The 117061-nt window shown below is 37.7% G+C and overlaps 3 protein-coding genes across 3 annotated transcripts; 1 reads left to right on the top strand and 2 right to left on the bottom strand.

Annotated features, from left to right (window-relative positions):
* Positions 1-27380: 27380 nt before the first annotated feature.
* LOC121428413 lies at positions 27381-43792 on the bottom strand. The gene is made up of 8 exons (XM_041625011.1): positions 43351-43792; positions 36221-36658; positions 35409-35564; positions 34428-34533; positions 33262-33648; positions 32612-32807; positions 31908-32002; positions 27381-31110 (listed from the first exon to the last, which is right to left on the bottom strand). The coding sequence occupies exons 1-8, from the start codon at positions 43359-43361 to the stop codon at positions 30832-30834; spliced, it is 1668 nt and encodes a 555-aa protein (XP_041480945.1). The 5' UTR covers positions 43362-43792; the 3' UTR covers positions 27381-30831.
* A 9730-nt stretch (positions 43793-53522) lies between these two features.
* Positions 53523-96551, top strand: LOC121429123. Its single transcript, XM_041626037.1, has 6 exons — positions 53523-53645; positions 61467-61616; positions 84233-84385; positions 86564-86614; positions 92301-92408; positions 96187-96551. Exons 1-6 carry the CDS (start codon positions 53565-53567, stop codon positions 96247-96249), a joined length of 606 nt encoding a protein of 201 aa, XP_041481971.1. The 5' UTR covers positions 53523-53564; the 3' UTR covers positions 96250-96551.
* Positions 96552-106038: 9487 nt separating this feature from the next.
* On the bottom strand, positions 106039-106515 carry LOC121428411. Its single transcript, XM_041625010.1, has one exon. It carries the CDS (start codon positions 106513-106515, stop codon positions 106039-106041), a length of 477 nt encoding a protein of 158 aa, XP_041480944.1.
* Between the last annotated feature and the right edge of the window lie 10546 nt (positions 106516-117061).

Here is a 117061-nt window from a genome sequence, read left to right as displayed (position 1 = left end):
TAGTAATCCAAATAAAACAGTTTCTCGTGAAAGGAAATAATTAGGACTAAAGTCAGTCATTCTCGTATGCAACGCATTCCAAAAGGATGCTATTTTAGGGCATACAAAAAACAAATGATCCAATGTCTCGGGTGTCGCATTACAAAAAGAACATAATGCATTGGTCTTCTTTCCTATTTTTGTGAGCCATTCATTTGTAGGTATTAAGTTATTTAAAATGTTATAGTGTGTGATTCGAAGTCTGGTGTCAATAGTGATTCGTAATGGAAGAGTGAACAATTTGGAAGTCTGTTGCCTATCGATGTTGTAAAGTTGATTAAAGTGAGTAAACACCTTGGAGGTTTCAGAGTTATTAATGTTTAAAAAAGTGCGATAAAATTGCTTTGTCGATATATTCTGAATTTGTCTAAATGCAGATTCACAGAAAAGAGAAGGGAAATCCTCAGGTTCTTTTACAAGAAGATGGTAGTCTTCAGGCGCGTACGCAGGGTTTTTGAAAGGGGGGGGGTTCGAGCTGATTTTTTTTTAAATCTCCCGCCCAGTCTCTAAAAAGTGATGAGCGGGGGGGGGGGGGGGGAGGTGATGATTTTTTTTCAGCGCTGCAAATAAGACAATAACATTTAAGTGGGGATGGGTATGTAACAGTGCGGTCATGACCCGCGAGCGAGCAGAAATGTTCTCGTTTTTCGTTGAAAACATAACCTTTTTGTCAATAGTTTGTTGGAATCATAGTCGATGCTACATGTCCTTCGGATCGTAGCACTCATGATATGGCCAACCGCGTAGCCAGGATTTCATTTTGGAGGGGGCGGTAAATGCACGCGAAGCGTGCCAACACTTACAGAGCGCGCGAAGCGCGCTCCCTAGGGGGTGGGTGCATGGAGGGGGAGTTTCCCCCTCCCTCGCAAAGCGCGAAACTTTTAGTGTTTCATATATTAAAATGAAAAGGAGCCGTTTCTCTTGTCTCTAGTACCTCCAATTCGGTTGACTATATTGCGATTTTGAAACTTGTTTTCAAAAGTGATTGTAGACGCACAAAAGAGGTATACAATGGAGGAAATTAAAATGATAATAACTCCGCGCGAAGCGCGGAAGCTAAAGTGATTTATCAATTTTTCTTGCCATAAAAAGGGTCCCGTGAAAAAAGTATTCTCAAAGATATATTGAAACTTTCTTTTGAAAGATCAGATTTGATTACATCCAATTTAGCATCAGTGCATATTTTTAATTCGCAAAACAGTGGAGAAGATTGGTAGAGGAAGATATTCCTCCCCACGATGAGCAATGAAACTCTGAAATTTCAAAGGGCGGACGTTTCATCAAATGTAGATATCTCTAATACCCAATCGTCTCTAATTCAATTGATTTTCTAAGATTATTGAACTTCATTACAAGGAAAATAGTGCGCATAAAGTTGAAACTTCTGTGATTTATTGAAATTATCTATCTATATAATAAAGGATGATTATTTTTTTGACTTATCCTGAAGCGCTTCATTTTGAATATAAAGAAACTTAAGTGTCATTCAAAATTTCAAACTGAGGGCGCAAAACAGGACAGGAGATGAATGTATACAGGGAAATGACATGAAGTTTAATACAATTTGATAAAAAAAATATTGTACTTTTTTATTTAATACGACACGAATTCCATACCTTCCTCTTTTTAAATTAGGAACCTGTTTGCCCCCAAATTATGGTTGTTTATAGTAATGAGCTGAAAAGCGGGAGAAGCTGACTTTATGGAGGTGACGGCAGAAACTGATATAAAGATTTTACCCGCTCGGAGCCGACCAGACCAGAAGTTGCGCGATCAATTGAAAAAAAAAAGATAACTTCATACATTTACTTCGGCCTAACCTTACTCAAATTCATGCCCTAATGTATACAATTTTAACTTTAACTGGCAAGAAGCACATAGCTGAGGTGGAAAAACAGGGTTAGAGAAAAGGTGGGGGTACAATGGAGAACTTCAATATTGTCATTTAACCGCGCGCAGCGCGGAAGCAAAATTCATATATGAATTTAAAGCAAGAAGAGTGAAGGAGTTTCTCTTTTGAGAAAAAAATAAAGAATAAATAGAAAAAACACAAAGCTACCTTTCTTCCCTTTCCTTCCTTCCCTTTTCCTTTTCTCCTCTCCTTTTTCCCCTTCTTTTTTTTTCTTTTTGGGACGTTTTTTTTTGGGGGGCGACCGCCCCCCCTGGCTACGCGCCTGGATATGGCCTTGATCAGAACACTAGAAACTTGAGAAATGTCATGAATAATTACGAGCGAGCGGAGCAAGCGAGCCGAAATTTTCGCGTTTTCCCGTCAAAACATACATTTCTTGTCAATAGTTTGTTAGTAAATCAAGTATTAGTCGATGCTATATGTCCTTCTATTCGTAACACTCATAATACGGCCTTGAACAGGAGACTAGATACTTATGGAATTTCATAAATTATTACGAGCGAGCGGAGCGAGCTAACCGACATTTTAGCGTTTTCCGTCATTTTGGTTTTCATATTGGTAAAACATATTTTGTAAGAAAACGTATGTCTTTGTCTTGGTTCACTTGTATTCATAAGTATACATCATGATAATCATGTATGGCCTTGTTAATGGCGATACCGTGATCATGTCGGCGACATGCGGAAATAAAAGATATAATAAAATTGAGCGAGCGAAGCGAGCGGAAATTTTTTCTGTGTTTTTCGTCGGAAACATGAGATTCTGTTCATTATTGCTGTCATATACATTATTGGGTAGGGGAACTGTCCGTAACCAGACCAAGGAGTTATTAGGCGCTTGCCCGATAACTCCTTGACCAGACCGACCTCTGGGGAGACAAGCAAGCAAAAAAAAAAAAAAAAAAAGGGAAACGAAAAGGGGGGGGGTTGAACCCCCGAACCCCCCCCCTTGCGTACGCGCCTGGTAGTCTTGTTGTAAAAAGAAAACTTTCCATTTCCCACTTTACTTTTTGCCACCGTCGATAATTTTCTTAGATACTCCTCTGTATACATCTAATATATTATGCTTGATGTCTTACATTTCGGACAAGTTTAAGTTAGCATGAACTATTTTTTTTCTAAAGAGATCTACTCTTTTTTTCCATGAAGATCTGATTTTAAGAATCGCCATTTTTTCGTATAAACGACGGGTGCTTTATCGTTGTAATTGGTTATTCCGCTTTCACAAAAAAGCGGGAATGGAAACCATTCATTTTACATGACTTGGCCTTTAGTCTACAAAATAAAAGTAGGGGGTGGGGGGGGGGGGTAAGTTGTGACACTTTTTTGCTTCTTAGATGTTAGAATTGATATGATTAATAATGTTGTAGAAATAAGTACCTCGCCTTAAAATTTATTTCTTCTGAAATATTTTTTTTCACCAGCAATGATCTGAAAACACACAATCTCAATATATTGTGAGGAAAACTAAATTACATACCGTGTCGTCGTTCGTCTGTTCGAAACTTGTTGGTAATAATCACAGATGTGGAAGCAGCCGCGAACACAATGAAGAGTACATAATTTCTTCTTCGTATGAAAATTCCCCGCATCTTCGTATCAACTTTGTATCGAATATCAACTATATAGAAGAAAATGAGAGAAAAAGCAAAAGACACATGAAGATATAAAAAGTTAAAAATTGATGATAAGAAATGAATGAAAACTCAGAACATTAACATGAACCAAACGATGACTTTTTTGTTTCATGCAGTCGGAAAAAAACTAACATCAATATACGCGTTGAATAGAATTGAATTGTGCTGTAACAACTGGAAGCGAAAGATATACTATTTAGACTTGATAGGTATTTGTAAATACGATAATACGAAATACAGCAAAGATCGTTTATACTCACAATGAAAGTGGGTTAAGCAGGTTCTTAAAACCTAAAGCCAAATCTTTAATATCCCTCCAATTCTGTATAATTGTCAAACGTAATGCATAGGCCCTACGGATCACAATAAACTCTTATCCAATCATTGCCATAGACATGTCATGTGACGCGTTAAGCTGTGTAGCATATGATTAATAATTGATGCTTAACAAAGTACGACACCCTTTCCCATTACAAGACTGAACGATAGCGACAAGTCATATTAAAGGTATAATGACTAACCCAGCTGGCCGCGCTGGTATTTCTGACTGCACTCATTCACTAAATGCCCTGCCAACGTATTAATATGATATTTGATTAATACATTTTTTTTACATTTCAATTACCCGGCGAATACACTTAAATTATAAAGTAAATAATCCAATTTACGCAGTTGTTGAATTTTCTTTAATTGTAAATTACTTTAAATCTGTAGAAAATCTTTAAAAAATTAAAGGATAGTAATTAAAGCGACAGGCTTAAACAGTGTGGATAAAAATAAACAGCGTTTTTAAAGTGATAGAGTCACCTATAAACGTGATATCTTTTTTTGTTTGTTTATCAAGGGACAAGCAATGTAACCGAAACATGGCATCTTTCTGTTGTCCTGAATGAAGGAAAATGAAAATGAAAAATTGCCATCAGGTCGAGCGCTCTCTCAATTCAATATCCTTCTTTTTCCTGCTTCCCCTCACATATTCTCCTCCTTTACTTACATTCAGTCTCTATCTAGGAAGTGTTCAACATTGTCAATTGACATGATTGATGGAATATATATATTTCACTCCAAGTTCAACAAAACAATTGCAAGATAATGCGAAATATAATGTTAAATGAAGTGTGAACATTCTGGAAAGCCTGGCTTGTTATCGAATGTTCCTGTAATTAAAACGGTATAGGTGACTTAGATTTCTATAACATACTAATAATTCATATTCATGTATAACTTCATGTAAAATGATAATAATGATAATACAAATAACGGCACATTTACTCAGGGTAGCCTCTTCAATTCCGTAAAATGTTCTCCGAGTGGGCCCTAGCTGCTACCATTATTACCCCGGCTTTAGCACGGCTACCTTGATCGGGCGCTCGAGCATTCGAGGAATTTCTTCCTACTGGGTACCCATTCACCTCACCTGGGTCGAGTGTAGCACAATGTGGATAAATTTCTTGTCGAGTGAAATTACGCCATGGCTAGGATTCGTTAGAGAGACGAACCCCTAGAGTCAGAACCACTAGACCACAACGCACCCACATGAAATGAAATGTAAATGAAGAAAATCCATATTTTATTGTTCGAAATAGACATAAAATGAAATAGTCCGAAAATGTGCTTCGCCCAATTGATCGTGGGCCTGGTAGCCGCTGTGCAGCGCCAGATCGACGAGGCTTTATCCCTTTATTAGTTGAACGCCAAACAGGGTAGCAGCAACTCCCATCTTTTAAAGTCTTTTGGTCCGACGCGGCGGCTTGGGTTTGAACCCCCGACCTCCCATTTGTGAGACGGACGCTCCTCCAACTGAGCCAACACACCGGTGTAATAATAATAAGAAAAATAATGAATAATAAATGTCATATTATTTATGACTTATGATAGCAATAATTATAATTGTAACCTCCCCAAAAATAATATACAGATGAGGCTGAAAAAATGATAAGAGGAAAAAAAACGTAGGAACATGGAATGTTTGCTCAACATGCTGCACAAGATATCAGCGTGCACCATGCCTCTATGCATCAAAAGTGGATTAAAAATCATCATATCTATATCAAATATTGATATGTAATTAATTTAACAATGCAATCAAAGTGCGTTGGTGTTTGAATCGTTAAAAAGGTGAATCAAACCTTGCTATTCAAAGAAAGGATTTTTTTTCAATATGTCGTGGATAGTCATTTAATTCTTTCTAATATATTATCTCTTCCTATATTCCGACTTTGTCTGCTCTCTGAGCTCCCCCTTTTCCCCTTCCAACTATTTATATTCATCTGATGTAGCTATGCATAATTTGTACAGCCATTTTGTTTATATTTATACCTGCCTTTGATTTTTTATGTCTGTATCTTGCAGCCCTTCAGTATATGATTAACTGAGCCCGTCACTGGGAATTAATTTAGATTGGCGGACCAAATAAAACCGGAACTTAATAGTTTCGTGGTTTCAAATATATATATATATATTGAAGCTATTTAGCATTAAGACAAAGTCAATAATGGCACTGTGAAGTAAAATCTCCTAAAACAAGAAATTATAATTTCGATGTTATTTATTAATGTATATACTTATCAAAGCAAATATAAAAAAAAGCGAAAAGAGGGAGAGAACGTACGGAAAAGGAAAAGTGAAAGATGGTGGGCAATATGTATAAGGACTTTGATCTATTTCATCTAAAGGTAGATTCTTCTGGTCTGATTCGTCTGCATTATCAACAATGACAAAAAGGGAAATACCAGCACGGTAATATCGCCTCGAAAGAAACAAAGAGCCCCCTTGTGGTGACTAAAAATGAAGGTTTCGAACATGTTTTGAACATTAGAACATATTTTGATTCATGCCATGTTGTATTAATGAGGATCTTTTATATTCTGAGGTGTATACCTTAAAGAAACAAAACCAAATCTAGGTCTCAATGTGTTCTTTTCTGTTCCTCAGCAATTTGGGATAAAACATTAATGGGATGTATATTGATATCGTTTTTCTCTCACAGCAGAATAAAACGGGCTTCAACTTTTTATGATTACAAACATGGCCAATTAAAGTCGCACTTGTGTATTTTGATGATAAAAGTTATTCTCATTATTCATAGTATAATACGAATACCAGGGGCACATGGACATGCCAGCAAAGAAAAAAAGACGAAATACTGAGAAAAAAAGAATAACTTTATTTCCCGACACCTATCCCTTAACTCCTTCATAAAAGAAGAACATGAATATGGGTTTTTGAAACAAGTCCACCCAAAACGAAAACTTGATTTGAATAAAAAGAGAACATTCAACAAGCATAACACTGAATTTTTTTATCAAAATCGGATGTAAAATAAGAAATTTATTAAATTTTAAAGTTTCGCTTCATTTTACAAAACAGTTATATGCACATCTCTGTCGGTATGCAAATGAGGAAACTAATAACATTACTCATTTTTTTCTTTTGTATTTTATTACATGGAATATTATTATTTTCTCGTCATTGTCATGTGAAATGAAGTTTCATTCCTCCCTAAACACGTGGAATTCCATTATTTTAACATTTTGTGCTTCAGGCAAGGAGGTCCTAATCATCAAATTCGTATAAAATGAAATATTGTATAATTCAAACAATAAAAAACAAAAGAAATAGTGAGTGAGCGACATCATCGACTCTCTCATTTGGATGTAACTGGCTCGTTCATATAACTATTTTTTTTTTAATAAGCGAAACTTTGAAATGTCATAACTTTCTTATTTTACATCCGATTTCGATGAAATTTTCAGCATTCTGCTTGTCTGATTTTTTCTATTCAAATCAACAGTTTTCTGAGGTGAACTTGACCTTTGATATTCTATCGCCTCCTCGCATGCAAATACCCTTTCCGATATAAATGCCCCATAATTAAGTTGAATGTTTAAAAAATGTATTATCAAATGTTGTCAAAATACATTGATACCAGGTAAATTGTCATATATACTTCATTGGCAAAAGGACTCCACAGAAAATAGCAAGTACTGCTATAGTGGGACGTGCGGGGAGCCCCTATCCTACAATATACATTTTCCTTGCCTTTTCTACCTATCACACGCTAACTAACCTTGCTTTCTGTAGCATTCCTATACCCTATTCAGCCGGTTCTTCCTCCATATTCTTCCCGATACCGCCCCTCCCATCTATATTCAATTTTATCTTCTTTCTAGATATCATTTTGCAATTCATATTATTGTTGGGAGGACTACAGGAATTCATAAATGAAAGGGCTGGACACGAAGCAGGCCTCCAGAAAGCAGAGCGATTAATTTTTTTTTTAACAAGTGAAATGTGTTTTTAAAAAAGAAATTAAATGGACGAGCAAAATAAAAAAGAACACTTCTCACCTGTGCACCTGAATCGGTAGCCTACAACCGAAGTGGCGACCCTGGGTAAATATACAGTTATTATTATTCTTATCATCATTATCATTACTATTATTATTATCATCATAGGAAGGGAGTAACAAATTAACATTTTTCAAAGGTATTACTTCCGATATTGCCCCCACCCCTCGACCATCCTCAATCTAATAGCTCTACTTTGGAAAAAAGTCTTACCAGCATTACCAGTATAAGATAGTACCTTCCTCAATACCCCATTAGCATGATTAGGTATTAGTGAGCATCTCGGGTATATTCATAAGCATTTTTTTTGTTTCACTTTCCGTTTAAAATCACCATTCACCGCAGATTCAGAATGATCAACAATTGCTATTGCAGTCACAAAAATAGGTTATTTCCGGCTCTCTTTTTTATAGTCTGATATCTTTTTTGAAATTATATATTAATTCATTTCGATTTTCTTATATTTCTTTTTTGTTATAATTTTTTTTCAAATGGAAGTTAAGTTATTCATTCGAAATTATCCATACACTATTTTGACCATCAATCAATTTAATTGGATTTCTTACGTAGTCGTCAGGTATTGGAAGTAAACACTTTCAATCACAATACAAAAAATCTACATTTCTATCGAATTTGTATATTACTTTTTATTATTCACTTTTGCAAACAAAAGTATACAAGAAAATAAACAAATTATCAAAATCGTTTAGCGCATTTGATTTTTAATGACTTCTCTGACTCTTCTTTTTTTAATTCATTTTTTTTTCAGAATAAGAAACAATTTGATATAAAACATTTGATCATTGCATGCCATACGTTTTAATAGTGCAGAAAAATGATATTGATAACGTCGCTACTTTATGCCCCTATATCATAATCATAGTGAAATATTCAATTTTTTAGTTGCATTTGTTTCAAACACAACTGCAAAGTTGATGTTCATTAATTTGGTGCATTCAGTTTGCACATATAATCTAACTTAAAAATAAAGAACATTATCAAAGAGATGTTCGATTTACGACAACAGAAGCAGAAAAAAATATATGTATCTCATATATGATTATCTAAAATCACTCTTAAAGTCATCATTCGTCCACATGTCCTCTGAAATGTGGACTTCTTTTTAATATGCTGATTTATGACACATAACACACTTAACATAAGAAAGGCTGGATAAAAAAAAGAAACACTTATTAACACCATAGAAGGCGCGATAGCTCAGTCGGTCGAGCGGGGAATTCGTATTCCGGTGACCCGGGTTCGATTCCCACTTGGTGCGCTAGTGCCCTTTGGTAAGGCATTAATCCTCAGTACCAGGTCCTTCGGAGAGAAACTTAAGCCGTCGGTCCTCTGGTTGCTTGCTTACAAGCATTCATGCTTTCTTAGCAGTCAGGTAAAAAAAAATCACCACCAACCACCAATCAACCATCTACTTATATGATTATAAAACACTAATAATAATATGACTGAATACTACAAAATTGAATTCATAGTTGCTCTATCCAGGCGCGGATCCAGGATTTCGTAGGGAGGGGGCCCAAATTCGACCTTGTTTCGGCGCCTCTGTGTACTTTTCGGAAAAATGGCGGCCCCTCCCTCCCCCCAGGCAATCATAAGTGCCTTAAATGTATGATAAAGTATCTTATATCATAGGCACATGAAGAAGAGGCGATTGAATAATGGTTTTATAATGATGTGTTCATGAATAAATGTAATATCACTTTAAAAAGATAATCAATGCGAGCGCAAAGCGCGAGCGATTTCTGTTTTAACCATTTGATGCTTTCAATCTCGTTTAACTTCTCATCAGAGTGGGTCCTGCTAGAATTATGTGAGCGGGAGCCAGTCGTAGATCTAGGATTTTTTAGGGGGCCCTAATTTCAAGTCAAGTAATAATCGTGCCAAAATATTGACTCCCATTGCCGAATGGGTAATTTCTAGTTACTTCACACAGAAACCTCTCTTGCATTGTATAGGCATGCTTCGTTCTTCTGGGTACTCCCATTTTTTCTATTGTACTTTTTGTTTCAGGGCTTGAAAAATCTTACGGGGATGACGCCCCTGCATCGCCGCGTATGAACACTGGTTGTGCAATAAGTATATTGCATATTCTGCATGAAAGAAAATTAATGTTTTATTTTGGGTAATATATTCTTGAAAAGATATACATGCTTTTTGTTATAGAGTTGAGGTAGACTCAGTAGCCAGCACTCAACATTTACTAATTGGGAGTGCACTGCCTACTTGATTTGTAAGTGTTTGGATATATTATATAATCTTTTGTTATTCGCTTGAAATCCATTCAAAACAGTGAGTTGTCTTCTCAAATATATTCAACAACATTGGCTCTTCCGCTCTTGCAACAATCTTATGAAGTATCAAAACTGTATGTATCTTATAATCTTGCTCAAATTGTATATACTCCAAATAAATTTTCAAAAGAAACAGAATGCGTGTAAACGGTGTAAATAAAACAAATTTAAGATACTAAAGATAAATATGCTGAAAATATATACTTTGTTGGCAATGTCTATATGGAAATATAATATGATTAAAAGGCTCGAAAGTAATATCTGTTCCCTGTAAGGTCAGCCACTATGACTGATTTACCTAGACGTAAAATGTTTCCTAGGTAATTGGTTATATACCAGTTTGGCGTTTACCAGCAAAAATGCTGTCCTGCCGAGTTCCTACGGGAATTACCACAAACAGAAACAGAAATATGAAAACAATGCTCTTAAGTTCGCATCATTTTGGACGAGTATCAATTTGGCGCCCCCAGTTCGAACATCATTTTAACATCCCTTCGAACATCATTTCGGCGCCCCCTAGTTCGCATATCAATTCGGCGCCTTTTAGTTCGAACATCAATTTTGAGCCCCCCTAGTTCGAGTATCAATTTTGCGCCCCCTATAGTTCGAACATCGATTCGCCCCCACCCCCCCCCCCCCCCCCTAGTTCGAGAATCAATTTGGCACCCCCAGTTCGAACATCATTTTAACATCCCTTCGAACATCATTTCGGCCCCCTCCTAGGTCCAGCATCAATTTGGTGTCCCTAGTGCGAATATCATTTCGCCCCCCCCCCTATCTCGAGTATCAATTTGCCCCCCCCCCCCCATTCGAACATCAATTCGGCCCCCCAGTTCGAACATCGTTTTTCTTCTCGTCCTTCCCCTCTTCCTCTCTCCTTTTCTTGTTTTTCTTTCCTCCCATTCTCTCTTTTTTTCTTCTCTTCTTTCTTCCCTCTTCATCTTTCTCCTTTACCTTTTCCCCTCTTCCTCTCTCTCCCCCTCTTCTTTTCCCGCCTCCCCCCAATTTTCTCTTCCTTTCCCCTCTTCCATTTTTTCTCTTTCTTTCCCTTCTTCTTCCTTCTTCTCCTTTTTCTTCTTTTCTTTCCCCTCTTCTTTTTTCTTCTTTTCTTTCCCCTCTCTTTTTTCTTCTCTTCTTTCCTTCCTCTTCCTCTCTCTCCTTTTCTTTTCCTCTCTTCTCTTCCTCCCCTCCGTTTTCTTCTCTTCCTCTTTTTTCTCCATTTCTTTCCTCTTTTTCCTCTCTTCCTTTCCCCCTCTCTCTCTCTTTTCTCCCTTTCCTTTCCCTCTCTTTTTCCTTCCCTTTCTTTCCCCATTTCCTCTTCCTTCCCTTCCTTCCCCCTCTTCCCTTTTTCTTCTTTTCTTTCCCCCTTTCCTCTCTCTTTTTCTCATCTTCTTCCTTTCCCCTCTTCCCCTCACTTTTCTCTTTCCTCCATCTTCTTTTTTTCTCTTTTCCTTTCCCCTCTCTCCTTTCCTCTTTTCTTTCCCCTTTTCCTCTTTGTTTTTTCTTCCCTTCTCCCCTCTCTTCCTTTCTTCTTTTTCGTCTTTTCTTTCCCCTCTTCCATGTCTTCCCCTCTTTTTTCTCTTTCTTTCCCTCTCTTCTTTTTTTAGCCGAAGGGGGGGGGGGCAAGGCCCCCCATGGATCCGCGCCTGGCTCTATCAGACTGTTCTACTCAATTGTAAAAGGTTCGCAATTAGCAAGATATCACTGGATTTTTTTAAAGATTACAACAATGTATGTAAGTGATTATATCTTGGCTCGAAGAGAGCGTTCATGTTCTGTTCTTCGTCTTCACAACCCCATAAAGGCTCCAAATATAAAATGATATCAGCAAACATACTAAACTGTAAAAAAAAATGAAGTGCTATTTTAGCACTTATAGCATGTATAGTGACCGCACTACGAGTGCTGATTTTCTAATTTAAATTTGAACTAAAAAAAATCAGCACTCGTACAAGGGCGGATCCAGCCTTCGCCAATAGGGGGGGGGGCGGATTTTTTTTCATCAATATTTTCCCCGATCGGCCGCTCGAAGATGATTTTTGCCGGGATTTCGGGGTTTCTTTGAAGGGGTAGTCCTAATAATCACTTCTTAGCTTTATTCTTATGAATGAACATAAATATATAAAATCAAAATCCTTGTTTATATAATGCGAGCGCGAAGCGCGAGCTAATTTTTTTTTAAATCTCATGTATTTTTTCCTAAAATTTGAACATTCTGGGCAATGTTTTTTTAAACCCTAATAAAGATATGTATGCAAATGAATAATTACTACGAACGTAAAGCGTGAGCAGAAATGAACTGATGGAAAAAGGTAAAGACTGTTTAGTCATGAAGACGTAACATATTTTAAAAACAAATAATGCGAGCGGGAAGTGTAGTTTTTTACATTTTCACCTAAGGAATGGAAATTCTAATCACTTTTTGTTATTTGAACAGAATAGGTATATAACTTCACAATTGATACGTGCGCGAAGCGCGAGCGAAAATTTTCGAGATTTAGACCTACTTAACGAGTTTTGTAATTCATGAACATGATAAAAGGAATGAGTAATAGGGGATCTTCCTACATTAATATTGCGAGCACAAGGCGCGAGCAGAATTTTTTGACATTGTGATCTGAAACTGGATAATGATTTAAATAGAGAACAATTTGACTATCTAAACAAACATGCGCGCTTGTTTCATATTTAGACCTAGAATCTAGGCATTCTAAATACGTCTTTTGTCATGAAAATCAAAGGTACCAAGGTATAGGTACCTGATTTTGCAAGCGCGCAGCACGAGCAGAAAATGTTAACATTCAGACCATAATACTGACATTTTTACAGAGCACTTTATTAAAATCAATTTGTAAATCACACAAAATAATGAAAGTTCGATTTGCGAGGTGAAATATGTTTTGCATATTGACTTCTAAACTTGATATTTAAACTCCATATTGAACAAGATATGAAAATCACCTAACAGGAAATGCGATCGCGAAGCGCGAGCGAAAATTTTATACATGTATAGTGACATGAAAGATTATTTTTATTTTCCAAGTCTTCCCCTCAAATGAACCCCTAAACAAGTACAGCAATATTTTATTGATATGTTAGGGTCCGTCGGTCGTCGGTTTTACCTTTACACATCATTCAGGGGCGGATCCAGCCTTCGCCAATAGGGGGGGGGGCGGAATTTTTTTCAGCAATATTTTCCCCGATCGGCCGCTCTTTCTTTGAAGGGGTAGTTTTAATAATTACTTCTTATAGCTTCTTATAGCTTTTTTCTTATAAATCAACATAAATATATAGTATCATAGTCCTTATTTATATAATGCAAGCGCGAAGCGCGAGCAATATTTTTTTTTATTTTATAAATGTTTTTCATTCAAGGCAATATTTGATATCCTGTAAAACATTTTTTGATAAACTGTCATGAAAAGGGGATTTTAAGTAGTTTGTTGTGTAATCAATATTGACACATACATAACTAGCCAATCGAAATGCGAGGGTGCAGCGCTAGCTGATACGTTTTTACAATCAGGCCTGAAAAGGGATATTTTGAAAACTTTATGAAATACACGAAAATAATAAGTACCTGATAAATCAACATTTGAGAGCGCGCAGCGCGAGCAGAAAATGTTAATATTCTGACCATAAAACTGCCATTTCACAGAGCACTTTATAAAAGTCAATTTGTAAATCACACAAATTAATGAAATTTCGATTTCCGATGTGAAATATGTTTTGTATATTGACTTTCAAACTTGATATTTAAGCTCCACATTGAACAAGTTATGTAAATCACCTATATATAGGTTTGCCTGTTATAACAGGCAATGCGAGCGCGAAGCGCGAGCGAAAATTTTATATACAGCGCGTCCCCAAAAAAACTATACACTTTTGAAATGGCCACCAAATATAAAACCTTGCACTTTGGAGAAAAAGACTCACATATATGGAAAGCCAATGAAGTCAACTTTCAAATGACACCAAAAAGTTGGAAAACTATTCATGCTTGAGCGAGCACTGCCCACTGAAACAAAGGGTATGAAAATTAGGGTGGGCTGGAATTAGCCTTCCAATTTATGTCAGTTGTTAAGAGGTAAATCCTTTCGAACTTGCAAAGTTAAGGGCGTTGTGATAAATTAATGATCAACCGTGATCAGTTTTGATAGCTTAAGCAAATTTTATTAGTTATTAAATTGAACTTTAAAGCATGAGTGAACACAAATTACACTTTTGGGGCAGCATTTCAACTTTATCATTTGGATCTCTTTTGGGGCAGCATTTCAACTTTATCATGGGGATCTCAGCAATGTGTTCATGGGAGTCGGCCAGTTGGGAGAATAGGGGGTGAGATAGGGCTTAAGTGGGAGAAGTAGGTTGATGAAATAAGGGTCAACAGAACATTCAGCCCCGCCCCCTCCCTCTTTCCCGCCCACCCCTCCGATTGAGAGACTGATGGCTAATCTCATGTACGCGTGAAGTCCAGAGCAGAATGTTGGTTTAATGATTAATCAGGGCATCAACTTTTTCTTATCAATCATTTAATCAACAATCTATCAGTAAATCAACTCATTCAATGTGCAATGTAATCAATCAAACATTCATTTTTTTCCAATAATCATCATAATCATTAAATTTTTTGGTAATCATTCAAACTGACCATCAGCCACCGGTCATTTGCCAGTTAAGTTTTGAAAAGGCTACAATCCAGGAGGTGAGACAGAGAGAGAGGGGGGGGGGGCTGGGAAATGGAGGTAAAGAGGGGAGGGTACATATGACTTTTAATTTGTAAAAGGACAAAAAGAAGAGGAATGCCCCTTTAACCAAATCTTAGCATATCTCGCCCTCTTGCTTGTAACAGGTACAAGTACCATCACATTACTCTGACTCTCACGAACACACTTCTAAGGTCCACAAGACATGCAAGATGAATATGCTACACTAAAATTACAATTCCTGTTCACTCATGCATTACATTTCAATTTAGTAGTTCATGAAATTTGCCTATTAAAACCAAACTTATCTCACTCATGAATAGCATAACACCCTTAGCTTTGTAAGTTCCAAAGGACTAACCTCTCAAAAAACTGTATGACTGATTCCTGCCCAGCCTAGCCAAGCTTAGTCTCTCAGGAGGAGAGAAGTGGGGGAGGGGTAGAGATGGAGGGAGGGGTTGCTAAATGTTCTGTTGACCTTTATCCCATCAACTTACTTCACCTACCTAAGTCATATTACCGCCCTCTTCTCCTTACTGTCATGAACACATTGTTGAGATCCACATGATCCACATGATAAAGCTGCACTAAAAATTGCCTTTCATTATCACTCATGCATTAAATTTCAATTTAATAACGTATGAAATTTTCACAAACAACAAACTGATCACATCTTCTTTAATTCACCACATAACCTTCAACTTTGCAAGTACCAAACAAAAAATCTAAAAGAAATTGGAAGCCTAATTCCAGCCCACCCTATTTTGCATACCCTTTGTTTCAGTGGGCAGTGCTCGCTCAAGCATGAATAATTTTCCAACTTTTTGGTGTCATTTGAAAGTTGACTTTATTGGCTTTCCATATCTATAAGTCTTTTCCCCCAAAGTGCTACATTTTTTATGTGGCAGCCGTTTCAAAAGTGTATAGTTTTTTTTGGGACGCACTGTAGTGACATGAAATATTTCTTTTATTTTTCAAGTCTTCCTCTCATTTTAATCTTTTTATTCAATCGACTTCCTCCTCTTCTTTTTTCTCCTCTCTTTCTTCTCTTTTCTCCTCTTTTCCTTTTTTTTTTCTTCCCTTTCTTTTTTCTTTTTTTGCTCCGCCAATTGGGGGGGGGGGGGCGGGCCCCTCGCCCCCTGTATCCGACTATGCTCGTAGTGCAGTCACTATGCAAGCACAAATTAGCACTTCATTTTTTACAGTGTAGGCCCACATGTAGTTCTGTATATTCATTTGACAGCATATTTTCATTTTGAAATGAATGATGATCACACTTTCTCTTTGTGATCTCCGATGAAATAAAGCAGAAAAATAATTAGCATTCGTTGGCAACCAATGGAATTAAATTCTCTGCTTGGATTATTATAGGAAATACCTTTATCATTGTAATTACTGGTTGGGATTTGGAAGCAAATGGCATTCAAAATTATATTGACTCTCATCACGACGTTCTTGGGTTGAAATTCACCAGGGGGGGGGGGGTGTGATTTGAGTCAATTTTTGCAATGATAATATAAAAGGAGTGACTTAAAGCATTAAAGCCTTCCTAAAGCTCTGGTTAAGAGTCAGTCGGTAAGGTGAACTATACTTGAGTATTACCGAGCATTACAATATTAAAATTTGAATGCATTTTTTACCAATCAGAATTAGAATATGTATATAAACCCCCCGCAAATTTTTTAGTCCATCCATCGTCATTTACCTATACTGATAAAGATAATAATGATGCAAGTTTATTTAGCATTTTAGTCACTCTGTTAGACTAGTAGTCCCCGCTATGGATTATCATCTATTATTCTCCCATATTATCATATTATAATATTCCTATGCGAAACTAAATGTTTTGTGATACCCTACCACGTAAATATAAAATTATGTATAAAAGAAATCTACCTGTTTTTGTTAAATATTCCTTTTTTTTCAAAAAATATCCTTTCGGGATCTAACCCCTTTTAAACACACGCTGAAATGGATATAACCCCTTTTGAAAAAAAAATAATTTCCTGTGTTATTTTGGTTAACTTTTTAATGGGAAATTTAACTTTTCTTTGGTATCATCTTTAGAGCTACTTAAAGTCTGTACATTGAGACACAAAATCACATTTGATGAAAAATGGATCTAATCCTGTTTGCAATTTAGCAAACGTAATATATGTACGATAGTGGACAAGTAATTTCCTCGTGCAAGATGCTAGGCCCGCCTGATGCTAAGAACAAAATGTTTTACACTGTGTCTTAGAGTGTGTGTCAAAGTGTGTAACAATATGCGAATAATTCTCCAAACTGTCAATTTGTGGGCGCGTCGTGGTCTAGTGGTTCTGACTCTCGCCTTTCAAACAGAGAGTCGTGGGTTCGAATCCTAGCCATGCTGTGTTTTCCTTCAGCAAGAAATTTAGAACTGGGGTAACGATAGCAGCGCTTTGTATCCTCTGGCAAAAAGCGCTTTGTTATTCATTATCTAGATATGATGTAAACTCATTGTACAACATTAGCAAAGTATGAAATATTCATTGAAAATCAATGAAGTCAGTAACGTATAAGGGGTTTCTTTTCAAGCATGTTGTTAAAGAAATAATTCTTTTACACATAGATTGATGATGCAAGTTGATTAAAAGTAGGTTAATTCACTCATCAGACTTGCTGTGATGATTTCCTGATTATCTTTAGAAGATAAATATACATAAAATCACTAATTCTTCGTTTTCTACAAAAATATTTTTGTTCACTGATGTTTTCAACAGCGAATTCCGTGTTAAGGGATCAAATGTTGAAGATGAAGTTAGAAAATTGTAATTTATTGTAAATACTGAAAATCTTGTCTGGTATACACGCACTTCAGAATGCTGATAAAGCTTCGAGATTAACGCTGCAAACAGATATTTTGTTTGGCAAAATTTCCACTAAATGATGCACAGTAATGATTTTTCTTGGATTTTTTGTGATTTTCAAGACTTATGATTATTATTATTTTTATTTATTTCATTTTATCTATTTTTTTTATTTATGTATTTTTATTTTTTTTTTTTGGGGGGGGGGTCTGAGGTCCGTCCCGCAATCTCAAGTCCGGCGTAACATTAGATCTGCGGTTCGCGTGCAAATTCATGTATGTTATACAGCGACATGTCGAGATCAACGCATGCCCAATCGCAAGTTGTGAGATGATAAAATCCCGTACTTTCACATAAGCACGACTGCTTATCACAGCATACCCGCTTGACCCCGGAACTCCGCTGGGCTGGGCATGAGAAGCGCCAGGCCCACTAGCGTCTGCCCCCCCCCCCTGCCCCACTGACGAGTCAAAACGATCCCCAAATTAAGAATTTGTAATGTATAAACGCAATGAAAACAGACGTGTGCCCCTCTTTTGAACCTGAAGACCTTTTTTGGGGGGTGGCAATTTTCTTTTGGTAAGAAATCCCTTATTTCTGGTTAAAGACCTTTTTTTTGCTTGCAAATTTTTTTTTTCTGGTAAGAAATCCTTGATTTTTGGTTTAAGACCTCTTTTTTTGGGCTTGCCATTTTTTTGGCTGACGAAATATCGTAAAAAATATTACCCTCACCCCTTTGGAAAATCCTAGGTACGCCAGTGGCCAGGCCTATACATGGTGTATTATGACATGGATAAGAAAATGGTTCTTCAAACATATCCAGTTGTTTGTAATCATTGCCTTATTTCAGAGAAAAACCGTATACAAATGAACAAAGTGATTACAATGAAAGAGAAACAAGCGAAACCAGGTCCATGAACCTATACTGGTTCAAGGCAGGTTGAAATGCACATAAAAAGTGAGAAAAACGTACTGAATTAAGGCTTAGTTATGTAATCATGACAGTATATCGAAACGATATGCTGCCATCAATCTTTGATTCTTCATTTAATAAAAACAAAACTATTCATAAATACCCTACACGTCAATCCGACAAATTTCATTTTCCTCTACCCCGGATAATTATTGCCAAATCTATCTTTACTTTCGAAGGCCCACGACTTTGGAGCTCTCTTGATAATACTATCAAAGATTCCCCAAGCCTGAATTCTTTTAGATTTAAGTTGAAAAAGTTTCTCCAAGATACTAGTTAGTTTATTTAACTCTTCATCACTCATACTTTATATTGTTTCGTATATACTGTTATATATATGAATAATTGTAAAAGAATTTTAAAAGCAATTACATTCATCTATTAGTTATTTCCCTTTAAGGATAGCCAAGAATTGTAAAGAACATTCTGGAATGTCTTTTTATTATGCAGGCCTTGCCTATTTAAAAGGCCAAGGAGTTGTATTGTTATTTCTGAATAGAGATTAGGAACAATAGGCTTAGCTATGTTATTGACACTCTTGATTTCAATGAGGTCATTCAAGAATGTTTTAGAAATAAAGAAGCTTCCAGAAGAGTGAATTCTAGAAGCTTGTAGATTAGTTGAAATTTGAGAATGATCTAGAACACTTGTAATTAGTATAAAGCTGCAGATTTTTCAAGATGATCATCACATCATATGAGAGCAGGAGATCACATCACATCATATGAGATCACTTCACCAGATCAGATCAGAGCAGTTTATGCCCACCATCAATGAACTGTTTGCAGTTATTTTGAGAGAGAAATTATCAGTTCTCATCAACAACATCAACCTGTTCAATGAACACGTTTCAACCCATGGATTGCTGAAATTAACTGTTAATCATCATCAACATCGTCTTCACGGACATTTCAACTCGTTACAGTGACTTTTATTATTCATCGGACTTCAACATCAGTTTCATCATCGCCATCATCAATAAGGAATCTTCCCAGCCTACCTGGAATATATATATATTGGACTATAACAGTGAACTATAACCCTGGATTGTACATCAGACACTTCAAGAGAATTATGTAAGATCATTATTTGTTTTATTTATGTATAATTATTTCCTGTAATAAAAAAAAAGGGAAATTTAAATTACATCTTGATTGTTATTTGTTGCAGTATCGTAACAAATAATTTTGGGGGCTTGTCCGGGAAACGAAAACCAAATTTGTACAAGCCAAGGCAATTTGAAACAAAAACCAAATTTGTACAAGCCAAGGCAATTTGAATCGAAAACCAAATTTGTAAAAACCGATTTGAGACGAAAGTCAATTTGAAACAAAAGCCAATTTGAATTGGAAACATTTTGGAAAGTTCTAGAATATACTGTACTGTGTTATTACTTGCTTGTATTTGTGTATATTCACTATGGCTACATTTGATGTTGAAGAATTTCTTGCAAAGACAGAATTGTCATATGATCATTTGAAGTCACTGAAGAAAGATGATTTGATAACAGTTTGTGATCATTTGGGTGTATCTCTAGCCCCAGGTTTAAAGAAGGCAGAGATAATTGACTTGTTAGCTAGTCACATGAAGCTTACAGAGAAGTCTGAAACTTCTATCAAAATGTCAGAGGATGCTCAGATCCAACTGGCAAACATTGAATTGGAAAAAGAGAGAATCAAACAAAACCTTGAAAAGGAAAGAATCAGAGAAAACATTGAAATGGAGAAAATGAGATTGGAGTACCAGTTAAAATTGAAAGAAATGGAGTTAGCTCATGCAAATACTAACTCTGTTAAAGATAAACCTCCCCAAGGCTTTGATGTGGCGAAAAATATTCGCCTTGTGCCAAAATTTGATGAAGAGGGAGTTGATACATATTTTGTGTCATTTGAAAAAGTGGCCAAGAGACTGAATTGGCCCGAGGAATACTGGACTCTTCTCCTTCAAAGTGTTTTTGTTGGAAAGGCTGCAAAAGTCTATTCTTCGCTCTCTGAAATGCAATCATGTGACTATGCTACAGTAAAAGAAACAATTCTCAATGCATATGAGTTAGTACCAGAAGCGTACAGACATAAATTTAGGAACATGCAAAGACAAACAGGCCAGACGTATGTTGAATTTGCTAGGGAACAAGAAATGATGTTCGATAAGTGGTACAGATCACTGAAAGTTGACAAAGATTTTGTTCACCTTAGGGAAGTTGTCCTCCTAGAAGAATTCAAAAAGAGTCTTCCTTTTGGCATTAAATCTCACTTAGATGACCATAGAGTTACTGAAGTCAGTAAAGCAGCCATAGTAGCTGATGAATTTGAGGTCACACATAAAGGTAGTGGAGATAGGCCTCCTTTCAAGAATTATTGGAAAAAGAAAGGTAAAGGGTCATTTGAATCCCACAATAAACCTAGTGAGGGAAAATATGCAAGCAAGGATAAAGACACTAACAAGAATCAGGCTAGTGCGGGCACAGAATCAACCAAAAGGTCTGAGAGTCGTAGTTCCAAAATTTGTACTCATTGTCATAAATCGGGACATTTGAAAGAATCATGTTGGAAATTGGTTGGAATGCCAACCAAAACTAAGAAAGACATGGGTTTTGTCAAGCAAACAAGTGTTCCCTCGATGGAGTTTGTTCCATCAGAGCCCAATCGAGATGTTGAGAGTGTTTCTCTGGTATTTGCTGATAAAGTCAAGCAGGTTGATGAAACTTTTAGAAGTTTTTTGCATGATGGTGAAGTATCCCCTTGTTCGACTGGTGCTGCTGGTAGGTCAGTGGTGATCCTTAGGGATACAGGGGCTGCACAGTCCCTGATGGTGCCAGAGGATTCGGCTCTTCCTCCGGAGAGTTCAGAGAATGCCAACGTCTTAGTTCAAGGTATTGGCCCAAATTTCATGTCGGTTCCTTTGCATAAGGTCGACTTAAAGTGTGACCTAGTTAGTGGTCCTGTGACTGTTGGTGTCGTTCCAGAATTACCCATGAAAGGTGTTGATTTCTTGTTAGGTAACGACTTGGCTGGAGATAAAGTTGTTGCATCTCCAGTGGTTTTGGAAAAGCCCGTTGAGGTAGCTGAAACTGAATTGTTGCAGGAAGATTTTCCAGGGATTTTCCCGGATTGTGTTGTTACTAGATCTCAGACTCGTAGAGCTGAAAAGGATGATGCGGAATCTGCTAACAGATGTAGAGGAGAGTACTGATGTCTGGTTAGCTGAAACCTTTTTCAAGGATTTGAATGGGGATAGTGTTGAAGGCTCTGTTGCTAACAATGATAGTTTGTTTAGTAAATCCTCCCTAGTACAGGCACAACAGGCAGACCCAGAATTAAAAAGCTTGTCACAGAAAGCATGTTCTGAGGCTGAGGCTGATAAGGTTCCTGAGTGCTTTTATGTCAAAGATGACATTTTGATGAGGAAATGGAGACCTCCCCGGAGACCAGCTGATGAAGATTGGTGTATAATTCACCAGGTTGTAGTTCCTCCTTGTTACCGCACAGATATTCTGAAAATGGCTCATGAGTTACCTATGGCAGGTCATGTCGGTATTCGGAAGACAGAAGATAGAATTATGAGGCATTTCTATTGGCCTAAGATGCACAAAGATGTTGTGCATTTCTGTAAGACATGTCACACATGTCAGATTATTGGTAAGGCACAGCCTTCTATCAAGCCTGCTCCATTGATACCCATTCCTGCATTTGATGAACCTTTTACTAGGGTTCTTGTTGATTGTGTCGGACCCTTACCCAGAACGAGGTCGGGTCACAGATTTCTCCTGACGATTATGGACTTGTCTACACGGTTTCCAGAGGCGATACCTTTGAGGAGTATCACTGCAAAGACAGTGGTGCAGGCGTTAGTGCAGTTTTTCACTAGGTATGGTCTGCCCAAGGAAATTCAATCTGATCAAGGGTCAAATTTCATGTCAGGAATATTTCAGCAAGTTATGAAGGAGTTGGGAATAAAGCAGATCAAGTCCTCTGCTTATCACCCACAGTCCCAAGGAGCGTTAGAACGCTATCATCAGACTTTGAAGACCATGATTAGGGCTTATTGTGAAGACTATCCCGATGACTGGGATAAAGGGATCTCATTCCTACTGTTTGCAACTAGGGATTCCCCGAATGAGTCCACAGGTTTCAGTCCATTTGAATTGGTCTATGGTCATGAGGTTAGGGGTCCCCTAAAGCTTATCAAAGAGAGGTTTATGGTTCAGAATGATGATGTAAACCTTCTAGACTATGTGTCAAAGTTTAGAGAAAGGCTCTCAAAAGCTTGTGATGTGGCTAAGGAACACTTGAAAGAGTCGCAGGGAAAAAATGAAAGCTCAAGCTGACAAAAATGCAAAAGAGCGAAGTTTCAAGCCTGGAGACAAAGTATTAGTGTTGTTGCCTTTGCAAGGTGAGCCCTTGAAAGCTAGGTTTAGTGGTCCCTACATAGTCAAAAAGAAATTGAATGATGTCAACTATGTGATCAGTACCCCTGATCGAAGAAAGTCTCAAAGAGTTTGTCATGTAAACATGTTAAAAGAATACTTTGAGCGAGAGGCTAGTCAGCCAATAGGTACAACACAGGTCAAAGAAGAAGAAAAGCATGTAGATATACATGAAGAAAAATGCTATGGAAAGACAGATAATGAGTTGTCTTATGCGGATGTATCTAAGAACGAACCATGTGGTATAAAGTTATCTAACTCAGAGATGTTAGGAAACATGGATGAGGCATTAAAACACCTGCCTGAAGATCAAAGAAATGATATATCTGGCCTGTTAAGAGAATATGAGAATGTATGTAAAGACAAACCAGGTCGTACACCTTTAACTGTACATGATGTAGACGTAGGTGATGTAAGACCTATCAAACAGAATCCTTATAGGCTCAATCCAAGCAAGTTGGAAATGGTGAATAAGGAAATACAGTTAGAAAATGACATAATCGAACCGAGTCAGAGTAGTTGGAGTTCTCCCATTGTAATGGTTTTAAAGCCAGACGGTTCTCAGAGATTTTGCATTGATTACCGAAAGGTAAATGCAGTTACTAAGACTGACTCGTATCCAATTCCTAGGTTAGAAGATTGTATTGATAGGGTTGGAAATTCTGCCTATATCACAAAGATAGACTTGCTTAAAGGATATTGGCAAGTGCCACTGACTGACCGAGCCAAAGAGATATCAGCCTTTGTTACACCTGAAGGCTTGTTTCAATGCAAAGTCATGCCTTTTGGAATGAAAAATGCACCAGCAACCTTCCAAAGGTTGACAAATCAAGTGATTGCCGGACTTGACAATTGTGTCGTATACATAGACGACATCCTAGTATACAGTGATACTTGGAATGATCATCTGAATCATTTGCGAGCACTGTTTGACAGGCTGGACAAAGCCAATCTAGTAGTGAATCTGATGAAGAGTGAATTTGCCAAGGCAAAGGTCACATATCTTGGTCATGTGGTTGGTCAAGGGCAAGTGCTACCAAGAGAAGCCAAGATACAAGCTATCTTAGACTTCCCAATTCCCACAACTAAAAAAGAATTGCTCAGATTCTTAGGTATGAGTGGCTTCTACAGGAAATTTGTTCCAAATTACAGTACTGTGGTTAGTCCTCTGACAAACCTGCTGAAGGCAAAAGTGAAGTATGTTTGGTCTGACGAATGTCAAAGATCGTTTGAGAAATTAAAGGCCATTTTGGTGAATGAGCCTGTTTGGCAGCTCCAAACTTCACAAAGCCATTCAAAGTAGCTATTGATGCTTGTGATGTTGGAGTAGGAGCAGTACTGCTCCAAGAAGACGAAGAAGGCATCGAAAAACCAGTGTGCTACTTCTCTAAGAAACTCAATCGATTTCAGAAGAAGTACTCAACTATTGAAAAAGAGGCCCTAAGTCTCGTACTAGCCCTTCAGCAGTTTGAGGTGTATCTAACCAATGGAGAGATTACAGTCTATACAGATCACAATCCTCTTGTGTTTTTGGAGAAATTCAAAACAAAGAATCAAAGACTGTATAGATGGAGCCTAATGCTCCAACCATTCCCTTTGAAAATTGTACACATAAAGGGAAAGAATAATGTAATTGCTGATGCTCTATCAAGAGTATAAAAAGTGAAATTATTCATGATTTTGACCAAGTGTGTCATTTGAAGAAAACATCTTTGATGTTCATTTATTTTAACATGTTCGTTAAGTACTATATCTTTGTACACGATAACTGTAAATGATTTATCAAGATGACTTTAAACAGTTAAAAGAAAAAAAGTAATCTTAAAGAAACCTTTACTACGGTAAAGCTTTCTTTTCCCCGGTGGGGGAGGTGTTATATATATGAATAATTGTAAAAGAATTTTAAAAGCAATTACATTCATCTATTAGTTATTTCCCTTTAAGGATAGCCAAGAATTGTAAAGAACATTCTGGAATGTCTTTTTATTATGCAGGCCTTGCCTATTTAAAAGGCCAAGGAGTTGTATTGTTATTTCTGAATAGAGATTAGGAACAATAGGCTTAGCTATGTTATTGACACTCTTGATTTCAATGAGGTCATTCAAGAATGTTTTAGAAATAAAGAAGCTTCCAGGAGAGTGAATTCTAGAAGCTTGTAGATTAGTTGAAATTTGAGAATGATCTAGAACACTTGTAATTAGTATAAAGCTGCAGATTTTTCAAGATGATCATCACATCATATGAGAGCAGGAGATCACATCACATCATATGAGATCACTTCACCAGATCAGATCAGAGCAGTTTATGCCCACCATCAATGAACTGTTTGCAGTTATTTTGAGAGAGAAATTATCAGTTCTCATCAACAACATCAACCTGTTCAATGAACACGTTTCAACCCATGGATTGCTGAAATTAACTGTTAATCATCATCAACATCGTCTTCACGGACATTTCAACTCGTTACAGTGACTTTTATTATTCATCGGACTTCAACATCAGTTTCATCATCGCCATCATCAATAAGGAATCTTCCCAGCCTACCTGGAATATATATATATTGGACTATAACAGTGAACTATAACCCTGGATTGTACATCAGACACTTCAAGAGAATTATGTAAGATCATTATTTGTTTTATTTATGTATAATTATTTCCTGTAATAAAAAAAGGGAAATTTAAATTACATCTTGATTGTTATTTGTTGCAGTATCGTAACAATACTCAGCACTACGAACTGTGAAATATGATATTTTTCGTTTTCCTGTTGATCCGTAATATTCGCTGTGAGTGTCGGGGCAAGAATCTGGAGACCATTGATCTTGCTTTTTTCTCTTATTTTCTATTTCTTTCTTTCTTTTGTTTTAAACTATTCATTCAGATAGATTTAAGTTCAAATTTCTACCATGTTGTATTTGTGTTTTGTTTACATTGTTCATTCGAAATATGTTATAGGAGGCTGCATCCTACAAGCTTCGGTTTTTAGCAGCTTCCTCCGTTTCCGACCTGTTATCTTGATACATACTAATTTTTTTTTTTTATTGATTATAATTATATCAAGGTGTATGTAACAAAACTTATTGTAAATGTAATGATTGTTGGAAATGGAAAAATAAATGAAAAATAAATGAAAAATATTGCATCTCACGTGAGCTATTGATGGATCACTGCAGTCCGTTGGTCATATCATGGACCTATTACGTCCATAATAGGTCCATGGTCATATTCACCTCTCTATATAGCCATGGACTCGTAATAGGTCCATGATATAGCTAATCCATTTCGCATGCGTTGATATCTGCACAGCAAATTTTGTCTGAGATCGATCCGGATTTTTTTTTCTCCTGCACAAACGGCAAGCCATCTCGCACACAATGTGAAGGATGATGCCCCGTGGGCGTTATGTTTTACTTTCCCTCGAAATTGGAGATTAGATTGCAAATTATTCTTACATTGTTAGGAAATTATACAGAGGTGGTGATAATAATCAGATTCTATTTATTTTCAAAACCTGAATCCATTATAGACTTTCATTTTGATGAAAATCTTGTTATAATGCGAAAAATGCAATAATCATGACAATGTAAAAATCTATCTGGAGGCGGGCTGATTGATTGTTGCTTCCATAATAATTATAAACGCGCTCTCGAGCTCTACGACGACTATCATGTGGCTCTGAAAACTCGTCCCAAATCGGAATTGACATTGTTACAAAAAGTAGCAACTAGAATTTTGCACACGAACCGCAGATCTAAAGTCCCCTGTTGAGGTTGCGAAATTCAAAATTTTCACATGTCGTACAAATTGCGTCGCTGCACTGAAAACATTATTTCGTAAGTTCTACTAAGCAAAAGTTCGTAAAAACAATGTCTAGTTCTACTAATTAGTAGTTTGTAAGGCATGCTTAGCGATGCAATAAATTGGTTGGACATGCCGAACTAATTTGCTTTACCAATGAAACTATTCGTACGGCAGGGGCTTTACCAATTTTAAACCTGCCCTACTAGCGCTATAGGATCGTAAAAACGATGTCTCTTTCTACTAATCTTGGTTAGTTCGGCAGGCTCAACTAAGTTTAAAACTCGTTTGGCTTGCTGAACAAATTAGTCATACAAATATGCTGTACGATGTGTGGTATGATAAGATACACGAAACTGAAAATAAGAAACAAGTGAAATAATTGTTCATTCATAAACTGTTTAATAACATTGGAAGTCAATGACAAAAATACATAAAATAACAATTCCATGTTAGCGATTGAGAATTAAATTGAGAAAGTTAAATAATTGCTCATTCATAAACTGTTTAATAACATTGCAAGTCAATGACAAAAAAACATAAAATAAAAAATCCATGTTAGCGATTGAGAATTAAATTGAGAAAGTTATTATGGTTTCACAATGAGCAACCTGAAGTGCATTTCTTGTAATTCTTGAAATTGTATCTGTCACCCATATATGAAAATTTCATAATCAACCTGTATTTCAGTGTCAATGTATTTCTTAATTTTTCAAACAAGTTTCAAGTTCAAATTTAAACATCAAAAATGAAGCCAACATTTCTTTAAAAATCTCAAATTTTGATTAACATGACTGACAACATCAAATCCAACAAGCTGAAATGGAACATGTAATTATTTTTGACCTCAAATTTAACCAAAAAAGCAGAATGGAAAGGAAATCATGAAAAAAAAAACTACTGTTTTGGCTCAAAATATTTTAGAAAAGCTAAAAAAAAAAAAAAAAAAAAAAAATTATTATAATCACCCAAAGGGATAGTTCTGGATCAGTTTTGAAAAGTAGAGGATATTAAAACTTTCTCTTGAGATGATTTTCACTAAATTTGACTGATTTTTATGAATTTAAGAATAAAAAACATTTTTCTTTTTAAAGTGACTTCTTTCATAATTTTAACTAAAAATTGACACTCTTGGTCAAATTTGAGATCAGAAATGCATTCCATGACTTGTTTCATTTTCTAAAATGTATAGTTTCCCATACATTAAACAAGGTCAAAGGAGAGTCAGGGTATAGAGTTCAAACATTGGTACCCCCTTAATATGCTACAACAAAATTACACAAAGTTTTCATTCAACTATCACATTTAGCTACCTGAAGTGCATTTTTATAGAAAGTGCTTTAAAAATTTGATAATCAACCTGTAAATCAGTGTTAATATTTTTCTTAATTGTTCAAATTTAAACATCAAAAACGAAGCCAACATTTCTTTAAAAATCTCAAATTTTGATTAACATGACTGATCACATCAAACTGTTTAATAACATTGCAAGTCAATGGCAAAAAATCCCATAAAATAAAAAATCCATGTTAGCGATTGAGAATTAAATTGAGAAAGTTATTATGGTTTCACAATGAGCAACCTGAAGTGCATTTCTTGTAATTCTTGAAATTGTACCTGTCACCCATATATGAAAATTTCATAATCAACCTGTATTTCAGTGTCAATGTATTTCTTAATTTTTCAAACAAGTTTCAAGTTCAAATTTAAACATCAAAAACGAAGCTAACATTTCTTTAAAAATCTCAAATTTTGATTAACATGACTGATCACATCAAATCCAACAAGCTGAAATGGGACATGTAATTATTTTTGACCTCAAATTTAACCAAAAAAGCAGAATAGAAAGGAAATCATGAAAAAAAACTACTGTTTTGGCTCAAAATATTTTAGAAAAGCTAAAAAAAAAAAAAAAAAAAAAATTATAATCATCCAAAGAGATAGTTCTAGGATCAGTTTTGAAAAGTGGAGGATATTAAAACTTTCTCTTGAGATGATTTTCACTAAATTTGACTGATTTTTTTATGAATTTAAGAATAAAAAACACTTTTCTTTTAAAAGTGACTTCTTTCATAATTTTAACTAAAAATTGACACTCTTGGTCAAATTTGAGGTCAGAAATGCATTCCATGACTTGTTTCATTTTCTAAAATGTATAGTTTCCCATGCATTAAACAAGGTCAAATGAGAGTCAGGGTATAGAGTTCAAACATTGGTACCCCTTAATATTGCTACAACAAAATTACACAAAGTTTTCATTCAACTATCACATTTAGCAACCTGAAGTGCATTTCTATAGAAAGTGCTTTGAAAATTTGATAATCAACCTGTAAATCAGTGTCAATATATTTCTTAATTGTTCAAATTCAAACATCAAAAATGAAGCCAACATTTTTTTCCAAAATCTCAAATTTTGCTAAACAAGACGGATCACATCAAATCCAACAAGTTGAAATGGGACATGTAGTTATTTTTTACCTCAAATTTGACTAAAACAGCAGAATTGAAAGGGAATTATAAAAATATTACTGCTTTGGCTCAAAATATTTCAAGAAAACTTTTTAAAAAATATTTTTAAAAATTGATTATAATCACCAGATTTGGTCAAAATTACCTGAAGAGATCAATTTGAAAGTTTTACGTAAAATGATATTCTTGAAACTTTTCCTCAAAAAGAGCCAAAAATAAAAGGTGATACTTTTGGCACTTTTTGGTTAATGCCAAAACTACATTTTAATATACAAAATTGAAAGTGGTATACAAATTTGAAAGTGGTAGATATTAGAACTTTCTCTTGAGATGATTTTCACTAAATTTGACTGATTTTTATAAATTTAAGAATAAAAAAGATTTTTTTTTAAAGTGACTTCTTTCATAATTTTCACTAAAAATTGGCATTCTTGGTCAAATTTGAGGTCAGATATGTATTCCATAACTTGTTTCCTTTTCTAAAATGTACAGTTTCCCATGCATTACACAATAAGGTTAAATGAGAGTCAGGGTACTTTGTAATACTGCAGAGTTCAAACATTTAACACTTAATACTGCTACAACAAAATTAGAGAGTTTTACTTTTCATTCAACAATCTACTTTCAACTCCACTTGGATTAAAGAAGCCTCAAACCAGATCCATCCAGTTAACAAAATTCCAATTCAATTTCACTCACTATAGTCTTAACATGCAGCATGACAAGACAGTGAGTATGCTCGAGTTACAAGACAGTTATTCAAGAAGATTTACTAACTTTGACACCACTTTTGCAAATGTTGGATGGACTGATTGTCTTCAAGGTCTAGGATGACTCTTTCAACGAAGAGAGCCATCTTGGCCAAACATCAGGGATTGTGCATGTTGAAGGTATAAGTAGCTGCCTTGTAGCAGCTGAAGGAGCAGATGATGTCTTCACTTATTGGGAGTAAAGAAGTATCAAACCTGATCCATCCAGTTAACAAAATTCAAATTCAATTTCACTCACTATAGTCCTAATATGCAGCAACAAGACATTGAGTGATGCTTGAGTTACAAGACAGTTATTCAAGAAGATTTACTAACTTTGAGACCACATTTTGCAAAGGTTGGATGTACTGATTGTCTTCAAAGTCTAGGATGACTCTTTCAACGAAGAGAGCCATCTTGGCCAAACATCAGGGATTGTGCATGTTGAAGGTATAAGTAGCTGCCATGTAGCAGCTGAAGGAGCAGATGATGTCTTCACTTATTGGGAGTAAAGAAGTATTAAACCTGATCCATCCAGTTAACAAAATTCAAATTCAAATTCAATTTCACTCACTATAGTCCTAATATGCAGCGACAAGACATTGAGTGATGCTTGAGTTATAAGTCAGTTATTCAAGAAGATTTACTAACTTTGAGACCACATTTTGCAAAGGTTGGATGGACTGATTGTCTTCAAGGTCTAGGATGACTCTTTCAACGAAGAGAGCCGTCTTGGCCAAACATCGGGGGTTGTGCATGTTGAAGGTATAAATAGCTGCCATGTAGCAGCTGAAGGAGCTGATGATGTCTTCACTTGTTGCAACAACCACTCCATCCACAGCTATCTGGAACTCTGCTGCTTCTGTCAGCTGGCCACTGTACTTGATGACAGGGGAAGGCATTTCATCCTGCAAAGAAATGTTAATGAGATTTGAATTTGATTTGGAGGAAAAAGATATTTGATTCAGAGGAAGAAGGTATTGGTTATCTACCAACCAATAGAAAAAAGGCGATAGCATTGTTTGAAGTGGAACAAGGAGTTTGTATTTATTGAACATGTAAAAGCAGCATCCACGCAGTGGTCCTGACGTGAGCGTATTCTCAAAGATAAATACCCACTGAGCCGACCAATCACAGGCAAATTCACAGTTGTCAAGCTTTGTTGTCAAGGTCAAGTCCCCCACGGCTGACGCCCATGAATTTCAGTACGCATTCAAAAAATACATCCAGCTATATTTTGTTCCATGCAAAAATAATGATTAATCTGTTTTCTATTTCATCTCACAATACAAGACCAGACCAGGTAAAGATACAAATATTATTTTATTACTGTACAAAAAATACATCATGTTGGCTAGTGTCATTTGCTATTGGCTTTGTGGACCGAGCACTGACCTATGGTCATGCACTTGTGTACCTCAATCCAAAGATCAAGTTGTAAACTTTCATGAAAATCCCTTTAATTACATGAATTTAGTAATACTTAGCCAATCTTAAGTCTGGAGTTAATGACCCCATATACAATAAGAAAACAAATTCAACAGTCTTAGTGCAAAAAAACAGGAAAAACTTTAAAAGATACTGTGATGATATTTACATTATACAACAAAAAGCAGAGCTACATGTAAGCCAGCTTGATGTTGTACTTAATAGGATTAGGAGATGTCTGAGGGGGTGTATCCCTACAGCCTACAGGTTTACTTACAGACTCTTCGTTCTCCTTAGACTCCTTGAAGATGTTGCCAATCTTCTCCCTGAACATGGTTGGTATCATGATTATGGCCGCTCTTGTTACAGCATCTGCAAAAGAAGGGAAACTTCATGTTTATGGCAAAGCACTCCAATTTATCCATTACATGCAATAAAGTGGAAGGGGAAAAGTCGAGCTAGTATACATTTTCCCATTTTCCACTTCATATCCATTGTACAAAGAAACTTTGAATATCATAGTTGAATTTTATCAATTTATAAACATGACAATGTCAAAAAATTGAACAGATATTTACAAGAGCATTTACAAAATATGTGAAATTCACACTGGTTGGCGTGCATGACAAAAATTATCAATCATCTGTAAAGTCGGGTGCTACATCACATGGCGTCGTAGGCTGAATCAAACAAAAACAATGCAGGATGTAGATCAATTTAAACTATACAACAGATAGCCACATCACATTAGGCCGTATGTCAAATTTGTACAGCACCCGACTTTACAGATGATTGATAATGCAATGAAGAAAGATAAAGAGAACGTCTGGAAGTGGCTCTACAAGTAGCAAATGTGTAACAATGGAGGCTGACAAAAGAATGCAACGACTGATGGTGTCAACACAACTTCTACAGGTACACATCATTAAGAACCTATAGCGAAAATACTCTAATGAATGAGTTACATTATAATTCACATACCTTGATATTCCTTGTCATCCCTAGTGATAGGAATCCTCTCAGCTAGTATCTTGAAACACTGTGGTGTGGATTTTGCTTTCAATCGTTTCCCGTACTTAACAATGGCCATCCCGAATTTTTTGAACCCAAGGGTCATTTTGCCCTTGAACCCCTTATCCTCCGAGCTGCCAATCAGCCGGTCCATTTCAGCCATCAGCTAAGAAAAACATACAAGAAAACAATCAATAAAAAAAAGGAAACTTTACTCATTTATGGATGTTTAATTTTCTGTGGAATATCTAATGTTATCGCCTGTGTTGTGCAAGATCATAAATCGGCACACTACAGGGTCTAACAGCAATATCTTTATCCCATCCTTAAAGAGCATATTTTTGAGAAGTTACTGTAGAAGACTCCAGAATAAAACTCAATTTGTTTCTTTTAAAATTTTTAATGCAGAAATGAAACAAAATAATGGAACAATCCATTTTTGGGTCATTATGTAAAATTGTCAATGCTAATTTTGGCCCTTGGTATTTTGATTGAGATATTCTGCACCCAAAAGAAATCACCCCTCACTTCAAACAATTGCCTCAAAAAAGAAAATGTTATGCAGCTACTATTGTCTTCTTAAATGCACTTTCAAATTTCTAGCATTAACTGGTGCCCACCTGCGATTCTTGGAATAGCCATGGATAAGTATCCTTTATGTCTTGAATTGTTGCATTCTCTTTTACAATAGTGTTTCTCCGAGCACTTAATGTCATATCCATGCCTGTTGCAACTCTTTTGATGTCAGGATACTTCTTTTTGAACTCATCCTGCATTATCTTGATGTGCTTTTTGATGCTGTCATCATCTTCCGTGTCCGGCATTGACGGTAGGTAATTTTGTACGCCCCATACTGCTGGTGCAGCTGATGATGCAGTTGCTTTGCATACCGGCTTGGTTGATTGTCTCTTCTTCCGCCATGCAAAGTTTACAGTTGTCAGCTCGTCTTTCCTTAGGACATCTCTTTTGTTTTGGAAGTAATACGTGAGCTTCTTCCTGTACATCACCTGCAATGACAAAAAGGCAAACAGAAATCGCCCTGGTTTAGAGAATGGAACACTATTTGGTTGAACTATTGGATATAATGTTGTACCCATCCATTATGATGTAATGTAAGGGACGCACCATTAGGTCTTCAGGGGGTTAGGTCGTTAGGAAGTCGGGTTCGGGGCAAATTTTTTTTTGTTAAAATGACCTCTCCTACAAAATTACAAAAATGCACTTACGACACTCTTGCACCTAACTGACGATATATTTCCTCATACAATTACACCTAAAATGCATTTTATAGGGATTGCCATTTGAACTTTGCATAAGTTTATGAAGAACACTAGAAGAGTATTCTAGGTTAAAAACATAGCTTTATTTACAAATCAGACGAGCAATATATAGCTCTTCTCAGATCTTTTCAGAAGAGTTTTAAGAAGAGCAATTTCTCTTCTTCTTAAATGGCAATCCCTGATTGTACTGTTTGAAATTTAAAAAGAAACAACTCTGAACAGCAGTTATTAATGACAATAAGAACTTTGCTGGTCATCTATTCTTTGGCGATTGTGTGAATTCCTCAGTTATTGTTTTTGAACCTTTGTAGTTTTTCTAGAGAGCTACACTCCTTCAGAAAAGAGCTCCTTGGTCTGAAAAAAAAATCACAAATTCACACAATGACCCCCAAAAGACGGTGTATGGTTTATATTTTTGTCCAATGCACATGTACTAATGTATTTTGGTATCACTACCAAAAATGAATTAGATATGTACCAAAATAAAAGTTGCTTTATAAACCTACCTTGCGACTTCCACAATTGACATCTTTCAAGCTGCAGTCCAGTCTCGGATATCGCTTGAACAATTGGTCAATAAGTAAGGTATATTCAGCAGGCTTTGGGTACACACTGTAGTGATAAAGGCAAAGAAATTGGAATGAAAGAAGTCTAATATTGCTCTTCATGCATAAAAAGATATGTATGTAACATTGTGTGATATTCCTTCAATGATTTCTGGTGAATTTTAGTGTAAACTGTCTGAGAGGAACGCAATATAACGGTAAACCCAGCGGTCAGTCTCCGAATTTCAATGCCCGTGCGTCCGGCGTGGGACACACAGCGCTTCCGCTGTGCACATGCGGGGATAGGAATTTGCCTTGTATTTACGTGTGCTAGTGGAGCACGTGGTAAATTGACGCAACCCGCGCCTAAAATAGTTTGGCATGCCAATAGTTTTTCTGATATTTTAGATATTTCTGGATCAAATTTGCTCAAATAAAAGATGAATATATTCAAAATTAATAATCTAAGATCATATTATATACTGGATTCCGTTCCACGTGACAAACTAGTTAAATATCCAAGGCGCCCTCTCACCCACTACAAAATTATCTCTTTAATTACCAGTACCACTGTTGCTATGTCAAAAGGTTTATGCTAACCGTGGCTCACACCAGTGATCACAATGCAAAAGCTAGGGCATGTCCAAATTCTGAACAGGTGCATCAGGCCTCTGCCCTATGACATTTAGTATAATGACCTATTAAAAACCAGTTAACCTGAAACTGGTGGGTAGAATAGCAAGCGTCACATACTAAATATGCATCAACAAATTGTAACGTTTGACCACCCAAAATAACACGTCGCCCAATGGAATGACAGCACTGTTTTTAGTAATAACTTTATACATTAAGAGTCGCATACTGAATTATAACTACACTACTTGAAAACTTGTCGATAGCATACATGTACACCACTACATGTACCTTCACACATGTACTTACTTCTTATGCTGCATCACAGACTTGAATATTATGTCAAATATCGTTGACCTCTCCGAGACCCTCAAGTCATTTCCAAGTGGCAGTGACAGTAGCTTCTTGTGAATTGCTGGAGGTAGATCTGGCAACTTCCAATTTACTATCCAACATGAAACTGGCCTATAATCAAACAATAACATACCAGCTAGATTAGCTATCCATCACTCACTCACTAGGCTATGTACATGTATATGCATTTAATCTATAAACATTTGACTGCAAAAGCTACTACTACCACTCATTTTGGTTCAGCGCTTCTCAGCTACAAGTGTAGAAAGTACACATGTAGAATGGTTCTTCACAAAACTCCACCCTGGGCCCTATGCCCTGAAACAAGCTTTAATGTTACATATATTATGTTATTTGTCTCTTTAAGTCTTTACAGAGCGAGGAAATACATGTAGGACTTCATGACTCCACTGTTTCTGAGGTTGATGTTAATTTTGATGTTGAACACCTAGCTGTAAAATTCTGCGTAAGAAGAAGAGAACAGAAATAGCAGGAAAAATCTAACCGACTTTTTAAAAATGGTGTACAAAAACGCAACATCAACATATGCATGAAGCTGTAATAGGGTTGCAAAGGGTTAGAAACTTTCTGGGAATTTTGGAAACTTTCCATGGAAAGTTTCAGGAATTCAATAGGCTGAGAATTTTAGGAATTTTGGGAATTTTCATTTTTATTATTTTAAATGGAAATTTTCATCAGCACTCAGCAGCTCAGTTGTATATTACTTTTTCAATGTATAAAATAGTTTTATCTCTGGTTTGGCTTACCTCAACCTGGACCTTTCATGAGAATAAATCTGTGCTTCTCCTTGATCCTTTTCCTCCACCTCCATTTCAACATCTCTAGATCTGCCACCAGCATCAGGTTCATCTTCAGTGCTAGTATCTTCAGGTTTCTCAGACACGACTGGTTGTGCAGCAGCAATGGGTTGCACCATGTCTATGTGCACTGGCATGAAGTGCACTATGGATTGAACTTTAATCTTGATACCCCCAGATATAGTTTCATCAGCAGGCTCGTTACCATCGATGTCGATAAAACATTCATAACCAGAGTCCCATTTTTGGAGCAAGATATTTGTCTGATCAATACCGAACAAGTTGCTTGCCTTTTCCATGAGCTCTTCCATGCTTACTCCATTTGGGTTGTCATTTTCTAGCTCAACCTTTTTGCAGCGTTCGTTATAAAGGAACAGGAATTTGTGCCTGAAACATTATATAAAAAACACAACAAATTGGCTAAGCTCATCTTGCAAGATAATTAAAAGTTCATACACAATACTGCAAATCAACTGTCTAAAGGGTAAATACATGCACCTGCACTGAGGTATAAATAGCCACTTTGAATATGTGAAGTTCATGAAGTACTGTACATGTATGTAGTATGCTGATAAAATTACAAAATTCCAGATGTCCAAGCCTACAAGTACACCAATAAACTAACAATGAATGTTTATGAGTGGAACGGCAAGAATACTTTCATGAGATGAAAGATTGAATGGAACATTTAATTTTTCACCGAATTAAGATATCCTTTCCATTGCACAGATGAAAAACATCCATTATTTGTTTTATACATCGAAGTAGATCCTTGTCATTTGATATATAAAAATTGACAAATGTACTAACAATGGGTGATTTCATGTTGGTGTTGGTGGACTCAAAAATTTAAAACCAGCCGTTCAGCTCAGAGGAGCGATACCGATAATGATATCAATAGCCCAACACCGCCTCACATGAATTCAGTGAAATGTCTCGACGATGGATTCAAAATCTGTATTATGAAAATTGAGCAAACTCAAGAAATTCACTGTAAATTTTCAGGTTATATTACAAATTTTGACTGTAAAATAATGTGTTCCAATCATATGAACATGGTTTCCACTATAAATCTTTAATTTGTGTCATATGAAGAATTCTGCTAGAGGCGTGCACTTTGGAGACTGAGCCACGCTATGCGCATCGCGTTCCTACTTCAGCAGTGCGCCGGAGACTCAGGGAGCCTGCGGCACACCAAACGGTGTTCTGCCGGTGTGTGCATTATTCTGAGTCTGCTCATGGTTTATGTGTTATCGATTAATTACACTTAAAATGTTGAGGCATGGAATGGAACAAAAATACACAATAAAAAATGGAATGGAACAAATGTTTAATAACACGTGACCTATTTTCCTCCAATCAAATGACAAAGATCTACTTAGGTGTTGTAGAAAATCTAATATTTGCCACCTAAGAAAGTTTTGGTGGATGGGGTGAATGAGATTCAAATTTAAGCTAGCTGTATTAAGGCCAAGACTAATTCCTCAGCAATACAGCATTTAACATCAAGACCAAGACCAACCTGCTTCAAAGTGCTCGAATTGGCAGATTCAAATTACTGTTCCTGCAAACATAAAGAGCTCTACAGCTCAATGTGATATTTCAGTGGTATGAAATCTAAATGATCACTATGGTATATACCCAGTGGATGGTGGTCAACAAGATCGGAGGGTTGACATAGAATGTATCCAAAGTTGTTTTCCTCTTCCGCAACAGTATAAGCATGGAAGTGACGGGTGTATTGTACTTTTACATGTCTGCATAACAGATACGGCTCTCCTCCTACTATGTAGCAAGAGTCAATGATGGCAAATTGATCCCTGAGAGTCTGCTTTTCAACCAGTACAGCTGAACCACAGAAATATCTGATGCCATTGAAAGTAACCATTTCTGCTTTGTACACCTTCTCATTATCTCCTACAATTTCACGTAGCTGTTGTCTTTCCTCTCTTGACAATAATATGAGTGGGTACATGATACCACCAGAATGCTCCACTCCTTCCTGTGACAAGAAGTTAGTCTTGGTCCTTCTTGAAGCCTGCATATACTCATGTCTTTCAGCTAAGCTTTTGCATATATTCTTCCTGTTTCTGGTAGAATGATACACCTCCTTAAAATAATTATGCTTACCCTCAAAACGCATTGTCCAACAATGAATCAGCGGACCAAAAGCCAACATTTTCTCAGGGTAGTGAATTAGAAAATGAAATTTTGGCTTCATTGTTGTCTCCTCAGGAACTACATCATAATACTTCGTCAAGAACTCCTCAATAACATCAGCCAGTAAACCTGCCAATTCTGGGGATACCTTGGGACTTGTAGAAATCTCCACAACATCTAACAGCAGTAACACAACCTCCCAAAAGGGGTCATGTTGTGGAACCTTTGTCCCTACCATTAGAGGAAGCAGCCTCAATAAACACCAAGTTTGTAGAGCAGTTTGCTTTACTTTGAACAAATTCAGAGTAGGTGCCATAACTGATGGTTTGTTGGTTTTATCTGGGGCATCATATGGAAATTCTTTTATCTGATTATTCAGGTATTCCAAGGTGAAATAGCCTTCCAAAACAAAGTGTGATATTGCATTTCCTAGTACCTCTGGCACAATGCCCTCAAAGAGATCATGGCCTATGTCAGGGGGAAGACCACTTGTAACATGGAAGTGCTCAAGTTTGTTCAAACAGCTATCACTCTTTACCCCATAGACTGAACATAGTTTCCTATCTCTGTTTACCATGTGTACTTGCTGGGAATGAGAATCTTTGGATCTGTTTTTAAGTTGTTCTGACATCCTAAAATGATCCTTCAAATATGCATTGCGAATGTTGCAAAAGCGACACACTCGATCTACAGTTGCAAAGCTTTCCATAAATCCCCCTATGGAATGGGCACCTAGGTTATCTGCTGCAAGAAATGATAGTGTGCCACGCATGACATGTTCCACACCATCTTTGTGAACAACTATGCCATCTGTTTCTAAAATCTTTAAATCTTCTAATAACGGTTCCAAGATTCTTTCAAAGCCATATTTCTTAACAAGAGAAGACTTGCAAAGTATGGCAAGCTGAATGACATACAGTTTTGATCTGAATTGGGGATGAAGATTCCCCAAAACAAAATAAAACCCTGCAATTTTCAACCCTTTTGCCTTGTTGCTTAACGGATTGCCTGTGGTGAAATCATCGTAGTATAATTGAATCTGCAAGCTCATTGGGTCCTCTGCAAACAATGCACTTTGTCTGAAATTATCTCCATCACAAAAGTCACCTAAAACATTGTCTTGTGCTGCATGTCCTTCATAAACTTCAGAAAACACATCATCATGCTCCAGTAAATTTTCAATAGTTTTCAGTATAGGTACATACTGAAATGTCTCTTTTCCATCTTCTCCTAGAACATATTCGACAGGAGACACATGGTTGAAGTTCTCATTAACATGCTTATTCAAATTACGCTGATCACTGAAGTGTGTAAATGCTTTTTCATATTCAGTTTTCTCAAGAGCTTCAGTCAGACCATTTTGTTGTAATTGATCCAAATCTACTCCATTTTCTCGAAGGCATTCATTGACTTTAGCTGATATATCTTGTCTACATTGTTCCATCAAATCTGCAATTTCATCAGACACAAAGGTACATGTCTTTCCAGTTGCCAAATATTTTTCTCTTAGGTATAGCAGAAAAGAGCTAGCTTCCTTGGATGGGTCAGGCCTAGGGTCTACTTGCGGGTCATCTTGTCCCTGTTCCAGTTCATCTTCTACTGGTTCAACAGCTGGATGATCTATATCTTTCTGAACTTCCTTATGTTTGGATCGAACATGAACACGGTATGATCTAACATTAGTGTATGTCTTATGGCATCCATCGATTCCACAGGTGATGTAGAAATCAGGCCCAGTGTGAATATAGCGGTAGTGTTTCAACAATAAAAAGAAGTGTGGACTCGAAAAGTCACAGTCACAGCAGGTAAACAACATGTTCATCAAACAATTTCCAACATAATACAAACACTATAGCCTATTTGCAGACACATGAAAACCCTTCAGACAGTAAACAGTAAAATGAATTCAATTATGTGTGTATATCAATTGCAAGATTCATAGCATTGTACTTAGTCATTGTCTAGGGGGTGCATATTTTTAACGACTTAACAAATGCAATAAGCAAAGGAATGAGCCACATGATGAGCTGAATGATAGTACTGCTGCATGAGAGGAGTTCTGTAAAAATTAAAATACACAGAAATGAAACAATTTAAATATGACTCCACAACAATTTCAAAGGTACATGTATTTCAATTAAAAATGTTACAGTTAAAATGCTTTCCAGTTTACAAGGTCACTATCTGCAAAACTAAATTTTTAAATTTAAAGCCACTGGTTAACATTGTTGTAGATCGATTTAAAAAATTCTAAAACTGAGCTGCCTGACCTGTCTAATTATGTTCAGATAAAAAAAACAACTAGAATGCACAAATAATGACAGTAATTCATTTACATACATGTACTATAAAGATATCTATGAAAATTGTATTTATTATCGCCTACTATAATAATTCTAACACAGTAGTTTATGGAGGTGATATTTCAAGTTTTCACTTTTTGAAGCACTATATGATAACTTTGAAGTATAAAAATTTCACAGCTTAATTTCTGCACCCTATTATATATTCTGAAAGCATTTACGACCATGCAGCTCGGATTTTTTTAAACTGTGCACAATGTTAACCAATGCCTTTAAGATCGGTCAGTTGACTGCTTCTCTTGATACTTTTTTTGCTATGATCACATAAATAAAGCATTTAAAAATGAAGAAGATACTGTCCCACCTCAAAGAGAAAAGAAGTACATGTATGTACATGTAAACCATAATCCCAAAGCCCAATTCATGGATGAAGATTTTTTTTTTTCTGATTTTTCCTAGAGAACTGACACCAAATTTTATTTAAAATGTTTGGTTGAAGTCGGGTCAGTCTGTCAGGAAAAATATCTTATTTTTAGCAATTTTTTCCCATTTGGGGGGCCAAAACTAGGCCAGTTGGTCTGAAATTCTTTTTTTTTTTCTTTCTTTTTTTGGGGGTCAAGAATGTGTACTTGTGGTGGGAGCAAGTCCAGGTTATTCGACTTTCGCTTGGGTTCAAAATTAGCCTGTTTGGTACATGAAAATAAACATCTAAGTTTGCACTCAATCCTGTCACAGTCATTTAAAAATCAATGTAAATTAGTCACAGTGTAGGGCATTTTAGCCCTATTTCCTCAATTTAGACCATTTTTTAGTCCAAGGTACCTGCTCGAAAATATTGAGAGTCCCAGCAGGACCGACTCCTGTGATAAAACATAGCCAATAAGGTAATATGACCTTGGCCATTACAAGTTTTGGTAAAATTTTGGTTACCATGGCAACGCTTCGTCGGAGAAACACAAAAAAACACATCTTGCACATCTACGCCTCAATATCATCCCATACACCAAGTTTCATTTCAATTGCAAAAACTGTAGGAGTTCATGACAAGATTTTCGCAAAAATATGTGGTTACCATGGAAACGCTTGGTCGGGTACAAATATAAGGGTGTCTCGCACAACTAGTCTAGATCTATATAGAGTAGACCACCCATGATTCGTACAGTTAAACTAATTTTGAAATTAAACCACCAAAATATAAAAATATGTCACAAATAACATAAAATTATTTCAAAAAGTTGAAATTTACAGTAAAAAGTCTGACAATTTCAAATTTGAAAGCCCCTGAAGGCTTAAAAACTTTTAAAGAAACATGGTCGTCAATACTTTGATAAAACTTAAAAAATCAGGATTCAGGGGTCATTTTCAAACTTCAGTTGTTAATCTTAAGCCAAGATGTCTATGCAGACACTGAAACAGTTTGATGCCACAAATTTATTGATAGATATCTTTAAAGAGAATCTAAAATTTGCTCATGATTTCAGGTAGTCTTCCATGATTCGTACAGGCTACTCTCCCCTGAACTCTGGGAGGGGGGGGGGGCTAGGCAGTGAGCAGGGTGCTCAGATTTCTGGGGCTAACACACTGTACGAATCATAGCTTGCCTGTAGTACGAATCATGACAAAACAAAAGAGGATCTCACAAATCCATCATTTTCTTCCTCAAAAATGCTAATATTGGATATTTTTATCTTCAGATATTTTAGATAGAGGTCTAGAGGTCTAGACCTAGATCTAATTGTCTAGACATGCTAGAATCCTGAAAATCTCAGCTGATAAGTCATGATGCATTTATGAAAATATAGCAAAAAGGGCTTAGGCCTAGACTAGATCTAGCTCTAGATCTAGATCTACTATCTAGCCTATAGATCTAGACTCTACGGGTCTAGATCTAGATCTAGTCTAAGTGCACGAATCTTGAGTGGTTTAGATTAGATCTAGGGCCTAGCTAGATCTACTCATCTAGATCTACTCTAGGTAGATCTAGATCTAGTCTAGATCTAGGCCTACGTTACACACCAAATTTGACATTAATTGCTCAAATATTAGGCAAGAATTAACTTTTTTTTTGTTAGTTTTGATATAATTTTGGTTACCATGGCAACGTGAAGTACAATTTTCAGTTTCATATTATTAGACCTAGGCTAATCTAGTCCTAGATCTAGATCTAGACCTAGATCTAGACTAGAATCTAGATAGACTACGGTGACTAGATCTAGATCTAGATCTAGACTAGATCTATGTCGTGTTGTTGTTTTTTCGCGAGCAAATGTGTTCTTGTTTCTGAGAAAAGTTGGACCAACTGATATACCGTTACATGCCTCAGAGTGACAGACCTTAGTTGTAAAGTTTGCCTAACGTTAGATCCAAGTTAACTCAAGGAGCTCCGCCGTCGCGGCGGGTCGCGGCGGCGGTGGAGCTCCTCGAGTTACGTAGATCCAAGTTAGATTCTACCGGCACCAGCGCACGCAACAGAGCACCCGCCAGTCATTCATGACTTTACTTAACGACCACACACTACTGTCGGCTGTCCACAGCATTCAAACACATGAACAGAAGCTCAATACAATCAGTACAATATCTAGTGTTCATTTTCAAAAAAATAACTTGAAATATTACCTGTTTGCCATTGTTTTCAACGTCAAGTTCCCTTACAACCCAGCTGCTCGATATTACAAGTCGTCTGCGCGTTTATGCGCTGATTAAATTTTGCACGCTGAAAAAGTGTTGTCACGTGATCTCAACAGCGGGAATATTTCTAAACATCGTAAAGCTACCACAAAATTTGTAAACCAATTAGTACAACAAATTCGTAAACGCTCTGATAACAGCGTTTACGAGTTATCGATGCTTTACTAATTATTGCATTGTCGTAGAACTTCCAAATTCAATTGGTAAAACCCGCTCTACAACTATATTCATACATGTACGAGTCTGCACATACGCCCGCTTGCATCTAAAACTCGTAAAGCATCGTAAAAACTGATAGCACACGCTAAACCAGTTTACTTTACTAATTTAAATTAGTAGAACACTACGAAAAACAAGCTTTTGTTTTCAGTGTGGACAGTTTTTTTTTCACGACGGGGAAGTCTTTTCTGACATCAACTATTGTCTTATCCGGCGTCGTATAAAAGTCCGTTTCCGTCGTCGGGCGAAAAGTGAGGACTTACCTGAGCGTTACTTCTTTCTCAAAGACAAAACAAATCACTGGCCTCGATTAAGATAACACCCGTCACAAGAAGAAGGCTTGTTTCTGGATACCACTTTGTTTAACCAAAGCATTCTGTAGAGAACAGAGACTACTTTATCCCTAAACATCTACCTAGTTACTAGTATTTGAATTTCATGAAGAGAGATATTGACAATGAAACACGATGGGTCACCTGGATTTTTCTTTTATGCTATTCAGAACAGAAAATGGACTTCGTGATAGGCTTTAACCTCAGTCCTATTAATCAAATTACACTGATTAACATGATTAAAGGGTAACTTTGACGAGGGACGCTTTGGGCCTCTTTCTATTTCAATTGCTATACATGTAAAACACGTTTGAAAATTTTAATTTTAATTTTGAAATTATAGGGCTTAATTTTTGAAGTCGTTCTGACAAAATTAATCAATATAGTCAGGTGAGAAAAATAATCAATCCATCTCCGATGTTATATCAAATTGCAGAAACACAATGGGAGACCTAGTACATTAATGATGTCAGCAATGTTTAAAGCTTTATGTTGTCATAATTACAAAAAGTTACGCTTTTGCAACAATATCTTTGTAATAAACTTTTAGATGTATAATCTTTCCTTTCAACTTAACTGATTCATTCACAATTTACTTATTTTCTAAATTATGTTATAAACACTTATTCTCTCGTATGTATTACTTTTGACTTGTTTTCCTTGTAGCTACAGTATTCACTTTGTTTGTGATCTGTTGTTCATGTTCATTCCAAGTTCTTCTGAATGTCCTATCTACATTTTTTTAAAGCAGGTATTTCTGCATTTAAATTTATAACAATGATATAACATCAAACATACATAATGATCAAATTACAAAGGTATAGGTATAGATATAGATGTAATCCATGTAAACAATAACAAATGAATTTAAATGCGGAGGCCAGCTATCGTATTAGTTGAAAGCTTGAAATAATAGCAGCCATATAAAGGGTGGAATAATTAATGCATCCATCTTAAATATTTAGTGAGAGAAAAGGGGGGGTGGGAGAGAGCAATAGAAAGGCGAGAGAGAGAGAGAGAGAGAAGGGAGGAGGTAAGGGGGAGAAGGGTATAGAGAGGAAGAAGAGGGAAAGTGACATTTGCTCCGGCGACAATTGCTCCAATCTAAATTCCACACGCTGAATCAAATGACCAAATTCAACCAGGATATTTATTTTGCGCACATATCCACCCTGTTAGGTGCTCAAGGCGCTCCTATATTACCCGGCTAAGCTAGGCGTTCATAGCGCACACAGCTTTTTAAGGAATTACTTCCTACCGCTACCAATTAACCTCACCTGGGTTGAGTGTAGCGCATTGTGGATCAGTTTCTTGCTGAAGGAAATTACGCCATGGCTGGGATTCGAACCCATGACCCTCTGTTTCAAAGTCCGAAGACTAATCCACTGGGCCACAACGCTCCATTAACATTATACCCCACCCTAAACCTAGAACCCTATTCCAACCCTAACCCTATATTATACATCTTAGACCAAATTAAGCCTGGAGCAATTGTCGCAGGAGGAAATGACGTGTCACTGGGCATGCTGGGAAGGCGAGATAAGTACATGAGTGCATGGTAGAAGAAAGAAAGAGGGAGATAAAAGAGATTAAAGGGATGGTCCGGGCTGAACATTTTCATATCTTAATACATAGCGTAGAGTTTACTGAGCAAAATGCTGATAATTTCATCAAACTTGGATAACAAATAATAAAGATATTAAGATTTAAAGTTCATCAATATTTTGTGAAAACAGTCGTCATGAATATTCATTAGGTGGCTGATGATGTCACAAGTATCAAACTGATTTGTATTAGTTTCAAAAATATAAATCTAAAAAAGAACCCGGAAGATTAAAATGATGTGGTTAACGAGTATGCAAATGGCACCCCACAAAACAATAATGTTAAAAATACTTCGGGAATAACCGCAGTGTTACACGTCACACAATAGATGCGCGCATTAATAAGCTTTGTATGACGTCATAATAGCAACGCGTTTTGTTTTATTGTATTAAATTATGTTTCTATGGCATCTGCGCATGTCAAGGTTAACAATTGCACAGTCATAAATAGCTATAGAGCTAATGTTTTTTTTAAACCATATACCATCTTCGAGCTTGACCACCAAAAGACCCTGAGTTGATACCATTTGATCCAAAACAGATTTCCACTTTCTTCGTCGTCTCCCAAGCACATCACTGTTCATAATATTCAGGAATAGTGAGAAAGTAGCAAACACAACAGGCATTTGAAAACAGTGCAAAAGATTAAAGTCGTTGAAAGAAGGTAGGCCTATTTCGATCATCAATCTTTCTCTATGCACTTAATGCACCAATGGCCATTAGGCATTATTTTTTTCTTGTTTGAATTTCTTCATTCTCTTAATTAGAAATGGAAGTGTGTACGTCTCTCATCCATAACGTTCTTTTTTTCTTGTTCTAGAGGAGGAAAAGAACAGCCGATGGAAGAGGGGGAGAGGGGGAATTTCCCGCCTTCGGCTTCGCTTTCTAACTGACATAATCAGTGATTGATTGATCTTTTTCGTTTTCATTTTATAAAAAAATGAGATTCTGAATTTAGAAACTCTTGGGCTATTTCGCAACTAATATCATATAGATCTATATTTAATATGATATTTGCTCAAGTAATTGTTTCACCAAAAATGGTTGTCACGTTTAATTTCCAAATGAAATCGAATCTTGATCGTCCATTTTTAGTAGCTTTTGTCGTGCTAGGAAAGAGAAATTGAGGAATTGATGAAAAAAATGCAAACAGCGGGACAGAAAATAATGAGATTCTAGTTTTCTTTATATTATCGGAAAGCTTTTTCCATAGTAGAGTTACGGCATTTTTTAAATGTTCTACGCCCATATGATAATGTGTTATTGCAATTTCATGGCAGCAGGATTGATTGGAGTTATTTCAATCTCGAGCACAAAAAATGAGAATTTGATGACAAGGGAATTGAAATAAATCTGATTCACTTTTTGTATTTTTGGAAGTAAAATGATCTACCACTCAGCTATTGAAGCTATTGAAGCTCATCTCGTAAGGGGAATAATAACAACTTGTCAACAGGAGAACCCTAACACAAAAATTAATTAATTACTTTATTAACTGTTTTTAGTTCACTGATAAAATGTCGAAACTAAATTAGTATTTCATGAAGATGACGATGACATCTAGCATTTCTAATCGCAATTAGTAGACTTAAAGCATTATTTCAGATTACTAAAAACATTTTGGACAAAATAAACAGCAAAACTAAAATATCAAGGTAATGTTTTATCAATATTCATATAGATTATGAATTTTCATTTGGAAAAATAGTTAACTTTCTTAAAAGGCCTTTTTTATGTACCCTCAAAAGGTTTAAATTTCAAATAAGTTTCAAGTAAATCAAGACCATTTAAAATGTTTGAAGGCGGAGGGATTAACTCTTATATGGAAATGATTTACATTTCTGCGCATTATTTCGATTTAAGGTTCAACGTTGCTTGGCATATATCCATCTCATAATGGGTTGTATAATTAATCAATTTATGTTTTGTCAGTATAGTAAAGAAAAATAAAATCAGCGGAATTACATTATTCTTATAGGCTATGAGCAAGAAGGATTAGATATGTCATTTTGTGCACAGATTAAATTACGGTGAATTATGGTTGATGTGGATTTTAAGAAAATTGTTCAATAAAGATGAAGACATGAAATGATAACAGCACTTTCAATTTATTCTTAACTTCTAAGTGGGGATTCACTATCTTTCCGAGACTCTGTAGCGGGTTTATAAAAAAAAAATGACAGCTCTGCAACGTTTAATGGATTTATAAGAGGATTTGGGTGAATATATGGGGGCATATCGGAAGTATGAGCTTGATGCGTAATTATACCAAACGACGTTGTAAGACAAAGAAGTTAACAGATTGAAACAAATTATTGAAAAAGATTGGAAAGTAAAATGTGATACTTTGTGGATCCATGGATTCATACATAGAAGCGAATGGCGTTGATCATGTGGTAAATGTTCAAACACATCATTACACGTTTATACACTTCAGCTGCAGAGGGAAACAAGTTCACTGTGGGGAAAATAAACAACATATCTGAATTTCAAATAGTAATGATGAGGGAATTGTATTCCTTATACGAAGAATAAGAAAAATATGGACTTTCGTCTTTTTTTCCTATTTTTATGACTGAGACAGTGAGTATAAAAGAGAGTTGCAGCTTGAACTTGACCGTCCAAATTTTGACGACCGAGAAAAAAGGAGATAAAGAAAAAGGAAAAGGGCTTAATTTACAGTTTTCCGAATATCATACCAAAAGAAAAAGGCAGTAAAAGGGATGAAGTCATAACTTTCTGAATATTATGCCATTTTTTAAGCTCCAGTTTTGCTCGGTCACTTCGCTCGCTCGTAGGTTTTTTTTTTAGAAATCTTGCCGACTTCGCAATTTCTGGCCTTTTAATGTTTTGGCTCATTATTCATTATCCTCCCTGAGTAGTCTTGGCAGTTGGGAGGAAAGTTTGTTTAAACAAGGAGGGGAGTAAAGTTGAGATTATATCCCAAAGCTCAATCATTCAGAAATAGAGAATATATAGTAGTGTAGTGGGATAAAAAAGAACAAAGGAATTTCTTTTATCAATGAGAGGAGAGGGATTCCTTTTATACACTCTTGTAAAGGATTAGTCGAAGTAACCAATCTGTTGCAGTGGTGGATCTAGGGGGGGGGGGCTTATGGGTTTAAACCCTCACCATGGCCCTGGGGAGCGGGGATGCCGAAGCACCCCAAGATTTATATACCTAGGGGTGCTGCGTGTATCTCGTGCCTATTCTCCATAGGCAGCACCCCCTGGAATTCTGGTAGGTGTGGAAAATCTGATAAATGTAACCAAAAATGACGGCTCCGTAATAGACTGTGGGATGGTCGCTAAAATTGTGACTTTCCGTGGGGCGGCAAGTACAACCATGGTTTTTGGACATGATAATATGTAAAATATTATGAGTGAATACATGCACAATGTTGCCATCGGTAAATTCTGCTCCTGACCTCAAAATTAAAATAATAATGTGCAAAATCGTACCATTGATTCGACTGGAAATTCCGCCATTCACCCCGTGTGTTAAGGACTTCCGTGAACGCGCGCGGACGTGTACAATGCATGTAACCTCGTTCGCGTTTATATTTTTTATTCGTTGTACATGATATACGTTATAATACAGAATGTACGATGGCGGATAAGATGTCGTCGTCTTCGTCGTGTTTTGACAGCGAAAATGACGATTTATCACTATCAAATATATGCTACATGCACGTCTTACCCAAGGAAAGAGGGCCAGTAAATTCCTTTCAAGTAAAGAGCTAGAACAAATTTAAGCCTTTGCTGCTGCATTCGTTGATGTAGACTACCTGGGACTTCAGAATAAAAATAGCTATTCGTGCAGCAGAGAAGTTTGCGATTGACTTGCATGCAGCCCTGCCCCGGGAGACCAGCCCGACGTCCGACCAGCATTTCAGCAAGATCCGAATGGATCAAAATAAATATAGATGTAGGCCTACCGCGTTTACATCTTGCCCAGAGCCAGGTCAAACATCGTTCGTATCACCAGCATTGAGCAATCAAGCGATCGAAGGTAATTTGTTTTCACTTTGTGCTCTTGCATTTCACTCTCTGCAAAAGTGAAGCAGTGCAAACTTTGATGATTTTTGTATAGGTCTACATCTAGATTTCTTAATTGAGTCGATGAATAATGTGACTCATGACTTACTTCGTCTTCTATTCATAGGCTTGTAAATGTGGCTGTGAAGTAAGTCATGACATGAGTCACATTATATATCGATTCAATTAAGAAATCTAGACCTATACAAAAATCATCAAAGCTTGAGTTGTACTGCTTCACTTTTGCAGAGAATGAAATGCAAAAGCACAAAGTGAAACAATTTTGGCATGGACAAAGATCGCTATAACAAGGATCACCATCTCAAAATCATCCTCTGTATCTTTTTCACCTTCGATAGCTTGATTGCTGGAATGCTGGTGATACGAACGATGTTTGACCTGGCTCTAACTAAGCAAGATGTAACGCGTTAAATCTATAACGTTAGTTTGATCCATTCGGATCTTGCTGCAATGCTGGTCGGGCTGGGCAGGAGCGTAACGGGTCGGTGGCCAGGAGGGACAAGAGCAAAAAACTCTCCGGTCTTTATCAGGAGCAGATCCATGATTTTCCAAAAGGGGGCAAATTTTTCAGAGGAAAGTTTTGACCAGCCCCCCCCCCACAAAAAAAAAAGTTTTTCAACCAATTGACAAGCAAAAAAAAATAAAAATAAAGGTTTTCACCCACTGACAAATGAAGTATATTTCGTACACGAAAAAAAGGGTCTTCAATTCAAAAGAGGGGGCACACCTTTGTTTTAATGGCATATTTACATTACAAATTTTAGTATTTTGCTTCTCAAGGGGGGGGCAGGCAATGACGTCATGAGGCAACATTTTGAGGGGCGATATGGTGTATCGGGTAAAAAAAACAACAATGCGAGTGAGCAAAAATTTATTCATTTTTATTACAAAAATCCAATTTTAGATTTTGACATAATGTTAAAGAAGATAACATATTTTCACCCTTCTCTCTTTCCTTTTCCTTTTTTTCTTGGTCTACAAGATTTTGTTTATGATTTTGTATGCTTATTTTCAAAAAAATAAAATCACCTTTTCATGACAATCTATCTGTTCTTCTTTCTTTCCTTTTCCAGTTCCTCTTTTTTTCCCCTTTCCCTTTCATTCTCCCCCTTTTCTTTTTTCCCCTTTCATTCTCCCCCTTTCCTCTTTTCCCCTTTAAGTTCCCGGTGAACTCCGCCAGGGGGATAGCTTGCCCCCCCCCTGCACTGTTAAGCCACTGCTCCCTAGGCCAGGTTACATGCAAGTCAATAGCAAACTTCTATGCTGCACGAATAGCTATTTTTATTCTGAAGTCCCAGGTAGTCTACATCAACAAATGCAGCAAAGGCTTAAATTTGTTCTAGCTCTTTACTTGAAAGGAATTTACTGGCCCTCTTTCCTTGGGTAAGACGTGCATGTATAGCATATATTTGCTAGTGATAAATCGTCATTTTCGCTGTCAAAACACGACGAAGACGACGACATCTTATCCGCCATCGTATATTCTGTATATAACGTATATCATGTACAGCGAATAAAAAAAATAAAACGCGAACGAGGTTACATGCATTGTGCACGCTTGCGCGCGTTGGCGGAAGTCCTTAACACACGGGGTGAATGGCGGAATTTCCAGTCGAATCAATGGTACGATTTTGCACATTATTATTTTAATTTTGAGGTCAGGAGCAGAATTTACCGATGGCAACATTGTGCATGTATTCACTCATAATATTTTACATATTATCATGTCCAAGAACCGTGGTTGTATTTGCCGCCCCACGGAAATGAAAAACTAGAGACATTTTCCTTGTCCATCCCATCACACGAAGGTTAGCGATTAATCACTATTATGAAAGAACAATTTCTGATTGGTTTCTAGACTGGGCGATAATGCGCATAATTATATACGACAATGATCTTGACAGGCCATTTTATTTAGCGATTAATCCCCCGGGGAGGGGGCACTTCCATTGATTAGTGGATACCATGCGCGACCAAGGGGTCTCGAAAAGCACCCTAAATACGTATTTTCCATATTCTGAAAATGCACCCCTTAACAAGTATTGGCGTGTGAAACCCTACCCTTAACAAGAATTGCAAACAAAACGATACTTTTGGCAAGTATTCCTTGAAATGAACCACTAAACAAGTACAGCGATATTTTATTGCTATGTCGATCGTCGGTTTTACCTTTACACATTTTGGTTAAGTATACGGCCCCACCTTCCACAGCTCGCACAAATCGGACTCTAAACACGTAGTGTTAGGGCAAAAAGGACATCCTTTATAAAACATTTTAATCTTATTTTATCATCCCAGCAAATCTGACCCTAAACACTTTCCTAGCGAAATAGATACCCCCTTTTTCATTATTTTTGTGTTTTTGACACCCTTATCACGTACGTAACGTGCCCTATCTTGAAAAAGACATCCTTTTTACGTGTTTTGGGGATCGTGCATGGTATCCACTCGTCAATGTAAGCCCCCCCCCCCCGCGGGTGGATTAATCGCTAACCTTAGTTGCGGGGCCCAGGTCAAGATTGTGGCGTCAATGACACCAAGGGCATGCACGGTTGATTGAACAAAGGCCGTGGTCACCACGGTCACTGGTGGTCAGTTCCCTACGTGTTCCCTGGTTAGAATTGGCAAGTGGTGCACAGATTGGGTGGGGGGTGGTGAGCCATGGACCCTTACAAAGTTTAATGACTAAGAAAAAGTAGGACAAAGTGAGGGGAAAAAAAGAAAAGAAATTGGAAAAAAATATCCGAAGGTTGTTTTGTTATTAGAAAAAAAAAATCACCCTAAAGGGTTTTGTTTGTTTTACACATTTAAGAGACCGTCGTCATCATTTCGAGATCTTTGTTATGAAAAATGTTGCAAAACCAATAAAAGAAATGAAATACACGTACATTTATGAATTCAATTGATATCCATTTTTTTCCATGATATCACGGGTCTTTTGCGAATTTTGGTGTAACGATGTAGGTCAAAGCACGCATACATTTGGAGCTCGGTGCCCAAGAAGTCGGATATTCAAATTCCAAAGATGCATGACATCATCTGGAAAGAGAAAAAAACGTACTGAATTAATTTCAGTGCAAAAACTTCCCGCATTGAATTTTTTTTCATAAAACAAATGTCAAGGGGGGTGGGGGCTGAATCAGCATTCCGTCTCTTTGATGGCTAAACAGTACAAATTTATTACATAACTTGTATGACTTTTATCCCAGCCATGGCGTAATTTCCTTCAGCAAGAAATTTATCCACATTGTGCTGCACTCGACCCAGGTGAGGTGAATGGGTACCCGGCAGGATTAATTCCTTGAATGCATGAGCGCTGAGAGGCAGCTCGAGCTAAAGCCGGGGTAATGATAATAATAACTACGCGCCTCGGAATAGAATATTTCAAGATAGATGGCGCTGTATAAATGCCTATTATTATTATCATTATTATTATTATAAAGTATAAATGTCGATCCTTTTTGGCAAAGGGAAAACCAAAGGCCCCCATCCACATCCTTCTTCCCTCATACACAAGCGGCGGCGCAGGAAGAATAGTTGGTCTATACTATCATGTAAAGTGTCCTTTGTTTAATACTAACGAGTTTGGTGACGTTCTCAAAGCTTATAATGAGTGACCCCTCTGTTTAAAACAACGGCTTGGGTTTCGAGAATAATAAACTCCATTCAAGGATTTCAGATCGTGGCATGAGGCTGATTATATGCATCAGTCACAACAAGCAACCCAATCCCAATCCGACCGATAACGGGCCATTGGACGTAACGTCATTGAAATGTGATCAGTGTAGCGTTATTTCAACGATATGACTTGGGCATGGCCCACAGTAAATATTCCTGTGCATAATCAAACCGGGGCAATTCCCTGATCAAACAGAAGAGCGATGTTTGAAGCTCTCTGTATACACATAAGAGTAGGACCGAAGTTAACATGTCGAGTTATCCCCTTAGAGAATTCATTTTCAAAATGGGATCTTTTCCGAGTGGACTTCACGATGGTTGGAAAACAGAAGTAAGTTTGCATTCTAATTTCAAAGTGTCTATATTCTAAAAACTACATTATTCGAGAGGGGGAGGGGCGAATGAACTATTACTCGCGCATAAACCTTGTAACCATTATACGTTCATTATTGATATGCCAAAGTATACAATAGACCGTCATGCCTATATTATTGAACTATTTTTTCAGAGATCTCGGCCTTCGATCCCGCGAGCGCCGCGAAAATTTGCACAGTGGTAGTGTGCGATATAATCTACAAGGCTGTATGATAACTTTTGTTGAAATAATGAGATTTTGCATTAATTATGCTAACTTATGCATGAAATAAACATTTGTCAACTTTCACACGGCCCGTAAACATGGTAAACTGCTTTCTTTTTATTCACAAGTAAGTAAAAGTTTTGAAACCTTCATTTGTCAAATATTAATATTATAGGGTATTTATACAGTGCGTCCAAGAAAAAAAAACTACACTCTAAAAAATGAAGTGCTAATTCAGCTTTTAAAGAGCGTGTATGGTGACTGCACTTCGGAGTGCTGATTTTTCTCGTTCAAATTTGAACTAGACAAATCAGCACTCCGAAGTGCAGTCATTATACACGCTCTTTAAGTCAGAGCTGAATTAGCACTTCATTTTTTAGAGTGTATACACTTTTGAAATGGCTACCAAATAACAAGGGGTGGTATTCTGAGGTCATTTTATCTTTAAAATATTTTATTTTATCTCTTAAAATGAAATTGGTATTCTGAGATGAGATTTTATCTCTCAGATAAAATTTCAGATTGTATCTTGGGTATAAATTTTATCTTGCGTATATACAGATGATACGCAACAGAACAATGCCTGCGTACACATACCCATCGCGTATCTGGCCATTGCAACGCAGATGATGTGCTTGCGCCCATGTTACTTTGAAGAAAACACAAAATAAACTTAAAAGAGGGTAGAGGCTATTTTATCTCTGCGATGTTGATTTCACCAGTATTTCTTGGTGAACTAACCCCAAATGGTGACATGAAAATGAAGAAAAATTATATACTTATAGAGAATAACACCTAAACGTTGTTCCTGTACAATCAGAGAGTATTTCATAAGACTTTTCTTTACTTATATTGTCTTTGAAATGATGTTTGAAAAGATGCGATATAGACTTCGAAAAAAGATGAGAGTATTGTCATTTTTGTTAAAAAGAAATCTCCGTAAAGACGCGCAAGCGTATATTGCAAGCGTATTTGAAGTCAATAAATTGACGCAATCTGGCCCCTTTGCCACACCTCCCGGCGGAATGGATTTCAATTGGATGAGTGATATGAGAGAGCTATAGAAGCGCGTTTCTAATTGGATATTGATTTGAAAATAGGTGTGTCTTACAGAGATAAAATGAAGATAAAATGGTTCTCAGAATACCAATTCGGAAAGATTTTAAGGGTATTTTATCTCACTGATTTTAACGGAGATAAAATATTTTATTTTATCTGAGATAAAATGGATCTCAGAATACCACCCAAGTATATCATTTTGTAGGGAAAGACCTATATATATGGAAAGCCAATAAAGTCATCTTTGAAATGACACCAAAATGTTGGAAAACTATTCATGCTTGAGCGAGCACTGTCCACTTAAACAAAGGGTATGAAAATTATGGTGGGCAGGAATTAGCCTGCCAATTTCTTTCAGTTTTTTGAGATGCGAGTCCCTTGAAATTGGAAATTTGAGGGTGTTTTGATAAATCAATTATCATCATCATCAATTTAGGTTTTTATAGCAAATTTTACGAATTATTAAATTGAAATTTAATGCATGAGTGAACATGAAATACAATTTTTCACTTTTTCAAGTGGATCTCAGGAATGTGTTCATGGAAGTCAGAATAGGGATAGGACTTAGGTGGGGGAAGTACATTGATGGGTAATGAGTCAATAGAACACTTAACCCCCCCCTCTCTCTCTACCCATTTCACCCCTCCTGTGAGACTAGCCTCTGCTAGGGTGAGCAGGAATTAGCCTTCCAGCTTTTTTTTTTAGGTGAGTCCTTTGGAACTTGCAAAGTTAAGGATGTTATGCTAAATTACTAATGAATTGAGATCAGTTTTTGTTTCTTAAGCAAATTTCATGAGTTACTATATTGAAATGTAATGCATGAGTAAACAGGAATTGTAATTTCAGTGTAGCGTTTTTAGTTTATTATGTGGATCTTAGCAAGTGTGCTTGTGAGAGTCAGAGTAATGTGATGGTACCTGTTACATGCAAGGGGTGAGATAGGGTAAGACTGGGTTAAAGGGGCATTCTTTGTGTTATCTTACAAATTACATGTCATGTACTCATCTCCTCCTTCCACCCGTTTTTTTTTCTTCTCCTGGATGGTATTAAAAAATTAAATGCCAAGTGACTTATGGTTGATGGGCCTTTTTTCCATTGAATGATTATTAAAAACTTGACTAATTATGGTGATTTATGACATGATTTATTGAAAAAGCTGAATGTTTTATTGATAATTTATTTGAAAAAGGTGAATATTTGATTGATCACATTGATTGAGTTGATTTACTAACAGAATGTTGATTGAATGATTGATAGGTACATATTTTTTGTAGATTACATATTGTATATATTGTATATAGCTTTGTTAATTAGTATTGAAACTAAGATTACGGACTTACCTTTTATACAAGCATTGCTTTTCTTGGTAAGTCCCTCCCCTCCGTTCGGTTTACTTATCTTATATATATTTGTTACGAAATGTCATTGAACTGTCTATATTGTTTTGAATATGTACTATTACTACGATTATATTTGTTTATTTTGTTGAACGGAAATAAATAACTCTAAATCTAAATTGTCGAATTGGGGGAATTCCCTGAATGACCTGTCCAAAGAATATGCCTTGAAGTGAAATAAATTTATTGCTGCTTTGGAATAAAAGAGCGCCATTTTTCCTTAATTTAAGTCAGGATCAAAGCTATTGATATGACCATGAACCCATTGGATAGAATATATTAAATGCAATTAACAAGTATAAGTCTATAACCTTTCCCTTCGTGAAGGTAAATTGATTTTCATTAATATTCCTTGTTATTCGGATTATTGCTTTTTATATTTTAGATTGATCTGAATAATCAGCATCGCATCTTAAATATTTTCATCTCGTACAAGATGAAAATTAATCATAATAATCGTTTTCCTCGGATTGAATACGAACTAGGAACAAACAAGTTGACATTCAAACAGACAAGGTGACTCTCAATCGTGAATTCTGTGATTTTCGTGTATTTTTTTTTCTTTGGTAATTCTTAACGGAATAACAGCTCCTTCAACTATATTACTATACATGTATAAAGGCACGCGAATCGACATGTTTTTCCAAACTGCCCTACACAATATGATACTATATAAACGCACGCGATCATACATGTTTTCAAAATGGATCCTACACATGTTTTAGTGGTCAAATTACTGGCGTACAGATATCCCTCTCACCCTCCCCCCCCCCCCCCCACCTCCCGAAAAAAAAATCAACGACCAATAAAAAAGGGAAAAAAAAGAGAAAGGGAAAGGAAACGAGTGACAGCGATTTCTGAATGTTATGTAGAAATTGTGCTCATTATGCAACTGTGCTAAGTAAATCTATGCCCAATCTATTTCGTTATGTTATATTTGTTCAGCATATTTAGCACACAAATGTAAAAGAGAGAGAGAGAGGGGGGGGGGGGGGTCCAATGATGCATAATTTGAAATATCCAAGCACCCTTGTATGAAATTACACTCAGGACATCAACATTATTTTTGCGGTGCCAATTTGAGCCTTATCATTCAAATGCACCCTGTATAGACCTTTATAATGAATTTCATTATCTCGAGAATAAAATTCTTCACACAGTCAAACATGTCTTAAGGCATGGTCACAACGCCCCTGCGTTGTTGGAGCGGTCGTGGAGCGGTAGGAAGAAAAGGTCGAATTTCGCTCACAAAATTGGGATAAAAATCGAAAAACAAAATCGAAAACAAAAAAACAATCACCATGGTAAACGGCAGCGAGTGGTGATGATTTTTTTCGCTCCGCTCCACGACCGCTCCAACAACGCTCGGGCGGTGTGACCAGGGGTGGTATTCTGTAACTCTGTCATAACTTTTGTCATAAATTTTGTCATTTCTCTCCGAGATGTGACACCGCTATGATTGTCACAAATCGGTATTCTGAACATTGTCTTTTCCCTGTCATATCTCTCAAAGTTCCCACCCATCTTTTCGGAAGCAAACCTGGAATCAAAATCATCGTTAGCTCCCAGTTGGAGCCCTTTTAGCCAATATAGGAAAGCCCCGTGGCAAGTAGGGCCTATCCCCAAAACAGTTGCTGGCATCGCGCAACTACGCGTATATTGATGCGCTTAATTACAAAGAGAGACAGGGAGCTGTGAAGAATTTTAGAGGAGAAGTAGAAAAGTAAGGAAAACAGAGAAAAAGAGGAGGAATAAATATGTAGGGCCTAACTAATTGTAGCATGAAAAAATAATTTTGAAAATTGTCATGGAAGATGAGTGAAACTAATACCACATGCTAATATAAATTATATAATTATTTGCTTGACATTCAGTCGGCAGGGTATCGTGATATTTGGTACGAAAAGATATGACAAAAGTTATGACTGCTACCCCCCTGTCATAACTTTTGTCCTATCTTTTGCTTGTATAAAAGGATTACGCGCATTCAAAGCCGCGTATTTTTGCTGCGCGCTAAAGAGAAGAGACAAAATTTATGACAATTTTTGTGACAAAAGTTATGACATCCACCAGAATACCGATTTTGTCATATCTCTGAGATAAGATAAAATATGGAGAAAAGACAATGTTCAGAATACCGCCCCAGGCCTTTAGCGGTTACCTGTCTATAGAGGAAACCTGGGGCGGTATTCTGAACATTGTCTTTTCTCCATATTTATATAATATTGACTGGCCTTGAGGGGAACATCAAATATATTGCCAGCAAAAGAATCATATTGGCCCGAGTCTTTAGACGAGGGCAATATGGGTCTTTTAAGGGTAATATATTTGATGTTCCCCGAAAGAAGAGCCAGTCAATATTTTTATTATCATCCAAATCAGATATCTAGAGCAAAAATCATGATAATGGGGATATTTCTTTTAAAAATAGAGTTCTATTGTGTCATGTTAATATCGGTCTAGTCTCTGCACTTTACCATTATGACGTACTTGCAAGCTCTCTGATCCAGCGTTGTCTTTATTATGACGTATATTGTTGGTGCGCGGATCCTTATGAAGCGTATCTCTTTATACGCATCCACAAATGCCCGGATGTGAGACCAGGGAAAATACAAAGGTATATTTTGCGTCGTCTCTGCATGCAAAGTAAATGCGCGCATTGAGACCGAGGAAAATACAAACAATATACCTACCCTTCCCGATATTCAGAAAATGTAGGGCAATACGGTTTTGTAAATGACCAGCTCAGATGTCTGATACGGGTGATAATTTATCTTATCTCAGAGATATGACAAAATCGGTATTCTGGTGGATGTCATAACTTTTGTCACAAAAAATTGTCATAAATTTTGTCTCTTCTCTTTAGCGCGCACCAAAATACGCGGCTTTAAATGCGCATAATCCTTTAATACAAGCAAAAGGTATGACAAAAGTTATGACAGGGGGGTAGCAGTCATATCTTTTGTGATATCTTTTAGTACCAAATATCCCGATACCCTGCCGACTGAATGTCAAGCAAATAATTATATCATTTAGATTAGATTGTGGTATTAGTTTCTCTCATCTTCCATGACAATTTTCAAAATTATTTTTTCATGCTACAATAAGTTAGGCCCTACATATTTATTCCTCCTTTTTTTTCTCTGTTTTCCTTACTTTCTACTTCTCCTCTAAAATCCTTCAGAGCTCCCTGTCTCTCTTTGTAATTAAGCGCATCAATATACGCGTAGTTTTGGGGATACGCCCTACTTGCCACGAGGCTTTCCTATTGGCTAGAAGGGCTCCAACTGGGAACTATAACGATGATTTTGATTGGTTTTCTTCCGAAAAGATGGATGGGAACTTTGAAAGATGTGACAGGGAAAAGACAATGTTCAGAATACCGATTTGTGACAATCATAGCGGTGTCATATCTCGGAGAGAAATGACAAAATTTATGACAAAAGCTATGACAAAGTTCCAGAATACCCCCCTTGTTACTCAGTGCTTTTTTTCCATTTGCAGCACTGTCTTATCCGCATACATTCGTAATTCCGAAGCTTCGTTAAGGCATGGTCACACCGCCCGAGCGTTGTTGGAGCGGTCGTGGAGCGGAGAGAAAAAAATAATCACCGCTCGCTACCGTTCACCATTTTCGATTTCGATTGTGTTTATTTCGTTTTAGAAATATTTTTTCCTCCATTTGTGAACGAAATTCTACCCTCTCTCCCTACCTTTCCACGACCGCGCCAACAACGCTCGGGCGCGCCCGAGCGTTGTTGGCCGGGCAGTGTGACCAGTCCTTTATACCGAAGGTTCGGATATTCCGAAGGTTCGGATATTCCGAAGGTTCGATATTCCGAAGGTTCGTTTTTCCGAAGGTTCGTTAGTCCGAAAACGAAATGAGGTTCGTAATTTCGGAAGTTCGTTAATCCGAAAACGAAATGACGTTCGTAATTCCGAAGGTTCGTTAGTCCGAAAACTAAATGATTAACGAACCTTATGTTGTTTTCGGACTAACGAACCTTCGGAACAACGAACCTTATTTCGTTTTCGGATTAACGAACCTTCGGAACATCGAACCTTATTTCGTTTTTGGAATATCGAAACTTCGGAATAACGCCACAAATGTCCGGATTAACGAACCCTTTTACGTTTTCGGATTAACGAACATCGAGGTATAGGCAATTTACGTGTTTCGGAATTACGAACCTTCGGAATTACGAAGTGTAACCGTGTTATCGATCCTCATTCCTGTCTCCACTGCATGTCCAGTGACCACTTTAATTTCCTTAATTTCCCTCAGGTGCAGGCCTGACCGGGGGGGGGGGGGGGAGGGGGTGACAAACTGACCAACACTGTTTGTTTCCTAGCTCTCAATCACTGTCATGACTGTTGGTAGAATGGCTAGTCTTAAAATGTAGCTTTTGAGATAATAGTAACACATGGGATGAAATAATTAGCCTATAATTTCATTCGTATATAGAGAAACTACAATGTTTTTTGAGAGGAGAGGTAACTGTTTTGATACTTTTGATCGTAAATGAGTGTGTTATCATTCAAGTGGGTCTATATTACAAGACTAAACTGTTTATGATTTGCATTATGGGTAATTAATATGGCCAGGGATGAGTTGTTCAGGACTTGAGGGGAAGATATTTGGGCTGCTTGTTCATACATACCCTTTAAGTGCGTCTACATGGCAAGACTAAACTGCTCATAATGGTGCGTTATGAGTAATGAAACTGGGGGGCGTTTCATGAAAGGACTTGTCGGACGTTTTATCCGACAAGTCCCATTTTATCCGACAGTTACCATAGGAACAGTGCCTCTCAGCCAATCAAAATCATGGAAAGATGTCAGATCTGACAACTTGTCGGATGAAAAGATTGATGAAACGCCTCCCTGGCCTGGCCAGGGCCCGTTGCAGAAAGAGTTGCGTTTTCGCAAGTCCCAAATGCGCGCTATTAATTGATTGGTTGAAAATCAAGTTGCGCATTATTTTTAGAGTTGCGATTGATTGCAACTCTTTCTGCAACAGGCCTCTGGGGATGTGAGAAGCTGAGGACTTGAGACGGGGCTCATGGGCTATTTCGGCTGCTGGTTTAATGCATGCATCTTTATTTTTCTATTTCAGGATAATTCAGATCGCGCTGTGGTATACTTCATACCAGATAACATCCAGTGTAGGCGACGATTGTGGAGATTGATGGGGAGCGAAACGGCAGACCTCACAAGCGCCCGCTACATGGACGCTCTGGCTGAGAAAGTTCACCAGGAGTATGAGGTATAAAATGTATTACGCCCATTTTAACCCAATCCATAGAACTTGTTAATCCCTGTATATTAAGCCTATATGGGTCTTGGTTATCATAGTAGTGGGCAAGTTCATAATACCAATAATAATATTTGAAATTTATATAGCGCATAAAAGTCAAAAGAGTCTCTATGCATGCGCTTAACAATATATATTAAAATGACTAAATTATACATTAAACATTAACATCTAAATTATCCAATAAACCTTAAACCTCAAAACTAAGATATCTAATACAAATTAGAACAAATTAGATCAATACATGAAAGTTTCATAATCAATGAAAAGAAAACTTACAATATTTAACAAAATAATATATTGAACATCATAAACATTATTTTTGGAAATAAAGAGAGTTTTAAGCATAGATATATATGAGGATGGATGGTTGATAGAGATAAAAATCCGAAATTAAAGGTATTGTTTAACTTTTTGAGCAGCTGATTTAAAAAATTCTCAAACCAAGATGAAACATGTGTACGGGTGCATGTATTAAAACTAATAAACCCTGAAAACAACCATTATTGAGAATGAAAAGCTATAACTACAAGGCAAACCCCGATTTTGTAAATAGGCGTCTTATAGACACCTAAATAGTACACAAAAGTGTATGGGATGAAATTAAGATGGTGTTTCCGGTCACGTTATATTTCAATTTTTGAAGCACTAAATAATTATTTTCGAACGCAATTTTTTCTGGGCTTCATTTTTGTAACATATTACAGACACAGGTGACAAGTGTGACCTTCTAGCTCAGATTTTTTAAAAGTCGAACCAATGTTAACCAATCACTTTAATAATGTGAGGGGGGAGGGGATCTGCGGGGATGCTCTATAAAAAAAAGGGTAATAACACTAATCGATAAGCGCCAACTATCTGCATTGGGACAGATGCGACTGTTTCGAGCAATTCACAGAAGTTATATGATCAGTGTAGGAGCTCTCTAGCAAAGATATTTTGCTCAACCACTATTTGATTTAGGGGAAACATAAATAGCATCTGCAAAGTTCAGCGGTGAATACATGTAACAAATAGAAACAAAGGGAAATCAGCAATGTCTGTGCCCACCTGACGCCCTCCTTTTAAGGTTTTTTTTACATTGTTCGACCAATGTTTTTTTTTTCAATGATTGATTTCTAATTTTTTGTTCCCCTTTCTCGCTTATCCTGGGTTTTTTTAAGGACAAATCTACCCCAACAAAAAGTTGATTTGAATAAAAAGAGAAAAATCCAACAAGCACAACACTGAAAATTTCATCAAAATCGGATATGTAAAATAAGAAAGTTGTGACATTTGTTGGTTTCGCTTAATTTCACAAAACAGTTATGTTCACATCCTTGTCGGTATGCAAATGAGGAGACTGATGACATCACTCACTCACTATTTCTTTTGTATTTTATCATATGAAAACTGAAATATTCTGATTTTCTCCTCATTGTCAAGTGAAACAACGATTAATTCCTCCCTGTACATGTAGAAGTAGCATTGTTTAATACTATATGGTTCAGTGAAGTTGGTCCTTATTTTCAAATCTGTACAAAGGTGAAATATTGTATAATTCAAACAATAACAAACAAAAGAAATAGTGAGTGAGGGACATCGTCTGTTTCATTTGCATATCACTGAGTTGTGCATTTCACTGTTTTGTGAAAAATAGCGAAATTTAAAATGTCATAACTTTCTTATTTTACATCTGATTTTGATGACATTTTCAGTGTCATGCTAGTTTGATTTTTCTCTATTCAGTCAGATCAACATTCTTTTGGGGTGCACTTGACTTTTAAGTTATTTGTTGTTTTCCTATCATTGTTTTTCCATTGTGCTCCCCTTGAATCTGGCACCTGAGGCATATGCCACCGTTCACCTTAGATACGCCATCGGGTTATGTTTATCTATTTATTTATTTTTTTATTATCAATATACATACATATATACAGTGGCGTAACTACGGGGGGGCATGGGGGGGCACGTGCCCCCCCAATCGGCTGGCAAAAAAAAAAAAAAAAAACGAGGAAAAGGAGAAAAAGAGGGAAAAGGGAAGACAAACGTTGTGGAGAAAGAAGAAATTAAGTTCATTATAAATGTTATGTTATATAATAATTATGCTATATTACATAAGAAGCATTTTTTCATAACTTTATGAAACATTATTTTCTCAGGGCCTATGTCTTCATCGTTCCTGGTGCTCGCATAGACTGTTTAACGAGATATATAAACCTGTTGTACTAAAACCTCCCGTTTTCAAATCAATATACTGTACACCAAATAGATCAATTTCCTCGCAATTCGAGTTATTATTATTTCATGTAGTGACATTCTTTTTCATGACTACTTGGAGTGATTGCCCTATTTGAGGTCTTGATATAAAGGCATGGTCACACTGCCCGAGCGTTGTTGGAGCGATCGTGGAGCGGTAGGGAAAGAGGGCCGAATTTCGCTCACAAAATTGGGGAAAAAATCGAAAACATAAATCGAAATAAAAAAAACCCCAATCGCAATCGAAAATGGTGAACGGAAGCGAGCGGTGATGATTTTTTTTCTCTCCGCTCCACGACCGCTCCAACAACGCTCGGGCGGTGTGACCATGCCTTAAAACATTTCCTGTCCGTGCTAACGTTCGCATTAGTTCCTAAAATCAGTCCTTAAAATGTCAATTTTTCTAATTTCAAATAAAAATTTTCAGCTCGCGCTTCGCGCTCGCATCATTTATTTAGTGAAATACATACGGTCGTAGTGAATTCCTGCAAATAAGCCTTAGAATGCCCCTCTTCAGGTCTGAATTTCCAAAATTTTCAGCTCGCGCTTCGCGCTCGCAGTATTTGATTAGTGAGATGCTTATGATAATCATGATTACCATGTCTACAAAAAGTGCTAATTGTGTTTAGATGTAATTATAACAAAATCTGCAAAGGATAGTACTAGCATTAGATGACTATGCTGAGATGTGTATACTCTTAATGGATTCCTAAATTATATTTCCTGTTTGGGTCAATATATACAAAAATTTCATCTCGCGCTTCGCGCTCGCATTGTTTGTTTAGCGAGGCACGTACGTATGATGATTATAAAAAAATTGCTTATAATGTCCCTTTTTAGGTCTGAATAACAAAAATTTTTAGCTCGCGCTTCGCATTATAAATACATATCCGTTTAATGACACTGCATGTCCTTAAAATGTCTCTATTAGGTCAGTATACCTGGCAACTGAGCGCGCTTCGCGCGCTCTCTAATTGACTCAGATTTTTTGCTGGTGCCCCCCCCAATGCCATGACCCACGGTACGCCACTGCATATATATATATATATATATATATATATATATATACACATATATATATATATATATATTTCATCAATTATTGATCGATTCATTTGTTCACTTTTCATGTTATTTATTTCATATATTCATTTGATTATTTACTTACTTACTAATTTATTTATTTGTATATTTGATTTGATTTTACAGAAACGAGATGCAAACCTTGCGTTCTGATCTTTACTTCTGTTTGATTAGTTATTAATAAATAAATACTAAAAATAACAGAAATGCATTTACTTTAGAACATAGAAGTGATAGATGACAACAATGAAGTAAAAGAAAAACATGCCAAAATTACAATTCGTAACTCCTTAATCAATAAAAAAAAATGTATGCTAAGATTTTGTATGGATGTCGTTATACGAGACAAACAAGCACTTCGTAAATGGCATTGATGACATAAATAAACATGACAAATATAAGAATTCATTCTTGTATCCCCTAATCATGATAATGCATTCGCCTCAAGGCGTGGTGGTTGTTTTACTTCATCAAAATACAAATAAAAATATCAGTGGATTGATGGCATTGGATCTTAAAGATTAAAGGTCACGTCCGGGCAAGAAAAATGTAGATTTTAATAAAAAAAATCAAGCGAGCATAACTCTGAAAGTGTTATCAAAATCGGACCATGTACATGAAAATGAGAAAGTTCTGACACTGTAAAGTTTCGCTTCTTAGAAAAACAAAAACAAAGTCATAATTACGCATAACTCAGTGACGTGTAAATGAGAGAGTCGATGATGTTCTGTTCCTCGGGATAAGCCCGTCAGTCATAAGGACCATAAGTCATAATACTAACTGGTCATAAGGACCGCTAGTCATAACGTGTAAAATCCTATACCCAAAAGCTCGCTAGTCATAATAGGCAAAAGGGGTCGCTAGTCATAAGGTCATAAGGACCATAAGTCATAAGGTCCGATTTTCATAATGCAAGATAAGGGTTGCTATTCATAATGGACCATAAGGGTAATTGATCATAAGGATCGCCAGTCATAATCAACAATGAGGGTCGGAATTCATAATACTAGATGAGGGTCGCTAGTCATAAAAAGGAAGAGGCTACATTGATCATAAGGGTCGCCAGTCATAATGGTAGAAGAGGTTCGCCAGTCATAATAATGGATGAGGGTCGCCAGTCATAATAGGAGAAGGGTTCGCCAGTCACAATAATGGATGAGGGTCGCTATTCATAATAGTAGAAAGGGTTCGCCAGTCATAATGGTAGATGAGGGTCGCTAGTCATAATAGTAGAAAGGGTTCGCCAGTCATAATAATGAATGAGGGTCGCCAGTCATAAAAGGAGAAAGGGTTCGCCAGTCATAATAATGAATGAGGGTCGCCAGTCATAATAGGAGAAAGGGTTCGCCAGTCATAATAATGGATGAGGGTCGCCAGTCATAATAGGAGAAAGGGTTCACCAGTCATAATAATGGATGAGGGTCGCCAGTCATAATAGGAGAAAGGGTTCGCCAGTCATAATAATGGATGAGGATCGCCAGTCATAATACTAAAAGGGGTTCGCCAGTCATAATAATAGATGAGGGTCGCTAGTCATAATAGTATATGGGGTTCGCCAGTCATAATACTGGATGAGGGTCGCTATTCATAATAATGGATGGGGTTCGCCAGTCATAATACTGGAGGAGGGTCGCTATTCATAATAATGGATGGGGTTCGCCAGTCATAATAGTGGATGAGGGTCGCCAGTCATAATATTAGAAGGGGTTCGCCAGTCATAATAATGGATGAGGGTCGCCAGTCATAACAATGGATGAGGGTCGCCAGTCATAATGGTAGAAGGGGTTCGCCAGTCATAATAGTGGATGAGGGTCGCTATTCACAATAGAACAAAGGGTTCGCCAGTCATAATAATTGATGAGGGTCGCCAGTCATAATGATAGATGAGGGTCGCCAGTCATAATAGTAGAAGGGGTTCGCCAGTCATAATGGTAGATGAGGGTCGCTATTCATAAAAGTAGAAAGGGTTCGCCAGTCATAATGATAGATGAGGGTCGCCAGTCATAAAAGTAGAAGGGGTTCGCCAGTCATAATAATGGATGAGGGTCGCTAGTCATAATAATAGATGAGGTTCGCCAGTCATAACAGTGGATGAGGGTTGCTATTCATAATAGTAGAAGGGGTTCGCCAGTCATAATAATGGATGAGGGTCGCTAGTCATAATAATAGATGAGGTTCGCCAGTCATAATAGTGGATGAGGGTCGCTATTCATAATAGTAGCAGGGGTTCGCCAGTCATAATAATGGATGAGGGTCGCTAGTCATAATAATAGATGAGGTTCGCCAGTCATAATAGTGGATGAGGGTCGCTATTCATAATAGTAGCAGGGGTTCGCCAGTCATAATAATGGATAAGGGTCGCCAGTCATAATAGTAGAAGGGGTTCGCCAGTCACAATAACGGATGAGGGTCGCTATTCATAATAGTAGAAAGGGTTCGCCAGTCATAATGATAGATGAGGGTCGCCAGTCATAATAGTAGAAGGGGTTCGCCAGTCATAATAATGGATGAGGGTCGCCAGTCATAACAATGGATGAGGGTCGCCAGTCATAATAATAGATGAGGTTCGCCAGTCATAATAGTGGATGAGGGTCGCCAGTCATAATGGTAGAAGGGGTTCGCCAGTCACAATAATGGATGAGGGTCGCTAGTCATAATAGTAGAAAGGGTTCGCCAGTCATAATAATGAATGAGGGTCGCCAGTCATAAAAGGAGAAAGGGTTCGCCAGTCATAATAATGAATGAGGGTCGCCAGTCATAATAGGAGAAAGGGTTCGCCAGTCATAATAATGGATGAGGGTCGCCAGTCATAATAGGAGAAAGGGTTCGCCAGTCATAATAATGGATGAGGGTCGCCAGTCATAATAGGAGAAAGGGTTCGCCAGTCATAATAATGGATGAGGATCGCCAGTCATAATACTAAAAGGGGTTCGCCAGTCATAATAATAGATGAGGGTCGCTAGTCATAATAGTAGATGGGGTTCGCCAGTCATAATACTGGATGAGGGTCGCTATTCATAATAATGGATGAGGGTCGCCAGTCATAATAGTGGAAGAGGGTCGCCAATCATAATAGTAGAAGGGGTTCGCCAGTCATAATAATGGATGAGGGTCGCTATTCATAATAATGGATGGGGTTCGCCAGTCATGATACTGGATGAGGGTCGCTATTCATAATAATGGATGGGGTTCGCCAGTCATAATAGTGGATGAGGGTCGCCAGTCATAATATTAGAAGGGGTTCGCCAGTCATAATAATGGATGAGGGTCGCTAGTCATAACAATGGATGAGGGTCGCCAGTCATAATGGTAGAAGGGGTTCGCCAGTCATAATAGTGGATGAGGGTCGCTATTCACAATAGAACAAAGGGTTCGCCAGTCATAATAATGGATGAGGGTCGCCAGTCCTAATAGTAGAAAGGGTTCGCCAGTCATAATGATAGATGAGGGTCGCCAGTCATAAAAGTAGAAGGGGTTCGCCAGTCATAATAATGGATGAGGGTCGCTAGTCATAATAATAGATGAGGTTCGCCAGTCATAATAGTGGATGAGGGTCGCTATTCATAATAGTAGAAGGGGTTCGCCAGTCATAATAATGGATGAGGGTCGCTAGTCATAATAATAGATGAGGTTCGCCAGTCATAATAGTGGATGAGGGTCGCTATTCATAATAGTAGCAGGGGTTCGCCAGTCATAATAATGGATGAGGGTCGCTATTCATAATAGTAGCAGGGGTTCGCCAGTCATAATAATGGATGAGGGTCGCTAGTCATAATAATAGATGAGGTTCGCCAGTCATAAAAGTAGAAGGGGTTCGCCAGTCATAATGGTAGATGAGGGTCGCCAGTCATAATAGGAGAAAGGGTTCGCCAGTCATAATAATGGATGAGGGTCGCCAGTCATAATACTAAAAGGGGTTCGCCAGTCACAAAAGTAGAAGGGGTTCACCAGTCATAATGGTAGATGAGGTTTGCTATTCATAATAGTAGAAGGGGTTCGCCAGTCATAATAATGGATGAGGGTCGCCAGTCATAATACTTAAAGGAGTTCGCCAGTTTTAAAAGTAGAAGGGGTTCGCCAGTCATAATGGTAGATGAGGGTCGCTATTCATAATAGTAGAAAGGGTTCGCCAGTCATAATGGTAGATGAGGGTCGCTATTCATAATAGTAGAAAGGGTTCGCCAGCGATAATAATGGATGAGGGTCGCATGCAGTCATAATAGAAGAAAGGGTTCGCCAGTCATAATAGTAGATGGGTCGATAGTCATAATGGTAGCTGAGGTAGATGGTAGATTTTGCGTATTGACCTTCAACCCACTACATTTAGCAAATGAATCCAAAATATTTAGTACATTACAGAAACTGGCAGCTGTACCATCGAGAAATAAAACTGTGTCATCCGCATATTAAAGAACTTTGTATTCTTTTAAGCCAACATAAATTCATTTGACAGAGTGTGAATTTCGAATTAACAACCCAAGAATTTTAGAGCATAGCAAAAACGAATCTTAATGTCATTTGCCCAATGACTATAACACTAGAATATGCATTTTGATAAAGTATTTTTATTCATGTCATGAAAGATTTGCCAAATTTAAAAATGGAAAGCGTTTTAAACAAAAAATCATGAAAAATCAGAAATCAGGAATATGTTTCTTCTCCGTATACACAATTAAATCATACAAAATTTTCCTATTTTCACCAATAAATCGTCCAAGAATCCTGATTGATTCACATGAACAATTATATGGTAATACTTTTTAAGTCTGTGAACAATACAACTTTACAACAGTTTATAAACAACATTCAACAATGAAATTGATTTCCAATTTTTGATGAAATGTCTTACTTTGTCACCTTAAGGAATTAATGTTATCAAGCCATTATTGTTTGTGAGATTGATAATTTTCCAGAAATATAAGCAAATTTTATACTTCGTACCAAGAATATACCCAAGTCCTGAAAGAATGCTTAAAAAAATCAGTTGTAAATCCGTCTCGTCCAGGAGGCTTATTACTTTTCATATTTTTTTTATGCAAAATCAACTTCACTGTAAGATATTTCTCCTTAAGAAGAATCGTCTTCCTCTGTAAGACTATGGAAACTCTCTTCTCTAATAAGATAAAAAAAAAAGTTCTTCAGCATCACTATTTGCATGATATTTATATAACTGTTCATTATATGAGCCAATTTCTCTTAAAATGTCTGTTTGTTTTGCAATACTGTACCATTATCATGAATCAATTCAACAAATGTTTATTTCTGCTATCCTCTGCTTTTCAAGATAAAAAATATTTAGACGGTTTTTCTCCATATTGCATTATTTGAAGTCTTATCTAAATTGTTCTAATTATTTCCTAAGTAGCCTAATTTTTTGTAAATTTTCTCCAGTATTTATATTTTGGTCTAGAAGTTTGTCTTTGTTAAGTATTTCAATTTCGAGGTTTTTTCTACACTTTCTTCTTTTCTCTTCTCTCTTATTACATACAATATAGTCGCTGCTCTCAACTCCATCAACAGCAGGGGCGGATCTAGCCTTCGCCAATAGGGGGGGGGGGGCGGAATTTTTTCAGACATATTTTCCCCGATCGGCCACTCGAAGATGATTTTTGGTTTCTTTGAAGGGGTAATCCTAATACTCACTTCTTAGCTTTATTCCTATGAATAAACATTTATAGACAATATCACATCTTTATTTATATAATGTGAGCGCAAAGCGCGAGCTAATTTTTTTGGGAATCTTTTGTATTTTTTCTGAAAAAGATGTGCATGCAAATGAATAACTACTACAAACGTGAAGCGCGAGCAAAAATTACTGAATGGCTGATTTTGTGGACAACTCTCCATTTGTTTTGTACACATATTTTCAGATTTTCCCCTTTATTTTACATATTTCACATTATCACCTCCTGATCTTGACATATATGGTGTGGATTATATTTTCCCATGACATATGTTGTGCTCAGAAGGAGGCAAGATGCAACTTGAAAGATAATGAGGAAAATCTGAAAATTTGTGTACAAAACAAATGGAGAGTTGTCCACAAAATCAGCCATATTGAAGCACGTTTGCCAATTTGAGGATGCCCATAGAAAGTACAACAATAGTTTTCAAACTCCCATAACTTGCTTATTTCATAACCGATTTTGATGATACTTTTTTAAAATTGATCCTTGCATATTTTACTCTTTCAAGTAAAATTGCCTCTCTTCTTGGGTTTTAGTTTCCTTTAAAGGACAAGTCCACCCCAACAAAAACTTGATTTGGATAAAAAGAGAAAAATTCAACAAGCATAACACTGAAAATTTCATAAAAATCGGATGTAAATTAAGAAAGTTAGGGCATTTTAAAGTTTCGCTTAAATTTTCAACAAAATAGTTATATGAACGAGCCAGTTAAATCCAAATGAGAGAGTTGATGACATCACTCACTCACTATTTCTTTTGTATTTTGTTAAATGAAATATGAAATATTTTTATTTTCTCGTCATTGTCTGTGAAATGAAGTTTCATTCCTCCCTGAACACGTGGAATTCCATTATTTTAACATTTTGTGGTTCACGCAAGGAGGTCCTAATCGTCAAATTCGAAAAAATTGAAATATTGTATAATTCAAAAGATAAAAAACAAAAGAAATAGTGAGTGAGTGACATCATCGACTCTCTCATTTGGATGCAACTGGCTCGTTTATATAACTATTTTGTTGAAAATAAGCAAAACTTTGAAATGTCATAACTTTTTTATTTTACATCCGATTTTGATGAATTTTTCATCATTGTGCTTGTCTGATTTTTCTCTATTGATTCAAATCAACATTTTTCTGAGGTGGACTTGACCTTTAATATAGCGAGCGCAAAGCGCGAGCAGAAATTTTTGATATATACGTTTTGATGTAATGAAAAATGATCTGTTAACGGCTGCTTGCAGTTAGCCTAAGAACGTTATATATTTCAATAATCAAATAATGCGAGCGCGAAGCGCGAGCTAAAAATTTTGACATTTCTACATGAAAAACAAAATTCTGAGCACTTTTTGTCATCGTAAAAAGGATAAGTATGTAACTAAACAATATTGATGCGAGCGCGAAGTGCGAGCGGAAAAATTCGAGATTTACACCAGTGGCGTAACAGGCGGGTGGGGGCAGGGGCAAGCTGCCCCCCGGCGGATTTCACCGGGAAAATAAAAAAAAACGGGAAAAATAAAAGGGATGGAGAAAGAAAGGGAAAGGGAAGGAAAGAGAGAAAGGAAAGGAGGAAAAGGAAAGAGAAAGGGAAAAGTAGAAAGAAAACAAGGAAAAATATATTTTTTGAAATAGAAAAGGAAGGAAAGCGGGAAGAAGAACGAAAGAAAAACATTTGAGAAAGAACAAATCATTCTGAAATAGACCTATATAGTGCAATAGCATGATGGGAAATAAATTAAAAGATGGCAAACAATAACGGGAAATATAGGCAAGGCAGAATGGAATTAGTCCAAAGCTAAATTGGAAAACAAAGAAAAGGGACAAGAAATAAAAACTTAATAACACGACCGGGCTGACGAGGATAGAAAATAGAGAGCGGGAAGAAAGAGGAACTGCATACAACATTGTGATATTAGCTTGCTAAATTTTATGCAAAAAAAGCTACCGGGGCTTTGCCCCAGACCCCAAGCAGTAGGGGCTCTTCATCTATGACCTTCAAATGGCTCTATTACGCCCCCTCCCCCTTAGGGACCCTTCCTACATTAAGCTTTACGTTCAATCACTGGTGTACAGGCGGGGGGGGTCTTGGTTCAACACCCAAGAGGAAATAAAAGAATTTATGGGAGACAACGTATAATGAAATATGTTATTTGCTGAATATAATGGAGAAATCTATCACATAATTAGAATTTAATTTCAATAGGCAATTTTTTCCAGCTCGCTTTGCTCGCTGGCGACTCCCCCCCCCCCCACATTGCTATGTTTTGCCCCCTCTCAAAATATCTGGTTCAACTGGGTTGAATAAATGTGTTGTGTAAAAGCTATATTCTGTATATACCCGCAATTTGATTAAATAGCGGCAATCTGCGAGGTTTAAATGGCTTTGAGATCCAGAAGTTCCGGGGGCTCCGCCCCAGACCCCAACCGCATAGCACTGCCGTATATGAGTATGGAAGGGTTGGGCCATGGTCCCCAAAAGTTTTACCATGTAAAAAAACATATCTCAAAGTTAGATTCTCATGAAAAGGTGATTTTTTCTCGCTTGGCTCGCTCGGGACTTATATTAACCAGCTTTTTAGCACATGCGCCATACTGCGCCCCTTTATTTTTGTTTTGTTTACTCTGCACGCTACTGCCGCAAATAATCCTGTTAACAGTGGCGTACAGATCACAAAAAAAGGATGGAAAGAGAATAGAGTGAAATATATTCTCTGGATATCATGTCAAAATCTATCACAAAATTGGATTTTTGTATTAAAAATGTCAAAATTTTTGCTCGCTCGCTCGCATCGCTCTCTCGCAACTTTTTTTTAAAAGATAAATTCTGCCTGATACACAATGTCTTGCCCTTTCGAAATCGTCGCCTAATTACACCATTGCGCCTGTTTATACCATGATATGACCGGGAATTTTTGGCACTTGCCCCCCCCCCCCCCCCCCCCCCCCCCCCTTGGCCACCGACCCCTGTTACGCCGCTGTTTACACCTAAAAACGGGACACTCCATTCATGTTTTGTAAATCGTGAAAAGGATGAGTAATTGGATATCTTTCTACATTGATATTGCGAGCGCAAAGCCCGAGCACATTTATTTTTATATTGCGGATTAAAACCCGGGATTAAAACTGGATAATGATTTATACAGAGAACAAGCTGCGTATCTGAATAAAAGCGCGCGTGTTTCAGATTTAGACCTAGAATCTGAATGGGCATTCTAAATACCTTTTTTCATCGTTAAAATCGATAAAGTGAGCGCGAAGCGGGAGCTTAAAACATTTGATATTCCGATCTGAAAAGGGTCAATTTAAGCTCTGTATTTCAAGCACTTTGTAGGAAAAATTGTGAGGTGGGTATGGATGACATTAAAAAAAGAGTTTCATTATTTTAATTTCATTCAAAAGTTTCATTATTATTACTTTGAGTTTTGACATAGGACCAGGACATTCCAAGAGCATTATGTCATCATATGAAAATTATGACTATATCTTCTTATTTCTCTTCCTAAGCGCAAGATAAAACTTGTCGATATTGCATCCTGAAAAAAGGGACAATTTGATTCTTAAATTAATATCTTATTTATTAACCTAATAAGCCTAATGTGAGAGCGTGAAATCTATTAATATTATGGCCTGAAAACTGTACATTTAAAGCACTTTTGTATTTATGATTTATGAAGAAGATGCGTGAGTTGATAGATTTTCAACAATCAATGCGAGCGCGAATCGCGAGCCGAAATTTTTAAAAATTCAGACCATAAAACAAAAAGTTTTGCAGAGCACTTTTTAAAAATCAATTTGTAAATCAAACAAAATAATGACGTACGATTTCTGAGCTGAAATATGTTTTCTATGTTGACTTCAAATTTTGATATTTCAATCTCCATATTGATATGTAAATCAACTAACATGCAATGCGAGCGCGAAGCGCAAGCGATTTTTTTATAGTGACATTAAGGATTTTAAAAATCATTTTCCTAGGCTTCCCCTCATCTTATTTTATTCACTCGTCTTCCTCTTCTTGTGTTTCCCCTTTTTTTCTCCTCTCTTTTCCCTTCTTTTTCTTTCTTTCTTTCTTTCTTCCCCCTTTTACTTTTTTTTGCTCCGCCAATGGGGGGGGGGGGTGGGCCCCTCGGGCCCCCTAGATCCGCCTATGAACAGTGTATAAACAAAACAACTGATATTCAATAATAAATCTGAGTTTCTCTTTTCTAACAGTTTCAAAAGCTTTACCATGAAGACAATCAATATCAAGATACTGTAAAAACATTTATCTAACACAATCTCTAAACTGATCATTGTGTGATCGGTACGATATCCTAAATCAATATCACATTTTCTAACCAAAGAAATAATATCTGCAGATATCAAAAAATAATGTTTTCTACTTTGCTTCAATGGTGTGGACTGTCTCCAAGTATAACATTTTGAATTTGGATTTAACTGACGCCATGGATCAACTAAATTAACTCACTGACTCAAAACTTTGGACCAGGTTCCAATCACCACATAGGATTTTATGAGGATCATCATAGTCCAATAAGATATTTTCTATACATCTAAAAAATTTAGGGTCATTTTGCCCATACAATGATATCAATGAAATAAGCAACATAGTTTCCATCAGTATCGCATTTTACTCTCTTAATAACAAGTTGTATATTTTTATCAAATAATATAGCATTGCATTAGATGATTTATATGAGAAAAAAAAACCTTCCTCTCACTCCTTTAATATGTTTTCTTCCAAATCCTTTACAAAATGAGTGTCCTGTAAACAATTAATATTTGTTTTTTTTTCCTTTTCAAAAAATGAAATGTATAATATGAAGGAATAATTTCATGCTCATATCATATTCAACATCAACTAAAAAAATATATAATATAGATAGAAAAGACATTTTTCTGTAAAAAAAAAAAACCTCTATTGAAAAAAGGGCTTTTAGAAAATACTGTCGTACAGGTTTAGGTCAACACTATCTTAAATGCATATATTCAAAGAAGATTTCCTTGTTATTGGAATTATTCACAATCTACACCTTTTCGCCTAAAGATAATTTAATTTTTTAGGGGAGGGTGTCATTTCTAACAACTTCTGCTGGTTATGATGAAAAAAAATCGCCGTAGGTAAAAAAAATGCCCTTTTTCAAAAGTAAAAAGCCTTTTGGCAAAATGAAATGTGCTCTTTTTTCAAAACTAAATACTGTTCTTGAAGTCCAACATAAAACATTTCAGGATGGTCACAAAAGTAATGTCAATAACATTAGATAATTTATCTTTTTAAAGGGTGTCATTTTTAATAGCTCCTGCTGGTTATGATTTAAAAAAATCCCATTTTTCAAAATAAAAATGTGCTCTTATTCGAAATTAAATACCTTTTTTGAACTACAACATAATACATATAAGGCTTGAAAATCACCGTTTTTGTGTTCTCACGCTTTGCGCCCACCTCAGCTATTATGTAGCAAAGTTCCCTTCTACTGACAGGCAAACCACTTCCACTATCATGGCTAGCGACCCTCTTCTACTAATAAGACTAGCGACCCTCATCTACTATTATGACTAGCAAACCCCTACTACACTGTAAAAATGAATTGCTAATTCAGCACTTACAGTGCTTGTATAGTGACTGCACTAGTAGTGCTGATTTTCTAGTTCACATTTAAATGTGAACTAGAAAATCAACACTCCCAGTGCAGTCACTATACAAGCACTGTAAGCGCTAAATTAGCACCTCATTTTTTACAATGTACTATTATGACTGGAGATCCTCATCCTTTATTATGACTGGCGAACCCCATCTACTATTATGACTAGCGACCCTCATCTTCCATTATGACTGGCGAACACCTTCTACTATTATGACTGGCGACCTTAATCCATTATTATGACTGGCGACCCTCATCCATTATTATGACTGGCGAACCCCATCTACTATTATGACTAGCGACCCTCATCTACCATTATGACTGGCGAACCCCTTCTAATATTATGACTGCCGACCCTCATCCATTATTATGACTGGCGAACCCTTTCTACTATTATGAATAGCGACCCTCATCTACCATTATGACTGGCAAACCCCTTCTACTATTATGACTTGCGACCCTCATCCATTATTATGACTGGCGACCCTCATCCATTATTATGACTGGCGAACCCTTTCTACTATTATGAATAGCGACCCTCATCCATTATTATGACTGGCGACCCTCATCCACTATTATGACTAGCGACCCTCATCCATTATTATGACTGGCGAACCCTTTCTACTATTATGAATAGCGACCCTCATCCATTATTATGACTAGCGACCCTCATCCACTATTATGACTGGCGACCCTCATCCATTATTATGACTGGCGAACCCTTTCTACTATTATGAATAGCGACCCTCATCCACTATTATGACTGGCGAACCCCATCTACTATTATGACTGGCGACCCTCATCCATTATTATGACTGGCGACCCTCTTCCATTATTATGACTGGCGAACCCTTTCTACTATTATGAATAGCGACCCTCATCCACTATTATGACTGGCGACCCTCATCCATTATTATGACTGGCGACCCTCATCCATTATTATGACTGGCGAACCCTTTCTACTATTATGATTAGCGACCCTCATCCATTATTATGACTGGCGACCCTCATCCACTATTATGACTGGCGAACCCCATCTACTATTATGACTGGCGAACCCCATCTACTATTATGACTGCCGACCCTCATCCATTATTATGACTGGCGAACCCCTTTCTACTTTTATGAATAGCGACCCTCATCTACCATTTTGACTGGCGAACCCCTTCTACTATTATGACTGGCGACCCTCATCCATTATTATGACTGGCGTCCCTCATCCATTATTATGACTGGCGAACCCCATACTATTATGAATAGCGACCCTCATCTACCATTATGACTGGCGAACCCCTTCTAATATTATGACTGGCGACCCTCATCCATTATTATGACTGGCGAACCCTTTCTACTATTATGAATAGCGACCCTCATCTACCATTATGACTGGCGAACCCCTTCTACTATTATGACTGGCGACCCTCATCCATTATTATGACTGGCGACCCTCATCCATTATTATGACTGGCGAACCCTTTCTACTATTATGAATAGCGACCCTCATCCACTATTATGACTGGCGACCCTCATCCATTATTATGACTGGCGAACCCTTTCTACTAATATGAATAGCGACCCTCATCCACTATTATGACTGGCGACCCTCATCCATTATTATGACTGGCGACCCTCATCCATTATTATGACTGGCGAACCCTTTCTACTATTATGAATAGCGACCCTCATCCATTATTATGACTGGCGACCATCATCCACTATTATGACTGGCGACCCTCATCCATTATTATGACTGGCGAACTCTTTCTACTATTATGAATAGCGACCCTCATCCACTATTATGACTGGCGAACCCCATCTACTATTATGACTGGCGACCCTCATCCATTATTATGACTGGCGACCCTCTTCCATTATTATGACTGGCGAACCCTTTCTACTATTATGAATAGCGACCCTCATCGATTATTATGACTGGCGACCCTCATCCACTATTATGACTGGCGACCCTCATCCATTATTATGACTGGCGAACCCTTTCTACTATTATGAATAGCGACCCTCATCCACTAATATGACTGGCGAACCCCTTCTACTATTATGACTGGCGACCCTCATCCATTATTATGACTGGCGACCCTCTTCCATTATTATGACTGGCGAACCCTTTCTACTATTATGAATAGCGGCCCTCATCCACTATTATGACTGGCGACCCTCATCCATTATTATGACTGGCGAACCCCATCTACTATTATGACTAGCGACCCTCATCTACCATTATGACTGGCGAACCCCTTCTAATATTATGACTGGCGACCCTCATCCATTATTATGACTGGAGAACCCCATCTTCTATTATGACTACCGACCCTCATCTACCATTATGACTGGCGAACCCCTTCCACTATTATGAATGGCGACCCTCATCCATTATTATGACTGGCGACCCTCATCCATTATTATGACTGGCGAACCCCATCTACTATTATGACTAGCGACCCTCATCTACCATTATGACTGGCGAACCCCTTCTAATATTATGACTGGCGACCCTCATCAATTTTATGACTAGCGACCCTCATCTACCATTATGACTGGCGAACCCCTTCTAATATTATGACTGGCGACCCTCATCCATTATTATGACTGGCGACCCTCATCCATTATTATGACTGGCGAACCCTCTCTACCCTTATGAATAGCGACCCTCATCTACCATTATGAATGGCGAACCCCTTCTACTATTATGACTGGCGACCCTCATCCATTATTATGACTGGCGAACGCCATCTACTATTATGACTAGCGACCCTCATCTACCATTATGACTGGCGAACCCCTTCTGATATTATGACTGGCGACCCTCATCCATTATTATGACTGGCGAACCCCTTCTAATATTATGACTGGCGACCCTCATCCATTATTATGACTAGCGACCCTCATCTACCATTATGACTGGCGAACCCCTTCTAATATTATGACTGGCGACCCTCATCCATTATTATGACTGGCAAACCCTTTCTACTATTATGAATAGCGACCCTCATCCACTATTATGACTGGCGACCCTCATCCATTATTATGACTGGCGAACCCCATCTACTATTATGACTGGCGACCCTCATCCATTATTATGACTGGCGACCCTCATCCATTATTATGACTGGCGAACCCTTTCTACTATTATGAATAGCGACCCTCATCCATTATTATGACTGGCGACCCTCATCCACTATTATGACTGGCGACCCTCATCCATTATTATGACTGGCGAACCCCATCTACTATTATGACTGGCGACCCTCATCCATTATTATGACTGGCGACCCTCTTCCATTATTATGACTGGCGAACCCTTTCTACTATTATGAATAGCGACCCTCATCCATTATTATGACTGGCGAACCCCTTCTAATATTATGACTGGCGACCCTCATCCATTATTATGACTAGCGACCCTCATCTACCATTATGACTGGCGAACCCCTTCTAATATTATGACTGGCGACCCTCATCCATTATTATGACTAGCGACCCTCATCTACCATTATGACTGGCGAACCCCTTCTACTATTATGACTGGCGACCCTCATCCATTATTATGACTGGCGACCCTCATCCATTATTATGACTGGCGAACCCCTTTCTACTTTTATGAATAGCGACCCTCATCTACCATTTTGACTGGCGAACCCCTTCTACTATTATGACTGGCGACCCTCATCCATTATTATGACTGGCGTCCCTCATCCATTATTATGACTGGCGAACCCTTTCTACTATTATGAATAGCGACCCTCATCCACTATTATGACTGGCGACCCTCATCCATTATTATGACTGGCGAACCCCATCTACTATTATGACTAGCGACCCTCATCTACCATTATGACTGGCGAACCCCTTCTAATATTATGACTGGCGACCCTCATCCATTATTATGACTGGCGAACCCTTTCTACTATTATGAATAGCGACCCTCATCTACCATTATGACTGGCGAACCCCTTCTACTATTATGACTGGCGACCCTCATCCATTATTATGACTGGCGACCCTCATCCATTATTATGACTGGCGAACCCTTTCTACTATTATGAATAGCGACCCTCATCCACTATTATGACTGGCGACCCTCATCCATTATTATGACTGGCGAACCCTTTCTACTATTATGAATAGCGACCCTCATCCACTATTATGACTGGCGACCCTCATCCATTATTATGACTGGCGACCCTCATCCATTATTATGACTGGCGAACCCTTTCTACTATTATGAATAGCGACCCTCATCCATTATTATGACTGGCGACCATCATCCACTATTATGACTGGCGACCCTCATCCATTATTATGACTGGCGAACTCTTTCTACTATTATGAATAGCGACCCTCATCCACTATTATGACTGGCGAACCCCATCTACTATTATGACTGGCGACCCTCATCCATTATTATGACTGGCGACCCTCTTCCATTATTATGACTGGCGAACCCTTTCTACTATTATGAATAGCGACCCTCATCCATTATTATGACTGGCGACCCTCATCCACTATTATGACTGGCGACCCTCATCCATTATTATGACTGGCGAACCCTTTCTACTATTATGAATAGCGACCCTCATCCACTATTATGACTGGCGAACCCCTTCTACTATTATGACTGGCGACCCTCATCCATTATTATGACTGGCGACCCTCTTCCATTATTATGACTGGCGAACCCTTTCTACTATTATGAATAGCGGCCCTCATCCACTATTATGACTGGCGACCCTCATCCATTATTATGACTGGCGAACCCCATCTACTATTATGACTAGCGACCCTCATCTATCATTATGACTGGCGAACCCCTTCTAATATTATGACTGGCGACCCTCATCCATTATTATGACTGGAGAACCCCATCTTCTATTATGACTACCGACCCTCATCTACCATTATGACTGGCGAACCCCTTCCACTATTATGAATGGCGACCCTCATCCATTATTATGACTGGCGACCCTCATCCATTATTATGACTGGCGAACCCCATCTACTATTATGACTAGCGACCCTCATCTACCATTATGACTGGCGAACCCCTTCTAATATTATGACTGGCGACCCTCATCAATTTTATGACTAGCGACCCTCATCTACCATTATGACTGGCGAACCCCTTCTAATATTATGACTGGCGACCCTCATCCATTATTATGACTGGCGACCCTCATCCATTATTATGACTGGCGAACCCTCTCTACCCTTATGAATAGCGACCCTCATCTACCATTATGAATGGCGAACCCCTTCTACTATTATGACTGGCGACCCTCATCCATTATTATGACTGGCGAACGCCATCTACTATTATGACTAGCGACCCTCATCTACCATTATGACTGGCGAACCCCTTCTAATATTATGACTGGCGACCCTCATCCATTATTATGACTGGCGAACCCCTTCTAATATTATGACTGGCGACCCTCATCCATTATTATGACTAGCGACCCTCATCTACCATTATGACTGGCGAACCCCTTCTAATATTATGACTGGCGACCCTCATCCATTATTATGACTGGCAAACCCTTTCTACTATTATGAATAGCGACCCTCATCCACTATTATGACTGGCTACCCTCATCCATTATTATGACTGGCGACCCTCATCCATTATTATGACTGGCGAACCCTTTCTACTATTATGAATAGCGACCCTCATCCATTATTATGACTGGCGACCCTCATCCACTATTATGACTGGCGACCCTCATCCATTATTATGACTGGCGAACCCCATCTACTATTATGACTGGCGACCCTCATCCATTATTATGACTGGCGACCCTCTTCCATTATTATGACTGGCGAACCCTTTCTACTATTATGAATAGCGACCCTCATCCATTATTATGACTGGCGAACCCCTTCTAATATTATGACTGGCGACCCTCATCCATTATTATGACTAGCGACCCTCATCTACCATTATGACTGGCGAACCCCTTCTAATATTATGACTGGCGACCCTCATCCATTATTATGACTGGCGAACCCTTTCTACTATTATGAATAGCGACCCTCATCTACCATTATGACTGGGGAACCCCTTCTACTATTATGACTGGCGACCCTCATCCACTATTATGAATGGCGACCCTTATGATCAACGAACCCTTTTCCTCCTTATGACTGGCGACCCTTTTCCTTTATTATGACTAGCAACCCTCTTGTTTGATTATGAATGGCGACCCTCATCGTTGATTATGACTTGCGACCTCTATGAACAAAGCCCCTTATGAATAGCGACCCTTATGACTATTATGACTAGCGGTCCTTATAACTAGCGGGTATTATGACCAGTGGTCCTTATGACTGGCGGGTGGACCCCCTGTTCCTCATTCACTATTTCTATTATATTTTTATTGTTTGAATTATACAATAATTATTTAAAATTTTACAGATTTGACAATGAGGCCCAAAAGGGAGGAAAAAAAAACATTGTTGCATAGGATTGGGGAGGAAATTAGAATATTTCATATAAAATACAAAAGAAAGAGTGAGCACGGTGAGTGAGTGACGCCATCAATGCCCTCATTTGCACACAGAAGATGATGGGCAGAGTTGTTTTGTGAAATAAAGCGAGATTCAAAATGACCGAACTTTCTTATTTTACATCCGATTTTGATGAGATCTTCAATGTTGGGCCAGACTTGTCCTTTAAAGACCAAAAAAATCCGAGAAAAAAAAAATATATTCGAAAAACGTAATGATATTGGTCCATTATAATATATACAATGAAATTTTGGAATGTCAGAAAGTTCTACTAGCATTTTACATCCGATGTTAATTAAAGTTTTCAACATTGTTCTTGTCGATTTATCTCGTGTTATCCACATCCATTTTTTGTTGGAGGGGGGGGGGTCTATTGCTTCCTCATATTTGATCACCACTTTTAACCTTTATAAACCAACACACTACTTCGTTATATGCGTAGGTCACTGCTGCACATGAAAAAAAAAACATCAATCAACCCCCAAATCACATTCTTGATATTACATTCTAAATAATTCACGTATAATTTGTTTTCTTCTCCTTTTTTTTCATGATGGTCGAGATTACGTGGTATTTTGATTCATGAATACTGAGATATGCGCCTACGCATACTATTCCGAAGTAATTACTTTCGATGTGTCATTCCATCTCTCTGTAATTATCTGAATCACGGTAGCTCCCTTCACACGGTCGAGTGAAACTTTAGGGGCTAAGATTTATCATAGTACCGAGTGGGATTTTAAATAGTGGAATAAAATACGGTCTCAAAGCTACTTTCCTTTTATTTTCTCCCCATAGATATGTTGAAATAGACCCACACGCTTAATCAGTGGATTTAACCAAACTAAATGCTAGGGGAGATGATATCAATATTCAGCCTAAAGTTTAGGGGCTGTCCAAATCTAACAAGGTGGATATGTGCGCAATATAAATACCCTATATTATTAAATCAAGCGCTATTTCTAAAGAAAAAAAAGGTAATGTGCACACCACCAATTATTTGCTTTAGTATTAAGTACTGTTAGCGCATCGAACGTTGCAACTGGAGTTGAACAAGACCGCAAGTTGTGATAGAGCGAAGCGATCCAGCTATTTTCCCCCTATTTTTTTTTTATTATTTCAGGTGCTCCTTTACCGTCTCTTTGAGGGGACGAAAATGATAGGTTGAAGTATCCTGATATGCCGTCATAATAATGATGTGAGTGAGTGCAGCAAGTCCGATATGAAAAACTGTCCTAATTTTGTTTAGTATTTGTGTAAATGGTAAAGGATTTTTTTTTTACAATCATTAGTTGACGAGATGACGGTTCTGTGCGATAAAATTTTTCATCAATGTTCAACCTATTTTCTAACCACTGCCATCCCCTTTTCATCCATTTTCCCTTTGTATGGTTCCGACAGGAGAAGCTGATAGAACGGGAGCGGGAGCTAGCGCAGAATGAGGTCAGGCGGGAGCGAGATCTGATCATTCGTGGGCTCATCCCGGATCCCGAGGAGCACAAGAAGCGCCAGACTAAGAGGGGCTCGTGGGGCTCCCTTCGGAGGCACAAAGTGGTATGTCAAGCCCCCCCCCCCCTCTCTCTCTCGTGTGTGTCTCGTCAGATTTTATTTCCAACACAGAGCACAATTGAGACATAACGCGAGTAGGCCTATTTGCTAATAAAAAATCAATATAAGCTCACGATGGCGGTCCCCTGAGTTAATTAATTAATGTTTTTATATGTGGTTGTTAAAATGTTACGTTTATGCTCACATAGTTCTTTTTTTTTTTTTGGATTCACTATGTATTATGACTACAATGAATTATTTTTGTATATTGCATATGTAAACATATTTGATATGTATTGTATTATTTTGAACGCAATAAAAGCAAGCAAGCAAAGAATATCTTTATAGACGTAATAGAAGCGAAATTGAAATTTACAATTACCATTTCAACAAATTTGTTACGATGGAGGAATACTCCGGGCTGTAGATATTCATATCTAAATCAAAATAGTAAAATTTATCGAGCAAAATGCTGAAAATTTAATTAAAATCGGATAACAAATAACGAATTTATTGAATGTTAGAATTTGCATTATTCCGGTGAAACATTTCTAGGGATGTCTTCATAAATATTCACTAGGTGCAGCTGCTGATGTCACATCCCAACTGTTATTACATGCATGAAATCATAATTGTTTCATTTTATCATCAATTTGTAAATAAAGTCTCTCTATTATTATAATTAAATGAGTTGCAGCAAGAAATAACTAATGCACTTAGTCAGTTGTCAATCCAATTGTTTATGTTCTTGGTGGAACATTTTTTTAAAATAAACCTAGTAATTTTATGTAATAAAATGCAAAAGTGGGGATCTGATATCATCAGCCCACCGGATGAATATTCATGAATAAATGCCTGTAGAACTGTTTCACCGGAATAATGCAAATCTAATAATAAAATTATAATAAAATAACAATAAAAATAATAATAAAATTAAATAACTTCGTTATTTTTTCATCCGATTTTGATCACACTTTCAGTATTTTGCTCTGTGATTTCTACTAGTTTTATTGAAGTATAAATATCTTCAGCCCGGAGCATCCCTTTCACCTCGAGGGAGAGCTGAATACTCCCGAAACAACCCGAATACGTGTATTCGAATGGATTCGCAGCAGATTCGGTTCCGGTATAGCTATATGGTACATTATCTACTTGCATGTATAATGCGCATGATACACACCCACGACGGACGGAGTGGACAAGATTTATTAGTTGGATTAGTACGTCACTTCTCGTGAGAAAAGATATCATTCTTTGATGTTCAAGCTAATTGATATCTTTCTAATTTAACCATATAAAACACGCACCACTTAAATCAATTATTGCCCGATCATTCAGAACGACAACAATGTTGTAGGCGCAAAGAAAATTGGTCCTTTCGGAGCCCGAATTGAATTTAAGGTTGCTGATTTTCATCAAATTTAGAATTCGACCTTTAGTGAAACTGATCTTATGTGATGTTATTATCAATTTTTCGAAAAGTCGCCAAATAGGAACTAGGCATTATCTTACGATTACTCTTAAACTCGCCAGACAAATGAACAAAGAAAAGAGAAAATAAAGAGAGCAATACAATAAAGACATGAACAGAATAACAAAACAAACAACAACAAAAACAATTAAAGAAAGGAATGGAAGCAGAAAGACCTACATGGAAATATTACTAGCGAAGTTACTATTTTTTATGACTGGAAAATAAGTACAATACAATAAAATTGGAGACAATAATTTGGGTTACATACCGTTCCCGTGACATAGGAAATATAGCGCCGATTTCTCGTAACGAAGTGGGGCAAGGGGGGGGGGCAGAGCCGTTTTAGTTCCTTCCGAATCTGTGATGATAGAAATCAACCACCTATTCAGTGTTATGTGTATGGGGTAATAGGTTACAACTCCATAGTATGTGCTTAAATCCTTGATGATTTTAGGTCATAAATGAATGTGGTTTTTGTTGTTTGTCTGTGAAAAATTTGCCCCTCTGATAAATAGAGTCTGAGAACTTTGATATTTTCTTTCCCTCGCGTTTTTTGACCGGTAGTAAAAAATTCAAAAAAAAGCTTTAAAATCGAGAGGGGTCACCCCCCCCCCCCTTGTCCCCTGGGGTCGTCAAATATGCATGGTCACATTACATAATGCAATTAATTAGTGTTACTATTTGTTATTTTCAATGATTATTTTCAACAGAGGACGAAGAAGGAGCCGTCAAATGCGAGGCCCCCTCATCCGAAAGAAAATGTAAGTTGATGTACCTTGTCTCGTATATTTCATAAAATGGGGCGCTCTTTAATACTACAGTATACTCATTTTCAAAAGATAATTATGAATAAATTTACATATGTGAACATGTGAAACACTGTTGGGGAAATCGATAGATCAATCACACAATTTCATAAATACATAACCCATCACAATTCTTTTTTTTAAGTAAAGGCCTAACCTTATTCTTGAACTCTCGTTTTTGGTTCCTATGTAAGAATTAAACAATCCATCAAATTTTCTTTTTTTATATATAAAGGCCTAACCTTTTTAAACTCTTCTTTTTTTGTTTCTCATTCACTTTTCATTTTCGTTCATCCCTACTGAAAAAACAGTGTGTCCTACAGTGTGTGTCGCACTGTGTTCACAGTGTGGAACACATCGCATGTTCACATGGTCGACCGTGTGAACACGCACCGAACAATCACACTGTCGAGGTGTCCATAGTGTGATAATATCTTCACACTGCTGAATTTGAGCATTTTTACACTGTGAATAATATTTTCACATAGTTCACTATGTGATTACACTGTGTTCTCTCCATTAGGGCAGGGATATTTTCTTGTGTTTTTTCTTCATGTTATCATTATTTGAAAACTGGGTGGATGAGGGCGGTCCCTCCCTTTACTTGTTTTGATCGCCCCCACACGCAGTTTTGTTCAAAACTGATGTGCATCGAGGATAAGATCGGATTATCGGAAGTAAAAAAAAATAATAATAGTAATAAATACAAGATAATTTTAAAAAATCATTTAAAATAAAATTGAAGGATTAGTTTAATACATTATAAATCTCGAAAGATTTTGAAAGGAATTAACCTAATTCATATTTCCTTTGATCATATTAGCACCGATCGTCGTCGAACTGAATGAATATTTGACCAGAAATAATGAGTGAATTAAGAAAAATTCAGGTCATAAACAAAATGATTATTGAAAATTTTTACAAAATTTTGTGGAAACTCATTTAACTTTGGAGAAAACCCCAATGCTGCGCAGTTTCCGTTGACGTACAGGCCACGTGCCGCACACCTTACGACTGTTCGCGATCCGATTTTGGAACAGATTGCATTTTGCTTTAATATTTTCTGAAAATATGAATGGAACATATGATTTTATTTGAGGTTAAAATTAATTGAAAGAATACTGATATAATCATTTTGAAAGGTTACAAACCTTTATTTTTATGTCTCCTCATTCATTCAATGACTGCCACAAATGTAAAGGGTAATGATAGTAGTAGCAATAGTAATAATGATTATAATAATAGTAATGATAATAATGATGATGAAAATGATAATAACAGCAACCATAATGATTACAATTAAAATAGTATCGACAACATGGTGAATGGTCAATGTAGAGTTGTGAATTTTTGTACGTGAATTATGCTTTCCGCTCCATGCGGAACATTAAAAAAGCATTGCCCTGTGCTCACAGAAATGGATTTCATCGGTGATTGTGGGATTCGATCAGTGTTTTTCAAAACACATTTTCGCTCCCTGGATGAGCATTCCAATATTTTGCCGTGTGCTTACAGGAATTGATTACCCCAGTCATTGTCGAATTCGATCAGTTAGTGTATTAGGCACACTATCAATAATATGGGGAACAAGTATGATTTCTGACAGGAATTTATTAGCCCGGTCATTATGGGATTCGATTAGTTTTTGCAACACATATTTTCCAATCCCTGGGGAGCATTGTGAGAAATCGCCGTGCACTTACATGCAAGAATTGATTATCCCGATCGTTATCAGATTTGAAAAATACACACTATTCATTCCCTGGTAAACAAGTCGCCGTGTGCTTCTAGGGATTTATTACCCCGGTCATTATTGGATTAGATCATCTTTTTCCAACACACCGTCTCTGCTCCCTGGGGAGCGTTATTGCTGTGTGCTCTCATTTTTTCTCATCCTTGGGGATAATGGCAACAATACGCCGAGTGCTCACAGGAATGTCCCGAGGCACTATCGTAGTCGATCCTTTTCTCTCTCTCCAACACATTTTCCGCTCCCAGGGGAGCATCCGAGAATATTGCTTTGTGCTCAGAAATTGATAAACCCGGTCGTTATCGAGTTGATCTTTCTTTTTTTTCTCCAAAAGACATTTTCCGCTGCCTGTGGACCATCACAAAATATTACCGTATGTACCCACAAAAGCAGATTTCCCCGGATTCGATTATTTTTCAAACCAACGTTCTCCACTCCCCTTGGAGCAGTGACCGCAGCAAGATGCAGCCTGGGGTGCTCGCAATCTTGGAAGAACTGAGAATTTAACTTCCGGGGGATACGCATTCACCACCTTCTCGAATGGAGCGAAGAAAATATGGATAAATATTTTACCTGGAAATGAAACTAGTCTCAAAAAGGAACAAAATCCAATTTCGCAATAAACAATCATGTAAAGTTGGTTTGGATATTTCGTCTAACAGACCTTTGTTGTCCAAATATAGTGATGCAGCAAAATAGAGACCATGATAAACTTCCACTACGTTACTTTTTTGTTTAATTCAGTAATATTCATTTAAATCACATTATATGTAATAATGGACCGCGGATTTTTTGTTGTTGTTGAAAGTTTGTGTGGGGGGGGGGGGGGCTGAGCCAAAAGTGAGGGGAGGGATGACCACACCAAAAAGCTACAATCAAATGGATTTTTTACGTTTTTTGCAAACGCTTTTTGAAAAAAGTGAGGGGTCTGAACCCAGCACCCCCACCCCTCCTCGGTTCCAGGACCCTTGTTGATTGCTTCACACGCTAGATGAGGCGGTTAAACCGTAGACTGGACTTTAAGGTTCAGAGACCTCCTACGAATCCGCTGGACTAACAGCGCATCTTTGTACATTAAGTCATTTGAGTTAAAGTTTCTGTTTGTGGTAACTCCCGTCGGAACTCGGCAGGACAGCATTTTGCTGGTAAACGCCAAGCTGGTATATAACCAATTACCTAGGAAACATTTTACTTCTAGGTTAATCAGTCATAGTGGCTGACGTAATAGACGACAGACATCACTCTTGGGCCTTTTTATCAAAATGGAGACAATGGCAGAGTTGGGATTCGAACTCACAACCTTGAGATTATGAGTCCAATGCTCCACAACAGGGTCCTGTCTTACAAAGAGTTGTGATTGATCCAATCAACCACAACTAAGGTCAGCTAGCAATATCAACATCTAAATTGCATGTTTTTGCAAAATGTTTTGTAGATATGATGTATATATTCATATATACATTCATCGTTTTCTTGAAAATTCAGTATGCTTCTCTTAATTTACAAAGGACATCGTGCAAATCTCCTGTAAAAAAATATGACATCGTTGGATTTCCGTACAGAAGAGGTTGATCGAATCAATCGTAACTCTTTGTAAGACGGGCCCCCAGATTCCTTTAAATAAATATATACAGATTGGGGGAACACAATAATTACACCAAAAATTTCAAAAACAAATCGGATGTGATGAGATATGACGCCACAGAAATTTTAAATTTTCACATAATGTTAAACCAACATGAGACATCGATGGGCACTTGGAGAGAGCCGATGTTTTTTTTGTTTTTTTGGGGGGGGGGGATTTTCATGTCCATCGCATGAAACATTAAATATTTCATTTTTTGTAGATTAAAAAAATGACAGGCGATATCTTTCGTGCCACTTGTTCTCATTAAATTCCATTTCTATAATGCACGTTATGCCTTAAGTGCAGATGTTCTGTCTCGACTTTTAATGAAGTTCCTGTCAAATATTCATAAAAATCCCTTGAGCAGAAATCACTGTAATACGATTGAAAAGAATGGAATGCTAATCTCTTCCATCAATTTTCATTATCCGGGATCTATCAGAATATCAACATGACCTGAGGATAAGATCATCTAACAAACCATTTTTTATTGAAATCATCCAGTTTTACCGGAAGAAAATTAGAAAGGATTCTTTATCGTGTTGAATTTTCCTTTCTGATGACTTGATATTTAGTTGCATTTGACATTTGCCCTATTGGGGCTATCCAACCAATTCCCTTAATTTTCACGGTGAAATTAATTGTGAATTAAAGTGTAATTTTGAAGCAAAAAATGTTTATGTAAATACTTTTATTGATACACAGCAAAAACTATGGTGTTAACCGGTGTACATAGAGGACCGCACCGGTTATTTTACACCGGTGTTAAATTAGTGGTGTTAGTTTTACATCTATAGGTGTTATTACAACACCTTTGGTTGTTACATTTACACTCTGTGGTTTTATGTTCAATCTCTAGGGTGTCATTTTAACACCTCAGGATGTGGTCCTCTATTAACACCAATTGGTGTCAGTTTTAACACCACCGTTTTTACAGTGTAACTTCGTTAATTCATGAAAATATACATTCTATATATAGGTTATGGAAGTATTGACGTCATTGATTTAAATCAATTTATTTATAAATTATTGACTTTTATTAATCAGGTTTGTTGGCTTATAATTGATTTCTGGGGTTTTGTTGTTTTTGTTTGTTTTATTTATTTGGGATAAAATTGATATTGTGGTTAATCTTCCTTCTATCTTACACACACACACGCACACACACACTCTCATACACTAACTTTTTTAAACACACACTTGCACACGTAGTTACCAATAATGCATATAGCATTTCCATTTATTTATTTGAAAGCAGGATAAAAGAGCATTGTACATTAAATGCCTTGCTCACGGTGCCGCGGTCAGGAATCGAACCCCGGACTTTCCATGGAAAACTAACTCGTTCACCCATCACATGGTCTATATAGCTTCATTTACACTGTAAAAACGCTGTATAAAATTTTAAGCACGTTGTTTAAGCCTGTCACTCTAACAACTACTGTTTTAACCTTTTAAGCAGTTGTTTAAACTTTTTCAACAAATTGTTTAAAAAGTTTTAACAAGTTTAACAAGTTTAAACAATTAGAAAAAAAATAAACAACCTGTTGTTAGAGTGACAGGCTTAAACAACGTGATATTTTTTTACTGTGTAGTCTGACATTCCGTCCATCAACATTTTGTCTCACAACCATTTGGTCCAATTAGACCAATTGAAAATCAAAATCAACCCCTATGGCTTGGCAGTAAGATAATAACGTTTGTCGGCGTATAGAGTCGTCGTTGTCACAATGGAGTTAATTTTCATGGCTCTGTTTTTTTGTTTTTTTTTATGAGTTTGGTGACAAGAGATCAGGAATCAATCCTTGATCTTGAGAATCTGAGCAAACAAGGTTCGGTTTAACAGAAAAAAAAAGATACCAGAACAAGAAGCTCAAGCCGTATATCTCTTATTTTAATAATAAGAATAATATAGGGTATTTATATTGCGCACATATCCACCTTGTTAGGTGCTCAAGGTGCTCCTATATTACCCGGCTAAGCTAGGCGTTCATAGCGCACACGGCTTTTTAAGGAATTACTTCCTACCGGTACCCGTTTACCTCACCTGGGTTGAGTGCAGCACATTGTGGATCAGTTTCTTGCTGAAGGAAATTACGCCATGGCTGGAATTCGAACCCACGACTCTCTGTTTCAGAGTCCGAAGACTAATCCACTCGGCCACAACGCTCCACATTTTACTCTTCTAACCAGACAGTAGTAATACAATCTTGGCCTTTCTATTTTTAAAAACTTTTTTACATATATAATCTTTATATATTCAGATGCCAGAGGGGCTTTCGAGCTACCAGAAAAAGATATTGTGCTCTTCAAATTTTCGCGACTTCACCGATGAAGTAGGGTCAGGCTCATCCAGCACAGGAACTAACTCTGTAAGTCTTCGTTTGTATTTTAAGTTTTATTAGTTTTTCAGGATTTTCTGATAACAAATCACCGATAATAAATATAACATTGAGTTTGTCAAATGATCCGAACAAAGGATAATAATGCTAATGCTAAGAGCATTTGATGAGATTGCGGATGGGCACGTTTCATCCATCCTCGGCTAAACAGAAAGGGCCTGCGTTGTTTTTTGAAATTTAGAAATTTCTATTATTCATCGAACAATTCCAGGGTAATTATGAAAACAAGAGTTTGTTGTATTCCCTCCATATGATTGGCTTGACCTAGTAGGAGAGATTAGGGAGTGTTTGCTCTGCGACATAAGGAGGAATCGAGAACAGAGTATGTATTGAAAATGCACGTCATGTGGCAAAGAGAGGTCTTTGTCGGAAAATGGTGAATCGGAACAATAGTTTCAGAGGCGTCGAAAAAAATTGCAAATGATATTTCGTTTGTCCAGAAGCAATCCGCTATTTTGATTCATCAATTCTCGACAAAGACTTCGCTGTTGTTCTTTGTCATGACATCGGGCTTTAATGACAACATATTGTCTCTGTTGTTAAATCATCCGGACGTTGCTGGGAAAAAAACTCACTACTATATATTGATTTAAATGCAGGATAAATCTGAGAAATAAACTTCATTAAAAAAAAACGGAAAGAGCCAATCACATGTAATAAATAATGGGTAATTGGTTATCATGATTGTCGAAATTTGTTATTTCCTTTGGCTGCATAATTTATCTGTATTATGTTACAGGTGGCTTTTAAAGGATTTACCTGTTAGGCCGTAAGCAATAATTGATCCGATTCCTTTATTTCACTTATGGTGCGTTCATTCAATCTTCTCAAGCTAAAATTATACTCTAAAGAAGTTTGATTAATTGCTGTCACAGTTGTCACATGGGTCGCGACAACATAGGATTTTGTTCGGTAACAAAAAAAAACGCGTTTCCTTTGCATTTTTTACTTACTATTAAGTAAGCTTAAAGGCTTTATTGTACCTAATAAACATGCAAGCTCCTTTTTTACCCAATCTTGGGTATACATGAAAACAGAAATATAAGAAAAATCACACAAACTCAAAACACGTTCACTTAGTTCACAACTTGACCCCGGAAGTAAAAGCTCGACATGGACGGCTCGCATGCCAGAACCGGTATAAGGTCAGTCAAGAAAATATGATTAAAGTCTCCGCTGCGTTCTAGCGCGTTTTAACGAGTGTTTCTTTAGTATCGCCTTTTAGAACGCCTCCCTTTAGTGTATCATGTGGTTTTACCGTCTTGACCTACGGAAAACGCATCTTGAATGCAGCGGTGCAAGGTTTGAAAACCATATTTTATAAGTTTCAAAGTGTCGATTGCATGCATTAAGGTTCGTTTCGAAACACAATATCTTACGATGCACTTGTGTATTTTTTCTGAATCAAATTCACGAATCTTAGGCAAGTGTCAGCAATACTATTGCATATCAGATATTGATCATATTTTACTTGAGATCATGCATAAACGGGGAAAGCAATATTCCACCCCAATTTTTTTTAGATATCCGAATAATCTTTTTGAGGAGTGCCTACTAATCGCTATAAGGCTAAATGCAAAACAGTGATCATGATTTTTAATAGAAAAATGGCCCTAATCTACTCTCCCACTCCCCGAATAACAGACAAACTTTTTGTTAAAAAACTTAAGTTGCCACTCACATTACACTTGTCAGTAACTTAATGAACAATCTTATTAAGCACAAACACACGCCAAGTCCGTAACAAAGAAAAAAAAAAGATTACCGCCCCCGCCCCCCGCAAATCATGTAGCATTTAAAGTTTGTACACTGGTATTTTTTATGTGCGAATGTATATCAAAGTGATTGCTTTATTGGTTCGACTTATTAATTCTAATCATTTGATCAATAGAAGGCATGAAATTTAAAATTGGTTATTACTATTTTGAGTTTTTGTGTTCTTGTAGTTCTTTTACCCTTTTCTCAAAATGTTTATTAACGTCTTAAAGTCTAGTCTATATGGCTTAATATAATAACATGTACCAGGGAGCTTGTAGCGTTTGGCTCCATGGTGATGACAGCACTCCTGCAAAGTTGAAAATCTATAAACAAATATTACTGTTTTAAAAATGAACGTTTTATTTCACCCGGAAAAAGATTATTCAAGTCAAATCAAATAAAACAAAATGAATTAAAATAAAATCGCGAATAGCCTTCCCAAAATACCCGAACGCCTTCTATAGGCTCTTCTTTCCACCTTGGTCTGCTGTCACTTTGTCACGCAATGCATCTTGGGATATCCTTTAATGCGAATCCGTGGAGAGACAGATCCTGACACGGCAACATTTTTAATTTACGTTGCCATGGTAATGGAATAATAATAAGCGGAACGCCGGCCCCAACAGGCGATATCTCATCGGTAAATGATGATCATTACGAGGTGTCTCTTGAGTTTTTAGGTTGCATTGTACGAAAAACGTAACAAATTAAACGGACCGCTTGGATCTCCTCTCGCACGGGAGTTCACCTGTCTACACTTGTTTTCTTCCTCTTCATCACCATGATCACACCACACCTTGATTTTTCACTTTCCTCATCTTTCATCTCTATTACATCATCCTATCAGATGTGATGGGGTTACAACGAAACGGTTCAGACCCCTCCCCCTCCCCCACTTCCGGTATATTATACCATCGGGGACAATCCGCTGTCGGAAATGAATTGTGACAACGACAAGATGATCTCAGGGCCCCGTCTTACCAAGAGTTACAATTGATCCAATCAATGGTAACTATGGAAATCCATTAGTGTCATAATTTTTTCTACGTAAAAAATTGTAAAATGTCCTTTTTATGCAAAGAAAAGCGCAGTGAATTTTCAAGAAAAAAAGAATGCATGATTATACATCACAGCTAGAAATATTTTGAACACACATGCATAATAGATGCTGACGTTGCTGGCCGTCCATAGTTACGATTGATCCAATCAATCGTAACTCTATGGAAATCCATCAGTGTCATAATTGTTTTCTACAGGAAATTTGCAAAATGTCCTTTGTAAACAAAGGAAAACACACCAAATTGTCAAGAAATCAATAAATTTATGGATATACATTCACATCTAGAATATTTTTGACCAAACAAGCATTTTATACATTGCCGTTGCTGGCCGTCCATAGTTGCGATTGATCGGATCAATCGCAACTCTTAGTAAGACAGGCCCCAAATCCCTAATTGGTTTGATATGGTGCATCTGAATGACCATTTAGGTCCTGTGGCGCAATGAGCAAAAACAAGTTCCAGTGGGCCAGACATATTCCTCCTCATTTCTTAGTCCTGAAAACCTTTTGGGGTACTTGGCTCCAAGCCTCCCACCTGTGTTCGGATCTCAAAAATACCATCTGCTACCTCCCCCTCCCCCTCTCCCTCCCCCCCCCCCCCCCAAAAAAAGAGGAAATTGAATTTTCAAAAATGCGAGTCAAAAAGGGATGTTCTCTGGGTTTGACACATCGAGATTATTATTCTATGTTAACCTGAATATTGGTAAGACCATCTATCTTTCTTCCCCCTCCTTCCTCCCCCCCCCCCCCCTCCTTCCTCCCCCCCCCCCCCTCTCTCTCTCTCTCCCTCACCACTTCTCTTATTTCCCATCAGTCTTTCTCTATAAACATTTCCGATTTTCTTCCAATATCATGATCCATTGTTCCCTTTTCATCGTTTTCTTCAAATAATTTCATCTCTTCCGTTTCCATATTCGTTTTCTCTTCCAGGAATCATCGGGATCGAGAAGAGCTTCGCGCGAAGGGACAAAATCCAGATCCTCGGGGAAATAACTTGTCAACAAACCTGTAAACAGATCAACGTATCAAGTTTTCAAAGTATTTTAAAGCTGCATTCCCTAGTCACATATACCGTTACCTTGAGCAGAGCTATTTCAATTTCCCACTTAAGAAAAAAGAAGTAGTATTTTATTTCAACGTGCCAAGGTCAATATTCTATACACACAGGAAAGCTTGTTTAATTCGTAAATACATTTTTGTATATACATTTTGTAAAAGTTAAGAATGATATTGAGCTTCCAATCTGTGATATAATAATAATTGACGATAAGTATTTAAAAATAAATAAAGATGTATTTACGAAGTATCAAGGGTGTACTATTGTTTACTTTGCTCGTCCCATCTCATTTTATTTTTGAAAAACAGTGTCGGATTCAAGTCATATTGTTGTGTGCTCACGACACAGCTGGCCTGTCAGTGACGTAGTAAAATTTCAGTTTAAAGTATACCTTTCACACCTTTCGTAAACCGTGAAAACTACTTGATGTAAAAAACCGCTAATATCTTGAATACCATCGAAGCTTCAGAGTTGAATCTGCCAGAGTTGATGGCGAAATGGTGTATCTTCCATTCTGGAAGGAATACAGTGTTACACAGCCGGACTATGTTAAAATACCATTCACACTGTTAAAATGCTCAAATTCAACAGTGTGAAGATATGTTCACACTGCGGACACCTCCACAGTGTGACTGTTCACAGCGTGTTCACACGGTGGACTATGAGAATATGTGATTCACACTGTTGAAATGCTCAACTTTAACAGTGTGAATGCGATTTCACACTGTGGTCCACACTGTGATCACACTGTGACACATGTACACTGTGTTCTTTCTGGCAGGATGTCATGTCGAATGAGTAGCATCACCATGTCAATTATAGTGAGATAAGTTGATTTATACGTGTCCATTTCAACTCTTGTAATACGGGGAGACAGGATACAAAGTCGAACATTATTTTTGGCACTTTCCCCTGGGCTAGGCGATTTTTTTCAAACCCAGAGACACCCCTGCAATTGCCCCGTGCTTGTGTTCTACCCATCTAAACAACACACACTTAAACTGACCTGATTTATCCCTGTATAATGTAAACAGATTGTTTATGAAGAAAACTAATTACGCTCTGACGTACGCGAAAGATTCATGGTTTCTCAACATCAACAGAAACATACACGGTATATATCTTCTTTGAGGGCTTGTTCCGCACGCACACCCACGGATACCCACACACACACAATCCTGACGCGTCCGTGACGCACACGCCTGTGACCACATTCACTCTATAGCTATTGAATGTAAAGAGCCCTTCTAACTTCTTGTCGTCTGACAACTGCTTGTAAACGACCTAATAAGCAACCAGTCATTCATCTATTATTCCTCAAGTACACATTCATGTATTTTATTTATTTATTTCATCCAATTGCAGTCCGATATTACGACTGGCGTAGCCATTTGATGTTTTAACATAATCATGGATTCATCTGTTGATTCAAATTTGTGTATTTAATTTCTTCGTTTTAAATAAGTCTATATTATCACATTTCTTCTTTTATTTTAAAAAATTGGGTCGTTATTAATTTTGATACATCCACTTTTTTATCAATCTTATGGATTTTTTTTCTGATGTAGGGTTGGTTTAAAAATTCTAGGAAGTTGTTAGCCTTTGTCCATTTAAAGGCCATATGTGGAACCATGTGGAACCACCTCTTTTTCAAAGCGGAAATAGAACCTCCTTACAATGTATCCGTGATGCAGTACGCAAAGTAACTTTAACGTTGAATGTCGAGACCTCAATATCCTCAGTGCCCGGGGGATACCATGTATATCCTCATAACGGGGCAGAATCTATCATTCAGACAATTAGTTTCGTGTATTAGTCCGGACGAATGTGGCGCTAAAAATGACGCAACATGTTGAACGTCCATAAATCTGCATTACCCGCATATTAATCGCCTCCGTAAACCAGCACACTCGTTTTATTCGATTTATCCCCGAAATCAATCAATTTACAAGTCGTTGTTAAAGGCACTAAAAGTAGTTTTTTTTTAAGATTGATGCAATTATCCAACGCTGTTGTTGTCCAGGATTGATTGCGAAACAAGTCTAATTGCCGATATTAGAACCGGGTAATGGTTAGGATTCTAAATGGGGTGTCGTTTTGTAATATCACAATTATCATTACAAGGTGTAGCAACTTGACAAAAAAGGTCTTGACAATATCCTACTGCCCTTCGTTCTCTTTCAGTCTCATCTTTCTGCTGGCATCTCTCTCTCTCTTTCCTTTTCACTCTATTCTTATGTCTTCAAATCTTTCTTTCTTCCTTCTCTTTTTTTTTCTTTATTTTCACGTCAAGTTACATTTTGGAACCAAGATCTGTCAAAATACATATTCAAGATTAAGAATATCAATATTCTAACTATGGATGAAAAATGATATTTGCTTTTACTGCATTTAATGCAACTTGACGTGAAAAAATGGCCGTCAGAGAGGAAAAGGGAATAAAAGTCGTTCTTCAAAATCAGAATCATTACTCTTACAAAGATTATTCATCAATCAATGTTGTATAATCCAACTTTATCGCTGTCCATAAGCGCAAATGGGTTCACACAATTCATACGATTAATTATTAGTTACGGCTATTGTTCTGAAAAGAGTTTAGATTATTCGAAAGCCCCCTTGCGATTTTAAATAATTAACATGGGACACCCCCCCCCCCCCGAAACATGTCAAATTTTCCTTTTTATCAAAACAACGGTATTCAGAGAGACGCGTGGTTCTGAGAACTTAATTAAAACAAACATTTTGATTGCATTTCCAGGTGAAAAACAGACGGTGAACATTTGGGGGGAGAGGGTCAGATATTGGGAGTTCTCGTCCGTCGTCGCCACACGGATAATTTATTGCCGTCGGGAAATTTAACAGGCTTAAATGAAAACAGGTTCAATTATTGAATTCAATTCAAATTAGCATTTCTTTTCCATTTTTCACAAAATATCATTTTTCAATATTAAAAACTTAATATATCTCTAAAAAAAAAACCCAAAACCCGGTCATTATGTCAATACTCCCACCTTTAAAATAACACTTCACTAAAATGACATTTATTTTATCCTCTCTTACGGAGGGGGGGGGGAGATATTCATCACTCAAGATGGGTACATCACCGCCTTTCATCCCCTACCTCTGATATATTTGATACATTCATCGTTTTATCAAAATGTGCTCCATTTTTCACAAAAATAATTTTCAATATGAAAAAAATATATACATATCTAAAAAAAAAAAACGGCCATAAATTATGTCTATACTCCCACCCTTAAAATGACACTCCACAAATATGGATGGCATTTTTTAAATCCCATCTTCCAGAGGGGGGGGGGAATTCATCACAATTTACTGATGGGGAGCATTACCCATTCAATTCCCTACCGCTGAGAGTCTGTTCTATTTGATACATTTATGTTTATTGTTTTATCAACATTTACTCCATTTTTCACAGAAATCATTTATCAATTTGAAAAAAAAAAATCAAATTGAAAAAAAAACTATATATATCTAAAAAAAAAAGGCCATTGTGTCCATTCACGAAATGGCTTTTTTTCATCCTCTCTTCGGGAGGGGGATATTCATCACAAGTTACTCATGGAGGGCATTAGTCCTACCCCTACCTCTCTATCTATCCCTGAGTACCTTCCATATTGTTCAAAACAAAACATGGCGCTTAATCATAATGACGAATTTAATTACGCGTTCAAACTAAAGCAATTACTTATATTATTAAAAAACGAGATTGCACAGATTTACCCAAAATGAAAATCTTATAAAAGGCCTCATCCATTATTGCCCTATAAAATACCGGTTCTTCAAAGGGAAAATCTACAGTCGGTGGTCATTTGAATTTAAATCCTACTAATTCAAGAGGGAGAGGGAATCTTCTCTTTTCATTTGGCAACCAGTCAATTTGACTATTTTCGCCAAGAAAGCCCTAATAATAGTCTAATTCAAGTATGCACGATGATCAACATTTTTTAAAGAAATAGTTTGCGAGATTTCAGTGATACACTGTTTCGTAGCACAGTGCATATATTCCCCTTTCAATGCAGGTATCAAATTTTATCTTTATTTTTGTGACGACAATGAATGACGGAATGCCAAAGCATAAACAACTACTCGAGAATAAACAGCTCATCCTGGAGGGGAAAAAAATGACAGGCCTATAAACGCTCACAAAGTAACAATTGAAAAATAGAAAACAGATGTTTCATAAGTAACGAGATATTTGCTTAGAATCATTAGGAAAATGGAAACAAAATATTGGAAGGAAATAATGACAGATGGTGATATCTTGTAACAGAAGAAACATAAAAATAAGTAGTAAGCTGATATGAAAACCACGAAAATTGATCATTATCATTTTTCACGCAATACCTTTCTATAAACAAGTGCACACCTAGATATCTAGAATGCATTTCCATTTATTTTAAAGCAGGATAAAAGAGCACTGTCGATTAAATACCTTGCTTTAATAAGGGCAAGGCATTTTTGTCTCCTGCCCATAGCAGGCGCAGGCGATCACACAACGTTTAGCAATAGTAAGAGTATTACTAATGATAATGAAGATGATAATAATGATGATGATGATAATGCGGGCACGTCGTGGTCTAGTGGTTCTGACTCTCGCCTTTCAAACAGAAGGTCGTGGGTTCAAATCCTAACCATGGCGTGTTTCCTTCAGTAAGAAATTTATCCGCACTGTGCTGCACTCGACCCAGGTGAGGTGAATGGGTACCCGGCAGGAGTTTACCTTTAATGCACTGAGCGCCGGTGATGGTAGCTCGAGCTAAAGCCGGGGTAATACTAGCAGCACTTTGTTTCCTCTTTCGGGCTGTAGGCAAAAAGCGCTTTAGAAATAAAGCTATTATTATCTTTATTATTATTATTATTAATAGTTATGATAATAATAATAAAAACAACAATTCTTATAATATTAATGATAATATGTGACAAAAAAAGTAAAAAATAAATAGGATCGAGGATAGCATTACTTGGTCGTTCGAGAAAATACTTACCTCTGGCATGTCTGGAAGGATTAAAACTCCTTGCTAATGCATATATTTTACCTTTGTTTGAATACTGTAGTAATGCCTGGTCAAGTTGTGCTCAGAACACAAAAGATATCATGATTAAACAACACAAACAATGGCCAGGGTAATTTTGGGATCCAATTTAAGAACTCCTACCCAAATTACTTTTAAAAAACTGAAATGGGTTCCCATCGAAGATAGATGGAAAGATTTTAAATGTAAAAAGATATTTTCTTTTTTTTCTTAATCAAATCCAGCCTATTTGTTAAGTATCTTTAAAAAATCTGAAACTGTACATAGTATTCGTACTCGTAGTGCACAAAGCCCAGGATTGATTTTGCCCAGAGTTCGAACAGAAATGGGCAAACAAAGTTTTTCTTTTGCTGGTGCATTCAATCGGAACAATCTACCTAATTTTTTAATAAATGCTCAATCCGAATCCTCATTTAGTCTTTTATTTTGGCGTTATAACAGTCTTCATTTATAAACTGGCCCATTGTGTTGTTCTTTTCTTTACAGTTTGTTCGTTTCTACTTACATTGTATACTGTTTATACTAATGTTTGTTATATGTTTGTATTTTTGTTGGAGGGCCTCCAAGGACAACAGTATATCAATTACTGATGGAGCCACCCTACCAAAAAAAAAGACTTATAAATAAAATAAATAAATAATACTAAGATAAATAGACACAAATAGTACTGGAATAATATTATTAATAATCGAATAATAATAATAACAAAAACGATTATAATAATTATGATGATAATAACGCAGCCTGCAAACCATTCGAGAACCCCCCCCCCCCCCGATAGGTTACGTTGAGAACGGAGAGGCGTGTTAACGATTCGAACCATATCCGTCTCACTCTTTCTCTCCCTCCCTAGATCTAATCACAAGCATAGGCGCCGGAAGCGGGGTGGGGGGGGGGACGTGTCCCCCACTAAATTTGAGGTGATGGGATCCCCTCTCAATTTTTTGATGGTTGCCTTTTTTTTGCTTGTAAATTTTGTTTCCTGCGTCCCCCAGACCCCCCTCAAATTTTGGGGTTGATAACCCTTTTTTGCATGTCAAAAAAATTTGGTGATCTGTCTGTCTTTGTGTATCTCTCTCTCACGGATTCCACAGCATTCATATTGCCCCATACCTCTGTTAAAGACTTGTATTTAATAACTATATATATATATATATATATATATATATATGTATGTATACATATATAATATATATATATATATATATATATATATATATATATATATATATATATATATATATATATATATATATATATATATATAATGTATTGTACCGGCGTTCAAAGCTGGGGGCCCGGGTTCGATTCCCGGCAGAGACATTTTTTCGGCATAACCAATTTTTCCAAAGGGTAGATAGCTCTGGGGAACCTTGATTTAAACTACGTCTACCATTGTTCTCTTCATCCATTTCTTTACAATATTTAAATAAAAGAGTTGCCAAAGCTGTTGTACATGTATAACTTCACACATTTATATATATAATGTATATATATATAATATAATATAATATATATATATATATATATAAACATTAACTGAAATGATTTTATTGAAATAAACAAGAAAATTTTGATGATATTTTGTATTGATATTATTTATCTATTGCTATAATTTTATAACCGCCAACAGACCAATAGGAATATGGCAAAACATCGTCACATTAATATACATTGCTTTGTTGAACAATGAGTTCACATTCAGTGCAACGAACAAATGCTGGTCTAGCTACACTGTTAAAAAACAACTGATTTTACAGAAAAAAAAATCAGAAAGCAATAACAGAATCATTATGTAAATTCATAAAACAGGCATTTTTCTGCAATTTAAAAGAGCAGGTCTGTTTCAAAAGGGGGAAAAGGGTGTTTTATTAAAGGAAATTTGTAAGGGTTCCATACACCAAATACAAATTCCCTGTAATTTTACATTATATAATATAAGTGTACGCAATCTGGCAAGATTACAGGTGTTCTCGAGACTCTGCTGCAGGAACTTCTTTTATTTTAAGGATACATTTTCTAACAGTGTAGAATGAACATGCAAGTTGGCTAATTCCCAAATGGATTATCATCAGGAAATACAATTACCTAAACATTTTTTTGCGAAAGGATTTAAGTCTTATCGACAAAATTACATGTATATTTTGTTGCTGGATGTATAGCTTAAGGGAACACACAATACGCACGGCAATAAAGTAATCTTCACATGATCAAAAGGAATAATCATTTCATAACGAAATGCATTATAACGTGATTTTAAATTAGGTTTCAACAACTAAGCCGTTTTAGAATAAAAGCGATCATTCACTGGACGCAGCAAATGAGGAGAAACAATCCGGATTAAGTGTAAATAGAATTGCTTCATTTTAGATTAAGATAATTCATACATTTCAAAATAATGGACTTCAGGAATAGTTTGATATCAATTCAAAGTGTGCGTGGTGCATTACAGAATGTATACTTAATCCAATAAAAACACAAAGAAGTATATATTAAGACAACTAGTAGACAGATATTTTTTTAATTGAAAAATAATTAAATCAAGGAAATGCATTTTATTGCAGTGGCAGATCCAAAGGAGAGGTCTCGTTTTTCCACCTAGCCGATTTAAAACACACACACAGAATGGAATCTTCCTTTTCCTATTCTTCTAGTTCCATTTCTTTCTTATATTTCTGGTTCTAAACTTTCTCTGTTTTTAAATAATCGGCGCTGTCTGAATCTTACCCGCCGCTGGTCAAGAATAATCAGCACCACCTGGTTCTAAATCGGCGCCGGTCAAGAAAAATCGGTGGTGTCTGCATGAGTCTTACCTATGATTATTAACCGACATCCGTTATATTCCCATATGGATCGACTACCATGAAACCAGTTAATATCTTTAATAACTAATCCGTTTTCATGACAGAATAGCAAAAACATTTCGACTCTCCCTTCGCGATTGCATTATTTTTCAGTGTTCTTTTTCTTCATAAAATTGCCCTATCTATTTCCCTTATGCTAGGTTCACACCAACGCCGCTTTGATGGCGCTTTAAAGCGGCGTGCAAAGCGGCGGCAAAGCGTAATAAAGCTTCATTAAAGCGTAAAGACCGTAATAGAGCATGAGAAAGCTTTGAGCAATTCCGGACATTCGGCAAGAGCGCCAAAATTTTTTAAGCTGTTTAAAAATTTGAGGCGATCTGCCACGGATTGAGAAAAGCGGGGAGAGCGTATTAAAGCTTATCAAAGCGTCACAAAGCTTAACAAAGTCGTAGGAAAGCTTAACAGAGTTTAAGAGAGCTTGGTTCAAAGCGGTGACCCCACTTTTGATACTTTGCCCATAGGCTCTACAGTTAAGGATTCGTTCAGCCTGATTTTTATCGCTTACAGACCTTTGCAAGAAGTACTTATAACACAAAAACCACTGAATGTGATTTTGGTAGTTTTGGATCAGTTACTAATGAAGAGTTGGTCTTTCAATGAAAAAAAAAAACATTAGAAGTGTACCGGGCATTTTTTTTAATGGGACACACTGTATAAAACATAATAAAATAAAAAAGGCAATAGAATAAAAACTAAATAAAGTTTTCCACAAAGTTTTTTTTCTATTTTTAAAATTATATTTCATTTTTTAATTCTATAATGTTTTATATTTTATTTCCTTTGTTTTATTTTCTCTTTTACAATAAGGGTTATTTATGTCACATGCAAAATTGATTTTCTTACTATTTTTTTAATTAGTAAGAAATTCAATTTGTAATAATAAAAAAAATGCGTATTTTAACAATTTTTAATCGAACATATCTAAATTTCGAATTCACAACTTGATTCCTTTTAAATTTCACTCCTGATTTACAATATATAGTAGTATCTGATTTTTCATGGGTAAGAAATCAATAAAGTATGTATTTATATTTTTACAAGCAGATGGAATACATAACAACAATAACATCAATAATGATAATTGCATCTTCACAAGTACGCACAATACAAAATTATTTGAAACTTGTATTAAAAATAAACGAAGTTTGCATATGGGAGTATGTTCTTATTTCCAGACACAAAAGTCTTTATCTTCATCATTTGCTTCTAACGATATCTGAGCTACTCCTTTCTTAACTCAATCAGGAAGTACCACGCCAGCCATTCATTTGTTGCCAGTCAACAGCACCCACTGGAGAGTATTCTCTGAGATTATCTCTCTGATGTCTGGCATCCACATTGGCGAGGTTTCCCCTTGCAGGTGGTTGCGGAACATCTTCCCAGTGAGGTCCACCTCTCCTGGCCCCTAGTGCGAAGCTGTGCTCTTCATCTTCGTGGTCCACCGCATTGGCTGCCAGCGCCACCCTCTTCCTCAGCAGGTTGTGGAGCACCACAGCAGTCTCCACCAACTCTGTGACGTTATCTACCTTCTGTTCCAGTATTCCCAACCTGTTGGTCATGATGCCAAAGGCATTCTCCAGACCACTCTTTTCCCTCTTGAGATCCTGTAGTTGCAGATCCTCTATTCATCTGTCATCCCTCTTCTGCTGTATGGCTTCATCATGGAGCTCTTCGGGGCAAAAGCATCGTCACCCAGGATGAAGTAGGGAATATCAAGATGATTTTCTCCAGGGAGGGGGCATGATGGGGGCAGCCCTATGGACCCATCTTCTAGGCATTCGAAAAGCTCAGAGTCAGACATGTGTCATTTACCTCCCAGCTCAATCCAGATGAACTTGTACTCTGCATCTACCAATGCCAGCAGTGGTATAGAGAAGAAGCCCTTATAGTTGTAGTAGAGACTGTCTGTGATTGCTGGCTTCTTAATGGCTGTTTGCTTTCCATCCAAGGTACCAATTGCATGGGGGATATTCCATCTCTGTTCAAACTGCTGGGCAAGGGTGCTCCATGCTTCAGGGATGGTAGGTATGTTGGAGACCTCATCTTTATACGCCTCTACAATGGCCCTGCACACTCCTGGAATCAACTCTGATATGGTTGAGATACCACATCTGAAACCATATGCCAGTGATCTGTATTTGTCCCCAGTGGCCAGATGTCTCAAGGTGATTGCCAGGCCAGCGGACAAAGGGTGCCTGTAGTTAGTCTCTTGCTTCTGGATGACTGGTGCAACTCTCGCAGGGATATCATCGAACACCTCAGGGGTTACTCTGGTGAACATTGTGTAGGCAACAGGGTCCTCTAACCGCGGTTGTGTGTCTAAGAGAATATTGTACTGGCCATACTGCTGTCTTCTTTCTTCAGTGAGCCATGGCCTGGTCCAGCAGCACCTGATGAATGGTCTTCTTCCTCCTGCTGGTAGTTCAATCTCCTCTTGTCTTTGCTGTTCTTTCTCTCTCCTCTGCCCGAGGGCTATGATTTAGTTATTAGCAGGGAGACGAAGGTCATGTCTACATCATAAGATGGTTCATAGTCTGGTTCATATTGAACTTTCATATCTTGTTCTTCTGCCAAAGATGTAATGATTTCGTGTATCGATCTGCTGCATCTTTATATACTCTGGATCAGAGGCGGGATGTAATCAGAATCTCGAATTTTGTCATTGCGTAACAGAGCTTGACAGACCCTATCAATGCACAAGGGATCTTGATAATCGTATCAAAGCGTCATTTAAAGCGTGATAAGCGCATCAAAGCTTATCAAAGAGTAATAAAGCATATCAAAGCGTGATTTAAAGCGTAATAAATCCTGATCAATCGGCATCATAGCGTGAGAAGCCGTAGCGATTCGGGATATAATTTTGTCGCACAAAGCGGGAACGAACTTCGTATCAGAGCGTATCAGAGCTTATCAGAGCATAACATATCTGATGAGATCGTGAGATTTTTTTTAAAAGTAAAAAAATGACGCCGAATTGATCGCCGATCTAAAGCGCGGCATTCGCCGTTGGTGTGAACTAAGCATTAAAGAAGAGCATCCCTTCCCTTCGATTTTCCCACATGATAGATAATAACATTTTTACGATTTTTTTTTTAAAGTCGCCCCCCCCCCCATACGCAAAAACGTGGACGTTCCCGCAACCCGCACCCCATCCACGCTTTTGCCAAACCCTGGATCCGTCGATGCAAGGGGAGCAATTAGTAAAGTACAATTTTAATAACATCCATGAGATATACTTGGCGTTTAGTATTTAGGCTCGTCTGACGTGTCACTGACACCGTGTTTACACATTGACTCGGCTCGGGTGTTGAATCCGCGAGCCGGGTTGAACACTGCGAAGAAGGGATCAGAGATCGTGTTTATACGTACATATAAAAAGGCGAGTTCAACACGGCTCGCGGATCTCGAACGGAAGAAGAATTATGACGTCGCAAATTAAACGCGGGAAATTCACCGCCGGAATCGAATCTTGTCCGTGCGAACAACAACAATGCCAAAAGTGAAAGCGCGCGCAGTGACTTGGTCAAGAGAGTTCGACACGGCTTTCTGTTTACACACGAAAAATTTGCCGAGTCTGACTCGGCTCGCGAGTTGAAACCTACGATTTTGGCGGATCAAAAAAGCCGTGTTCGACACGGCTCGCGGATCACACTGATCGCGTTTACACAGCATAAAATTGCCGTGTTGAGCACGGCTCGCGTGTCGAACCCCCGAGTCGTGTCACTGTCACACACTCCATCCGAAACCCTAAGCCTACGTTTACCCCCCCCCCCCCATTCACAAGTGGATACCATGCGCGTCCATGGGGTCTCGAAAAGCACCCTATAAAAACACGTATTTTCTATATTCTGAAAATGCACCCTAAGTATAGGCGTGTAAAACCCAATGATAATTAACAAGTATTAGAAACCAAACGATACTCTTTGCAAGAATTTCCTGAAATGAACCCCTAAACATGTAATTGTTATGTCACGGACGTTGGTGGTCGTCGGTTTTACCTTTACCTACATCATTCGGTTTAGTACTAATAGTACGGCCCCACCTCCCTCTCCTCGCGCAAATCTCACTCTAAACACGTAGTGTTGACTGCACTGTTGGGGCAAAAAGTCCATCCTTTATCAGTTTATAAAAAATAAAATAGACTTAATTTTTTATACACTCGCAAATCTGACCCTAAACACGTAGCTTTCTTAGCGAAATAGCTACCCTTTTTTCATTATGTTAGTGTTTTGACACCCTTATTACGTTACGTGCCCTATCTTGAAAAAGACATCCTTTTACGTGTTTTGGGGGTCGCACATAGCATCCACTCGTCAATGTGCAGATGTAAGTGGCCTCCCAGGCGTTTACCAGGAACACTGGGAGATATTTTAGAGAACCATGAGAACTGGGTTTCAATCTATCAATCCGTATTTGATCGATGCCCGATGGGTACTTGACCAATATAGATCTTGCCGGGTATCCAGTTAAAAAAAAATGTAAATGTGATGATGAAGATCATTGTCGTGGTCTTTCAATTGCCTGCTGGCTTCCTGTTCGACTTTGGTTTTGAGTCGGGCTTCAGCTTTATCTTACCCGAAAATTTGGACCTATTCCCGATTCGTTTGCCCCAGAGCTAGAATCTCTGGCCTTTGAACCACTGAGGGTGGCGACGACCGTTGTTGTTTCCGTGGCCTCTGGTGTGCTGCCACTAATTAGATTTGTATTGTCAGTTGTGTCATCCAGGTTTGGATACAGCTGATATCTCTCGGGATACGGTCTGCTAATACCTGACCGGAACGGGAGTAATGCTGTAGGGTGCGCATCGGATCCTTGCTTGCTAGCTCCGCCGATGAACAACCATTCAGATCCTACTGTACATAAAGACAATCATTAAAAGGGTTCCGCAGAAAAGGGCATCGTTCACGTAGGTCAAAATCCATGTGTATTTGACAGCTTAGTTTGGAGTATAGGTACACCTGAAGGCGAAACGACCAAAAGTCTGGACTCCCGTCCGAGATGATAACGGTACGGCAAAGACCATGGCAAGTACGAAATAAACGGTGACAAAAATAGCAGCTTGCTTCGGAGACAATATTTTCTGCAGTGGTTTGCAAACCGCGATGTATCAATCAACAGTTATATCCCTGTCAGGAAAACCCCAAGAACTGAGTCCAATGCTGCGTGAATACATTGCCTTGAACAAGATTTTATACTGGAGAATTGCGTCGTCTCATGTGAGTAGATTTTGTGCGGTAAAGTCGGGCAGACGGTCAAATCGGCAATAGCGAGCCCCATTGAGGAAGATGTCAGTACCTGAATTTAGAATACAGAATGATGAGAGAATTTCTAGGGGTATCGACAGCCAAGATATTAAATTCTGCATGAATCAAGGCTGCAAGGATGCATCTAAGGGCTTGCAGCCTTGCATGTCTGAAGGTGTAAATGAAACGTCTACATGGATACTAAAGGTTTCGGGATATAGGCTTTATTTTTCCCTGTGGATTATGTACTTTTGGGTATCTTCTATCTGAAGTTTAGGTACAATGACTGTTGATACCGTGTATTGATGAAAGTACCAGAATATAGATTGGAGATGCAAGAGTTCCTGATAGACACGAGCTGTTACACACCTGAATGATATTTTGCTTGTCAAAATAAGATTTCATACGACGATGGCCTCCAAAAGTGATTATTGTCTCTAATTGTCATCGCAACACGCTATTTTCATGGAATAGGATTCTTTAAGTATGATTCTAATAATATATTTAAGTATTATTACTAATAATAGTGATAATCTTGTTTATACGTTATTTAGTTTAAGTGTGTCTATCAAACAATTTTGTTTAGGACTACAGGCGCGCCGGAACACTTTCAGTTTTGGGGGGGGCAAAATCCCGAAGGGGGCACAATATTTTTGACAGATTGAGATACCGAAGCGATCAGGCGGGAGAGGGGGTTGGACCCCCCCGTGAGGACTTTGTGTAAAAATGGAGTATAAAAGTTGCGTTTTTAAGAGAATTCAAAAACAAATTTCTTGAGAACTAAACATAAAATTCACTACGAAAGACTATACTCAGAATTTATGAGAACCTATGAAATCTACGCGCAAAACGATCGCTTCGGAATGTGGTTTTCGTGTCTGATCAATTAAATTACGTAATACGCTTATATTGACTCAAAATACCGGAAATTACATTTTTTCATGCAATATCCTTTCAGAAATATTTATTTATGTACATTTACATACACGGACGACGCGAGAGATCACAATTATCGTAAGTTTCAAGGAGTGTATTAAGCAGAAGAAGCGTAACAACAAATACAAAATACATTCTAATTAATGTCTTTTCAAATTCAAAATATCATACTATCTGACGTGGCAGACGTCGATAAGCACTTAAATCCCCATTCTATGCAAATCATTTCTGACCTCAGCATTGGAGATAGACCCTGATTATCCATGCATAGGCAAAACGTTTCATATTTTGTAACTGGAGGAAAAAGAAATATGACCTGCTTAACTATTGTCTAACAATTTAAAACTTTTCTGAAAATTTAAAACATTACTCGATTTATGTGTTTCCTTTGGCATGTTTTGTATGACTGGGAAGCACTTTTGGATGACCCCTTCAAAATCTTCTTTTTTCTTTACATATTTTCAGGGGAAAATGTGACCATAACTAGGAAATGATGAATATCAAATTCCAGGAAATATTCATTTGTAAATAATCATGAATTAACAAACTACGGCAGTTCATAATGTACATTATGTAACATTGTTTAGAAGATAACAATTACATTCCAATAGCGGATGTGGTTGACGGTACACCATGTGGAGTTTTCAAAAAAGTGGAAAGAGGAAGAAGTGAAATTGATAGGAGGAAGTGGACAGTTGATAGTCAAGTAATTTTTTGTTCAAATGAGCGTAGTCCTGATAAAGACAGTAAACCAGAAAAGGTTGAAGAGTTGAAGAGGTTTGATTAGTTGATAGATGAGTACTCCTGCTCTGCACTCCATTCGCCGACTCAAGCTAGCATCTTCTCATTTATCCAATAAGCAACTACTCAAGCCTCTAAACTACTCAAGCCTCTAAACTTTTCGGTTTACAGCCATTTTCAGATTCCATATGTTGCTCGAGTAACTATTTTAGGAAATTAGGATTATCAATTTCCTAATTAAGTAGAAAAAGGAAAGATTGTGTCCTACCTTATATACGCCTACGATTTAACTGATGGGAAGGATGGCAGAGCAGATAGATATCACCTCACTGGCAGTTGCCGCTCAAGTATTGCACAAGTCCCAAATATATTTACAATTTACAAAAGTATATGAAATGCAAAGTATAGAGGGTAGAAATCACAGTTGCAGAAGTATATAATTCGCGAAGTAGCAAGGCCTCACTAAATGCAGAGAACAGACTTCAAGAGACGTGATTTAAGTAGAGGAAAGCAAAATAAATCTGTAGAAGAGTAAATTGTAGGATCTCTGGTGGGCATGTGCTCCACAAAAGCAGGCTGACGTTGAGATGTTGCCAGAGCGAAGACAGAGAGTAGAGTGGTGATGTGGCAAAGTAGCAAGTTGGTTTTTTGCCAGCATCACAAAAAGAGGGGGTATGAAAGACCACACCCAAAAGAGAGACTAAAACCAAGTTGAAAGGAGAAAGTGAGAGAGAGAGAGAGAAGAAAGAGCATCTGTGTAGTGATGCAGTATGAGTGCAGTGGGGAGCAAGGCCAGAACAATAAATCAGGTATATTAATGCCAGGTTGCCTTGCTCCAAGTCCATTATGTAAAAGTGAAAGGAAGATGTTTGTTTGTAAGATTTAGGCAGAAAATATGCATGCAGTAGAAATGCACTGCATTTGACACAAACTGTAGAAGAGAAATTTACATGGAAATAAGACAGAGAATATAGGCTTATAAAATTATGTTGACATATGAATGAAAATATATACAGGAAAATAGTATGATATATACATGAAAATAGTATGAAGATATAGTCAAGTCACTACAGTAGCTCCCCCCTAGATTTGTACAGATTAAAAATGTAACAAATCGACAAGGGAAAGTAAAAGTGCACTTGGCTATATAAAAAGTAAAGTATGAAAACTGGAAACACCAGCAGTGTGTTGAGAAAATGTTCAACCATCCCCGAAATATTGAACGTATTTCGCAGGGAACCTGACATGGCGACCAGAACGAGTCCTACGAATGTCGCGAGGGATATGCTTGTCTTTAGGATCTACTGTCAAGTCTGTGGCGTTGGATTGTTCATGAACTTGAACATGCGGATCTTTATGGTGAAATGAAGGAGTGGTAGCATCCTGCTCGATGAAAGCCGGTTTCAGTCTGTCGACACTGACATTTTCGTGTTTACCATTGTAATCAATGGTAAAATACTTGTCAGTACGTCGGATGACTCGGAAGGGCCCTCGATATGGGGGTTGCAGTGGCTTTGTAACTGCATCATCTCTTAAAAAGATGTGAGATGAGGAATGCAGTTCAGGATGTACCTGTATGGGTTTAGTTTGTTTGCGAGCAGGAGTGGGATGTAATTCCCGCATCATTCTCTTTAGTCTGTGGGCATAGTTAGATGGGTCATCGGGCAGAATCAATTTGTGAAGGAGCTACAAATTGTGCAGGTAGAGTGACTGTAGTCCCAAACACAAGTTCTGCTGCAGAGCATCCAATGTCCGCCTTGATTGCTGTGCGTATACCCAGCAAGACTAGAGGGAGTGACTCAGTCCAACGGATCTTGTTATGAGCCTTGAGAGAGGCTTTAAGTTGGCGGTGAAAACGCTCCACTAAACCATTTGCGGCAGGATGGTATGCTGTTGTGCGGATGCGTTTAGTGCCAAGGAGGTTGGTGAGTGCAAGAAAAAGTGCCGACTCAAATTGCCTACCTCTGTCCGTTGTGATGGTAGTAGGTGCACCAAAAACCGCTACCCATCTGGCCACAAATGCGCGTGCTACCGTCTCCGCAGTGATGTCCGGGATAGGGATAGCTTCTGGCCACCTGGTGTAGCGATCAACGCAAGTAAGAAGGTAAGAGTTGCCTTCTGATGAAGGAAGCGGGCCAACGAGGTCAATATGCACGTGGGAGAAACGTGCATCTGGTGAAGTGAAAGTACCAAGTGGTGCTTTGGTGTGCCGATGTACTTTACACCTTTGACATTCGAGGCATGTTTTGGCCCATTTCCTGACATCAGCGTTGATGCTAGGCCAAACAAAGCGCTCTGTAATGAGCTTTTGAGTAGCTCTGATTCCTGGATGAGAAAGTCCATGAAGGGAATCAAAGATAGCTCTTCTATGTTTGGCTGGAACTACAGGCCTGGCAGTACCAGTTGAGACATCACATAGAATAGTAGTGAGGGAACCAGGAAGTGTTACCTGTTTGAGTTGGAGAGACGAGTCATGTACTTCAATTTTATCATCTTGGTCTTTTGCGATGGCCGCAAAGTCAATAATGGATGATGAATCCACTCGATCTATATACAGGCGAGAGAGAGCGTCAGCTGCAGTGTTATCCTTGCCTGAAATATGAAGAATGTTGGAAGTATATTGAGAAATAAAATCAAGTTGCCGGATTTCGCGTGGCGAGTGCCGATCCGGTTTAGATTTTAGAGCATGAGTGAGGGGCTTGTGGTCAGTGAAGATTGTGAATGTGCGACCTTCAAGAAGATGGCGGAAGTGCTTAACACCAAGATATGCTGCAAGCAACTCCCGACCAAAAGTGCTGTACTTCGTTTCGGCAGGCTGCAACCTCTTCGAGAAAAAGGCTAGCGGTTGCCAAACCCCATCAACCTGTTGTTGGATAGCTCCCCCGATGCCTACATCAGAGGCATCCACTAATAAGCACAGTGGAACATCAGTGCGAGGGTGAACAAGAACAGTAGAGTCAGCCAATAACTCTTTAACGTGATTGAAAGCGAGAAGTTCTTTCTCTCCAAGATCAATTGGCATGTTCTTTTTTGTTCTGTTTTTCAACAGATCGGTGAGAGGTTGTAGCACCTCAGCACAATGTGGAACGAATCGCCTATAGAAATTGATCAACCCCAGGAATTCTCTAAGCTTGGTGAGCGATGTAGGAGGGGGAAAATCACGAATGATCTTCACTTTGTCGCCAAGTGGGCGAATTCCTGTGTCGTCAACCATATGGCCAAGAAAAGACAGTGAAGATGCGCCGAACTGACATTTGGAGGGGTTGACAATGATGCCATACTCCTGTAGGCGATCGAAGAGCTGGCGGAGGTGTGTCTCATGTTCATCTTTTGAGGAACTGGCTACTAGTATGTCATCCAGATAAACATAGACAAAAGGGAGACCACGAGTGACGGTGTCCATCAATCGCTGGAATGTCTGCGCTGCATTCCGAAGTCCAAATGGCATCCGAACGAATTCAAAGAGGCCAAATGGAGTGGTCACGGCAGTCTTGTGGATATCGCTAGGCTCGACTGGAATCTGATGATATGCCCTGACAAGATCAATTTTTGAAAAAATTGTCTTACCTGCAAGTGATGAGGAGAAATCTTGCAAGTGTGGGATAGGGTATCGATCAGGAATAGTGCGAGCATTTAGCATGCGATAATCACCACAAGGTCGCCAATCCCCGGGCGTTTTCTTGGGGACCATGTGCAATGGACTTGACCAGTTGCTATCAGATTGTCGGATAATGCCAAGTTCAAGCATGTGCTCAAACTCTGCCTGGGCAATTCTCTGACGATCTGGAGCAAGTCGACGAGGGCGCGCTGCCGCGGGCGGGCCTTGCGTCGGGATGTGGTGTGTGGTGGTATGTTTCACTTCCGAGTGCTTGTAAACCGGTCGTGTGATATCCGGATACTTACGGAGAATGGAGTGAAACCGCTCCGATGAGTCATGTTGAACATACATCGGGCTAATAGTACCAGTATATGAACCACATCCCTGGACTGTAAGAGTGGTTGTGGTGTCTATCAATCGGCGGTGTTTGATATCCACCAACAGTCCAAACTGGTCAAGAAAATCGGCACCCAAAATCGGCGTGGGTATGTCTGTCACAACAAATATCCAGCGGAAAACACGCCGTAAACCGAGACTTTTGTCCGAAAGTCTTGATTGGCGATCGATTCACAGCCTGTAACTGAATATTTGTCGCGTCAACCCTAGCCGGTTTCCCCAACTTTGAATGAGGGAAAATGCTCACCTCAGCACCTGTGTCGACGAGAAAACGTGTACCAGTGTACTTGTCGTTGACAAAGAAAAGGCGACTGGGTTGGGTGCTGCCAAGGGGATTTGTCGCCGCTATTCCTTGGCGGGACCGTTTCCCTGGGCGTGTCCTGCAGAGAAAGAGCAAGGACTGATGCACTTTTGAGCACTGCTCCCATGCTTCCAGTGATACCAGCACTGGGCACCTGCATGCTGTTCGCTGCGGTTCGGGCTGCGCGAAACTGACTGAGGGCGCCTATTTGAGTCTTTCGACTTGCGCTGCCGACTGCGACCTCTCCCGCGGTTATCTAGCAAGGAGCAGGTTAATGCTTGGACCTGCATCGTAAGCTGGGCAACCTGTGCAGAGAGCTGGTCGACTTTAGTTTCGTGCGCAGGGAGTGGAGGAGGTTGTGACGGCGCCAACTTAGACTGAATGTTAGATATGCTGGTTGGGCCTGCAACTTCGACAATTTTGTCCGCAAGCGCCGCCAAGTCCACCAAACTCACCCCATCGCTTGATGCGGCTAGGATGAACCTGCACGTTGGTGGGCAAGCGTTGCAAAAATAATTGCCGAAATATGGAATCCTCCATTGTGCTCGTCCCCATCAATTGCTGCATCCGCCGGAGGAGTTGCGATGGCGACTTGTCTCCGAGCTCCTCTCCTGACAGCAACCGATTGAGGCGCGTCTGCTCGGAGACGGTCGTTCGCTTGACCAATGCAGCTTTTAATTTCTGATATGGGTTATCGGCCGGGATAGCGGTAATGATGTCCCTCACCTCCATAACTACCTCCTGTTGTAGTGAGGCAACTACATAATTGAATTTGGTAATTTCAGCGGTAATACCCTTCGTGTGACATTGGGCCTCCACCTGAACAAACCAAATTTCTGAGTCGTTTGCCCAGAATGGTGGAAGCTTAATGCTCACCGGAGCAATAGAGGGTGATACTGGAGAAAGAATAGATTCAGGAGTAGAGGTAACATTGGGGGTAGTCATGTTGTGGAGTTTAGAAAAAAAAATGAGTAGAAAGCAAATAAAAATAGTGAAATGAGAAGCAAGAATAGCGAAGTGAGAGAAATGAATAGGCGATAAAAGAAAATTAAGGATTCAGGATCACGTCGGGGTCACCAGTTTAGGAAATTAGGATTATCAATTTCCTAATTATGCAAATAGAAAAAGGAAAGATTGTGTCCTACCTTATATACGCCTACGATTTAACTGATGGGAAGGATGGCAGAGCAGATAGATATCACCTCACTGGCAGTTGCCGCTCAAGTATTGCACAAGTCCCAAATATATTTACAATTTACAAAAGTATATGAAATGCAAAGTATAGAGGGTAGAAATCACAGTTGCAGAAGTATATAATTCGCGAAGTAGCAAGGCCTCACTAAATGCAGAGAACAGACTTCAAGAGACGTGATTTAAGTAGAGGAAAGCAAAATAAATCTGTAGAAGAGTAAATTGTAGGATCTCTGGTGGGCATGTGCTCCACAAAAGCAGGCTGACGTTGAGATGTTGCCAGAGCGAAGACAGAGAGTAGAGTGGTGATGTGGCAAAGTAGCAAGTTGGTTTTTGCCAGCATCACAAAAAGAGGGGGTATGAAAGACCACACCCAAAAGAGAGACTAAAACCAAGTTGAAAGGAGAAAGTGAGAGAGAGA

This window comes from Lytechinus variegatus, chromosome 15, assembly GCF_018143015.1.
Source record: "Lytechinus variegatus isolate NC3 chromosome 15, Lvar_3.0, whole genome shotgun sequence".
Taxonomy (NCBI): domain Eukaryota; kingdom Metazoa; phylum Echinodermata; class Echinoidea; order Temnopleuroida; family Toxopneustidae; genus Lytechinus; species Lytechinus variegatus.
The sequence above is the reverse complement of the archived record's forward strand: the minus strand, read 5'-3'. Positions and strand labels throughout refer to the sequence as shown.

Coding starts and splice junctions, on each gene's coding strand:
- LOC121428413 (XM_041625011.1), bottom strand. Junction 35,565..36,220: donor CATGAAAGGTCCAGGTTGAG/GTAAGCCAAACC, acceptor GTTTGATTATAG/GCCAGTTTCATGTTGGATAG. Junction 32,808..33,261: donor GGCTATTCCAAGAATCGCAG/GTGGGCACCAGT, acceptor TGTTTTTCTTAG/CTGATGGCTGAAATGGACCG.
- LOC121429123 (XM_041626037.1), top strand. CDS start 53,565: ATGTCGAGTTATCCCCTTAGAGAATTCATTTTCAAAATGGGATCTTTT. Junction 53,646..61,466: donor ACGATGGTTGGAAAACAGAA/GTAAGTTTGCAT, acceptor TTTCTATTTCAG/GATAATTCAGATCGCGCTGT. Junction 84,386..86,563: donor CCCTTCGGAGGCACAAAGTG/GTATGTCAAGCC, acceptor TATTTTCAACAG/AGGACGAAGAAGGAGCCGTC.
- LOC121428411 (XM_041625010.1), bottom strand. CDS start 106,515: ATGTTCACCAGAGTAACCCCTGAGGTGTTCGATGATATCCCTGCGAGA.